Source organism: Molossus molossus, unplaced genomic scaffold (genome assembly GCF_014108415.1).
Source record: "Molossus molossus isolate mMolMol1 unplaced genomic scaffold, mMolMol1.p scaffold_m16_p_7, whole genome shotgun sequence".
Lineage (NCBI taxonomy): Eukaryota > Metazoa > Chordata > Mammalia > Chiroptera > Molossidae > Molossus > Molossus molossus.
This window is the reverse complement of record NW_023425401.1, coordinates 493,899-598,886: the sequence shown is the minus strand read 5'-3', so window position 1 is coordinate 598,886 and position 104,988 is coordinate 493,899. Positions and strand designations below refer to the sequence as shown.

General features: G+C 60.0%; 5 protein-coding genes, 1 long non-coding RNA gene and 3 other non-coding genes across 14 annotated transcripts; 7 read left to right on the top strand and 2 right to left on the bottom strand.

Annotated features, from left to right (window-relative positions):
* The first annotated feature begins 27,252 nt into the window (after positions 1-27,252).
* On the top strand, positions 27,253-36,868 carry TBRG4 (transforming growth factor beta regulator 4). 2 transcript variants are annotated; one of them, XR_004957397.1, is made up of 12 exons: positions 27,253-27,288; positions 28,605-29,064; positions 30,876-31,199; positions 31,981-32,152; positions 32,403-32,560; positions 32,993-33,103; positions 33,747-33,891; positions 34,152-34,397; positions 34,516-34,627; positions 34,727-34,841; positions 35,215-35,409; positions 36,768-36,868. XR_004957397.1 is itself a non-coding variant. In XM_036247448.1 (11 exons), the coding sequence occupies exons 2-11, from the start codon at positions 28,654-28,656 to the stop codon at positions 35,314-35,316; spliced, it is 1,896 nt and encodes a 631-aa protein (XP_036103341.1). In that variant the 5' UTR covers positions 27,253-27,288; positions 28,605-28,653; the 3' UTR covers positions 35,317-35,504. The 2 variants fall into 2 exon arrangements, 1 of the variants encoding a protein (XP_036103341.1); XM_036247448.1 differs by lacking the exon at positions 36,768-36,868 and having other exon boundaries at positions 35,215-35,504.
* LOC118620584 lies at positions 31,718-31,853 on the top strand. The gene has a single exon (XR_004957487.1). It is a non-coding gene; the product is annotated as a small nucleolar RNA SNORA5 (small nucleolar RNA).
* LOC118620583 lies at positions 32,194-32,325 on the top strand. The gene has a single exon (XR_004957486.1). It is a non-coding gene; the product is annotated as a small nucleolar RNA SNORA5 (small nucleolar RNA).
* A 4,472-nt stretch (positions 36,869-41,340) lies between the features above and the next one.
* Positions 41,341-48,956, top strand: NACAD (NAC alpha domain containing). Its single transcript, XM_036247389.1, has 9 exons — positions 41,341-41,407; positions 42,769-46,419; positions 46,564-46,676; positions 46,751-46,822; positions 47,074-47,220; positions 47,294-47,440; positions 47,518-47,640; positions 47,716-47,777; positions 48,927-48,956. Exons 1-8 carry the CDS (start codon positions 41,341-41,343, stop codon positions 47,728-47,730), a joined length of 4,335 nt encoding a protein of 1,444 aa, XP_036103282.1. The 3' UTR covers positions 47,731-47,777; positions 48,927-48,956.
* Positions 48,567-72,173, bottom strand: CCM2 (CCM2 scaffold protein). Of its 4 annotated transcripts, none has more exons than XM_036246727.1 (10): positions 58,749-58,949; positions 56,584-56,751; positions 54,114-54,197; positions 53,614-53,797; positions 52,562-52,698; positions 51,967-52,102; positions 50,398-50,455; positions 50,032-50,212; positions 49,814-49,952; positions 48,567-49,402 (listed from the first exon to the last, which is right to left on the bottom strand). In XM_036246727.1, exons 1-10 carry the CDS (start codon positions 58,878-58,880, stop codon positions 49,128-49,130), a joined length of 1,494 nt encoding a protein of 497 aa, XP_036102620.1. In that variant the 5' UTR covers positions 58,881-58,949; the 3' UTR covers positions 48,567-49,127. The 4 variants fall into 4 exon arrangements, with proteins under 4 accessions (XP_036102620.1, XP_036102622.1, XP_036102619.1 ...); XM_036246729.1 differs by lacking the exon at positions 58,749-58,949 and adding an exon at positions 72,111-72,173 and having other exon boundaries at positions 48,569-49,402; positions 56,578-56,751; XM_036246726.1 differs by having other exon boundaries at positions 48,569-49,402; positions 56,578-56,751; positions 58,749-58,943.
* A 1,351-nt stretch (positions 72,174-73,524) lies between these two features.
* On the top strand, positions 73,525-79,152 carry LOC118620396. 2 transcript variants are annotated; one of them, XR_004957399.1, is made up of 5 exons: positions 73,525-73,622; positions 73,827-73,943; positions 76,813-76,986; positions 77,562-77,652; positions 78,626-79,152. It is a non-coding gene; the product is annotated as an uncharacterized LOC118620396 (long non-coding RNA). The 2 variants fall into 2 exon arrangements; XR_004957398.1 differs by lacking the exon at positions 76,813-76,986.
* Positions 74,098-74,229, top strand: LOC118620591. Its single transcript, XR_004957491.1, has one exon. It is a non-coding gene; the product is annotated as a small nucleolar RNA SNORA9 (small nucleolar RNA).
* On the bottom strand, positions 74,951-76,063 carry LOC118620395 (testis-specific serine/threonine-protein kinase 1-like). Its single transcript, XM_036247462.1, has one exon. The coding sequence runs from the start codon at positions 76,061-76,063 to the stop codon at positions 74,951-74,953; it is 1,113 nt and encodes a 370-aa protein (XP_036103355.1).
* Positions 79,153-81,818: 2,666 nt separating the features above from the next.
* Positions 81,819-94,540, top strand: MYO1G (myosin IG). Its single transcript, XM_036247148.1, has 22 exons — positions 81,819-82,082; positions 83,290-83,498; positions 83,627-83,720; positions 84,331-84,496; positions 84,670-84,723; positions 85,168-85,263; positions 85,453-85,572; positions 86,093-86,302; positions 86,388-86,533; positions 86,889-87,003; positions 87,089-87,259; positions 87,376-87,446; positions 88,421-88,495; positions 88,635-88,767; positions 88,972-89,138; positions 89,332-89,539; positions 91,184-91,407; positions 91,869-92,013; positions 93,194-93,298; positions 93,408-93,521; positions 94,042-94,196; positions 94,284-94,540. The coding sequence occupies exons 1-22, from the start codon at positions 81,988-81,990 to the stop codon at positions 94,438-94,440; spliced, it is 3,030 nt and encodes a 1,009-aa protein (XP_036103041.1). The 5' UTR covers positions 81,819-81,987; the 3' UTR covers positions 94,441-94,540.
* The last annotated feature ends 10,448 nt before the right edge of the window (positions 94,541-104,988 follow it).

The following is a 104,988-nucleotide window of genomic DNA, read 5'->3' as shown; positions in this document are numbered from 1 at the left end:
TGCACAGGGCCCCCACCCTTCCCCAGCCGCCTCGGCTCTCCCTGGGGGGCTCTGGTTGGGGTGGGCAGGGCCACCAACACCCTCAGTGGACGGCAATTAAAAACGATCAAGGACCTATGCAGGACCCTCCTGTCAGAAGGGACAGAGCTCCCCGACTGCCTTAATCCAGGAGCTCGTGCTGGGACTCCTCCCCGGGAGCCTGGACGACTGACAGGAGCCCAGGCAGCAACGGGTGCCGCAGCCCGGGGCCCAGGGGAGGCCGCCTGGGGAAAGGCACCCGGCTCCTGGAACAGGCCAGACGGCTGGAACAGGGCAAAGGGTCCTCGAGCTAAAACTGGGGCCGCAGTTGGACGTGTGGACAGAGGCCCTGGCCCAGATGCCCCCTGTCCCTGCACGGTGTGGGTAGGAAGATGGATGTCGGGTATGTGTCCACCACTGGGGCAGGTGCTCCCAAAGGAAGGCCCGCCGCTGTGTCCCCCAAGAGCCTGAGGTGGGGAGAGTGCTCCGGCCATGCCGGGCTCCGCGCCGGTGACCGAGGCCCAGAAAGTGTGGCCGCAGCGGGGAGACCAGGTGCCTGAGCCCTCGAGGCCCAGAGCCGCTGTGGTGCCCAGACTAGGGACTCGGCCGTGGCTGGGCCGGGCCACCTCCTGTCCTGCACAAAGCTGGGGTCCCCTGGGAGGTTCTGTGTCATCTGGTGGGACAACAAGTGGCCTCACGAGGAGTGGACGCCAACCGTGGATGGAAGGGTCCCGACGATCCCGGAAAGAGGCCACGGGGGATGCTGTCGGTGCAGCCCCCACACCCACGGGGTCGGGAAGAGCCGTGTCCCTGATGTGACCGCAGCCTGTCCCTCCCTGAGCCGGAGCAAGGCCCCCTTCCCGTTCCTCACTGACTTCAGAGGGAAGGTTCTGGGCAGGTGAGCTTGGCTGTTTCCAAGGGGAGGGGGCTCTGTGCCCGGAGGAGATGTCTGGCCACGCGCCCAGTCCGGCAGCGGCTCTGTCCTGGCCTGGGTGCCAGGACGCTGCCCTCACACGGGACTTGGCCAGTTCCCGTCTGTGCCACGCTGTGGAGAGCACAGCTGCCCCTCGGGGAGCTGCCCTGAGCAGCCCCTGGGGATCCCTGGGTGCCGGTGACTTCACCAGTGGTACAGGGGCCACATGTCCTCGCCTGGTGTGTCCTAGGCAGCCGTGGCCGAGCTGCAGGAAGGGGCAGAGGTGAGGCATGGGGCTGCTGTCCAGGGCGGGCTGGTGGAGCACCCCCAAGACCACGGTCGGGACTGGGCTGCGACTCATGGCCCCCCAGCACCTCTCGCTTCATCTAGAGCCACACACGTGATTGTCTCAGGAAGGACCCTGCGTGGCTATTTTAGGAATTGACTGGACGGGGGCACTGGGCCTGAAGGGAACAGAGAGGCCACCCCACCAGGCCAGGTCTGGGGGTAGGGGACTGAGGTCAGGGAGACCCCACCCAGACCTGAGGCGGTGGGAGGTGGGCAGGGCTGACCACCCTCCTGTCCAGTGTTCCTGGGAGGGTGGGAAGAGGGCAGAACCTTCCAGAGAGGCCCAAGAAGAGGCCTGCTGGGCAGAGATGCTGAGAGTGGAGTGGAGATGGGCCAGGGCAGGACGCTGGTACTTAGCTCTCTCTCCCCCGGGCCTGTCTTCTTTTCCTGGCTTTAAGGACACGGGGGTGGACTTTCCGGGCCATGGCCCCCATGATGACCTGCTGAGCGATGGCTCCAGGGACCCGTGGGCGACGACTCCTTGGCCCCTCGAGACCGGGCGCCTGTGCTTCCCTCAGGGCTCAGGGTGGGTCCCGGGGGCAGGGCCGACAGGAGATGCACCGTGAGGAAGGCCCGCCTGCCCACCGGAGCTCACCATCCAGGAGGGAGAGGGGCACCCCGTGACTGGAGGGGCCAAGGGCCTTGCACCCTGCAGGTGGTGGGGCCCTGACTGCCCGTGGTCAAGGGCAGGGTCGTCTGCGAATCCCGCAGAGATGTTCAGGGTCCTGACAGCTCATGAAACGTATGCGGAGCACCCACTCTCCTGGGGACCGTCCACAACAAAACAAAGACACCTCCGAGCTGGCCACGGCCTGCTATTTATAGTGACGCCAGGGACCTGCGCCGACCGGCATTCCGTGGGTGAGCCGTCCTGGGGTCGGGCTGGAGGTGGGAGGTGCAGAGGAGGTCTGCGGGGAGCCCCCGCGGAGCGTCGGTGACAGCTGCGCCCAAGAGGCAGGGAGCTTCAGCCCGAGGATTTGTGCTAAAAATAGAATCGCTGGCTTGTGGGTAGAGAATCTGACCCAATTAGAGATTACCAGTTTCAGGAATTACTGGAAAAGAAATCTCATTAAACTGGTTAAATATAGGCGCTGGGGCTGGAAGGGCTGTGTGGGCTGAGAAGGAAAACCCAGCTCCAGAGGCAGTGACCGCGCGTCCTGCACCTGTGTACGGAGGGCACGTGCGGGGGACACGCCCGGCCCGGCGGCCCCTCCTCACACAGAACAAGCAGAACAGCCTCCGCTCTGGGTCAGCCGCTCTGACAGCGCCGAGCCTGTGAGCCTGCGGAAATGGGAGCCGGTGGCACCAGCCACCCGGACCCCCAGGTCTGCCCGCAGCGTTGCCCAGCCGCAGCCGCCTGCCGCCTCCCTCTCCCCCCATGTCCCCCTCTGTCCCCAGGTGCGGGGGGTCTGCCTGAAATAGCTCCCTCCTGTGTGTCTGCACTCAGCCCACTGTGGTGGCCTCCTGCCAGGACCCCTGGGACCCCCACCTGCCCAGCACTTGGCCTGAAAACGAAGAGAATCCCTCCCCCCTTCCCTGCTCTGAAAGCAGCCGGCTCCTCCCACCTCCAGCACCCCTCCCAGCGCAGGTCCCCGGGGTCCTGGGAGGACAGCCCTGCGCCTGGACGTACTCGGTCTAATGCGGCCTTTCGACCAACCTGACCACGGGCACCGAGAGCTCGGGCACCCCCGCCCCTACGTGCTGGCTGCCCCACTCCTGCTGCTGACTCTCCGCCACCAGCCTCCCGTCCGCACTGGCCAGAAACCTCCCAGCGGAAGCCGAAGAGGAAGTACCTTTGCCGGTCCCTGAGGCCCTGACCGTGTCCTCCAACACGGGGTGACACGGCACAGGAGGGTGCCCGGTGCCTCTGGCCATTCCCAGGTCCGCTCTGTCCACATGCCGGCCAACACAGCCTGCCCGCTGGGCCCCTCGCTGTCCCCTCCCCGATCTGCCGAGAGCCTTCCTGGCGAGCCAGCGCCCTGTGCTCAGCCTGGGCCGCCGGCCTGGAGCCGGGCCCGGGCCCCCCCAGAGGCACAGGTGCTGGGGAGCCTCGTCGGCGGGGGAGGTGGGGACACTGGTGAGAGAGACACAGTCATCGCATCCACTCCCGAGGGGCCACCGGGGCTCCCTGTCCACAGACGCAGCCCACTGTCACCCCCCGCTTTTGCTGCCTGACACCCCTCATGTCCGCCTTTGTCGTCGGCCGAGGGGGGTCCCCGGAACTGATTCCAGCAGGAGCCTCGGAATGTGACTGCATTTGGAAAGCAGAAGCAGTTAGTTAAGGATCTCAAGATGCCATCGTCCCAAAAGCCCATGACTGGTGTCCCTGTCAGAGGAGGGGGTACAGGGTTCAGAGAGCGCACGGCAGGCCAACGCCCCGACTCCTGCCTTGGGCATCCTGGTGGGGAGAGGGTAAGCATCTGCTGTAGGACGGCCACCTCTGTGTGGTCACTGTGACGACCCGAATGACATCTACCGAGCCCCCACCACCTCCCTCCCCGCGGCCTCGACGCAGCTGCCACTTCTTACGTGGTTCCCTGCCCTCCTCCCACCCAGGGCTCAGCACAATGCTTAGGGCCGGAGATTCGCTGGGTCTCCGTGCCGAGGCCCAGGGTTTCAGACAGTGCGCGACGGCCAGAGTCAGGGTGGGCGCAAGTCACCCGTGGTCCTGCGCCCCGTGGTGCCGCCCAAGACGAGCGCTGAATCTCCCCGCACCGCGCACGTGTGCAGAGCCAGGGTCCGTGTCCCGTGGGGAGGACACCAGTGTTCCTCCTCTTGTGCACACATTTCTGCGGGTCACAGAATTTTGTGACAAATTTTCATCATCAGAAAAACAATTCAACGTGCCGGGGTTTGGCTGAAATCCGACACAGTCCAGGTTTGCCGTGAGGACCAAGGACCAAGTCAGAATGTGTGGGGACTCTGGCCACTAGAGAGCACGGGCAAGAACGCACTGTCACTGTGACACTATTTCTTCTGCAGGTAAAGACAGATGGTACCAGGACGGGGAAAGCAAGGCCGCTCACCCCTCCGTTCAGCCCGCAGTTATTAAGCCCCTGCTGCCAGGGCCCACGGGAGTCACGGCAAACCAGGGCTCGGGAAGCCAGTCCACGGGCACCTCCCTCGGTCAGAGGTTTGGAGGGAGGGCCGGGATGCCGCAGGCCTTCCTTCCCCCACACGGGCGGCCCCGCTGCGTCAGCAAATGGAGCAAATGCTCACCTATCGGGTATCAGCTAAAGTTCCCAAGAAGAAACAGAAAAAATCACAACTCCAAAGAGGTGTCCTGACCCCAGGGGGGATGGGCAGGTCATAGCTGTGGGGCACAAGGGATGTGGCCCAGTCCCCAAGGGTGGCAGTGAGGAGCCCCCACAACACCAGCCCACACACCTGTGCACACATACTCACACCTGAGCATACCTGTGCACACACACCTGAGCACACCTGCGCGCGCACACCTGAGCACACCTGTGTGCACACACACCTGAGCACACCTGCGCGCGCACACCTGAGCACACCTGTGTGCACACACACCTGAGCACACCTGGGCACACACACCTGGGCACACCTGTGCACACCAGCGCCTGTGAGCAAAGTGTATTAAATAGTCTATAAATCTAAAAAAAAAAGCTTAAGCATTAGAAAATTGTAAGGAGCCAAACTGTTAGTACTTGAATAGTATATGATATTCTCCATAGAAAATTCAATAAAATCGATACTTAAATGATCAGAAGTGATATGAATTTAACTACATGACTGGGTAGAAGACCACTACTAATAAGTAACAACATATTGATACCGTGAAACAAATAAAGAGAATTTTCCAAAGGACCCATTTATAACGACAGCAGAACTGACAGGGCACCTAGGACCTGTCAGAACCTGCTCTGGCTGAAGAGGTGCGAGCGAGGCAGGGGCGAGGCTGTGAAACTGGACGTTGCCCTCAGGAGCCCGAACAAACGGGCAGCTTCTCCATGTGCAGGGTAAGAAAACGCACGGCTGACGCCCCTTCTCTGCAAATTGACCTATAAAGCTGTTGCCGTGCCATTAAGATCCCAAAAGAGTGTCTGAAACCACGTGGAGCAGCTGATTCTAGAACCAGCGAAAGGCAGGGACCCAAAGGCACCGGGCGGCTGAGAAACACAGCGGGCGACGGGCTGAGCACGGTCGAGAATAACCTAGACACAGACGCACATGCGAGGAAATGGTGTGGCGGAGGCCGCATTGCCGATCACCGGGGAAAGGACAGACGTCCAGTAGCCGATGCTGGGAAATAGGACCGGGCCCTCACTTAGAGCCCCCACAGAACTCAGGACTCCCGGAACAGAGACAACCCTGGAAGCCTGTTCCAACCTGACCTGAGAGTCCACTTGGCCACTGGACGGACCACTTCACTCTGCTGCTCCCGCCGCCATGACAACGACCACAGATCCGAGCTTTCCAAACCTGACCTTTGCACTGTGACCGTCTTTTCTGTGTCCTGCAAGCGCACCGACAGGACATCTACTGCCAACAACACGTTGCGGTGAAACCCTCGCTGTGCGTATACGTGACCGTCTGGGCGCGCCGGCCGTGGTCGCTTTCCGGCCAGGCCTGCCCGTCGGCTCTGTGGCTGCGGTAATCGGTTCCCATGATGAGACCTTCATCATTCAGAATCACAGCACAGAGCCGGGATGTCTATTTTAAGTGAGACGCAATTTCTCCTTCCAGAATTTATTTAGAATGTTTCATAATGCATTTGGAACCATAATTTGAAAAGTAATTTCTATGCCAGCAACCACCCGCAGAGAACCCAAATTGGCTATTGGCATAAAAGGAAAAATCAGATATAACTTTCTCCGTTAGAAAAGTGAGAATGATAAAATCATCATTCTTTTTTTCAGAAAGCACACGTGCAATTTTTAAAAATAAAAGTAGTCATACTTACGGGATGAACCGTGAGATGTATGAGGGAAAAAATAAAGGAAAGGAAGTTACCTCCAGTGTTCCCAGCACAGAGAACTGTGCTTAGCATGTTTCCTTCCCGTGTTACTGCTGTACACAGGCCTGCAGTTTTGTAACACGTGACTGCAACCTTAGCAACTTCCTCCAGAGAGGAAAATTGATTGCTTCCAATATCTGCTATCAAAATGTGAGACAGGCCCAGCTGGTGTGGCTCAGTGGATGAGGGTTACCCTGCACCAAGAGGTCTGGGTTCGATTCTGATCAGGGCACATGCCCAGGTTGTGGGCCCGATTCCCAGTGGGGGGCGTGCAGGAAGCGGCCAGTCCATGTTCTCTCTCATCGATGTTTCTATCTCTCTCTCCTTCTCCCTTTCTCTCTCTCTAAAATCAATAAAGGGAAAAAAAATTTTTTTAATAAATAAAAGGTGAGAGAGGAGGATGTCAATGGGGAAAAAAGGAGGGACATCTGTAATACTTTCAACAATAAAGATAATTTTTTTATTTTTTTATTTTTTCTTTATTGATTTTAGAGAGGAAGGAAGAGGGAGAAAGAGATAGAAACATGGATGAGAGAAAATATCGATTGGCTGCCTCCTGCACGCCCCCCACTGGGGATCAGGCCCACAACCTGGGCATGTGCCCTGACCGGGAATCGAACCGGCAACCTCTTGGTGCAGGGTCAATGCTCAACCACTGAGCCACACCAGCCAGGCCATAAAGATAAATTTTTTAAAATAATAATCATAATAATAAAACCAAAGCAGATAAGAATTTGCCCATGTAGGTATAACTATAAAAAAATATTTTTTTAATTTCAAATAAGTACATAATAAAGAGGTGAGACGCTCCCGGTGGGATGCAGGTATGAGGTGAGATTTCAGTGTGCACCTTTGAGGTGTCTCGTGGTACCTGTGTCTGCACCCAGTTTGATGTCCTCGTCTGCAAGGCATCTGCTCAAACCTCTTCCTGTTTCCCGCGGTGTCGCTGCAGCTGTGACCACGGTCCTGTCTCCAGGCATCGGTTCACGGCGCCGGTGCCTGAGGGGCTCATCTTCCGTTAATTCTACCCAGTGAATTTTTGACTTGAGATATTGTATTTTGGGTTCTAGGATTTCTACTGGGTTCTTGTCCAGTTTTCAAATCCTCCCTTGATGTGTTCAGTGTGTCCTGTGGGCTCTGTGCTTCCCTGAGCCCCTCGGCTTGACCTGGATCCCGGCGGCGCGTCCTGGTGCGTCTGTCTGTGACAGCGAGTCCTGACCCCGGGCTTCCTGATGCGTCTGTGACAGCGAGTCCTGACCCCGGACGCCAGGTGCCTCTGTCTGTGAGAGCGAGTCCTGACCCCGGACGCCAGGTGCATCTGTCTGTGACAGCGTGTCCTGACCTCGGGCGTCCTGGTGCGTCTGTGACAGCGAGTCCTGACCCCGGACGCCAGGTGCATCTGTCTGTGACAGCGTGTCCTGACCTCGAGCGTCCTGGTCCGTCTGTGACAGCGAGTCCTGACCCCGGACGCCAGGTGCATCTGTCTGTGACAGCGTGTCCTGACCTCGAGCGTCCTGGTCCGTCTGTGACAGCGAGTCCTGACCTCGGGCGTCCTGGTGCGTCTGTGACAGCGAGTCCTGACCCCGGACGCCAGGTGCATCTGTCTGTGACAGCGTGTCCTGACCTCGAGCGTCCTGGTCCGTCTGTGACAGCGAGTCCTGACCCCGGGCGCCAGGTGCCTCTGTCTGTGACAGCGAGTCCTGACCCCGGGAACCAGGTGCGTCTGTGACTGCGAGTCCTGACCCCGGGCGCCTTCTCCTGCTCCTACACGCCCCTGAGCCCTGGTTTCTTATTGTACTAAGAACAATGGTTTTCTATGACCTGCACACCACTAAAATTTGTGGACACAGTATTATCACAAAAATGTTATTTTATCTTCAACATCCACCTACCATCTCCGGCACGATTATGTCAAGTGTTGTATTGTCTATGAAATAAACTTTTAAAAGGTTTATGTTGCTCCCATGAACTGGGTGAAAAAATAGAGCCGGTTTGTATTCACTTTCTGTTCAGAGACCTGGAAGTGTCCACCGACAGCGGGCCTTCCCTGGTGACCGTGACGTTCCTGTTCTGCAAACGGAGGCCCGGCCACACGTGTGACTTCTCTCTTCACATGCGCAAATAATCCAGAAGTAAGATCGGAACAGTGACCAGGAGGCCCGCCACGCGATCGAAGGCGCCACACTCCTCGGAGTGATCTCCAAAGGCAGCCCCTGCTGGTCCACGCCGCAGCCCCTCCTGGGATCACCACCTTCCGGAAACACCGACTGCCTCCCGACGCGGAGGCTGGTGTTTGCTCAGCGGGTTTTTCCTCCGGAGGCGGGTGGCCCAGGGCCTTGTGCGTGTTGGGGCTCCTTGGGGCTGTCTGCTCAGACACAGCCAAGCACCAACATCAGACTGCCCACTGCACACGCATCTTACATGTGGACAAGCCACGGCAGCCATGGGAAGGATGGCATGGTGGCTGCCAGCTTACCCAGACTGTTCCAATGCGATCTTTTTTTTTTAATCCTCACCCGAAGATATTTTTCCATTTATCTGCAGACAGAATTGGAGGGAGAGAGAGAGGGAAACATCGATGTGAAAGAGACACATTGACTGGTTGCCTCCCACATGACCCCGACCAGTGCCAGGGACCGAATGGCAGCCGAGGTATGTGCCCTTGACCAGAATTGAACCCGCGATTCTTTGGTCTGCAGGCCGATGCTCTAACCACTGACTCACGCCAACCAGGGCCAATGTGATCATGTAAAACAAGACAATTCAAACTTGAAAACTCAAGATCAGTGAGGTTACCTTCATGAACGACTCCGGGACGGTCGGGTTGGTCTGGGAAGCAGAGACACACAGGCACCTGCTCGCACAGGCTCACTCGGCTCTGTCGGGGATGCAGTCAGTACCCGTGCGCTCACCCCTCACAGCCCAGGCCTGCCCACCCACAGCCTTCCCCTCCCTTCCAGGCTCGAGCCCTGGCGCCCGCCACCACGTGTGCCCAAGGCCGTGGCTCTGGACATTCCTTCCTGGGGGCCAGCCACGCGGAATGCACGCCTCACGTGGGTTTCTCTAGTCTGTGGGCGGTGTCAGCATTAACGCGGCCAGTCGCGGTTTTCGAGGTGCCTGACTGTTTGCTTGTGTCTCCCATCTGTCAAAACCAACTGAGCCGCGGGCGTGGCCTGTCCCACAGCCGACTGGCCCGGAGCAGGCCCCACGGCCGTCACGTGCCGTTGGCGCCACAGGCGGGCGGCCCCTCTGCGCGTCACAGCAGACGCACGTGCGCTCTGGGCAGAGGCTCCGGCAGTGGTGGTGTCACCCTGCTCCGCGGGAACCTCTGTCGGTGAGAGTTTGGAAGTAGACGTACATCTTTAATGGGGTCCTTAATACTTCATGAGCTCGTCACACTGGTTGAGAGCCGAGTGCTTGTCCCTTTCCAATTCCCATTAAAATTCATGCGCAGATTCGAGGGCATTTCGGTGGGCCATCCATTAGCGGGCCGGGTGCGGGGAAGCACGGCACGGGGAGGCCCCACGCCACGCGGCGCTCTGGCTCTGCGGGCGGCTGTTCGTCCGTGCGCAGCGGGTGGAGCTGGGGACAGACAAGCTCAGGGGGCAGAGGTGCCAGGTAAAGCTGCCTGGCCTGCGGGGGAAGCCACACTGGTGCTCGAGGGGGAGCCTCCCCGAGAGGCAGCCCTGACACGGCTTCAGGAGCTCACGTGCCTCACAGATGCCAGACCGCACTGCGCAGCCGCACCCTCGGGACACGCCCGTCCACGTAACCTGTGCGGGTTACAGGGCCAGCAACGCAAACTCAGCGCACTCAACAAACATCCCGGGTGCTCACTGCGGCAGACCCGGCGGGTGCTGGGGACCCACGTGGTCAGCTGAGGTCCTGGCCACGAAGAAACTCAGTCTTGCCCTGGCCGGTTTGGCTCAGCGGTTAGAGCGTCCGCCTGCGGTCCGGAGAGACCCGGGTTCGGTTCCCACTAAGGGCATGTACCTCGGTTGCAGTTTGTCCCCGGCCCTGGTTGGTCGTGCGGGTGGCAGCTACTCGATGTGTCCCTTTCACGTCGATGTTTCTCTCTCTCTCTCTCTCTCTCCCATTCTGTCTGTACAAAAAATGGAAAAATGTCCTCGGGTGAGGATAAAAAAAAAAAAGAAAAAGAAACTCAGTCTTGTAGGAGCCAAGGAAGGAGAGTGTGTGCCACCCAGGGTGTGTGCGAACAGAAGAACGTGGCAAAGGGAGAGGAGACCCAAACGGAGCTTCCGGAAACAGGCAGGCGGCAGCACCCACGGGAGCATGAAGGTGGGCATTCCAGGGGACCCAGGTGGCCCCAGACAAGCGTGGGAAGGGACAAGGGCACAAACAGAGCCCAGCAAGAATGAGGTGTGGGAACGTACAGATTCTTACCAACGTCGCGTTGAGAGCAGGTGAGCCAAACAGCTGAAGATTGTCATTTTGATGACCACGCCGTGTCTGTTGGTCTGAAACCCGTGGCATTCGCCAACATAATGGTACGGGGGCTTCCAGGGGCCTAGGACCCGTGGGACCCGAGGTCCCATCTAAGTGCAGGCCGTGTGGCAGAACAGCCCCAGCCTGCCCCAGTCCCACCGACGCTGTCTCGCTTTTCCAACAGGAGCCCTTGGAAGGGTGTGAGCTGGTGTTTCACTGTGGATGTGGATTCTAACTTCTGAGAATCTGTTCGCTGTTCTGTCGGATGCTGCTGTCTCAGTGAGGCTACGACTTACCTCAGGGCTGTATCCAAAGTCACCGGTTTCTCCTTCTACTGGACGGTCCTCGGGGGCTCAGAGTCACAGCAGGAGGAATGGCTCCTGGCGCTGTGGATTTGTTCACGCGCCGAATCACTTCTGCCGCTGAATAAGCACCAAGCACATGTTCTAGTCTGTAGGAAACTGCATATTTCTGTACTTTTTACCAACGATGCCTTGACTATCATTATTGGACGGCCATGCTTTTTTTTTAATCCTCACCCGAGGATACTTTTCCATCCATCTTCAGACACAGTGGGAGGGAGAGAGAGAGAGAGAGAGAAACATCAACATGAGAGGGACACAGCGATTGGTCGCCACCCGCACCATCCCAACTGGGGCCGGGGACAAACCGCAACCGAGGTACATGCCCTTGGCCGGAATCAAACCCGGGACTCTTTGCCCCGTAGGCCAACGCTCTAACCACTGAGCCAAACGGGCCAGGGCCGCCTTGCTTTATTAGCTTATTTTTGCTAGTTTTTATTAACTTTCAAGCTCCAGATGATGACAAACATCATTTAGACAAGTACTGAAATTCATTACATTTTAATGTCCTAATATTTATTGATGCTTTTCCTTTTTCTCCATCCAACGAAAACATGTCCTTTCCTGTAACTTACTACATACATCCAGCTCTTCCTTGGAGCCTGGTCATTTCCGGCTCCGCTGCCGTCCCGCCTGTCCGTGGTTCCGATCTGCAGCAGAAAGGAGGCCACCGTGTCCCGTGGGTGGGGGGCAGCTGGCCCAGGCCCCCGCGCTCCAGGACTGACACCCGTCTTCCAGGATAGATGACGCCCCCACAGGGACACAGTGAACAGCCACCGCCCGCATCAGCCTGGAGAGTCCAGGACACACGAGGTGCCTAAAAGAAGCGAGTCACAGAATAGCCAGAGCAGCCCCCGCCCGCTCACAGGTCAAAAACAGACGCAGCTGCCCTGGCCCGTGTGGCTCAGCGGTGGGAGCATCAGCCCGTGGACCAGAGAGTCTCAGGTGTGATTCTGGTCAAGGGCACAGACCTCGGTTGTGGCTCATCCTCGGCCCTGGTCAGGGTCACACGGGAGGCAACTAGTCGATGTGTCTCTTTCACATTGATGTTTCTCTCTCTCTCCCTCCAATTCTGTCTGAAAATAAATAGGAAAATATCCCTTGGTGAGGATTAAAAAATAAAACAGACTCAGCTGTCCACATGCTGCCCATGGCCCCTAACCTGGCGATAAACCGCAAGGCAGAGCAGAGTAGTCAGGACAAACGCCAGGACCGTGACCGTGTGGGGAGGGGGGACGGGAGCCAGGACGCACAGAGCAGGAAAGGAGAGGTCTCCGCAGCCACCAGCACGAGGGCCCCTCACCCGCCGTTGCCCCGCTTCAGAGCTAGGCCCAGAGGGGACTGACTCGTCTCGCCATCTAATCAGAATATTTCGACTGCTCCTTCCAGGTCGACCAAAGGGATTCATCAGGTTGTTTGCGACTCTCCTGACCCTTTTAGCCGCTGTCGCCATCCCAGGGTTACTAAGGATGTGTGGGAATAATAAATAAGCAACGAGAATTTAAAAGCTGAAACCTTGACGTGGTCTCACCAATTATGTTGGGTTATGAGGTCTCGCTTTTGGAGGCTGTTCTGTTGCCGTAGAAATAAGCAATGAAGTTAAGGAGACCCGAGGCCAGGGCCTTTGGGAGCAGGGCAGCCCCAGGGCGGCTGTGTGGACGGTGTCTCTGGCGTCTCCAGGGCACCAGCACCCAGAGCTGCTGGAGGACCTGAGGGGCTGAGGCCGGCGGTGTGTCTCCATGCCCCAGGATGGCAGCCTGTGCCCAGCGTGGGGAGCTGGCCTTTCTCTTCCTGCGCAGCCTGTAGGACCTTAGGTCCTCTCCAGGAGGTAGCAGGACATCCTCCTCCTGCTGGTGAGGCCTGAAGGAAGGGCAGACGGAGTGGCCCTGGGCCCACCGTCCCTGTGCACCCTGGGGCGGGGCTGCGACAATCAGGGTGGCCCGAGTGTCAGCAGCAGGAAGGTGGTTGTGGCTGGGATGACCCTGGATGAGAGGCTGCTGAGGGCAGGGGTAAGACAGAGGCCCCTGGGGGACAGCCCCCAGCCTGCTGGCGGTGGGAACGGCTGCATCTCGGAGCTGGGGAAGGAGATTAGGAAGAACGATGGCGGGACCCCAAGCCAAACACGCAGCCATCTGGAGCAGCAGCTATTCTGGGCCCCCGGCTGCAGGAAGAGCAGGGCATCCCCAGAGCCTGGAAGAGAAGAAGGGAGGAGATGCAGGCAGAGGCTCCGGGCTGGGAGGCAGTGGGCACCACCGGGAGGTAACGGCCATTGTTCACCTGCACAAGGGTCCTGGTGCCACCACCGGCCGAGCAGCCTGAGCCTGGAGTCCCGCATCCCCCAGAGGCCGTGTGGAGAGGCTGGCACTGCACGTCCTGGGGTTGGAGAGCCCCCGCCCACCTCCAGTGGGCATTTTTCTCTTTCTCTAGAAACTGCGACGCACTGGTGTCAGGCTCACACCGCGTGCCCCTCTCCGGGGCTGCCCCAGGAGGACGCGCCGAGCCCCGGCTGCGCTCCCTCCGTGTCCTGGGCTCCCAGGTGCTCCTGCTGCACGCTGTCCACCTGCCCGGCACTGAGCACCCATCCCAGCCCCTCAGTGACCAGTGATGTCCCTGCAGGGCTGTGGCCCCCAGAGCCTCCCTACCTACAGGGCATGCGTCCTGGTCACAACTCCGTGAGGGCACCCAGGTGAGACCAGGCTCCACGCAACTCCTCCTGGGGCGGTGACAGCGAGATGGGAGGCTGAGCGTCTGCTGAGCAGACTCCTCCCCTTTACGAGATGGTCCAGTCTGCTGTCCCTGACGAGGCTGCGAGCAGACGGAGGTGCTGCGGTGACGGTGCTTCCGACACAAGGTGACTAAAGGTCATCATTTCAGCCTGCCGGTCGCCTGTGTGGGTGGGCGTGAGTGTGTGAGGTGGAGCCCTTAACCACCTCATTGCCTGCACTTAGAGTTTGCTTCTTCCAGTCTTTCTTAGTGCAAAAAGGTCAGTTGAACCCACATAGGGAATATCGATGACAAATGTGCATGGGGTAGTCCCTGCCTTCAGGTGCAGGAGCTGGGCCTGGGTGCTGGGCCTGGGTGCTGGGCCTGGGTGCTGCCCTGGGTGTTGGGCCTGGGTGCTGGGTGCTGGCCCTGGGTGCTGGCCCTGGGTGCTGGGCCTGGGTGCTGCCCTGGGTGTTGGGCCTGGGTGCTGGGTGCTGGCCCTGGGTGCTGGCCCTGGGTGCTGGGCCTGGGTGCTGGGTGCTGGGCCTGGGTGCTGGGCCCTGGGTGCTGGGCCTGGGTGCTGGGTGCTGGGCCTGGGTGCTGGGCCCTGGGTGCTGGGCCTGGGTGCTGCCCTGGGTGCTGGCCCTGGGTGCTGGCCCTGGGTGCTGGCCCTGGGTGCTGGGTGCTGGCCCTGGGTGCTGGGTGCTGGGGCCTCAGTGCTGGGTGCTGGCCCTGGGTGCTGGCCCTGGGTGCTGGGTGCTGGACCTGGGTGCTGGGTGCTGGGGCTCAGTGCTGGGTGCTGGGCCCTGGGTGCTGGACCTGGGTGCTGGGCCTGGGTGCTGGACCTGGGTGCTGGGCCTGGGTGCTGGGCCTGGGTTCTGCCCTGGGTGCTGGGTGCTGGGCCCTGGGTGCTGGGCCCTCGGCTGTCTGATGACACTGGCGGCAGGCCTGAGCCCCGCGGCAGAGAATGCACGGATTCGAGGGCAGGATGGGATCTCTGATCACCTTCTATGTCAGGGAAACTGAGGCCCAGAGCAGGTCGGCTGCAGGCCAGACTCACAGACCTGCATGTGGCAGAGCAGGGACCATCCCTCAGTGACGCGGTCCTGTTGCTCCCCACAGGGCAGGCGGGTCCCAGGTTGAGCACGAGGGGTGCAGTCAGAGCCGCAGGGTCCACGGGGCAGAAGGAGCCCCTGCGCTGGACACCACAGATGCTGCGGGGATGGTGCTGGCTGGAGACAGAAGGAGGAGAGGGGACACACACAGGCCCGAGGCGCACGCACCAGCGTTAGTCCTAACAGCCGGAACGTGGACACCGCCGCACCTCACCTGATGAGTAGGCCTGATGAGTAGGCAGTGCAGGCCCACAGCCGAAATGACAGAGAAGTCTACCCGCCAGAATCCAAGTCCACACGCCAACAAATGCGCTTCCTATAAAAAAGGAAAGCAGATTATTTCCTCGTTGTCCCGCCCTGGGGTGTGTGCCAGCTTCCTTCAAACACACACTTAAGGAGAGGCATTTCGGTGGCCAAGTGGCCGCCACCACCAACTGCTTCCAGGAGGACAGGGGCGTCCCAGCCCCGCTGCCCAGACCGGGCGGCTCCAGGCGACAGCCCCTCGGCGAGCCCGAGCTCCGGCAGATGGCTTTCCACACTGTGTTATATTTATTAACGTTCAGCCCAGACTGAATTGACAATACTAAATGTTGGTTCTTTAAACATTCGGTTTCATTATTTGCACTGGTAATTTTAGTAAACAGGAGCTATTCCAAATCTCTGTAGTGTGAAATTAAATTCGTTGGTTAATTAATTAGAAGAATGTAGCAACTTCATCCGGCTTAGAGACTGTGGCATTGAAACTTGTGATCTGTAAAAGTCACTCACAGTGTAGCAAAGTCAAGACAGGATAAATAAATGGATCAACTTTCAGCAACCGTTTGTAACAACATTATTAGAGAATTAGCACGGTTGCCTATTCACTTGAGGATGTTCTTGTTTTCATAAGGAATGGCTCACTCATTGCTTTGGGGTTACTACAGCACCCGACGGTCTGCTCATTCATCTCACCGACACGCCACGTCTGAGTGCCTCACCCTGATGACAGTTGGAAGAGCGCTATTCAGAGCGCTGTCTTCTAGCAGAAGTTGGGTACATTTCCATCAGTATTTTCTACTACTTCGTTATAAACACTCCAGTTACAAATTACAACGTGAAATGCTCCGGAACGAGGACATGTTAAATGGCTGACTTCAAAAGATAATCACCACCATATGTTGGACCTCCACGAACACACGAAACATTACCAGTTATAATAGCGAGATGATTTTTTTCCCCATTGATTTGGCAAAGATGAAAAGCGTGGATAATCCCATGTTAACACAGCAGGTGAGAAGGCATCTGACACCTCTTGGAGGAGTAGAGACTGATACAATATTTATGAAAGCAACTTGGTAGCAAAATTGCACCAGAGATGTATCAAAGCCTTTGAATTCACCTCCTGGACGAGTTCCAAGTGGGCCTATGAGGCTTTTAATTGCAGGGCTATTTATGGCAAATAAAAATGCCAAGTAATGAATTTCTCATTTGTTCTGCCCCAAAATATGGTAGATTAAATAAACTATACTCTACAACGTTCATTCCATGGGATGGTGATGCAGAAGTGGGGACCGATGCCGCAGGAGGCAACAGAACGACATGAAACATGTTCGCCACATGGTGTCCAGTTGCAGAAAGTATGTGTGGTGTTGGCCATCACTTCAAGAGTGCAGGGTTCCTTCAGGATGGGAGCTGACAGGAGACTTTAATTTCTTCCCTTTTGATTGTCCATATTTCTCCATTGAGTATGTATTGGCGTTATAGCCAGAAAACAAAAACCACAAAATTGTTAGAAACACAATCATCACCTCCTGCCCCAAAGCGGGTGGAAATGGTACAGGGACCCACCTGCCATCAGGAGCGGGTACTGCTCCCTGGGTGGGCAGAAATGTCCCAGCCTGTCACAATCCTCTCAGAACTTTTGTGAAGTGTCACTTAGAGGTGACCTCTGCAGAGCAGGTGAACTTGTCTCTCCTGGTCCCTGTACCTGTTCTGTGTTCTGCACGTCAGTGCGTCCGGGAGAGGAGGCGGAGGAGGGCCCGAGTGAAGGTTGTTACATGCAAAGGCACCATCAGGTGCTCCTGGGGGGGGGGGGGGGTCAGGGAGCAGAGGCCTCGGCCTGCACCTGGGTTTCCACAGAAAGGCAGGGCAGGGTGCACAGTCTAGCTGCTGGGCTGTAGGGTGGTCACTCATGCCTGCCACCTGGCCCCAGCGACTCGGGCGTAGGATTGCTGTCTCTTGGGTGCAGGGCAGAGGGAAGCCTGGCTCTGGGCTGGTGGGTGCGCAGATCCCAGACACACTCCGGCGGGCCCGTCACTGTCGCTAAGAAGTGACTACCCCGGGGAGGGCAGTCTGTCTCCACCAGACAGGGTTTCTAAGAAGCGAAGACACCATCACGCATGGAGAAATGTTTGATGCGCACAACCCAGCGCTGAGATGTGTTAGGCAGAAGTTCCTGAACGTGGCGTTCCTCCAACCTGTGCAAGGAGGCCTGCGTTGGCACAGGAAGCCCTGCGCCCCCGGGGGCCTCAGCAGGGCCCTACGACGAGCCCACACGCCGCCGTCACGTCACAGCTGCCCGCCTCTCACTCTGGCAGCTGAAACAAAATGAGATGCCATCTTTCGAACGACTCTGAGAGAAGTTTAAGGATGACTGCCGCGTTCTGGGGGTGCCGGCCACGATGTCGCTGTGGCCGGGCTGGGGAGCGTTTCTGCTCAGCTGGACTTTGTAGGAACGAAAGTTGCAGGAACGTTTCCATGAACAGGAACCAGAGCTGGGCCTTCACCAGAGAAACTGCAGTAGGGCCACCCCCAGGGACGCCGGGACCCCACAGAGACGCATCTCTGGGCACCAGAGGCTGAGGCAGGAGGACTCCCCTTAGCTTCAAGGACACACATCGACTCAAAGAGAAGGGGTGGAAAAGATATTCCGTGTGAATGGAAACCAAAGGACAGCAGGGGTAGCTACACTTGCATCAGGCAAAATAGACTCTTAGCAAAATGGTAATAAGAAATGAAGAAAGTCACTATAGAGTGATAACGGGAATTTGTCGAGGGGACATAACAGCTGTAAGAATGCACACGCTCAACATCGAGCTCCCAGCGGACAAACACTGAGCGCGCCGCAGGGGGAAGCAGACAAGACAGAAACAGAAACGCTGGTCCCCACTTTCAACAATAACTGGATCGCAAGACAGGAAGTCAACAGGGACACGCGGACTTGAGCCACACTCCAGCCTGACGGCCTGTCAGACGTTCACAGAGCGGCCCCCACCACCACGGACCCACGTTCCTCACACGTGCAATCAGAACGTGTTCCAGAGACCACACGGGGGGCCACGAAACCAGTGTCCGCAATTTTTTTTTTAATCCTCACCCAAGGCTATTTTTCCTCAGACAGAGTGGGAGAGACAGAGAAAAAGGCATCGACATGAGAGAGACATATCGATTAGTTGCCTCTCACATGACCCTGACCAGGGCCGGGGACTGAACCACAACTGAGGTTCGTGCCCTTGACCAGAACTGAACCCGAGACTCTGGTCCGAGGGCTGATGCTCTACCACTGAACCACATCAACCAGGGCTAGTGTTGGCACGTTTTAAAAGATAAATCAGCCCAGCCGGTGTGGTTCAGGGGCTGAGCGTCAACTCTACCCCAAGAGGTCACCGGTTCGATTCCTGGTCAGGACACATGCCCAGGTTGTGAGCCCGATCCCCAGTGGGGAGCACACAGGAGGCGGCCAGTCGATGTTCTCTCTCCTCGATGCTTCTATCTCTCTCTCCCTCTCCCTTCCTCTCTCTCTAAAACCAATAAAGAAAAATAAGTAAAGGACTGAATTCATCCCTAGCATGTTTTCCAGCCACAATGATATGAAACTAGAAATCCATGAAAGGAGAAAAAGTACAAAATTCACAAACATGTGTGAACCATACAACACACTCCTGACCAACGGGTCACACACAGACCAGGTGAGAGTCTGTAAGGAGCTGGCTCGGGCTGTTGTGGGGGCTGCACAGCTTGAATCGAACCAGCGACCTCTTGGTGTAGAGTTGACGCTCAGCCCCTGAACCACACCGGCTGGGCTGGTTTATCTTTTAAAACGTGCCAACACTAGCCCTGGTTGATGTGGTTCAGTGGTAGAGCATCAGCCCTCGGACCAGAGTCTCGGGTTCAGTTCTGGTCAAGGGCACGAACCTCAGTTGTGGTTCAGTCCCTGGCCCTGGTCAGGGTCATGTGAGAGGCAACCAATTGATATGTCTCTCTCATGTCGATGCCTTTTTCTCTGTCTCTCCCACTCTGTCTGAGGAAGGCTGGAGACCGGGGCAGAGCTGTTGCCGAAGGCATCTGGAGGCAGAACCCCCTTTCGCTCGAGGAATCCCAGTCATTTCTCTTAAGTCCTTCAACTGATTGGACGAGGCCCACCCACACTGTGGAGGGCAATCTGCTTTACTCAGAGTCCACAGATTTCAATGTGAATCTCATCTCAACAATACCTTCACAGCATCATTCAGACTGGTGTTTGAACACATACCTGAGCCCTGTGGCCTAGCCAGGTTGACGTACAAAATTACTCATTGCACCATCTCCCAGGGGAGAAAGAACAGGGTCTGAGCCACTTGGACAGGGCTCACCCACTTTTTTTAATGTGAGTTATTCTAGTAACTATGTTTGGAGGGGATTGCGGCCCCTCACCTCCCTCCCGGTGCTCCACCCCTCCCTCCCCACCCCTTCAGCCCGAGTTTGGCTGGGGCAGGGCACACCTGCTCCCTCCCCATGAGATGTTTTTGTCACATCTCAGAATTGTGGCATTTCTCTAACGATCAGTAACGCTGAGAATCTCTGTGTGCCTATTTACCACCTGTGTATCACTGTAGAGAGGTGTCTGCTCAGATTTTTTGCCATAAAAAACCAGGGTAAAAATGAATTTTAAAATTGAGGTGCTTGCTTTTTATTATTGGGTTTTAAGAGTTCATTGTATGTTCTGGACACAAATCTTTCATCAGGAAGGTGATCTGCAAATAGTTTCTCCCGGTGTGTGGCTTGTCCTTTCATTCTTTTAACAGACAGAAAGTCTCCACAGAATGAAAGTCTTCCACTTGAAGGAAGCCCGTTTATTAATGTTTTTCTTCCACAGATTGTGCTAATGGTATCATTTCCATAAAATCGTCACCAAACCTAAAGTCACGCAGAATTTCTCACGTTTTCCTTTAGAAGTTTCGTACTTTGCATTCGTATCTTTGATCTATTCTGAGTTAATTTTCGTGTAAGGTGTGAGGTCTGTGTCGGCACTTTCTTTCCTTTGCACGTGGCCTCCCCTGCACTGTCCACGCCGCTGTCCACGGTCAGTTCACTGTGTTCGTGTCAGACTGTCGGCCGTCTGTCCCCGCCCATGGGCGTGTGCGGCGTCTGCCAGGTTCCACACAGTCTGTGTTCCTGTAGCTTTGCAGCCTTTCATTCTGATACTGGTAGTTCGTCTTCCATCTTTGTTGGTGAGCCTGGCCAGAGATCTGTCCCTGTTACTGATATTCTCCAAGAACTAGGTTTTGGTTTCACTGGTTTTCTCTCGTTTACCTGTTCTTTTTTTGCCTTCTTTATTGATTTGAGAGAGAGAGGAAGGGAGAGGGAGAGAGACATAGAAACATCGATGAGAGAGAACATTGATTGGCCGCCTCCTGCGTGCCCCCCACTGGGGATCAGGCCCACAACCTGGGCATGTGCCCTGACCAGGAATCGAACCGGCAACCTCTTGGTGCAGGGTCGATGCTCAACCACTGAGCCACAGCGGCCGGGCTGTTCTCAATATTGTTGATTTCTAATTTTTGTGATTTCCTTTTTCCTGCTTCCTTTAGCTTGGAATTGCTCTTTTACCCTGGTTTCCTACAGCTGAAATTTAGATTGATTTTAGATCCTTCTTCTCTGATCTGCATTTTCATGCTATAGGTGCCTGGCCCTCTATCTGAATATTTGCTCTTTTTTTTCTAAATGTTGTTCCACATTTGAGTCCATGACCCACTTAGAGTTCATTTCTGTGTCAGGTGTAAAGTTCAGGTCTGTGGGTCCAGCTCTGGGTTACCATTTGTTCCCTGCTCTGTGTGTCCATCACCCCAGTGCCAGGCTGTCTGGAGGCTGTAGGTGGACATTGGGCTCATTAAACTTACTCAGTTCTACGGCCAGACACACTCCCAGTGCCTGAGCACCGGGGAGGGGCCCTCCGTCCTGCAGGACCACGGGTTTCCCCGGCCAGTGGCCACCAGCTGGTCAGTGCTTCTCAGTGGAAAGGGCGTCTCCAGTCAAGGGGAGGGGAGACTCGCCATCCACTGGTCCCTGAGGGGGCGCTCATGTCCTGCTCTGACGAGAAGCACCCCGCTGCCTCCTGCTGCTGGGTTGAAGGCCTGGATCACCTTTCTCTTCGGGGTGTAAAACCCCTATTGCTGAACTGTTCTCAGGCCTTGGGTCCCAGCGGAGCCCAGCTCCCTCCTCCCACCTTGCCCAGTCCCCTCTGGCTGCCTTTTGCTTGACTTTCAGGGAGGATGGAGCAGGTGTCAGCCCTCCTGCCCAGGCCCAAGGCCTCCCTGTTCTTATTCTGCGTGGCAGTACTCTGGCTCAAATGAGGGTGTTTTCACCTGTTCCCCCTCCACACTTTGGTACCACGATGCATTTTAAAGCAGACAGACAGCGTGACAATTCAGACCGTCGAGGAACACTCCAAGGGCACTTCAGAGCCTTCAAATGGTGACCTGGGGCCACAGTGTGCCGGTGGCCCATGAAGCCCAGCCAATGCTGTCATAAAAGGCAAAAGCTCCAGAACTCTGTCTTCTTCCACGGAGAGTCGGGAACCTCTGACGTGTGACCCTCGACAAACGTCAGCATCTAAACCTACCAAGTGTAGAAATCAAAGACTCCGTGAATCCCACACAGCCCAGCATTGTAACCATGGCTGCAGAGTTCCCGGCCCCCCCAAGGAGGCTATAATTAGTTTTCCAGCTCCCTGCACCCCCACAACCAAATGTTCAATGCTCACGGTGTGGGTGGGGACAGCTTCATGGACGGGCACGAGGCTCCTGGAGCTGAATCCCCGCACATGACGGAGCCACTGGCAGTGGGTGGAGGCCTCAGCCTCGGACCACAGGCCCCTCCTGCACACACGGCCCTGGAAAGCCGGGTGGCACAGCTGTTCCTCCCCCTCCTCACACCACCTGGGACAGCTTCAGGCCCGGAACCTGGGTCCAGGGATGGGACCCACGGTGAGCTGCTGTTCTGAGGACTCAGAGGCTGGGAAGAAGGGGAGTTTGAGAAGCCCCACCTGGGCAGGTAATGGCTGCAGCAAGAGGTGGGATCTAAGAGTGAGAGGCTGACCCCCACCACACTGCTGGCCCTGGTGGCCCACCCCAGACAGCCTGCCCAGAGTCATCTCCCAAATCCTCTCACCACCATCCAGTCTATCTGAAACGCATCCCCCATGACCATCCGGACCGGTTATTCCAGGTGTGGACCCACCAGGTAACCCGCTCACAAGAATGATGATGAACACATCAAGTCGTGCATCTGATATCACCCAAAACTGCCGAGAAAGGGAAAATCGTCGAAGCAGCTGGAGAAACAAGACACACACCGAGAGAGGAGGGGGTACGAAAGAGACCTATCTCACGCCTGAAGACAGTGAGGGGACCGCGCTGACGTCTGACGAAAGACACCAGTCAACCTAGGATTGTTTACCCAAAGAGAATATCTTTCCAAAATGAAGGTGAAAGAAACACTTTTCCGTCAGAAAAAGGTCTCCAGCAGTCTGCACCATGAGAAACGCAAACGGGAGAATCGCGGCCGGTGGTCACCTGCCCCAGGAACGGTCGGCATGACACACGGTAAGGACGCGTGTAAGGTCCCGACGCCTTGATAAAAGATAACCGAGCCCTGGCCGGTGTGGCTCCGTGGGTTGGAGCAAAGGTGGCGGATTCGATTCCCAGACAGGGCACATACGGGAGGCCACCAATCGATGTTTCTCTCTCACATCAACGTTTCTCTCTCTCTCTCTTTCTCCCTCAAATCAATCAAGAAAAGGAAAGAGAGAACGATGCCTGAGGGGTCCCAGACGGCAGCGTAGGAGGCGCCGCACCGGCCACTGGACGCACATCTGCACGATGCAGTCACTCCCGGGAGAACGGAGGGCTGAGGAAGGGCTCCAAACCACCAAGGATGGAGCCGCTGGGGAGCCCCTTCCAGAGGACGGCGCAGGTGAGCGCCACTGCTTCTGCTCCCTGTGGTGGCCTGGCTGCCAGATGCCACCCAAAGACCAGCTCCGACGGGTATCACGGGGGTGGGGAGAGCCCCCCATGGCCCAGAGGAGGGCACAGGGCCCCGCTGCTGGATCCCACGGGGGTGGCCTGAGACCAGCTGCTATCCTTGCACCTGTGCTCTCTCACCAGGGACTGGACGGTCACTTCGAACCCCAGTGCATGCACCCAGGCAGCCCCTGGCCGGGGCCTGCGCCTTCTGCGGGTGCAGCCCCCCAGGTTCCCTGGCCCTTTGCAGCCCCCACCCCCTTTCCGTTCACAGTTCTCTGCATCAACCTCTCCCGTGTCAGTTACTGCGGGGCTTCCTCTCCTGATCCAGCCCCGAAAGACAGTCTTACCATGGTGTTTGTTTGGCAACTTTTCTTAAAGTCGTTTTAAAAGAATATTTTCTCGACAGTGAAGTAGCCTCTTCCTTAAGGGGAGGGCCTGCGAGCACAGGATCCGTCCACCAGCAGTGCTCAGGGGCGCCCCGGGGACCCCGCAGCGAAGCCTTCAGGCCGGCAGCCAGCGGACGTGCGGGCGTGTGGCTCCCCCTGCTGGCAGGCAGTGGCCATTGTCCTTCATCCTCGGTGACCAGCGTGGAATGGGCCCTGGGCCGACCCGGACCAGGGAGTCAACTCTCAAGGCCACATTATTGTCATTATAATTATTACAAAATGCACATAACTTAAAATTGACCTCCTTAGCCCCTGTTGAGTGTGCAGCCCGGTGGTATCAACATCCACGTTGTTCTGCCATCAGCACCACCGTCCCCAGAACTTCCCGTCTCCCCAAACTGACACTGTCCCCACTGGACCACCCCAGCCACAGGACGAGCCCCTGCGCCCCCGCCCATGCACACAACACACCAGTGCACACCCAGACACACGCACTCCACACGGCCTCCGGGTCTCGGGATGAAGCCGGTCCTCGTGCTCGGCAGCCCCTCTCTGCTCTTCCCTCGACCCTGCTCAGAATCCGTGTCTGGTCAGTTAAACCCAGAAAAGGGGAAAGGAAAGACTTCTGAGGGCAGGGGCACCCGCTGCGGGAAGGACTCGCCCGCTCTCGGGATGCCACCGTCACGGCAGGGCCATTGGAAGGCAGGGACCAGAGCACAGCGAGATTTGGGTGGTGCACCGGCAGCTGTGTTTTGTGGCTGATGGAGGGGGGGCAGCCTGCCTGGCCCACCCCTGGCAACCACATCCAGCCACATGCTAAATAGGGGCCAGGTTTTCATGGAACAAATGTGTGTCCTGAGCTCTCTGCATCTGTGTCCTTCTCTCACAAGTCAAAGGGAGCTGGCAACTGTGAGCACCGCCTGTGTGGGCTCCTGGTGCCAACTGCGTTTACACCGTGCTGGGCTTGGACCCCCAAGGGGCAGGGGACAAGCCCTCCGTCAGATCTGGGGATTCGGAGGATACAGAAGGAGACGGTCCCCACCTGGAGGCGGCCAGCAGCCTAGCACAGGTGGTCCTTCAGCTTCTCTTGATCCCTGTGCTTGTGCTTCGGGGACCATCTCTTCATGAAACGAGATTAAATATGCCAGGAGCCTCTAGTGCACTGGCGCTCAAGGACTGATCATTTTTGTCCCAATATGACAGGGAACAGGTAAGTAAAGACTCATCTGTCCAGGGCCAAACACTGACTTCAGGTGAGTCTCTCCAGCATTCTCAGGTCGTGAGCAGCCTGAGACCTGGGTCCGAGGTCTGGCTCTGGCTCTCACAAGCTGTGTAACCAGCCAGCACTTCATCTGTGTCCCTTCACACAGCACAAAGGCACTTGGCAATGTTTTCTGACAATTGAAAACAACACATTTCTACAGCATAGCACATAAAACGTGGCACGGACAGGTTAGCTACTCTTGTCTTTTATCAACATGGGACACTTTTTTTTTTTTTTATCCTCACCCGAGGACATTTTTCCATTTTTTGTTCAGATAGAGTGGAAGGAAGAGAGAGAGAGAGAAACATCGATGTGAAGGGACACATCGAGTGGCTGCCACCCGCACGACCAACCAGGGCCGGGGACAAACTGCAACCGAGGTACGTGCCCTTAGCGGGAACCGAACCCGGGTCTCTCTGTACCGCAGGCCGACGCTCCAACCGCTGAGCCAAACCGGCCAGGGCAACATGGGACACTTTTTGTTGTTGTTGTTAATCCTCACCAGAGGATATCTTTCCATTTATTTTTAGAGAGATGGAAGGGAGGGTGGGAGAGAGAAACATAGATGTGAAAGAGACACATCAATTGGCTGTCTCCCTCATGACCCCAACCAGGGCCGGGGATGAAACCTGCCTCCCAGATACGTGCCCCTCACCAGGAACTGAACATGAGGACCCTTCGGTCCTCAGGCCGACACTCCAACCACTGAGCCAAACCAGCCAGAATTCACATGGGACATTTTTTAAACTCCCTGCAAACTAGCTTATGGCCTGAAGCTGCAGGGACACACCCTGACAGAAGCCCAGGACGGTGTGACCACTGAGCCCCGTGTTTCCTCAGTGTGCCGTGTTCCCGAAAGCCGGGTGGTCCGGGACGTGGGACACCGATGGGTGCTTCCAGAAGGTACCATAACAATCTGTCCTCTGTGCTCTGTAACAGATGCTCAAACAGTGAACACTGATACGAAGAAGGCATGTCCTGGGCCAGTAGGATCCATACCGGAGCAGAACACACCTTCCAATGATGAGACCAGCGAGTGCAAGACCAGAGGTGCTTGGACTGACCTGGCCCCTTAAAGAGCCTGTGCACACCCAGCCAAGGGCCCATGTCCATCCACCCCCATCCCTGCCCAGACCCAGACCACTAACCCCAGATGGGTGGATGACCTATAAGGACCTAAATGGGGACCTCAGCTGTCCACAACTTCCTCAGCACCAGGACCACCCAGCAGCCCCTGCAGCCCACCTGTCACCCCGGACGTCCAACCAATCCAGTGGACCCCCTAGGAACCCAAGGGGCAGGGCCTCTGACCTCCCCACACCCAGGAGCCCTGACATCCAATAATAGAAACAGAACCCCACCCACAGGCCCTGACACCCAATGACAGGGACTGGACCACCACCCAAAGGCCATGACGGTCCCACAGAGACAGGTGAGTGTGTAGAGGGCCGTGGTCTCCCTGATCTGGCCTCGACTCCGAGTTTGGAGGGGGCCCTGACCAGCTGACGTCATAGGTTGAGCAGACACCCTGTGCTCAGCCCACTATATACCCCATGGCCCGGGTGAGCAGAGCTGGGCCTCAGTTTCCCCATCCGTCCTGGTGCAGGGAGCTGTGGGGTGTGGGCAGGCCTGCAGATACTGTTAGAAGATGGGTTGAAGCCAGGCCAGTGGGGCCAACAAACACTTCCCAGGCCCAGGAACCCCAGGGGGTCTTCATTCCTGGAACCTCTGTCTCTCCGTTTAGCCCTCGGGGCTGAGGGCGGCCATGCAACTGCCCTGCAGCTCCTCCGGCCACCCTCTCGCTCCCCAGGGCTCGTGCCCTCCCGGCCCCCACCCGCGCCCTCGACCCCGGGCTGCAGTAAGCGCCTCCAGAAGCTGAGGACGCGGCGACAACGTGGTGGCCCGACGGGGACGGGCCGTCGCCAGCACCGGCCAGCGCTTCACGGAAGCCGCGAGGGGCTCGGCCAGGCGACCGCAGCCCCGAGAACAGCAGGCCGCAGGGCGCAGCCCGTGCGCACCGGGACAAAGCCCCCACGTGCGCCTGCCTCGGCGGCACGCGGCGCCTGGGTCGTGCCTGACTCCTGGGCTCCTCCTCGCGGCTCCCTAACGTGTCCCCGGTTTCCCACGAGGTGCATGTCACTCTCTAGCTCGGAAGGAGGGCACGACGGAGGCCACGCAGCCGCGCCCCGCGCCGCCGAGCGACCGAGGCCACCTGCGGGCGGGCGGCGAGGTCGCGCCCACCGGGCGCAGCAGCAGGCGGACCGCGGTGCGCAGGCGGATCGGGCTCCGGAGCCTCGAGCCGTGGGCCGCGCATGCGCGTGAGCCGACAGCCGTGGGCGGTGCGCACGCAGCCTCCGCCGCGTCCCGCCCGAAGGGGCCGCAGAGTGACTTCCGGCCGGGGGGCGTGCGGCCAGCTCGCTTCCGGCGGCGCACCGAGTGACGTCAGTGAGCGCGCCGTGCCGCGTGGGTCGAGGACGGCGCCGGACGCATGGAGGTCAGCGGCGGTGCGAGCGGCGGTGCGGGCGGCGGGCGCGGGGCGGGAGGGGCCGGGGGCCGGGCCTGTGCGGTTTGCCGCCGCGCCCGCTCGTGCGCACGGGCCGCCTCCCACGGTCCCGCGTGGCGGCCGCGAGCCGGCTGGGGCCCCGCTTCCGCGCTGCTGCCGGCTGAGACCCGGGGGCCTTCCGGGCCGCGGCTCCTCCCCCGCTCCAGGGCGGACCTGGTCGGCACCGTGTCCGGGGCCTCCCCGCTGCCGGCTCCGCGGGCGGGCGGGCGGGCTGTGGGCCGTGGGCCGTGGGCCGTGGGCCCGTCCGCCCTGGCCGGGCCTCCTGCTTTAGGTCCAGTCGGACTGGGGTTTTTGCAGCTGCAGCAGCCCGCTCGGGAAATAACGGTGCCGGCGGCGTCCAGGGTCGGGGATCAGCGCACACGCTCCGGGCCGTGGCCGGAGGCCGGCCCGGGGGGACCGTTTATCGAGCCCCGGTCACGTGCCTTACCGAGGTCATTTCCTGACCCCGGTGAGCAGGGCTAACAGAATTGCTCAAAGCAGCGTCGTTGGGATGTGTAACCGCTTCGTGGAGAAGGAAGCTTGGGTCTGGGCTTGGGGACGTGAAGGGGGACTTCCTGGTCCCTGTGGCGGGAGGTGGGGAGACCGGGGTGTGGTGAAGGTGCGGGGCCCCTGCAGAAGGAGGCGTGTGTTGCAGGAAGAAGAGGTGGAACCGGGAAGATAAGTCTGAGCCGGGTGTGAAGCGCCGTTGTGATTGGTTTAGCAGTTTTGCTCCTAGAAGTTAGTGGGGTGTTTTAAGTAGGGTGGAAGGTCACTCTGTGTCTCTAAGTATTGAAACAGACCCACAGAGGCTGTGGGACGTAGATTCTTCGCCCAGGGACTTTCAGGAGCAGTATGTTGAAAATATCGGTCCATGTCTCTTAATTCTTAGTGCTGAGGGCTCTTAATGTTTAAAAAGGAAGCTGCCCTGGCCCTGCTTGCAGACTCCCGTTCAAGAGGGCGTGCGAGGGGCCTAGGAATCTGAATTGTTGGGCTGTTCCTAGGTGACTTCGAAGCACAACAGGACTGAAAATGCCCCAACCCCAACCCACTTGCATGCTGCCCAGTGTTGATGGTTACACTGTGTACTGACGGGGGTGGGGGGAGGCCCTCTGAGGTCTCTGTTTCCGAAGATGCTGTGCATGTAAACAAGTCAGAAGCGTTTGGGCTGGTATAGGGAGAGTGTGGCTGCGAATGCATTTCCTTTGTCTCCTTCTAGTGTATGTGACCCAGGAAGGGCCCCTGCACCACTCCTTCTCTCTTTCCCTCAGGGCCTCGGATCTGCTCGCTAGGAGTGTCACCTCCCTGCCGCAGGCCGTCATGGCGGCTCGCCTGGTGAAGCGGTGCACGTGCCTGCTGAGAGAGGCCGCTCGTCTGGCCCCTGCTGGGCCTCCGGTTGGCCAGCTGAGACTGGCCAGGGTGGCCCGTAAGACTCTGACTTCCTCAGCTACCTCACCGAGTTCCCACTCAGGTTCCTTGTCACAGCACGTGGAGAAGGAACAGGTGTTCACCCCTTACCCAGAGCGCCAGGAGGTGGACGAGCTCATCGAGAAGGCCACTCAGCCAGAGGAGCTCCTGGAGCTGCTGGACGGCGGCCACTGCCTGCACCAGAACCACGCGGCCCTCGTGCTCATCCAGCTCTCGCGCCTGCTGTCGGACAGGCCGGAGGACAGAGCCTCGCTCCTGCAGGATGCCCGCTTTCAGAAGCTGCTTCGTCTTGTCAGCAGTCAGGTGGGTTCCGGACTCTTCGGCAGGTGGAGAACAGGCAGGAACTGGAGTCCAAAGCAGCCGGTCTACAGATGTCAAAGTACTTTCACAGGCTTTCTCTGGTAACCCTCACACCAGCCCTGTTTGGTGAATATTGCCATCCTCACGGTAAACAAGCACAGGGAGCCGGCCTTGTTCTGGTTCTTCTCTGTTCGTCACTCTGTGTCCCCTCCTTGGGTCAGGCTGATGGCGGCACACCCCTGAAGCTTGAGGAGATGGGGGAGCCCAGAAACTTGAAAAGGGTGTGGGCGTTGTTCAACCAGTCAGATCCTCAAAGGATGAGGGCGGAGATAAGGGGGAATGTAGCTCATAAAAATTACCTTAATTGCTTTGGCTGGTGTGTCTCAGTTGGTTGGGCACTGTCCTGTGCACCAGGAGGTTGCAGGTTCGATTCCCAGTCAAGGGCACATGCCCAGGTTTGGGTCCAATCCCTAGTGGGGGGCATGCAGGAGGCGGCTAATTGAGGTTTCTCTCTCTCTCTTTTTCTAAAATCAATGAAGGAAAAAAAATTTTTTGGAATTAAAAAATAAATGATCCTTCCTGTTGTCCAAAAAAAAATCTTCAGAAAGACACAGATGCCTGAGTCTTGTGTTGAGATTAAATTCAACATTTTCCTCCTTCCCCAGCCCCTCACCCTGCAGCATTTCTGTTTCTCACTTCATGTGTGGTGACTGTGGCTCCCCTCTCGGCAGCAGCCCCACAGACAGACGGGCTGGAGGCAGGAGCTTGTGCCACCAGTAGTGAGGGGCCAGAGCCACATCCGCCTTCCGTGAGGGCTGCTCGCGTGGCTCCATGTTTCTCTGAGGCCTGGAAACACCCTGCAGGGCCCAGTGACCCTGTGCAGAGAACCTGCAGGAGCCTGGGGAGGAGGGAGGCCCGGGGGTCCCTAGGGCAAGGCTGGGTTTAGAATGCCTGTTGCAGGTCCTGGTTCTGCGGTTTACGCAGAGACCTGGAGGAGTGATATGTGGCGCGGGGATGTGAGGCCACAGGGTGCTGGTCCCTGGCATACGAACGCCTGCGTTTTGTAAGAGCTGGTGGCGGTGGCGGTGGCGGTGGCGGTGGCGGCTGCTCACCCCCTAAGGCCTGGAGTGTGGGGTAGCAGGACGCAGTGGTACCAACGTGTCTGAGGGCGAAGGGCCTCCCTGTGCAGCCTCAGACGCAGGGTCCTGCAGGCCACTTTGTGGAGGGAAAGGGGTTGGTTCAGAGGTGGGGCTTCCCAGACTGAGCGTTACAGTCATTTTCCTGCAGAAAAGTCTGGTTTTTGGGTTTTTTTTTCCTTTATTGATTTTAGGGAGAGAGAGATAGAAACATCAATGAGAGAGAACATCAATTGGCCGCCTCCTGCATGCCCCCCACTGGGATCCGACCCACAACCCGGGCATGTGTCCTGACCGGGAATCGAACCAGTGACCTCCTGGTGCAGCGTCGACGCTCAACCATTGAGCCACACCAGCCGGATAAAAAGTATTTTAATAGCTAAAAATTGTCAGTGTCACTGCCAGAGGAAGAATGAGGCTGATAACACAACTGTCCTGTAAGAGCCCACTGGTCCTTCTGGACCCCGAGTCACACTCCGCAGGCGAGCACCCACATGCAGAGCTGAGCACTGCCACCAGGTGTGTGCGGGAGGTTCCGGGGCCCTCACCACTCAGAGTGGCTGCTGCAGATGACAGGAGATGGGCAGCCGGCTCAGCACGTGGACCAAGCCAAGGCAGAGCACCGGCAGCGGCGCCCGCCCTGGGGTCCAGGGTGTGACTGCTGTGTCCCCTACTCAGGTATCCGTGGTCTGGCACGGGACCCTTGTGAAGCTACTCCGGGGCCTCTACTCACTGGCGCTCCCCGAAGCCTCCAAGGAGCTGCGGTCGGTGGAGCAGGAGGTGCGCTGGCGCATGCGCAGGCTCAGGTACAAGCACCTGGCCTTCCTGGCCGAGTCCAGCACCACCTACATGCAGGAGCGGGGCTCCCAGGAGCTGCTGGCCGAGCTGCTCGTCAGCCTGGAGCGGCGCTGGGCAGAGATTGAGGACAGCCGCACGCTGGTGGCCATCATGACGAAGCTGGGGCCCCTCTCGGAGTCGCTGATGAACCGCCTAGAGGACAAGGTACTGGGGCTGAGAGCGGGGGCGAGGGGCAGGGCCGGGCGCCTGCTCATGTGTGGTCATGTTAGCGCGTGGTGTGCTTGCTGCCTTCTCCGGCGGCCTGAGGGGTGAAGAGCCTGACCCCCCGCCTCCCCCGCCCTGGCCAGTTTGGCTCAGCGGTTAGAGCGTCGGCCTGCGGTCCGGAGAGACCTGGGTTCGGTTCCCGCTGAGGGCATGTACCTCGGTTGCAGTTTGTCCCTGGCCCTGGTTGGTCGTGCGGGTGGCAACCACTCGATGTGTCCCTTTCACATTGATGTTTCTCTCTCTCTCTCTCTTCCTCTCTCTCCCTCCCGCTCTATCTGTACAAAAAATGGAAAAATGTCCTCCGGTGAGGGTAAAAAAAAAGAGCCTGACCCCTGCCCCTTCATCTTCCTCCCGAAAGGCCTCGTGCACATGACCTCCCCAAGTGTGGCCTGGGCCAGCCGCAAGGCTCAGCTTCTGGCCAACATCTTTGAGAGCTGTAGCGCCCCCAGCCCCAGCCCCGCAGCCAAGTCAAATTCAGCCCCGTTCCCACTGTAGCGGGGGCTGGCCCAGATGACTGCCACAGCAAGCGCCACAGTTCATGGGCCCTGGGTCCCCCGCCCTGGGACCTGGGGATGAGTTTGGCTGCGGACATGGTGCCCAGGCCCTGCACAGAGTGGGCCTGTGTGTAGTAAGCTCAGGCCCAGTTGTGTCTCACAGGGCTGCACTGCATGGGACCCCGGCCCTCAGGCCGCCGAGCTGACCCTGCGGCTGTGGTTGACAGTGCCTGGAGCTGGTGGAGCAGTTTGGCCCCGAGGAGCTGCGGAAGGTGCTGGTGGCGCTGGCAGCTCAGAACCGGCGGTCGGTGCCCTTGCTGCGGGCCGTCTCCTACCACCTGGTCCAGAAGCCCTTCACCCTGACCAAAGGCGTCCTCCTGGACCTGGCCTATGCCTACGGTGAGCCCCTCGCACTGGGGTGGGGAGGGCGGCGCTCTGGCTGCAGCCGTGTCAGATTCGGTGCCAGCCCATCCATGGCAGGCACTGGCCCAGAGGCTGCCACAGAAACACGGTGACTCATGGGCCCTGATCCCCGCTGCTGGGCCTCAGGGATAAATTGGTTACAGACACCAGGCTCCTAGACCTGGAGGCCAGGGTGGAGGGCTGGGGAGGGCACCAGGTGAACCCCAGGGTCTGCTCTGTCCCAAAGGCAAACTCGGCTTCCACCAGACCCAGGTGTTCCAGCGCCTGGCCGCTGACCTGCTGCCCCACATGCCCAGCCTCACGTCCAGCGAGGTGGCCCGCTGCGCCAAGTCCTTCGCCTTTCTCAAGTGGCTCAACCTGCCCCTGTTTGAGGCCTTTGCCCAGGTTAGCAGGGTGCACCCCTTAGGCCTGGGCTAGTGGGTGCATCAGGGGGGCTCGGGGTCTGGAAGCACCCCCTGATGCAAACATCGGGTTCCTGCTTTGGCGTGCTTGGAGAGCAGAGGTCTCGGAGAGAGGGCAGGTGGAGGGCCCGCCTGCCGGTCCTCGGCGTCTGTGGTAGGAGCCATGCGGGCAGCAAGGCCGGGCGCCCTTAGCTGCCCTGACTCTGTTGGGAGAGAGACCACGCCTGTGCTTAGGTCTGTGGGCAACTGGGCGGGTTTACTGGTTACGAGAGTATTTCTAAAGCTGCATTGGGGCGGTTTCTGGGGGTCCCAGGTCTTTGAGGGTCATTGCTGCTGGGAGGATAGGGTGCGGCCAGCCCTGTGCTGAGGGCCGGCGTGCACGGAGCACCTGTCCTGACCCCCGCCTTCCGCCCAGCACGTGCTGAGCAGGGCCCAGAGCATCCCGCTGCCCCACCTCTGCAACGTGCTTCTGGCCTTCGCCCGCCTGAACTTCCGACCGGAGCAGGAGGACTCGTTCTTCAGCCTGGTACCGGCTCCACTCCCCGACCCTGCCCCTGCTCTCCTGTGGGCGGGATTGGTGCCCAGGAGCCCTGGGTGCGGAGGCAGAAATGAGGGAGGCCTTTGTGGGGGCACAGGGTGGGGGGAACTGGCTGGAGCCAGACACCCGGGGGTTGTCTGGGGACAAACACGGTGCCAGCTGTGGCCCAGAGTAGCCGCGGGTCTAGAAGGCATTTTTGGGCTCATTTTCTGTCACCACCTTCGTGCCCCACTGAGGTTCAGAATCCTCGGCCTCCACTTCCAGACTCACTGGCAGGTCCCTGTGAAGCACTAGCCCAGTCGGCCGACTGCTGCCCCTCGAGCCCCGATTCCTCTGAGGGCCAGAAACACCTCCCCAGTCTTGGGCCCACTCAGGACGTCACTGGAGATGTGATTTGTGTCTCAGGTTCTGCCAGTTGTAGGGAGTCAGGGGGAAAGCCCAGTTGAATGTCCTTCTGTCCAAATTGGTACGAGGGGATGCAGGCAGTTTCTGGTATCTTCCCAAAGGGCATCAGCCAGACCTTGTCCTCTGCCTGGCCGAGTCATGAGGCAGCCCCAGGGGTGGCCCGCCCAGTCAGGATGTCTGCATTCCCTGAGCAGAGCCCTCCCTCTGCACCCACCCTGCCTCCCAGGTGCACGAGAAGCTGGGGGGCCAGCTGGCGGGCCTGGACCCGGCGCTGCAGGTGGACGTGCTGTGGGCCCTGTGTGTGCTGCAGCAGGCCAGAGACGCCGAGCTCCGGGCTGTGCTCCGCCCTGAGTTCCACACCCAGTTCCTAGGTGAGCAGCGAGGGGTCCCCTCCCTTCTGCGTGCCTGCCTGCCTGCCTGCACCCGGGTGGGGTCTGGGAGCCTCCAGGCCCCCGTGCCAGGCAGGGAACAGGGAAGGTAGGCGGGCTCAGGATCCCCGAGTGTTTGCTGCTGTGCCCCATGCAGATGACCCTCCTGAGCTGGAGTCCAGGATGGGCTGGGGTGGGGGTACTGCTGCCTCCCACCTGGTCCTCCTGCCCTCAGCTCCCCCTCACTGCACCTTTTCCCTTAGACGACAGGTCCCCAAAGGGTCAGAGCACCTTCCAGAAGCTGCTCCATGTCAACGCCACTGCCCAGCTGGAGCACCCCAAGTACACGGGCCCCCTGTTGCCAGCCTCAGCCTCGGTCCCCAGGCCCTCAGCCCTTGACAGGAAGGCGACACCTCTGCAGAAGGAGCTGCAGGAGACCCTGAAGGGACAGCTGGGCAGTGCCGACAAGGGCCGCTTCTCGGTGGCCACACAGTACGGCTGGGTTCTGGGTGAGGCTCCCCACTCTGTCTGGCGTGGTCTAGGGTCTGCCCTCCACACCAGGGCTCACCAGAGGGCCCCAGAGGCTGCAGCTCCACCTGAGGGATGCCCCCAACATCCCCCCCGCAGATGCTGAGGTGCTGCTGGACGCCGAAGGCCAGTTCCTGCCCCTGAAGGACTTTGTGGCCCCTCATTTGGCCCCGCCCTCTGGGGGCCAGCCACTGCCCCCCAAGGCCAAGAGGTAGGGCACACAGCTCCAGGTCGGCCCTTGGCTCTTCTGGGCACTGCCCTTCCCTCCCAGGGTGGACAGAGGTCAGCACCCAGTGCCCTCTACCCACAGGCTTGCCTTCCTGCGCTGGGAGTTCCCCAACTTCAACAGCCGGAGCAAGGACCTGCTGGGGCGCTTCGTGCTGGCCCGGCGCCACCTGCTGGCCGCTGGCTTCCTGCTGGTGGATGTGAGTATCTGTCGGCAGCTAGTGACCACACGGGGTCAGCCGGGCCTGGGGTCTGCTTCCAGGGGCACGGCCTGGGCCTGGACGTGAGGTCGCTCCAGCTGTGCTGCGTGGACTCTGCACGGCGCTCAGGCCCCACTGCTGCCTGAGAGACAACCTCTTGCTGCTCCTTCCAGGGAGCCTATGAAGGCCCGAGAGCTCGGGGCTCCAGGGGCACACGGGGCGCCGCTTACAGCCCCCTGTGGTCTGAGCCCTGATGATCCTGGCACTGGTCCCCACCCCAGTCCTGCACCTTCGGGGTCTGGAGGCTGAAGCGATGCCATTCAGAGCAGCAGGCATCACGGGGTCCCCACCCACGCCGCCCCTCTGCCTGCAGGTCCCGTACTACGAGTGGCTGGAGCTCAAGTCTGAGTGGCAGAAAGGCGCCTACCTCAAGGACAAGGTACGGAAAGTGGTGGCCGAGGAGCTGGCCAAGTGATCGCCCCATCGCGTGGACTGTGCCGGGGACCGGACTCCCTGAGGCCTCGCCATGGACCTGGGCTGGCAGGAGGTGCCACCCTCAAGGACGGCGGTGCGTGACCTTGGCCAGCGGCTGCAAGTGGGAGGTTGCCCCTTGCGGGTAATAAAACTTTAACCTTGGTTTTCAGCACCAGGCGGCGTCCTGGGTTTCATGACCCCACACCATCCACCTGCTCTCACCCACCCTGTCCCTGTGGGCGGGGGTGGCCACCCTGGGCCTCTGGCTTGTTGCGGGGGCGGGGGGCTAAGCGGGGGTGGGGGGTGGCTGGCCTTCCAGACAGAAAGCCCTTCACTCCAGCTGCGCAGTCCCAGCTCTCTGCCACCCCGCCCTCCTCACACATGTTCACACGTGGCCACCTGGGACTTGGGCCTATTATCAGCTCAGCATAGACCAGTCCTGACATGGTGAAGCCAGTTGGGGTTCAGTGCCTGGCTTGGGGTTCTGATAGGGTGTGAACAGTCGTCCTGGGAGGTCCCCTCCCATCCCTGGTCCAAGGTGAGGGGGACCCTGGGCCTGTGCTGACAGGTGGCCCGAGGGCAGGAGATGGGAGGGGCTCGTCACTGGTGTTGATCCTGCCCAGTGTCACCACGTGCTGCCTGGTGCGGGAGGCAGCGCCTTCCTCCCTTCCCCCGGTCCCTCTGCAGACTCCACTGGGGGCACAGAGCCACCATGCCGCCCCAGCTGTCTCCCTCCCCGTCCCCGTCAAAGCTTCTCACTCCCGGTGGGGGGGGCCACCAGGCACAAGACTCTTTGCGCAGGCGGGGAGGCGAAGGCCATTGGGGACAGTGCAGCTGAGCTGGGGCCTCCAGGGAGCCTGCGGAGGGAGCGTGAGCTGGGGCACCTGTGGCTGGGAGGACCGCTGGGCCCTGCGCCTCCCACGGTGGCCTCGTGCAGATGTGGTGCCTCGGGGCCCTGGCCTCCGGCTGCCTTCTCGGGACACTCGATCGCCTCGAGGACCCTCATCTTGCCCTTTGGACTCGTGTTCCCTCTCCTTAGCCCACTGTTTCCATTTGTGCTTTATTCCGGGAGGTTCTGTCGAGTCGGTGCCCCTCACGCCCCGTCAGGAGCTGGGCCCTGTCAGTTGACTGGAGGCTGCCGCTGCCGGCTTCCTGTCAGGATGAGCCCCAGGCCCCCTCTTCCCGACCTGGGGACACGCTGCCGGCGCCAGGCAGATGGTGCTCGAGCCCGGGACGCCCCACCTGCGGCCAGCGGACTCTCGACAAGGCCGTCGAGACCGTGCAGTGGAGCAGAAGCGTGTCCCGAGCGCCTCCAGCTGGGGGCGCGGGGTCTGGCTGACCGGCGGCTCTCATGGGCCCTCGTGGCAGCGGTGCCCCCTCTCCGTCTGCGTTTCCCTGTGACCTGCTCTAGTGGTCTCCGGGGTCTCGAGGCTCCGCTTTCTGTTTCCACAGTGACTGGTGACACCTTGTTACCTGTGTGCACTTACCCTCCGGCTGCACCGCCTTCACAGAGGTTCCTGTCTGAGCCTCACTCCGAGTTTCAGGGGCTCTGCTCTGGGACGTGGCACCTCTGCCCCCCGACTCATACTCTCCCCGCCTGTGCTCTGTCCGCCTCTCCTGGTGCCCTCAGGACCTTCACACGTGGTGTGTCCAGCGTCTCTTACCCGTGCTTTCGTCTCAGCTAAGAATCCTCAGCTGAATCCAAGGTCATAAGGACTTACCCCTATGTTTTCTTCTAAGAACTTTCTCATTTTTATCTCGTCCACTTTGAGTTAGTTTTTGCATCTGACGTGAAGTAAGCGTCCACTTTGTTCTGTGTGGGACTGTCCAGTTTCAGCACCATCGCGGAACAGACTTCTGCCCCACTGCACAGTCTCGACAGCCTCGTCGAGAGTCCGCTGGCCGCGGGTGGGGCGTCCCAGGCTCGGGCACCATCTGCCTGTCGCCGGCAGCGTGTCCCCAGGTCGGGAAGAGGGGGCCTGCTCTGCTCCCAGCACTGGTGGCTCCGGTGCCTCGCGTCCCAGGGAGTCTCGGGGCGCGGGCTCCCAACGGCCTGCTCAGCCCGTGTCCTTGGTGCCTCTGTGACCGGCCTCGTTTCAGTCGGTTTCGGGTTTTTCATCGGAAGTTACGGGCGTGCAGGTGCTCATGAGTCCTCCCGTCTCGCTGAACTAACAGCCTGACACTCGCTCTTGAGAGTCTGTCGGACTCCCAGTGTATTTACGTGGTGCGTCCGTGGGCCTGGCCTCACGTGTCCTGCTTGCCGTCCAGCCAGCTTCCTAAAGGTGTAGGTGGTGGTTTCCAATACACTCGGGAAGTTTTCGGCCACGGCTTGGGCGCTGTCTCCTCTCCCGCCGTCCTGTGTGCTGGAGCCTTGTACAGTGTCCGCACATCTCAGCTCCGTTCATCTCTCTGTTCAGCCTGCGTGTCCTGGGAGTGTTCAGAGTCCTCCGGTCCCGCCAGCTTGGACTCTGCTCGCTCGTTACCAGCTGGCGTCCCGCCTCCACCGCTGAGTGGCGTCAAGGTCCCCTGCGCCCCACGCGCACTTCCTTCGGTCCGAGCCTGGCAGGGCTGCTGCGAAGCCTTTTCCTGTTGAACGTGGCAGCTGGCCACTCGGGCCGTTTCTGTTGCCCACTTTTTTTTTTCCTGTAGTAACGTTAGAGTGAGGGGAAGGGAGAGGGAGAGAGAAACAGAAACATCGATGAGAGAGAGAACATGGGTTGTCTGTCTCCTCCACGCCCCCACTGGGCGTTTGGCCCACAACCTGGGCATGTGCCCTGACCAGGAACCGAACTGGCGACCTCTTGGTGCAGGGTCGACACTCAACCACTGAGCCACACCGGCCAGGCTATTGCTTTTTTTTTTACCGTTGTATGAGTTATATTCCTGTTGGTTTGCCTGGTAATTTTTTGTTGGAACTAGGACATTTTAGATAGAATGTTTTCCCCCACCAGTTTGGCTCAGCGGTAGAGCATTGGCCTGTGGACCAGAGTTGCGGGTTCGATTCCGGTCACGGGCATGTACCTAGGTTGCAGTTCAGTCCTGGCTCTTGTTGGAGTCATGTGGGAGGGAGGCAGCCATGTGTCTCTCACATCAGTTTCTCCCCCCCGCCCCGACTATCTGAAGATAAATGGGAAAAAAGTATCTTTGGGTGAGGATTTAAATTATAATAATAATAAAAGTAGATCAAATATTTAACAACTGTGGGTACTGACCCAATCTCTCTCCCCTCTGGGGCTTACTCAGTGAGCAGCTGGATTCTTCTCGCTAAGTCTGGTTCTGTGTTCGGCCTCGTGTTTTCCTCGGGAGGAGTGGTTGTGCCCACAGTCACCCTCTTGCAGTTGGGGTGTCCCGGATTCGATGCACGAATCTCCCAGGAGCCTCCACCACAGCCTGCACTGTTCTTGAGAGCGCCCTGAGGTCTGACCTTCCCATGCGCTCTTGCAACAGTCAGCACACACAGCAGGAAAGGGGCTACCTGTCCAGTAGCCTCCTTCCCCCAGGCAAACCCCAGCCCGGCTCCGCAGCAAGCCCCTGAGACCCACTCCCCCCCCCCCCCCCCCGCCGCATGGAACCACCGCCTTGAGCTGGGGGAGGCCGTGGGGGCCCAGCGTTCTCTGCCTGCCATGTCCAAGGGGTCCCCCCACAAGTGGGGCTGCGTGGCACACGGCCTCGGCAGCAGGGGTCTGGGGCGGGATACAGGCTGGATCCCCAGGAAGAGTCCTGGGGCGGGGCGGGGCCTCCGTCCTGGGTCAGTGCCACTGCGCTGCCCTTTCTGGGTTTGCTTCTCTTGTTCGCCCTGCACACCATTTCTGGGAGCCTCTGCGTTTGTTGGGGTGGGGGGTCCGCCAGCTCCACGGGCCAGCAGAGCCCCACGCGCTCCTCTGGAAGCCCGGCTGCCCTTCCCCCGCCGCGACACAGGGTTAGAGCTGCGGGCAGTGTGAGCAGAGGTCGCAGCCCTGGTCCTGGCCTGTTCCCAGTCTCGGAACACATTCCGTCTTCCTTCTAACACATCGTTGCTGATTTTTGAGAAACATCGATGCGAGAGAGAAACATCCACCAGCTGGCAGCCCCAGCGTGTGCCCGGACTGGGAATCAAACCGGGACCTCTCAGGCCATGGGAGGACGTTCCGTCCACTGAGCCACATGGCCGGGCCTCTCACCATTACATGTGGTGTTAGCTGTGGGGCTTCTGTGTGTGACCTTGACCAAGGTTGTTTTAACTTGCCAAGTTTTGTTTTTAATCTGAATGGCTTTGGATTATGCCAAATGCTTTCTGTATCAATTAATATTTTATAATTTTTTGGTAAATTACATTTTTTTTCCCCAAATGTTGAACAAGCCTTGCATGCCTGGCATGAATTCCACTTCGTCCCGGCGTAGAGTTCTTTCACACACGGTTGGGTTTGATTTGCAATGTTTCATTGAGAACTGTGGCGCCTGGAGTCACGGGAGACACCGGTCTGTCGTGTTTGCTAGACTAGGCACTGCCTTTGCCGGGCTCTGCTTCGCCTATTCCGAGGCCTGAGGGCGTGTCCTGGCACATCCGGCTCCTCTGCTCGCGGACTTGACACGGCCACTCCCGCTTTTTTCTGTGTTTAATATCTGCGTAATCTTGCTCTGCTATTCTGGCTTATTCGTGGTGGCTGGGGGTCAGCCCTCTGCATAGCGCTCCTGGTGGTGGCTCGGGTCGGAGTGGCCCACGGCACTGGTCGGTCTGCCGGGACCCGCGGCCCGCACTCGCGTGTGGGACCCTCTTCCATCTCGTCCTTCACCTTGTGCATGTTGTCCGGAGTGGGGGGTCACCTGTGCGTGTTCCCATCACGTGGTGCTCACCCACGTTCCGCACCCCCGATGCTGCACGATGCCATCTCATACCCTCTCCTGCTGCTTCTCGCCCACCTCCAAGGCCCTGCTGGTGACACGTCCCTTCCGTCTCCCTTCACCTGGGCTTTCTCCTTATTTCCTGAGCAGTGGCGTCAGGAAGGACCGAGGGGGGCAGAGGGGGGCAGAGGGAGACAGAGGGAGAAGCCCCAGGCGGGGGCTCCAAACCCGGGGAGGGGAGGCCGAGGAGCAGGAGCCCTGCCAGGGGCAGATGGACGGGTTTCCAGCGCCTGGGGCAGAGGTTGGGGCGTGGGGTGTGGTCCGAGCAGGCAGCCCCTGACTGGTATCAGCAGAGGGCAGGAGTGAGGACACCCACCCACCTACACAACGCAGCCCCTCCGACGCCCTGCCCGGCCCGCCCGGCCGGTAGTGACAATGTTTGTCTCCCAGAGCCTGGCACGGCCTTGGGAGCGCGGGGGGAGGGCTCCATCCTGGGTGGGGCGGCGGGGCGCTGCTGGGAACAGGGCTGGGGGAGGAAGGCGGGTCTCGTTCCACTGGGAGAGCTGAAGGGTGGGGCAGCCAGAGCCCCGACCACGGGACCATCTTCCCCTCCATCTCCGGTTGCCACTGAGCCTGAGCCGGGAGGCGGTTGCCATGGGGACCGACTTGGGAGGACCAGCCAATCAGTGCGGAGCTGCGGGTCCTGCTCACCTCTCGATGGAGGCACCAGGCTGGGCTGGGACTCCCGACCCGGCAGGTGGCGGCCAAGAAGCCAGAAGGCAAAGGGTCTGCGTCGCCTCCCCCAAAGCGTCCCAGCCCCCTAAAAACTCCAACCCTTCTGACCCCCGCACCCTGAGTGCCGGCGGCCCCCGCCTCTTCCCCATCCAGCTAAGGGGTGCTGCCACCCGGGGCGGCCCAGACTCCAGCCAGCCGCGAGCCCCTGGCCCATTGAGGGCGGGAGGTCCTGCGGAGAGGCTGGGCCGCGCTGCGGGCCGAGTGCGCACGGCGGGGAGGGACCGCGCTCCGCAGTGCCCGGCGGCCGCGCACGCTCACTCGGGGCCCCTGGCGGGCGGGCCTGCGCTGACGTCACCCACTGGCCCCCCCACACACACCCATCCCGGGCGAGGGGCGGTGGCCGTGCAGGCTCCACGGGACGGACGCACACGGAGGGACCAGGACAGAGGGACGGGCGCACGGCCAGGCCATGCCCGGGGAGGCGGCCGGCGCGGAGCTGCTGCTGCCGGAGGCGGGCGGCCCGGGGCCCCGCACAGGTGAGGCCGCGCGCTTTTCCCTGCGTGCGCATCCCCCGCCCCTCTGTCTGTCCCTGTCCCCTGCCCTTCGGACCATCTGAATGCTGACCCCCGCCCGGCCGCACTGGGGACTGCGGGAAAGGGCGGGTGGAGCGGGCTGGACTGAGCGTCCTGGCTCGTGCACCCCATTGTCTGCGCGAGCTGTGGGCCTGGACGGGTGGGAATCCAGACTGCAAGTGGCAGGTTCCCAGCTGTGCCCTGTCCCTGGGGATACTTGTCCCCCACCTGCCTGAGGCCTCTCAGGGCGGCACTGGTCCCAAAGAGAGGGGCAGGAAGGGAGTTGGCATCTGGGAAGCCGGGGGGGCACTGTGGGTCTGGGAGGGCAGAGGGCCTGGGAGCAGGTTCAGTCTGAAGCCCGCGTCCTTGGAGGGCTAGGTCAGCAGTGCTGGAGACGCGGTGTCTGCCTGGGCCAGCAGGAGGTCAGCGGGTGTGACTCAGAGGGCCAAGGGCACCTTGCTACGGGCGAGAAGTCACCTGAGGATGGGGCCGGTGCTGGGCGCAGGGGCCTGGTCCCACTCTGGAGCCCAGTAAAGGGGACAGGGCTAGTGTCCCCAGACTCGGGCTGGGCTGACCCTGCTCAGACTGCTTGATGACCTTGAATGAGTCACTAAAACCTTTGACCTTTAGGCTCCCCCCCACTCAAGCCTTGGCCCAGCTCCACCCTCGCCCTGCCCAGGGGCACTGGGTTCCAGTTTTGGTAGGCAGGGGCATTATGCCAGTGTCAGTGCCCGGAGCCCAGTCTCAGATACTCAGCCCCACCCACCATACCCACCTCAGGTGCTGGGTGTTCATTACGCCTAGTGGACCCAAAGGACCCCTCCTCAGGACCCCCTGGCCGCCAGCACCTCAGCAGATGGGCACCCTGGGCAGGGCCACCCCTTCGAAGCATCACCTCAGGGCTGGATGGACGCTCCTCTGAAGGCTGAAGGCTGAAGCACAGGGAACACTGTGCCGGGTTGCAGGTCCCAGGGCTGAGCAGTGTGCAGGCCCTGCCCAGGCCCCGACCCCGGAGGTTCTGGAGGGCCTCCCCCTGCCAGCCCAGCAGGGCAGCAGGCCACCTGCAGGGAGCCAGCACCCAGCGTCCCTGGAGACAGCAGCATCACGGTGGCGGAGCACCTCCCGGGAAAGCCAGGGTGCCCGTTTGTGCCGTAGCCACACCCCACACTCTGACCCCAAGCTGGTCACTGTGGTCAGAGCTCACAAGTTCCCTTTCCAGACAGTACCTCTTTCCGGGGGCCCCACCCAGCCAAGGGGGTTAGCTTCAGCCTGGGACCCACTTCTCAGGACAAGTGCCTGCCTTCCTCACACCTCTCTCTCCACAGATCTGTCCTGTGATGCGGCTGTGGCCACCACCCCGAGAGGGGACCAGCTGGAGCAGTGCACCCTGACCCTTGGGCCCAGCGCCCTGGACCTCACGTTCCTGCCCAGCAAACCAGGCGCCCGGCCCCCGCCTGAGGGAGCCAGCTGGGATGCAGGGCCTGGCCAAGCACCCTCAGCCTGGGCAGTCCCCATGGAGGGTGGCCCCAGCCCAGGGCCCCCTGAGGTCCAGCCTGCAGAGGGACCTCTCCCAGCCACCCTGGAGCCACGGATTGTGATGGGGGAGGAGACGTGCCAGGCGCCCCCACCACCCTGGGTCGTCCTACCGGAGCTCAGGGACCAGGAGGGTGGGCCCACCAGCCTGAGCCCACCCACTGTGTTATGTTCTCAGGGTGACCTTCCTGTGCCTTTCCGTGCCCCAGACCCCGATTACTACTTCACGCCTCCCTCCACACCTAGTGGGACCCCTGCCTTGCTTCCCAGCTCTGGGCCCTGCAGGGGTGCCGGGGACACCCAGGCTGAGGCAGGGAACTCCGGGGACACGCCGCCCACCTCGCCCTCGGGCTCCTATGTCACCGCGGACGGGGACAGCTGGGCCTCATCTCCCTCCTGCTCCCTGAGCCTGCTGGTTCCCGGGGAAGATCTGGATGTGCCCCCAGGCTGGGGCTCCCCCCTAGGACCGGAGGCTCAGGAGTGGGAGCTGCCCCCTGTGGGGTCCCCGGGGGCCCCGTCCTCTGAGTCCAGCCTCTCCACGGACAGCAGCTCTTCCTGGGGGCAGGAGGGCCACTTCTCCGAGCTGGATTTCCTGGCTGATGACCCCATGGTGCCAGCCGCCCTCCTGCCTTTCAGGGGCAGCCTGATCGTGCAAGTGGAGGCTGTAGAGGTGACACCACTGCCCCCCGAAGAGGAGAAGGAGGAGGACGAGCAGGACGAGCAGGAGCACGAGGCCCCAGTGCCCAGCGAGGACGGGGGGGACAGCAGCTTCGCCTCCTCCCTGCAGTCGCTGTCAGACCTGTCGGTCGCCGCGGGCGTGGACGAGGCCTTCGCCTTCCAGGACGACTCCTCCGCAGCGTCCTCCGACCCCGACTCCTACCCCGGGCGGGATGACGAGAGGCTGTACAGCGGGGAGCCCCACGCCCAGCCCACTGCCGCCCTGCAGGAGGGCCCCGCCGGCTCCGAGGGAGAGGTGGGCCCCACCCTGGGCGGGGTGTCCCCCGTGGCCCCGGCTCCACATGCCCCGCAGGAAGCCCCGGGCCTCGCAGAGCTGACTTCTCAGGCCAGGAGGCCAGAAGCAGGCTCCACCGCTGGGGCAGCAGCTGTCCCTGTGGCCACACCTCAGCCCTGGCCGGAGGGGGCCGGCACCGCCGTAGACCCTGAGCCCTGGGCCGTGCAGGGGGAGGCAGGCTGCGTGCCCCCAGACACTCTGCAGGACCCGCAGGAAGACGCGCGCTGGGAGCCCCCGCCGGGAGAAGCCCACACCTCCCCCCAGGACCCTGTCCCTGTCGCCACATGTGTGCCCCTGCGGGACGCAGGCCTGCCCCCCAGCCAGGCGCCCGCCGCTGCAGCCAGCCCTCGGGACCTGCAGACAGAGACCGACTGCACCCCAGGGACGGAGCCCATCGCCACCACAGCCCAGCGGGGAGGAAGCGAGACCTCAGGACTGAAGCCAGCACCGGAGGCGAGGGACATGGTCTGCGCTGGAGACCCGGAGCCTCTGGACTTGGCCCAGGCCCAGCAGGGTGGCCTGGAGCTGGCTGCAGATGCCAAGATGCGCTGGGCCTTACATGGAGATGCAGGCCCCCCTAAGCCTGTCTTGGAAACCACAGACACCCCTGAGCCCACCACACAGGCCCCAGACATACCTGGACTCACCTCGGAGGCTCCGGATACCCCTTGGCTCCCTGCGGGTATCCAGGACTCTGCACATCCCCCCATGGAAACCTTGGACACCCCAGATTCCTCCAACCCCACCATAGAGATTCCAGACACCCCCAAACCCACTGTGAAGATCCCAGAGCCCCCCGTTCTCACCTCAGAGATCCCGGAGCTCACTGCAAAGATCCAAGACCACCTACACCCCCCCATGGAGGTACCAGAACCCCAAGGTCTCTTCGAGGAGGCCATGGACCCACCCAAGCCTGCCTCGGAGATCCCGGACCCCCCTAAGCCTGCCTCAGACATCTCTGGCACCCATGAGCCTGCCTCGGAGATCCCGGACCCCCCCGAGCCTGCCTCGGAGATCCCGGACACCCCCGAGCCTGCCTCAGAGATCCCGGACCCCCCCGAGCCTGCCTCAGAGATCCCGGACCCCCCCGAGCCTGCCTCGGAGATCCCGGACCTCCGCGAGCCTGCCTCAGAGATCCCGGACCCCCCCGAGCCTGCCTCGGAGATCCCGGACCCCCCCGAGCCTGCCTCAGAGATCCCGGACCTCCCCGAGCCTGCCTCAGAGATCCCGGGCCTCCCTGAGCCTGCTTCAGAGATCCTGGACCCCCCCGAGCCTGCCTCAGAGATCCCTGGCACCCCTGAGCCTGCCTCGGAGATCCTGGACCCCCCCAAGCCTGCCTCAGAGATCCTGGACCCCCCCGAGCCTGCTTCAGAGATCCCGGACCCCCCCAAGCCTGCCTCGGAGATCCCAGGCACCCATGAGCTTGCTGCAGAGATACAAGACCCCTCACAGTGCCCCATGAAGGCCCTGGACCCCCCGGATTGCTCCAAGGAGGCCCTGGGTTGCCCCAAGCCTGCCTTGGAGATCCTGGAACTCCCACATTCCTCCGCAGAGCCCCTGGATGCCCCCAAAGAGGCCATGGACCCCCCTGTACCTACATCCGGTGGGGAGGAAGTAGCCAAGGGCCTGCTGGTGTCCCGCAGGGGAGCCTGTCCCAACGCTAGCCTCCCCGCTGGTGAGGGAGCTGAGCCCCGTTCACCTCCGAAGGAAGCCCCAGGTGCAGAGAACCAGGGGGATGGAGGCTTGGAGCCAGCACCCCAGGGCACTGGGAAGGCTCCTGGGAACAGATCCCCTAAGGTTGGCCTAGTCCAGCCCCAGAGCCCAGCTGAGGGTGGAGGGGGCACCCTGGGGCCCAAGCTTCCATCTGCTGTGGCTCCAGAGACTCCATCAGGGGCTGTGCCCAGGTTGGGCGGGGGCTGCCCTAAGGAGCCTGCCCCCACATGCTCACTGCCCTCCTCCGGGCCAGAGCCTGGGCTAGGCCGGGATGCAGAGCCAGCCCGGGCAGCACCTGGCACGCTTGACCCCTCCCCCCCACAGCCCCCAGACAGGCGCCAAAGCCCTGCACCCTCCGCTCCCAGCATTCTCGCTCCCCCCTGCCCTCGACAGGGTCCCCAGGAAGGCTCGTTGGATGGGGTGGGGTCCCTGGGCTCTCGGGACCCCCTGCTGCCCCAGGCAGGAGCCCCTCGGGCAGCGGCTGCCTTCTCAGGAACCACGAACCCCCGGGGGGCCAGGCAGCAGGTCAGCCTCCTGCCCCGCTCTTCCCTCCTCAGCCCCAAGGTGACCCCCCTGGGGGGCACCCATGCCAAAGACCTGGCCTTGCGGACCCCAGCCCCCTGCCAAGTGCCTCCTGGCTCTGGGCCCCGGAGCCCCGCCAGCCCTCAAGGGCTCCAGGCCCTGGAGCAGCAGGACGACAAGGACAGCCTGGAGGAAGGTGAGGGGCCGAGCTGGGGCGCAGTCCTGCCCAGGGGCCAGAGGTGGCGGGATGGGGTGGGAGGGGCCGGCCGGCCCAGCCAGACCTCAGCTCCGCGGGGCAGAGCCAGGAGGAAAGGGCCGTCCTCACCGCCCGTGTCCCTAGAGCCCGCCCAGGCCCCCGGCCCTGGCCAGCACTCGGACAGCCTCGGGCAGTCGTCAGTGGAGCTGGAGGAGCAGGACCTCTCAGGACCTCAGGCCGTGCAGTGCCCAGCGCAGGTGCCAGCTGGGGGCTGGGGGTGCACCCGGGGGCTCCCCACCCCCCCTCGGTGCTCAGACCCACCTTTTCCCAGGCCCCGGCCAGTGGCAGCGAGGAGACCGCGGCCAAAGCCAAGCAGAGCCGCAGTGAGAAGAAAGCCCGGAAGGTGGGCTGGGCTCTGCCCCTCGGGAGGGCGGGGCTGGGGACCTCCCAGCGAGGGCTGATGAGTCCCATCAGGGGGGGCCACTGGGGAAATGCAGTGACCGACACCCTCAGGAACAGCTGGGCATCGGCCTGAGCCCAGCACCCACTCCACCCACGGGGAACCCTCCTGCAATGTGCTCCCCCTGGCCGGCCCAGGCCCTCACCCCGACAGGCCGTGGGCAGTGCCCAGGCCTGAGCCTGCTGTGCCCCCAGGCCATGTCCAAGCTGGGCCTGAGGCAGGTGCAGGGCGTCACCAGGATCACCATCCAGAAGTCCAAGAACATCCTCTTTGTCATCGCCAAGCCCGATGTCTTCAAGAGCCCGGCCTCGGACACTTACGTGGTGTTCGGGGAGGCCAAGGTCAGTGGCGGGGCGGGGCGGGCAGGCGGGGCGGGGCGGGCAGGAGGGCTAGCTGACAGCGGCCCTGCTGCAGATAGAGGACCTGTCCCAGCAAGTGCACCGAGCGGCAGCCGAGAAGTTCAAGGTGCCCACGGAGCCCACCACCCTTGTCCCAGAGTCGGTGCCTGGGCCGCGGGTGAAGCCGGAGTGTGAGGAGGACCAGGGCGAGGAGGAGGAGGAGGTGAGGCAGGGGGTGGCAGAGGGAGGGGGCGGCTGCCGGGGGGAGGGACAGTGCAGCACCTCCTGCTGGCCCACCAGGTGGACGAGGCAGGACTGGAGCTGCGGGACATTGAGCTGGTGATGGCACAAGCCAACGTGTCCAGGGCCAAGGCCGTGCGGGCCCTGAGGGACAACCAGAGCGACATCGTCAACGCCATCATGGTGAGTGGCTGCCTTCAGACCCCGCTGCTGCTCTGCGGGGACCTCCCTGGCCTGACCTCTCCTTGCTTCCTGCAGGAGCTGACAATGTAGCCGCTGGCCAGCGCCCGGCTCCACCTCGACCCCAGCTCTGCTGCTCAGTAAGCGGGTGTCCCCACACCTCTGCTCCTGCTCCGCCTGCTCCCCAAACGCCTCTAGCTAACAGGATGTGAGGAGGCACACAGCACCCGAGGGCGGTGGCCTCCCAGCCCCGTGTTCCCAGGGCGCCCAGTTCCCTGGAGACTGCAGGCAGTCTGGTCACTGGGCCGTGGCCCAAGGGACTGGAGCTCCGTGAGAAGGCCTGGGCCGGGCCCTGGGAGTCCCATGTGCTCGGCTGGCTGGGGGTCAAACCCCAAGGCTCTCGGACTCTCCGTGGCCCAGCCCTAGGAGTCACGCTCCTCTTCTCTTCTCCAAAATACGGGGACCCGCCAAGTGGGGTTCACACCCCAGGACGGTGTCCCAGGATAGGATGGTGAGGGACCCGCAGAATGGGGGCCAAGTGCATGTGGGTGGGACCCCTGGAGGGGAGGGCTCCTGACCATCCACAGAGCACAGCTTACTGCACAGGACAGGGCCTGCCCCTCCCCAGGGCTTCCTGCTCGCATCCTCAGGGTCTCTAGGGCAGAGGCACCTTTTGAGCAAGGGGGGTGTCCTGGGACACCGCACACCTGTCCCACAGTCTCCAGGCTCTGCCCTGCGGTCACCCCCACTACCTCCCTGCTTTCAAAGGGCACAGGAGAGCCCAAGACCACGAGGCTTAGGTGGGGGGGTGAGGGCACAGTGCCCCAGCCGGTCACCCTGAAGAGCTGGGCCCAAGGCTCCAAGATGACATGCTCTCAGCGTGGAGACAACAATTATGATGGGGTGAGGGGGACACAGGGAAGGGGGAGACTTGGTGGCTTAAACGAGAGGCCAGAGGACAGCCAGTGCCCCTCAGGGTGCCTGTGCCGAGTCCCCAGAGTGAGGCCCTAACACTCACATCCACAGGTGCCTGGGACACCTGTTCCCAGCCCCACGTCCAGGGAGCAAATGCCCCATCAGGTCCTGCCCACCGGCTGGTCAAGAGCTGGCCCAGCTCCCCACCGGCAGGGTCTGCCAAAGGGCACCCTTTGGCTCAGTGCCCAGACCGTGGTGCCGAGTCCTGGGTGTGTGGACCCCGGCCAGGCCAGGAGACACCAGCTTCCACCGGGATCAGAAACACGCTGGCAACCAGAGATAAATTATTCACATTGCAGTAAACTTCTTTTAAGGTCTCTGAGAGTTTCGATAGAAACGTCATGTGCAAAACCAACAGCTGCCCGGGTGCCGGCAGACAGGCCCTTCCCGGCGCCGCCGTGAGGAGGCCAGGGCAGCCTCCGCCCCAGGTCCTTCACAGTAGAGGCCCTGCAGCTGGCCTGGCCCGGCCCGGCCCAGCCCCACACAGGGGTGTGCCCGAGGGCGCCCCTGCACCGTCAGCCTGAGTCCTGGTCCATGCTGCAGCCCAGCGCCTCGATGTCATTGCTGATGTCTGAGATCATGCGGTCCCACTCATCCCCCTCGGAGGGTGCGGACTGGTCGTCGGAGCTGCCTGCTGCCCTGTTGCCATTGGAGGTGGAGGTGGAGCTTGCGGCCCGCCGGCACCGGCCGAAGCTGTCGGTGATGATGCCACGGCCATCTTTCACCCCGATGGTTTCGAGGAAGTTCTCGAAATGCTGGCTGTCCTTTTCGGGGATGAAGGGCCGCAGACCTGTGGACACACCACACACCTGACCCCGCACATCCTGCAGGCACCAGCCCTGGGACGTGTGTCAGGGACGCCCCAGATGGAGGAGAGACGAGGGGGGCCCGAGCAAGGAATCTCCACTGCCCAGCTGTGCTCCCACCTCTGGGGGACCACTCGTTTATGGACAAGTCAGAGGACACCCTCAGCTAGGGTCAGGGGCCTCGGACTGCTGGAGGCAGAACCCAGGATCCAGGAGCCCCCACCGATCAGTCAACCAGCCTGTTCTCTGGGGTCCGCAGGGGGAGGCACAGTGGGTCCAGGGCCACATCCCACTGTGGATGGCAGGGCCTGGGCGCCAAGCATGGCCAGTCCCTCAGCTGCAGTGGAGTCTTCTCTCTCCTGACCCACCAAAACCTGCCCCCGAGCACGGCTCACCCAGCAGCAGGAACTTGCGGCCGTCCCCGTAGAGCCGCCGCAGGTTGATGCAGAACTCGTGCACCGAGGCCCCGTCGCGGTACTCGTGCAGCAGCGCCGCGAACTGCTGGATCTCCTGCGAGGACAGCTTGGTGCGCAGCTGCGGGGAGCAGGCGGTGACGGGAGGCAGGCCAGAGCCCGCCCGCCCTGGGGACCCACCGCAGCCAGCGGGCGCCTACCGTGAGCATGTAGTCCTGCAGCAGCTCGGCGGCCGTGGCGCTCAGCTCGCTCTCGCTCGCCGTCTTGGTGTGGGGCCCACATTCAGGGAAGGAGCTGCAAGGGACGGTCCTGCCCGGTCCTGCCCCGTGGCAACCCCCGGGCCCAGGGAGCACTGGGGTCGAGGCAGGTGACGGGAAGGGCCTGCGTGGGGGAGGGCATAGCGGGCTGGGGTGACAGCCGACCCCACGATGCAGGAGGGACCTGGCAGGTGACAGAGCCCAGTGGGCTCACAAGCTGATGCCCTCACAGCGTGACCTCAAGGAGCCTCTAGATGGACCGGGGAGGCGGGGACCCAGCAGGGAGGGGTGCGCAAGAGCAGAACTCACAAGGTGCTGGCATCGGTCTCGTACGGCTCCTTCATGTCCACCTTGGTGGAAGAGTCGTCTGCAGGGACACAGAGGCCCGGGTTACGGGAGGCAGTGACCACCAGGCCCAGCCCGCAGGACCAGGGCACAGCAGGCCTTCAGGGTAGAGCACGGGCCTGGGGACTCCTCCTTGGGGCCTTAGGCGGTGGGGGGCAGCAGAGGGCTCCCCACGAGCCCTGCGTGGTCTCCACACAGCCCACACCTGGTGAGGAGCTGAATCAGAGGCGGTGCCCGCCTCGTGTTGCCAGCTCTGACCAGCCTGGACCAGCCGAGATCCACTGTGTTCAGCTGCTCCATGAGGACAGAGAGAGGCCTGGCGATGCCGGGACCTCAGACCAGCAATGAGCCTGGTACAGACACTGCTCAGGACACATTGGGCAGCGACCTAGGTCCATGTGACAGACCGTGAGAGACCCTGGGCGCTATGACAGTGACCAGAGGCTTGGGGGAAAGGCGGGTGCATGAGACTGGGCACAAAGGCAGGGTGGTGGGCAGAGGAATGGCCCCCAAGGATGTCACATCCACATCCAGGACCGGGATCATGTCAGGTGACGGCGGAGGTGGCCTAGCACAGGGAGCCTGTCCTGGGCTACCTGGGTGGCCCTCCAACGTGGAGGGAGCGGGGGGAGGGGAGGGGCAGAGGCAGCCCCAGAAGCTACGAAAGCCAAGAGCTAGCCTGTCGCCGGAGCCTCAGCGGGACAACTGGGCAGCTGCAGACGAAGCCCGTGCGACCCGCTGTGCCCTCACCCAGACGGTGAGGCCGGCCTGTGTCTGAGCGAGTACGGGTGACCTGCCAACTCAGAGCCCCAGCACACACGGGTCTCTGCAGGCTGCGTGCTCCTGGCTGGTGCATGAGCCCTGGGGAGGGCGGTGCAGGACCTCTCTGCACAGAAAGGCCTCACTGGGCTGTGGTTTCCATTTTGCTTCTGTGAATCTGACTCTCAAGCCACAAATCTTCAATAAACTACAGGTCTCAAAGGCAGGCGGTGTGGCCAAAGTGGGCGTGTACACACGCAGTGTCTGTGCATGCAGGAGGGTCCCTGAGTGCTCTGCAGCCAGTGCTGGGGCAGGAGTTGGTGCCTGACGGCTGCTCAGGTCGAAGCCTTTGGGGCACTTTCACTCCACGCCCCACCTAGCAGCCTTTGTCCTGGGGGGGACCTGCTCCGCCAAAGGCAGCCTGAGAGGCCTGGAAGGAAGGGTCCCGTGGCCACTCGCAGCTCCAGCGCTGGGAGCCCTTCCCGGCCCTGCTGAGCCAGGTGCAGCGGCGGTAGCTACGTGTGGTTGCGGTTGCAGAAGTGTTCCCAGCCCTATGAGGGAGCCGCCAGGCTGACCGGGGGTGGGGGCGCGAGTCTGTGTCCGCTAACACTACAGGGAACGGGACGTGGACGGTGGATGGTGACGTCTGGAGACAAAGGCCCTAGGCAGACCCTCAGCGCCCGGGGCAGGTGCGGCACCGTTCTGCACCCGCCCAGGCAGCACACGCCGCGGGGGTGGGGGATGGGCCCCTGCTGCCCACCTGCCCTCACTCACCACTGTGGAGGGACAGGTGGTGGGTGGGTGTGGAGGCCCCATCGAATATGGCTCTGTCCAGAAAGTCGATGGTGGACTCCGTGTACACGATCTGGAACACCTGCCCGAGCAGGGAGCACAGCTCCTCCGCCGCCACCTGTCGGGGCAGAGCAGCACCTCCCTGGTGGCTTCCAGACACCCAGCCCCTCAGGTGCCCCACGGGCACCAGGACAAGTGCTCTCTGGGGCCGAGGTCACCCACCCGCCAGGACGCTCCCTCAGCTCTCCCCACCGCCCTGCTAGCTACCACCCTCACCACGTGTCCCAGCCTGGGCCCCAGGCAGCAGGCGACGTCCAGTGGGGCCTCCAATGGGGACGGCAGGGCCGCGGCTCGAGAGGACTGTCTGTGGGTCACCCTGTCTCAGGTGCAGGAAGGCTCCCGAGGCTGCTGGCCTGCGGCCCCACGTCTAGCTCACTACTCCAGGCCCCTCCCGTAAGGGGGGGAGGGCGCTGGGGGACAGCAACCACCCTGCAGAGCCCAGGAGGCACCGCTCAGTGGGACTTGGGGCCCGAGTGAGGCTGTGGGCGGGGCCTGGTCCCAGGCCCAGCTGGCTCACCTTGCTCTCCGTGGCCAGGATCACCAGGCAGCAGGCCTCCACAGGCCCCACTCCACTCTCAGACAGGGAGCCTGGGGCGAGGCCTCTGGAGCTTTCTGCACACAGACTCTGGCTGGGGGAGATGCCGGGGTCCTGGGCTGAGGAGTCAACACCATGGCACGTTAGGGCGGACGGGGACCTCAGCAGCAGGCTCTCGGTGGTCCGTGCCTTCTCTTATCAAGGACGGGTACAGGCGCCCACTGAGATCACCCACACGACTTTCTAGCAACCTTGTGCAGACAGCACGCACCGCTTAGGCTCACATTCAGCTGTTACTCGGCGTCTCTGGATCTGCCCCAGAGAAGGTGCTGACAGGGCCCAGTTAACATACGATGAGCTGGGACACAGTCCTGACTAGAGATGGGGAAGCTGAGGCACGGGCAAGGACAGGGCTGAGGGTGTGAGGGGACAGTCCAGGTGGGGCCACTTGGCACCCCACCCCCTGTGCCTTGGGCATGGATGGCTCTGGACAGCATCTGCACTGCAGTGCCCACCCTGGAGCCCCCGGGAGGGCCCAGCGTTTCTCAGGGCAGACTGCGGACCTGACGGGCACCTGTCCAGAGTGCCCAGTGAGGCGGCCCCACCACTGCCAAGAGGAAAAGCGAAGGCCCTTCTGATTTCCTGCGAGGACACACTCAGCCTGCCCACGGCTCAGGGCTCCTGCAAGGTCTGGCTCACCTCTGCACCGGCTCTGATAGGACCACATGGCTACAGCAAGGCAGAGTGCTGGCCATGCTGAGCTGAGCCCACCACAGCCCACAGCCTGCCCGGCGCCCGGAGGGCCAGCACTGAGCAGAGCCCAAGGCTCAGAGCAAGTGGCAGACCCAGCACCTGTCCCTCGGGACCTCCGGGCACTGCCCTCCTCGCCGAGGCTGACCTCGGGGCAGGGGGGCTGCTTTGCAGACGGTGGGCAGCAGCAGCTGTCACCAGAACACCACGCACTATGGACTGGTTCCTCATCAGAGAGGCGGCTGCGACCCCAGGCCCCGCCCAGCCCGCCACCCCATCCCCACCTGTCTTCAGGACCACCAGGTGCGAGGCGTCGTCCCGCACATAGGACACGGCGGCAATGTCGTGGATGGGGACTCGGAGGATGGTGTCCTCCCCGTCCCTCCAGGCCAGCTTGACGTTGTAGGCGGACAGGCTGATGACCGCATCGTGCTCCTGGGTCAGGTGTCCGGGGAGCTGGTGGGCCCTCTGGAAGGGACCATGGGCATCAGACAGAGCCTGAGGCCCCACTGCGCCCATGGGGCTCCTCTGGAAATGCCTCAGATGCAGACCGACAGTGTGTGGTAGGAGATGTGAAAATGGCCCAGAACCACAAGAGCACGTCTAGGGAATAAAATCACGTTCAGACTGAGGAACCAAACGTGATGGGGCTGGGTCATCTCTCATGGCTGTGGAGGCCCGGCGACAGAGGACCAGGAGCTGCTGCCAGAGTGTGAGGGTTACAGGTCAGGGTTCAGAGGTGAAGCAGGCCAAGGGTCAGAGACCGGGGTCGGAAGGGGGTTACCTTTGCATTGTCTATGAAGTGGAGGATCTCGGTCCGACTGGATGGGTTCAGGTACCCAGGAATGGACGTTAACTGGCCTAAGTACTGAGAGAGCACAGGGCAAGGCCGTGAGGAGGAGGAAGGGTCCGCATGCAGCGCCCTGGCCAAGGAGCACCCGCCTCGCTCCCAACACCGCCGCCGCCTTGGTTTGGCTCGAATCTCAGCTCCTGGCAGTGCCCCAGTGCCGTGTCCTGGACAAACCTGTGCGCAGGGAGCTGTTCACACTGCGCTGCAGCGTCCCGGCCGCCCCACGCGACGGCACACCCAACTCTCCAGGCCTCACCCAGGGCTCGTGGCAGGACGGGGCAGATGGGTGAGATGCAGGAGCCACCAGCAAGGCCTCGGCCCCGCGTGGGAGTGTGACTGTGACAGAGTGAGTCACTGGTGCCCGGGTCACATTTCCACCACTGACGTGGCTTTCCGTGTTCTTCGTGTGTGGGGATTTCTTCCCAGGCAGACCGCCCTCAGCACTCCCCAGACACAAATGTGCAGGGTCACCATTACAGGGGGGGACTTGGCCCTGGCCAGTCTGGCTCAGCAGTTTGAATGTCAGCCCAAGGACCAAAGAGTCGTGGGTTCGGTTCCAGTCAAAGGCACGTACCTCAGTTGCAGTTCATCCCCAGCCCTGGTCAGGGTCACACAGGAGGCAACCAGTTGATGTGTCCCTCTCACATCCATCTCTCTCTCCCCCCTCCTCACACTCTCTCTGAAGATAAATACAAAAATATCCTCAGGTGAGGATTATAAAAAAAAAACAACAAAGGGCTGACCTGGACTTCTGTCCCCTGTTCTACATGTAAAGAGCTCGGGTGTCCTCATCCCGTCCTAACAAGAAAAACCTGACAAACTGAAAACCAAAAACTCTTCTCAGATACACCAGACAGCAAGGTCGCTGGGGCCCCAGAGGGGAGCTGACCAAGTGCTGAACATGGGTGTGGATGAGCCTGAGACTAGCGGTGGGCCAGGTGCCAGGCAACAACCAAATACAGACCAGCTGACTTTCATGGAAACGAAAATGTTGTACATTCTACCCACACAGCGAAAAGGCAGCCTGCGGACTGCAGATAGGAGAAAGTATCTGCCAATTATCCATCTGATAAGGGAGTAGCACACAGAACACATGGAGAAACTCTAAAACAGCAACAATAAAAACACCTGATCCCAAAATGGGCAAAAGACTTGAATAGACTTTTCTTCAAAGATACACAAATGGCCAACAAGTCAAAGAAGATGCTCAGCCCCAGTCAACGGACCACCAGGGAGATGGAGCCGAAGCAGACACAGCAGCGCACCCTCAGGACAACCAGTCAGGGAGAGCCAGGAACACAAGGAGCACCGGGGGCGCGGGCCCTGCGGCCCTGGCATGTGGTGGGAGGTGAAAGCAGAGCCACCTGCGGCCCAGCACCCCACTCTGGGCGCTCATCCGGGAGAACTAAAGGAGGGACTCGAAGACCGATCTGCCCCACGCTCACGGTCAAGCAGCGAAGGTGGGAGCAACCCTGGTGCCCACCAGGGTGAAGGGTGAGCACAGTCTGACCCAGCGCCGAACGGATGCTGCAGGTGGTCAACAGAAGAGACCAACTAACAGCTCTGCTATCGACCTGTTTTTCTCCAGTCAAGTCGCATAAATCAGAACAAACAAGGGCCGAGACAGCGGAGCGTGTCAGCGGGGCCTGCCCCGTGCCGACACCCGAGGCCCGTGGCCCTGCGACCAGCTGGCCGCCCCCATTCCGCTCCTCTTCTGAGTGGTCTCAGCTCTTCATTCTGTCACCTTCCCAGAGACTGGACTGACCTTGGCATACCTACAGCACCTGCTGGGGTTCCGAAAGGAGTTGCTTGGACCCCGACAACCAGTTCCAGGAGGACGGAAGCATGGTCCAGGTTGCGTTGGCAGTCCTGAGCTTGGTCTGCGCCCATCGACTTGACCCGTGGTCACGTTCACCACCCTGCGCATTTCCCAGCACACAAATCTGTGCACGCTTGGTAATCTGGGTGTGGGCACCTGTGTCTCACTTGTAAGCAACACATAAGACTCGCTTCCTGTCGTCTGACCACAACCTCGCTGACCACGTCGTCTCCTTCCCCGTTCTCTGACCCCTGGCGCTGGGCCTTGTTACTCACCTAGTTACACGGTACTGGGTGGGGGGTGTCTATCCAAAGTGTCCCGGGCACAAGCTCTGACAGGACTCCAGAGACCTGCGTCTGGGCTGTGACCACAACACACAAGCAGCTCTAACCCTTGGCCAAGGAACCAAACACCTGGCCAGCCCTCAAGAAAGGTGGGCGCGGCTACCGCAGGGATAGCAGGAAGGGGCCAGAGACAGGAAGGAGTCTGGGGTCTAGGCGTTGAGCTATCAGACCTGACACCACAGCTCCATGGGTGGGTCAGGGGCCTGGTGGGCGGGTGCGAGGGGCGGGCACTGACCTTCACCTCCTTCTCGATGTAGTCGCTCAGCAGCCTGTCGGGCTCCACGCGCTCCGGCAGGGACAGCACCACAGTGTGCAGGGGGCGCCGCTCTGCCACCTTCTCCTGGGCTTTCTTATCTCTGCTCTTCTCACCTTTGAGGAAGACTCGCTTAAATGGAGACACGATTCCAGGCTGCGGGCAGAAGCAGCAGTGGGGGGAGTTATTACCGCCCAGGCTCCGCGGAGTGCCGCCACCACCACTGCACCCGATGCAAACCACCGGGTGAGCCGGCCCCAGGGAAGAGCACCTGGACACACACACAGGTGGGCTGGGCGTTCCCCTGTCCACAGACACTCGGAAGGTCCAGGGCCGACTCCCAGGGGGCGGGAAGAGGGCAGGAAGAAGGAGATGCCCCCAGACAACAGAATCATAGCATCTTCCAGCCTCTGGGCTCCGTAAGTCAGAGAAGCCGGAGCAGGCGTGGCCAAGGCTGTGGCTCAGCAGCCAGTGGCTGAAGCCCCCTGCCTCCCCTCGCTGCAGTAACAGCATGCGCACCCTCTGCACACCCTCCGCTGCCAAGGCCTGGGGCCCTGGCTCAGCGCTGGGGCAACCGTGCACCCTGGTCAGCCTGGATGGGCCTGAAGACTCCCTACAATCAGTGAATGTGCACAGCCGGCGGCGGGGGTGGGGGGCAACGGGGGAGCCTGCCTGGGAGCCCGGAAGCTGGCCCTGGCACTGCAGAAAGCTGATGCTCCAGACACACGTCCAGCTGTGCGGCGGTCACTGCACACGAGGCTGAGGGTCACTGTTCCTGATCATCCAAACAAAGGAGGAGGCAGCACCAACAGGCAGGAAGCACCCAGCACAGGCAGACCAACCACAGCCGGAGCTCCACACCAGACCTCGGCGACCTCCGTGCTCGGGGGATCTGTGAATGGCGGCAGCTGGACTCACAGCAGGCTCAGCTCTGCCCGCACTCAGACACAGTGCAATTATATTTCGCAACATTAAAAACTCTCATTTTTCTCCTCTAGAGGGAAAACTCTGTCAGGTACACAGAAGACAGTATCACAGAACCTTCTCGCCCTGAAACACCCCTCGGGGCAGCAGTAAAAGCTGGTTGACGTACATTGTTTGGAGCCTCTGAGGACCAGAACTCAGGAGGCCCCGCCCTGAATGAGACGTCACTCCTGCCCCCCGGAGGCCACAATCACAGGGGGACAGAGCCCAGAGCAGGTAGACAGGAACGGAATCAGGACGAGAGCGGGGCCTCGGGTGAGCTCTGTGCCAGCCAGCCTGTTCTGAAAGGCGCCACATGGGGGCCAGGACAACTGTGAGGGCTGTGGGCCAGCCCTCTGGCTGCTGAGGCCCGGCAGGGTGCGAGGAGCCACCCCTGCGACACACATGGCCCCCCCGCCAAGCATGAACTCAGCTTCTTCAGAAACAGTGAGCAGAGGGCACCTCACAGTTTGGAACTGATGCTGGTTTTGAACATGAAAATGTGCAGGGAAACCTCCCGGGGCCCAGGGATTGTGGGTAATTCCCGGGCAGAGTCTGGGGATCAAGTTTGCAAAGTGGCTGCAGCCCTGCGATCATCCCTCCTTCACACACGAGCACTTTCACTGGGTGCTCAGACTCTCTTATAACCTTTGACCTGAAGGACAAAGGACCCACTCAGCCCCAAAAGGAGGACACTCTGTGATGGAGCCTGGCGACCGAGGGAAAGAGCCCTTGTCACGAGCTAAAGAGGCCTCTACAATGAGCAGGACTCACCGGCCCTGAGACCTGCAGAAGCACGTCCCCACTGTCCTTTGCAGACGCTGCAACGGTGCCCCCCTCCTCACGGAGCCACGTGGACAGAATGCCAGACATGGGTCTGCAGCTGTGGATGCGCTTTTTCCTGACCTTTTCCCTGATCTATTTTCCAATTCGGATCTCAGGCCCTAATTGACCCCAGTCCACATGCAGACTGCTCGGGCCCAGCAGCTCCGACACCTGCGGCCCCTTATTCCCGAGCTCAGGTGCATGAACCCGACAAGCTACAAACGGCTCCTTGCCTCGCTACCGCCCGCCATGGCGAGACTCGGTTCTCAGACCCGGAAGCCAGCTGAAACCCCCACCCCATCTCCCAAACCAGGGCCCCTGGAGCCTCACGCTGTGCCGGTCTCTCCACGCTGGACTGCACCCACCTCGTTCTCCATGGAACAGCCCTTGGGGACGCCGCTGGAGGAGGAGTTCCTGCCTGGGAATGGTGGTTCCTCCCTCTGCGGACAGCTACTGTGCATTCTCCTCTGCTCACTTCTGCTCTTGTTGAAAATCATGGTCACATGTCAGCCCCCCCTGAAAACCAGTGGAGGCACCGGAAGGACAGGAACCACAGTTTCCGTCTGTTTCAGCTTAAAAATAATGATGAAGAGGCAGCACCCTGACATCGGTGGCAAATTCAGAAAGATGCCAAGTAAACCACGAATCTCCCTCAGCAAAAGTGCACGAGTGTGCGTTGCCTGGTCACACTTTTTGTTTGTTTTGAGAGAGGAAGGGAGAGGAAGATAGAAACATCGATGTGAGAGAAACACCCATCAGCTGCCTCCTGCACGCCCCCCACTGGGGATCCAGCCTGCAACCTGGCATGTGCCCTGACCAGGAATTTAACCTGGACCTCAGTCCCTGGGACGACGCTCCACCCACTGAGCCACACCCAGAGCCACACCTGCCTGGAGCCTTGTCACGCATTTAAAAGCCATTTATCTGTGTCTTTTCCTGTGAACCGTCTGTTCCATCTCCTGCCTTTTTCTCAGGTCACAGCCTCTGTTCTATTTTTAGGAGAACCTTACATATGGGGTATTTACCTTGTGCTTTACAGGTCACAAATATTTTTCTTGACTTGTTTTTCACGCACATTGACATGATCAGATCCTTGGTCACCGCACTCACTGCCTCTGGTCTTTAGTTAACAGGGTAAGAAAGTTTCCTCGTCTCCCAGTCACTGAAGAGCTGCCCGTATTCTTGTAGGTATACGGCTCGTCTGTTCCATTTACATCTCTGACCGTCTGTTGTTCGCTGTGCTACACAATAGGGAGGACAGTCCCGCCTGTTCCTTCCCACCCGTTTATCCAGCCACCTGCTGGCACCACTCACAGACCCCACGGGGTGCTCCTCTCCCACACCCTTGGTGTCCTGGGGCGTGGAGCCATCTGAAGTCCTCCTATCTCTGCGGTGGGTCACGAGACAGCACGACCTGGCCCGTGTGGCCCCCCTGCCCTTCTTTCTCAGAGTTTTTCTGGCTGTTCTTCCTTGTTTGTAACACAAATGAGCGCTAAGTGGTCTCATTGTATAAAAAAATCCAATTTTTATTGGGGCCACGTTATGAATTAACTCAGGGACACAGACACAGGAAACGAGGGCACCACAGTCCCACTCTGCTGGCTGGGTAGGGCCTTGCCCGGGGGGGGGGGGCACCACCATGAAGGTGGCACTGTCTGCATCAGTGTTCGAGAGCTGCCCGCAGCCCAGTGTGCTGGACACTGTGCCCCAGGGGTGCCGTCCAGGCTCCCCCCATGGACGGTGTGACACCTGAGAGTGGGTCTTCACGGGGCCCACTGAGTGCCCACAGGACGCTGCAGGGAACAGCTCCATACAGCCTGACCCACAGGTCGGTGGGTCCACCGTGGGGCCCACATGCCCGTCCCTGGTGAGCAGGTAGGTGGGCATGTGACAGAAGCCCACAGACCCCGAGGAGCTGCTGAGAGCGAGGGGTGCAGCACATGCGTGACTGCTTGCTAGCAGACACCCCCGGGCATTGCTTCTGCAGAGGGACACAGGAGTTCCTTGGGCTGCCAAAACATGCCCTGGCCGGTTTGGCTCAGTGCTAGAGCATCAGCCCACAGACCAAAGTGTCGAGGGCTCAATTCTGGTCAAGGGCACGTACTTCGGTTGCAGTTCGCCCCCAGTCCCCATCGGGGTCGTGCAGGAGGCAGCCAATCAATGTGTCTTTCTCACGTTGATGTTACTCTCTCTCTCTCTGTCCCACTCTGTCTGAAGCTAAGTGGAAGAAAGTATCCTTGGGTGAGGATTTAAAAAAACAAAACAAAAAACAGCACACGTTTTCCTGGCCAGTGTGGCTCAATGGATGGAGTGTCGTCCCATGGACTGAGAGGTCCTGGTTCAATTCCGGGTCTGGGCACATGCCCGGGTTTCAGGCCTGATCCCCAGTAGGGAGTATGCAGGAGGCAGACAATTGGTGCTTCTCACATCGATGTTTCTCTCTCTCCCCCTTCTATAAAAAATCGATAAAAACATGTTTAAATAAAACAGTACACATTTTACACTCACACACACAAACCAAAGGATCCACTGCATAAGTTCGATGGCTGCCAATGAAGGAGCCTGAGAGAGGAGTGGAGCTGGGGACCCAAGGAAATGAGTAGATGAATAAATAGAGCCAACAGGAAGCCCCAGAGAGGGCAGACAGGGAGCACTCAGATGCTCAATGAACTCAGCCCCGTGTCTGAGACCCAGACCCAGGAGAAGGAAGAAGATGGGGAGACAGCTCAGCAGTCCAGGCTGGAAGCCGACATTCAGGAGCCAGGGCAGGCAGGGGCTTCCAGAACCTTCTCTGAAAAGGCCAGATCATGCATGCCCAGCTCCCAAAATGAACAGGGTGCTGGGGAGCCAACAAGTTCCTAAGATGCGTGGGATCCAGACCCCTAGAAAGAGCTCTAGAAGCAAGGATTCCCCAGGCAGGTTTTGGGGAGACAAAATACACTCACAGGATGTAATCCAATGGGTTCTCTGCCTCTGTCGGCTCAGACAAAATGACAGCTCTGGGAGCAAACAGACGGAAGCTCTTTATACCAACACGGAGTCACCCGAAACATCCACCCAAGAGCCATAGACGGCTCCTTATAACAAGTATTAGAACACCACAGAATTTCTGGAAGGCTCTCCAGAACCAGTGACCCAGTCCCTCAGCTCCTCCCAGGCCGAGCACCCACTCCTGACCTCCCCGGAAGAGCCGCAGGCCACATGCAGCTCCGGGAGCCGTGTGCTCCACGAGGCGCGGCCCAGCAGGCGGGCAGGCGGCCTGCAGTCGGGACGAAGTGGTTGGGGGCAGCGTCAGAGAATCCGCTCACTCTGCACAGTGCACTTCCTGACCCACCACCCTCTGCTCCTTCAAACTGCTCTCGGGTCTCTCGACCTCACGGCACTAAGGACCCCACCCCAACACAGAGAGGGAGACTCGGAAGGTAGTGACTGCTCCCCAGAAAGCAATGTACCCAGTGGGCACTAAGAATTGTCTGAAACACATAAACCCAGGAACAGGACTGTGTGCAAACAGAGAAGCGTGGCACAGAAAAGCAATCTGAAAAGCTCTAATAGTTTCTGGTGGGTTAGGATATTTTTAATTTTTTTTCCTTGAATATAGTCTGCTATTTTTTCTGAGATGTAAATGTATTTTTTAATAAGAAAAAAATTTTAAGTTCATTTTGGAAAATAAAATCCAAAATTATCAGCAAATGCCGTCAACACCCACAGTCGGTGCTGTGCTATGTGGGCCAGGCTGCTGGCAGACCTGCGTTCTCGCCGTTCACTGCTGTGGGGACAGTTTGTCAACACCGACTAAGTGACCAGCGCGTGTAAGCTGACTGCATTTTCAGGAATTAATGCTACAGACATTCACATGAAAGGCTAGTGGAAGGTGAAGTCTGCATTCTAGTTAAAGCAGAATGGCAGCCGTCTACAAACAGGCTGCTAAGTGGATCACATTTATCACAGGAGGAAATGCCCTTCAGTCCTGAAGAGGGATAAAGAAACTATACATCAATAACAAAGATCTCCAAAAAATATTGCCAGAAAAAAATAGCCCCAAACAGGTCCCTAGTCCCATGGTCAAGTAGACTGTACCAGAAGAGCCCTCCCAGACAAGGTCATGCGCTCCAGGACCTCAGGGTAATAACACACCACAGCAGTACCAAGGACCTCTGTGGACAAGACCGTGGTTTCTAAATACCTCTCCCACAGAAAGCAGCCAGAGTTGCTTGGACAGGTATGTGGTTCGGGGCTGGGACAGGAAAGGATCCAATCAGCCTGGGCCGTCACGGTAGTAAATGTAAGCAAGGGCTCCGAGAACAGAGGGACTTGTCAGGAGACAGCAGATACATGACAACATGTCAGCCCGCTGACCAGAGTCCCGGGTTCGATCCCGGCCAAGGGCACGTACCTCGGTTGCGGTTTGCCCTGGCCCGGGTTGGGGTTGTGCAGGTGGCAACCAATCAACGTGTCTCTCTCACACCGATGTTTCTTTCTCTCTCTATTCCTCCTTCTCTCCCTCCCACTCTATCTGAACATAAATGCAAAAAATGTCTTCGGGTGAGGATAAAAAAAAAAAAAGAAGAACTTTAAAATGCAGAAAGCTGACTAATGATCACAGTAGGCATCACCAGAAACAGGGTACGTCACATCAATCAGCAAGTCTGGAGCCGCCTGAGACTCGAATGGCAATGCGGGTTGGTGTTAATCTCCTGGTTGTGACCATCTAACTCAGGCGGGTTGGTGTGTCTTTGTGTCCAGGAAACACCCTGATAATAAGGGATCTGGGGCACCGTGTCTGTAATTTATTCTTTTTTTCTAAAGATTTTTATATATTTATTTATTTATTTATTTTTAAGAGAAAAAAAGGGAGAGGGAGAGAGAAATAGAGAAACATTGATGTGAGAGCAAAACATGGATCAGCTGCCTCCACACACACCCAGACCGGGGATCAAGCCTGCAACCCAGGCACGTGCCCTTGATGGGAAATTGAACCTGCAACCTTTCGATGCAGGGAACGAGGCCCGGCCAACTGAGTCACACCGGCCAAGGCCACATTTATTCTTAAGTGGTTCAGAAAGGTTAACAATTGAGGAATCTGGGTAGAAGTATATGGGTGCTCTGTGCACTATTTCTGCAATTTTTATGTAAATTTAAAATTATTTCAATATAAAAGCTGAAAATCTGTTTAAAGCAAAAACGATGTAATGTTAGATTTAATATGTACAGAAATCGGAGAGATAAAACACGTCAATGCGACAGGTAGTGAAACAGCTGCTGAAAGGGCCCTCTAGGCTGGAAAGGCACAGTCCTGCCCCCGGCAGCCGAGGACGAGCACGGCCGTGCAGCCCGAGAGCAGCCAGCAGCAGAGTGGACACTGAGGTGCTCAACCGAGAAGACAGACAGGAAGAACAAAGCACAAAGAGAAAGCAAAAGCAAATAGCAAAATGGCAGACAGACATAACCGTATCGACAATTACACTGCAGCAAACGGCAGAAGTTGTCAGACCAGATCAACGGTAGGATATGACCGCTGCCCCGCGCTGTTTATGAAGATGCAGTTTCAATGCCACGTAATTGGCGTGTGGAAGCCACGCCCTGCACACGTGCAGCGTGAGCAAGCTGCTGTGGCTGTGTTAACACCAGACACGACAGATCCCAAAACGAGGATCGTCCTCAGAAATAGAGGGCCATCTCATAGTGAAAAAGTCATTCCAGCGAGACACAATGATCCTAAATTACGAACTTAAGATCAAAGCTTCGCAAACACGTGAAGCCAAAGCTGACGGGACGACAGAGAAAAATCCAAACCAATAACTAGAGATTTTAACACCCACTCACCCCACCCCCACATCCCCGCAACAACTAATTGAATCAGCAGGCAAAATTCAGCAGGAACAGCGGGGCAGGGTCTTGCACAGTAAAAATGCAGGCGCCCTGGCCAGTTTGGCTCAGCAGTAAGAGTGTGGCCCACAGATTGAAGAGTCCTGGGTTCGATTCCAGTCAAGGGCATGTACCTCAGTTGCAGTTCATCCCCAGACCCGGGTGGGGTCGTGCGGGTGGCAACCAATCGATGTGTCTCTCTCACATCGGTGTTTCTCTCTTTCTCTTCCCTCCCCTGTCCCTCCCGCTCTATCTGAAGATTGTAAAATATCCTTGTGTGAGGATCAAAAAATAAAAATTAACTATGTCCACACACTGACTTCGGATGTCCATGCAGCTTTTCCTAATAACACAAAGCTGGAAAGAACCCAGATGTCCAACACAGGTCACTGGATACCTGCTGTGGTAGACACACGACAGAACACCTCCCAGCAATCCATGATGCACACGCCATTGTGGGCGACCTCAAAGCATGATGTGGAGTCACGGAACCTTTGCCCAAAAGAACATACCCACCTGAACCCATGTGTATGAAGTCCTGGGACAGACTGCACTAAGCCAGACAGAACTAATCTCGGTGGAAGAAGGCAGAACAGCAGTGGCCTGAGGAGTGCCTCCTAAGAGGCACAGGGACCTTCTGGGTGATGGCAGGGTTTGGGTTACACAGGTGTAAGCATTTGTCAAAACGTAGCGAACGTCCTTACGATGGATCCATTTCACTATCCATGAGTTTCACAGCAAAAGACAACTGCAAACAGACACTAAACTCTAGTTAATGGGGGGAAAGGAGAAACATCTGTAACAAAAACAAATTAATAAAAATAACTTTAAAAAATAAATAGCCCTGGCCGGTTTGGCTCAGTAGTTAGAGCATCGGCCTGAGGTCCAGAGGGACCCGGGTTCAGTTCCCACTAAGGGCATGTACCTCGGTTGCAGTTTGTCCCCGGCCCTGGTTGGGTCGTGTGGGTGGCAGCCACTCGATGTGTCCCTTTCACATCGATGTTTCTTTCTCTCTCTCTCTCTCTTCCTCTCCCCCTCCCACTCTTTCTGAACAAAAAAAATGGAAAAATGTCCTCAGATGGGGATAAAAAATATAAATAAATAAAAATAAAATAAACTCTAGTTAATGGTATGCATGTTGATGTGGTTAGATCTAAATGGACTAAGGTCAAATCTGCTTTGAAAGGCAGCAGGATACAGGATAAACAAGTGTAGCATATATTAATAGTAGATCTAGGTGGTGGGTGTATGTGTATTTGCTGTAAAATTCTTTAAACTTTGGTGTAATAAAATATTTTCATAATAAAATGTGGGGAGGGACTAGAAAAAGCAGATAGTGGCTGTGTACCCCTCTTCCAAGGAGGGAGTTGAAGACTCTACACTAGGGGAAAGGATCGCGAACTGGGCCTGCAGTGGGCCTGACATTGCGGGTACACGGGCAGGTCGGTCTCGGCTACTGGGTGTATCTCAGAACAATGTAGAGCTATTTCGAGTGACACACTGGCAGTAGTGACAGTGAGACACAGTCAGACCTGGAACATTTCCTGACAGGCGACATGCAAGGTAACACACCTGACACGTAGGTCTGCAAGGTGTGGAATTAATAAACTGCACCCCCAGCATGTCAATAGAATATGCTGAGACACACCCAGCTCCAGAGTTAATGGTCATGACACACAGGAAGTAGATTAGGTTTTAGAAAAAATGAGCATGGAATTTTATTTTTTATTTATTTTTTTATTGATTGATTGATTTTAGAGAGAAAGGAAGAAGGGGAGAGTTAGAAACATCGATTGGCCGCCTCTTGCATGCCTCCCACTGGGGATTGGGCCCACAACCTGGGCACGTGCCCTGACTGGGAATTGAACTGGCAACCTCTAGGTGCATGGGCCAACATTCAACCACTGGCCAGTTGATTGTTTTATTTTTTAGAGAGAGGAAGGGAGAGATAAAACATCAATGTGAGAAACGTCAATCAGCTGCCTCCTGCACGCCCCCTACTGGGTATCAAGCTCGCAACCCAGGCATGTGTCCTGGCTAGGAATCGAACTGGGACCCCTCAGTCCATGGGATGACTCTCAATCCACTGAGTCACATCAATTGGGCGAGCACGTAATTTTAAACTGTAGAATGAATAATAAAGATTCAAATACATCCAAGTTTCTCTCTTTTCTTCTCTGTCATAAATAACAACGTAGGTGAAACGGCACGTCCCACCCCAAGTGAGTGACACCCACACCAGGTTTTCCTGAACAGTAACAACTCAGTCAGACTGACCTTCCCGCACTTTCAGAATGCAACTGTTCTTCCCTCCTCCTGGCTACAAGATACCCACCCCTCAGCTCAGCATCCTAAGCCTCAAACAAAAGCCCACATTCCAACCTTCTACTTATTAAGGATTGTTTTCACCACACACATCTAATGCCTGTGATCAGATACCTAATCTTAATAACCCCACAGACCGCACTGCTCAGGTACCCAGGGAAACTGTAACATGTGGGCACCGGTTCAAAGTAAGAAAACATGTCCTTGTATTTCTACTTAGTTGACAAACCCACTCTCAGCTCTTTCACACTGCGACCCAGGAAATCCGAGCACACACTTGGATAGAGCTTCGCCTGCACAGAGGGAGGCAGGAAGGGAGGTGGGGGTGCACAGGGCTGTCCCAGCCATGTGACCAAGCATCGAGTGCACGCAGGTAATCCCACCGCTTTGAGTCACCTGTCCCTGTCTGGATCGATGGTGGAGACCAGGTCCTCAGACCTCTAGGCCAGATGGAGAGACCATGTCTCAGCACAGAGTCCCAGCCCAGGGCCACCACACCAGATTCCAGCCCCATCAGCCAACAGCCCAGGCTCGCTTCAAAATCACCAGCTGCCCTAGCCCAGTGGGACAGAGGACCACAGACCAGGGCACATGCAGCCGACACCTCTTCCCTCCAGGGCTGGAAGCCACATGCTGGATCCCGACAGGGCTGGATTCCAGAAGCGTTCTCTGGGGCTCAGAGACGGGTCTTCTCCCTGTCCTCACATTTGCCCAACTTTCTTCTTCTGATAAGGATGTAGTTCATATGGGATGGGGGCCACCTTACTGATCGCATTTAACCCTAATCACCTTGCTAAAGGTCCCATCTCTAAATACAGACCCATACTGAGGTGCTGGGGGCTAGGCTTCCACACCAGAATTTGAGGGGGGCAATGGTGGCCGAGGGCATGCATAGGAACCAAGTGTCCCACACTGACGATGAGGGAGACTGGGCCCAGGTGACATCACAAGATTCTCTCTAAACATGGGCTCAACCCCTGGCAAGTTTGGCTCAGTGGTTAAGCATGTTGGCCTGAGGACTGAAGGGTCACGGGTTCGATTCCCAGTGAAGGATATGTATTTGGGTTGCAGGTTCAATCCCCAGCCCCTATTGGGGCACATGTGGGAGGCAACCAATCGATGTCTCTCACACCAATGTTTCTCTCTTTCTCTCTCCCTTCCTCCCTCTCTTTAAAAATCAATGGAAAAAAATCCTCGGGTGAGGATTAACAAAAAACAAAATAAATAAATAAATGTGGGTTCAATGTCTTCTAACAGAAAGGTTCCTAACTGGCTCATATCAAAGCATGCTTCCTAACGGTTCCCTCACCGGTCCCTGAGCTCTGCTGAGGGCCTGCGGCCAGAGCTCACTGTCCCCCAGCACCTGCTCAGGGCGTGGTCAGTGCCAGCGAGCACTCCTTGAAGAAACAGGTGACAGGCTTGTCGCTTCAGCTGTTCATAGGCCCGAACTAGACGCCCCCGCAGCCTTACCCTCCCCTGCACTGAAGGTCATCACACAATCCCCACGTCTTTCTCTGACACTGTGGGTGAGCAGCTCACTTTCCAAATAAAATGCCCCGTCCTCAGTCCTCTTCCACTGTTCTAAGCATGTCAGCAGCACACAAATCAATGAATAGGGTGACTTCATGCTGATAGGCTAATCTGGACTTAACCATGGCTCCTAACTGCAGAGTGAGGTGACCAGGGCAGTCGAGTTACTATTGCCGACAGTCACTGCGGGGCCCAACCTACTTGGTACAGAAGTCTTGTCAGAGGTACTTCTTTAAACTTGCATTTCAGCTATCCAAACATTCACCCACACGTGCACATCTGGGGAGAAGGGAGCGGTATGGCTGCCCGACAGCTGGTGTCACAAGTTTAAAAGGCGCTGGTCTAGGCCAAGCTCCAGTTCCTCAGACACTCCCTGATGTGAGCTGGAAGGTGCAGGGGCTAGTAACCCAGAGATCTCTTTCTTCCCACTCTTTGTATGGAAATTCTCAGAAACTCACAAAAGCAGACAGAATAATGAGTAAGGAACACCCACTGCCACACCTGCGGCTATCTACTCTCACAGGTAGAGTAACTTCCCCGTAACATCTCAGCACCGACTCTATCAGCCAGAACAGGACAAGACACAAATATTAAGTACAACAAAGTTAATAGGAAGTCCTCATTACCATTTACGACCCAGCCCTGCATTCCCAGGGCACCTTATCATCTTTTCTTTTTCATTTGAAGAATGCAATAAACTAGATCAATGTAGAAATATGTAACTGTTGGGGAAAAAGGAAAAACATCTGTAACAAAAATAAATTAATTAGCCCTGCTGGTGTGGCTCAGTGGTTGAGCGTCGACCCTGCACCAAGAGGTCACCAGTTCAATTCCTGGTCAGGGCACATGCCCAGGTTGTGGGCCAAATCCCCAGTGAGGGGCATGCAGGAAGTGGCCAATCAATGTTCTCTCTCACCGATGTTTCTACCTCTCTCTTCCTCTCCCTTACTCTCTCTCTCTCTCAAATCAATAAGTAAAAAAAAAAAATTTAATAAATAAAAAAGTAATTAATTAAAAATCAGTAGGGAAAAAAGAAATATGTAACTGTTCAGGTTGAAGTCCTGACCACTGGTGGGGTGACTGCAGCCCCACAGCAGCACCAGCAGCAGAAGCTGGGACCGAACAGGGCTGATCCTGGTGGTGACTTCCCTCAGGCCGCAATCCTCCACCGAGACAAATGTTTACGGGAAAACGCTCACAATCCAGCTGAAGTGTACACCTACGCTTCTTGCAGAAAGAAGTTATATTCCGACAGAATAGTGTCAAACATACAGAACTTGGGTTCGTTTTGTAAGGAGGCAGGTTTATTCTCCAAACCCTAAATCAGGACTTGTGGTGTGCAAGGTACCAGTCACTCTGGGAACCTTCAGGCAGAAGTGGCCCCAGTGGGCCCAGGCCTCTGGCACCCAGCAGACTTCTGTCCCCAGGCTCACTCCAGCAGCCACCCGTCCCCCTCAGGCTCCTCCTGCTTCCCCATCAGCTACCGCCTTCCATGGTGCAGGGCAGGGCCTCAAGACACCTTCATCCTATGTGCCAGGGCAGCCTCAGAAAGGAAGGACTGTACCGGAGCCACTCCATATGAAACCCCTCGGTTCTACAGGTGCTCTGGCAGCTTGCCACTCCCTCTCCTGAGGACGCAGGCCATGTCAGAGCGAGCCTGAGTACCTGCTTGATAAGCACCAAGACAAGTGTCTAAAGACCCATAAGAGCTACATCCACATTTTTAAAGAGTTAAATCTGCATTAAAAAAATTTTTTTTTTCTTTATTGACTTTAGAGAGAAAGGGAGAGGGAGAGAGAGAAACATCGATGAGAGAGAATATCGACTGGTCACCTCCTGCACGCCCCCCACTGGGGATCGGGCCCACAACCTGGGCATGTGCCCTGACCGGGAATCAAATGGGCGACCTCTAGGTGTACAGGTCGACGCTCAACCACTGAGCCACACTGGCCAAGCTAAATCTGCATTTTTAAGCTACTAACTTGGGAAGAGAATTTAAAAGTCCACTGTACTTTCATAAAACTATTAAGTCATTAGTTCTACTGTTTCGGTTTGAACGTGTGTGTATACTTTAGAATAGGTGTCTCTGGTTAGTTTACCACAATGAAAATGACATGGAATGGGGGAGCAGAGCAGGAAGGTTCCACTGGCTCGTGACTGGCACAGAGCAATAGGTAAAGTGTGCTAAGTGGTGGCCTGGATAGGAATCCATGTCCTAGAGCCCTGTGACCGCCTATGGGAAAATGAGCTGGGGCAGTGGCAAAATACAGAGAAAACACATACTCCGGGCGAAAGCAACTATGTATCCTCTAATAGAGACTATAAATCTCCTCTGATAGACAGTGAAATTCATCAGTAACCTTCTCTGAGCCTAAATCTTTCCATTGCCCTCAACTCCGAAATTCTTGAGTTGTATTGGTTTTTCACTTCTATTTCAAAAGCTCAGGGATGTCTGTTTCTCTCTCTCTTAATACTGCTAAATAGTGTAATGTTTTTATCAAAGCTGGTAGAAGGCTCTAGAAGAAATTCAGTCAATCCCATCCTTTCTGGGTGGGTGCTAATTAAGCAACTCTCCTTAGCAGGTAGGAAGAGCGTTTGGCCTGACTGTGGAAGACTGTGGCTAGGTCTGTGCTCTACTGGGACTGAGCTGTGAGCCAGGCCCTGGCCTGCCTGGCTCTCTGTGACAGGGAAGGGAACTGACCCAATTTCTTCTTGGTTCTACCAGCTTTGGAACAAAGCTTAAACTCAGCTCTCCTTTGTGGTGGGCAGCATCCCTCTGCAGACTAACGCTTCAGGCTGAGTCACTTTCTTGGGCTATTTTCCAGATTTAAACATCTTTGTAGGTAACTGTTACTGCACTGAACGTGTGTGCTCATGACACAAAATGAGCAAACAAGGTCAGAGAGGCAGCACCCCGCAAGCCCCTGAACACGACCTGCCTATACTCCATTTCAAATGCACCTTTTTAAAGTGGGCACCTTGTAAGACAGGTGATGAGTAACTCAGCTGAAGGACACAGCTGGCTTTGATGTAAGATCGGAAGGCTTATCAAGGTCTGTTTCTAACTGAAACAGGCAAGTGCACACACGCGCGCGCGCACACACACACACACACTAAACCAAAAGTGGGAGGTAAGACACTTAGCCGGTTATAAAGCCTGTATTTGAAAGAGACACATCTCATTGAAACCCATTTTTCATTTTCATGGTAGCTTATCCCACGTGGTTATCTCAGCCTCCTGAAAAGGTGGAGCGTCTTGATCAACTACTCTACCCTGTCATTAAAGCCACATCTTAAAAACCACATAAGCGAAGGAGCCCTTGAACTGTGTCCGAAATGCAAGTGCGAAACGAAACGTCACTGCGACCACTCGGATGGTCGCAGACACAGAAGTTGGCCACTTGGGCAGACACACAACAGTGGCCCTGGCCGGTGTGGGTCAGCGGTTAGAGCACCGCCCGCGGACCAGAGAGACACAACGGGGGGCCGGCCGTGCGCGGGCTGGACAGTGGGTCACGGCGTCTGGTTTCCCTCGATGCCCCAAACTTGAAGACATCAGGCAGCAGGCGTCCGTCCATTAAGCCTCCACCCGCGGTGCCTAGGATCCCAGCCCTGGGACTCGGTGGCCCCTGAGCCGGGCCCGCTCCTCTCCCGGCCGATGGCCCCAGGGCAGGCCATGTGGGGAGCCTGGGTTCGGGGGAGTCGCCGCCCGGAAGGGGCGGAAAGGCGTGGCTTCTTCCTCCCCCGCCGCGCCGGCCGGCGAGGACCCCTCGCGGCATTGTCCCGGGCGCGCCTCCTCCCACCGCGGGCCCCGCCGCCCACCCGGCGCCGCCGCCCGCCGCGCTCCCCTCCGGCGTGTGCGCCCGGCGCCCCCCACGGGACCTCCGGCCAGACCGCCTGCCCCGGCCCCGCGTCCCCGCCGGCGGACCGCAGACGGCCCGCGGGAGCCTCCTGGGCCCCCAGCCCCGGCCCCTCCGCCCCGCCCGGCCCTCGGGAGGACGCACCTTCTTGCCCTTCTTGCCCTCCTCCTCCATGTCGCCGCGAGCGGTCCCCGCGGCCCGGCCCGCCCCGGGAGCCCCGCGCCCCCGCGACCGCTACATGCTCGCCCGGGCCCCGCGGCCCGCCCGCCGCGCTGCCGCCGTCTCCGCCCGCGGCCGCCAGGGGCCGTCCGCACCCCACACCCCGCACTTCCGGGCCCAGGGCGCGGCCCCGCCCCCCTCACGTCCCGCCCCCAACCTTTCTGGGCGGCGAGATGGAGCCCGCCCCGCCCCGCCCCTCAGGGCCGCGGGAGCAGCTCCAGCGTTCGATCTCGCCGCCATCTTTACCACAGCCAAGTTCCCGGCCTGCCTCGCGCTCAGGCCGACAGGAAACGGAGGGCGGGGCCGGCGGGGAGGCGGGGCCGGCGGGGAGGCGGGGCCGGCGGGGAGGCGGGGCCGGCGGGGAGGCGGGGCCGGCGGGGAGGCGGGGCCGGCGGGGAGGCGGGGCCGGCGGGGAGGCGGGGCCGGCGGGGAGGCGGGGCCGGCGGGGAGGCGGGGCCGGCGGGGAGGCGGGGCCGGCGGGGAGGCGAGAGCCTTCCTGGACTAGTTCCGGTGTTTATTAAACCCGCCGCCTTCCAACCCCAGTGGTCGGCCTCCTTCTCATGGTCTCCCTGCCCTCCTGTCGGGAGCCAGTTTCAGGTTACGCCCGGGAAGTTCCCAGGTTGCAAACTCACAGGTCCAGACCTAGCCGAATAAAACGCAGCTTGTCAGCGCGGGTCGCGTGGTTTGCCCGGAAGCACACTGCAGATGGGTCGGAGCAGGCCCGCCGTCTCGCCACTACGAGCTGTCAGCACCTTGCAGCGCAGACCGTGTAAACCGACACTGAACAAACCAACGTTTCGGCTGGTTTTTCTCAGCGCGAGGTCCGAGGCCGGCTGCCGTGCATCGTCTCAGCCCCGCACTCTCGAGCCCTGCTCTGCGGGGTGCTCAGAGCGGGCGCCGGGTCCTTGGGAAACACTCGGGCCGTGCGAGGGCCGCGGGCCTGTGGGGTCCCTAGGGATTTGCGTTCACTTGAAAAGGGCAGAGACTGGAATTCTGAAAGCAAAGCTCCTTGGCACAGGGCGGACCAACATCCTTTCTCGGGCGGGCCGCCCCCCGCTCCGAGCCTCCCGAGGCCGCTTCCGGGCCGCCCCGGGGCCCCGCGCTGGCACAGGGTCTCCTGCGGGTGCGGAGTGCGCGCCCGGCCGCTCTGAGCCCTGGACTTGGGCTCCGTCTTCCCCAGGAAGTCCGAGGCCCGCAGCCTCCGCGCTCCCGACCTCGCCCGGAACGCCGTGACGTCACCTCCCGGAACGCGGGCCACGTGACGCCGCGAGCGCTGCGGGCCGCCTGCGCGATGACGCAAGCAGCGGCGCGCGGCGCGTGGCGGCAGCCATGGCTGACGGTTGCGGCGCGATGGGCTGCCGGCGGCGCGCTCCCGGGCGCCGTCTTCATCCGAGTCCATCGACGGTCCCAGGCTGAGCTGGACGGACGCTGAGGCCGGTAAGAGTCGTGGCCCCGCGGTGGGGCGCTGGCCTGGGGAGGGTCTCCTGCGGGTGCGGAGTGCGCGCTGGGGATGGGGTCGCGGAGCGGCTGCCCCGGGCGAGAACCAGGCTCTGCGGGCCGGGGCGGGCCGGGGCGGCCGGAGGCGAGCGCGCTCCTCCGCAGCCTCCCGCGGTGACCCGCGCTGTGCGTGCTGCCTCTCAGCTCCGAGCCTGCGCGTGTGTCCGGCCTGCAGTCCGCAGTGCGCGCTGGCCTGTCGAAGAAGGTGGAAGGAAGACCGTTTGTGCAGTGACGCGGCGACACTGAGAACCCCGGGGTCTGGTAAGTTCAGGAAGTCCTGTGCTGGGACGGCAGGGACCGCGGTCTCCATGAGGCTGCCGCTCCCCGGGCTCCTTCCCGACAGCAGTCAGTTACCTGTGCTGCTGGAAGAAACCCACGTGGGCTAACTCAGCTCCAGGTGGGGCGGGGCCTCGAGCTGCAAGCCTCCAGCGTGCTTGGGTCTGGGGTGACCCTGTGCATTCCTACAGTGCTTGCGAGAACATTTGGGAATGGTTTGAGGCCTTGCTGTGCTGCATCCAGAGCAAGGTTATAGAAATTTCGTACAGTCACTTGCTCCCTCCCCGGTGCGGTGTGCTGGGCACTGTGTGGGTCTACACTGTCCCACGGTAACCACTTGCCGCATGCGTTAGACGGAAGTGAAACGTTAAATTCAGTGTTTCGTTCACCGGACCCCCATTTCAGGTGCTCGGTAGCGACATGGAGCGAGTGGCTACCGGACTGGAGTGCCGATGACAGAGCATGCGTGTTTTTGCAGAAGTTGTTGTGGGCTTCTGGGTGTTTGCTGTGTTCCAGGCCCCTTGCGAATTTTATCTTATCATGGCCTGGACAGCCTTACAAACGTTGAAAGTGAAGCTCGAGGGGAGTGGGAGGAAGGTAGGCAGGCGGGCTGCAGGGAATAAGAATGGAAAGCAGGGACAGGGAGGGCCCTGTCCTGAGGGACTGAGTGTCCAGCAGACAAACCTAAGAACCACAGGCTCAATTCTGCATCGGAGCCAGTGGCAGCCGAGCTCTGTGTGCCCTTGGGAGAGGAGGGCGCTGCTGTGTGGAACTTATTAATTCTGCACCCGGTTTATGTACTAATATAGTGATTTATTGCTTCTTTACCACGTGGGTTTACCAAGTTCAAAGGGAGGGGAAAGAAACTGACAAAAATAGTGGCTCATCTGGGGTGGTCTCCCTTCATGCATCCCTTGGCTTCTCTGGAGCTCTGCTCAAAGCTGTGAGCTCTGCTTCGTTCCCTGCGGGCCCTGGGCCGTGCGAGAGGCTCACTAGGTGTGTGTGTCTGGGGGCTGCGGGGAGCCCCTGTCCACCACATTCTCCCTGCTCGGCTGCTGCTCTGTGAGGATGAGGCTCGTGGTGTCCAGCTGCCGCGAGACCTGCATTTGCACCGTCTCCTCGGCTTTTGGCTCTGGCATCACCTCAGGCTGGGCCTCCCCCTGGGGCTCCAGGTGGCTGACAGACTTCTTGTCAGAGCTGGGCTCAGGGGTCTGAGAGGGGTCAGGGCCCTGGGGGCTCGCCACCTCCTTATTGTTGGCTGCAGAGAGCACGTTCCGGGCCTTGGGCTGCACCCAGGAGTGGCTGAGGATCTCATCGATGTGCAGCCGCCGATTGACATCGGGCTGTAGCATGCGGTAGATGAGGTCCTTGCACTCGTTTGTCAGGTGCTTCGAGCGAGGGAAGTTGACGCGGTGCTCCTTCTGGACGCGCAGCATCTTCTTGATGTTGGAGTCATCGTAGGGCATGGAGCCACAGACCATGATGTAGAGGATCACGCCCAGGCTCCAGATGTCGTAGATCTTGGGCTGGTAGGGGATGCCCTGCAGCACCTCGGGGGCTGCATACGCTGCTGACCCGCAAAAGGTCCTGCTCAGGGTCACTTGGCCACTGTCATCCCGCAGGCAGCGCTTGGAGAAGCCGAAGTCAGACAGTTTGACATTGAAGTCCTTGTCGAGGAGAAGGTTCTCACACTTGAGGTCTCGGTGCACAATGTCCAGGTCATGGCAGTACTTGATGGCCGAGGCGAGCTGGTGGAACTTCCTGCGAGCGTCATCTTCGTGCAGGGCCCCCCGGGTTTTGATGAACTCGAGCAGGTCTCCCTGGACCCCGAGCTCCATGACAATGTAGACCTTGCCCTCTGATGTCTCGAAGATCTCATAGGTCTTGACAATGGAGCGGTGGTTTAGCGTGATGAGAATATCAATTTCCCGGGGAAGGAATTTCTCCAAGAAATCTACAGGGGCTTTCTTTCGATCGATGATCTTGACCGCCACGTTGAACTTCAGGCGTTCGGAGTACGCGGATTTGACTTTTGCATATGAGCCTTCTCCCAAATTTATTCCCATGATGTAGCCTCGTCGCTTGAGGATGGCCGTATCATCCATGGTGCAGGAGCACCCAGTGCCTCTGAGGCTGCCCTCTACACACCTGTGAGATGTGGGCCAGTGGTGCCCTCGTGTACACTGCAGAGTCCTCTGGGGTGGAACGTTCAGCTTTGTCTCCCAGGTGACTTCAGTGGGTGAAGTCATAAAGGAGGGGTTCCCTAGGGGAGTGAGGCTCTGGTTTGAGCCACTTGGACTGGGAACCTTGGAAGGCTGGCCAGTGGGCTGGAGCTGACCGAAGGCTTGCAGAGAGTGGCCTCATGTGTAGGAGGGGGCTATGGGGACACATTGGTCTGCCCATGCCTCCGATCCCGGAGCCAGGACTGCTTGTCACACAGTGTGGCTGATTACGTCAACTGAGAAATCGGGGAAGTCGTCGTATTGGTCCGGTCCCAGCAGGGAACCAGAACCCTCCAGCTGGCGCGGTCTGCGGGTTTCCTAACAGCATGGTTGACTGAGGTGGAGCGGAGTGTAGGAAACCCCAGTGGTAAGCACACACTCCTGGAAGAAGGGGGGCGTGATCACTGGATCCTGGGGAGGGTAATGTAGAGAGGGTGACCTTAGGTGGAGGTCACAGTGACCCCCACAGACAAGGAGCTGGGGAGAAACATCTTGGATCCTTTTTCCCTTTGGTCCTGGAAGTCCTCGTCTGTGTCCCACCGGTGGCGGAGACTCCAGGCCTGAGGCCCTGCCAGGAAGCCAGGGCTCCGCCCTCCCGAAGCCTCACCCCACTGTCCTCTTTCCGCACCCAGACCTTGTCAGCCTGCTCCTCCGACCGCGACTCTGCTCGGGCACAGCTGGCAGAGGCTTCTGCTCCCGCTGTGTGTTCCCTCCGGGCTGGGCTCCCGGGGCAGAAGCTGGACCTGGATCCTGCTGAGTGCCAGCAGCTGCTCCTGGAGTGTTCCAAGGGTGGTGCAAGTGCAGAGGTCAGCAGCGGGGCCTCTGCCGTGACAGCCCTTTGTCTGGCCTCTGGTTCAGCCTTGGCCATGTCCACCCAGTGAAGTTGGTGCCTCCGATTGCCCAGCTCTGCCGGTGGTCTGTGCACCAGGACCCCGCTGGCACCGCCCCCTGGAGACCACTGGTCGGGTCATGGGCAGGGCTCGGTGTTGCACAGTGGAGCCGAGGCCCAAGGCAGGGAGCAGTGCCTCCCTGCTCGCGCCTGCCTGTCTGGGACAAGGTGTGCGGCAGGGGTGGTGCCGCCCCCTCCCCCTCGTTTAGATCTGAGAACCATCACAGGGCGGTGTTAGAGCCAGTGCAGGAGACAGGGTCAGGATTCCCCGTCCAGGCTCACCCAGCAGAAAACTGGCAGGTTGGGAATGGATGCTGGGCCGCCAGCCCCCCAGACTGGGGGAGAGGTGTGGACCTCAGGCGTGGGAGGGAGCACCCTGCATTCTTGGCTTGCTGTACTGGCTGTTGGGTGCAGTCGGGGGTGGGCCAGGGTGGAAGGAGTGGCCAGCATGGTGGTCAGTTGGGGCTGGGTCACACCACACCTCTCCCGCAGGTTGAGGCTTCCAGTGGACTCATCTCTTCTGCCCAAGTGCACTGAACACACCAGCCTCTGCAGAGCAGCCATCGGACGCACGTACTTGTCTGTGAGTCTCATCCTTTGGCCCAGGCTATGTTTTTAAGGTTGTTCAAGGCAGCCTTGGGACGGGCGAGGTAGCCCCTCCCTCCAGAGCAGTCAGGGTGCACATGCGGCTGCCTTCTGGCTGGCCCCGTGCCACCCTGTAGGAGTTGGAGCTGGTGGGGATGCTGTGCCCGACTGCTGCTGGTGCGAAGAACCAGCTCTGTCGTCGAGGGCTCGCGGCTCCCTGCAGTGTCCATGAACCTCACAGGGCTACTTTGTCCACTGCAGGCTTGGGGCAGGGTCAGACCCTCCCCGTCCCTTCGGGGTGCTTCCCCCCAGCTGACTGCTGTGTGTCCCTGCTCCAGCACAGGATCTCACTCTAGTGCTTCAGCCCCAGAAATCCCAGGGTGTCAGCTAGGTGAGACCCTAGGGGGTTCCTTTCGGTGGCTGTCAGGCTGGTCCTGGGCTCTGTAGTGGGGACTATGCAGGAACAAGAAATTCAAAACCGTCCGCTTGTTCAGGGAGGGAGGGAGGGACAGAGGGAGAGAATCGTTCATGTGAGAGACACATTGATTTTTGCTTCCCACACATGCCACAATTGGGGCTCGGGATTGAACCCACAACCCTTTGATCTGAGGGCTGATGCTCTAATTGCTGATCCACACCAGCCAGGGTCATTCCCTTGTTCTGGCCTTTTCGTATAAGTGAGGTGAGTGGGCCCCGCTAAGGCTGGCTGACTTGGAGCAGTGGAGAGTCCACGTCAGATGTGTGGCGGCCTTTGTGGTTCAGAGTCCACTGCATCCTTCCCCTGGGGGTTTTGGTCAGTGATGTGGGCCTAGAAAGGGCACCGCACAGCTCAGGCCCAGTGGGGCCAGGAGCCGGACCCAGGGCCCGTCGTCACTGCCCTCGGGCAGCTGGCACTTACAACAGCCTCGAGCCGAACGCTTACCTCCCTGCTTTGCACAGGTCTCAGGGCTCCCCGCTCCTTGTTTCTGCAGGTGGACTAGACGTGCAGAGGTGGGGCCCGCTGTGCCACACGCTCAGGGAGGCTGCTGCAGGGCCCAGCCAGGGCCTTTGCTCTCGTGTCTCTGGTCCGGTCCCAGACCTCCCTGCACCCTTCTGCACGTGGCTGCCTTCTGGCCACCCTGTGTCGCCCTGTGGGGATTGGAGCCTCTCTGCAGGAGTCGGGAGTTTCTGGTTCTTCGCTAGGTGTCGGTGGCTGAGGGCCTGCTATCTGACTGACATTCTCTGACCCCAGGATTGACCCTCTGTCTTCCATCTGCTTCCAGAACAAGGACCCCAGCCCCTCTAACATTTCCTGAATGAGAACAAGGGACATTTAATAAACAGATTTTCAATGTGTGGTTTGGTCCAGCCTGTTTCTCTCCTACGTATGCCCGGCACCAAGCAGAGAAAGACCCTGCCCTTCTTGAAGGGGTTTGAGCCAGTTGAAGTGCTGCCCATCCCCTCAGGCCTTTGTAAACTATGGGTGTGTTCGGGGAGACCTGATCTGGGGGGGTTGCCTTGAGATCCTGGGGTGAGTCCTGCATCTGCACAGGGACCCACGTGTGGACTAGCACCCTAGGGAGGGACGCACCAGCATCTCTGACAGCCCTGGGCGAGCCCGCGGCATCCGTGCTGGCGAGTAGTTTCACACTCAGGTTGCTGGTGAGGAGGGAACCCACGAGCTCCCAGAGGTCCCTCCACCTGAGTCATCAGCCACATCCTGAGCCCTCGGCAGAAAGCCTCACCTCAGAACCAAGAGTGGGGGACCCTCCTGGCAGACGGGGAGAATGGGAGGTGGTCTCCGCAGTTCCTATGTGCCTTCCGAGGACAGGCTGCCAAGGACTGCGGTGCGCAAGCCTTGAGCTGAGGGGAGTTGAACCTGAAGTGGGTGCGGCTGTGTAGGGGACCAGAGGTGTTCCACCCAGGTGGAAGGTATCAGCGAGGGGCCCTGCAGGAGGAGGCATGGGAAACTGGTGCAGATGAGACGCCCCGCCCCCTGTCCCTGCGACCAGGCTGGGGCTGACCAGCCGGCCACGGGTCCAGCCAGACCCAGGAAGCAAAATGATTTTCGGTGTGATGTCACCTCGGCCTCAGGAGAGAAATGAGGGGGTGGGTGGGTGGGTGGGGACTCTCCTGCTACGCCAGCTAGCTGTCCGGTGGAGAGCAGTTAGGCTCAAGGTCACAGCAACAGCTTCCAAAGCCAGGACCTGAGAGCTGAGTCCCCGGCCACAAAAGGTCTTGACATTTTTACGGGGGAAAAAACCCCAAAGAAAACTTATGACACATGAAAAGTTCTGCCAAGTTCAGGTTTCACTATCCCTGACGTTTCAGTGGAGCAGTCTTGGCCCTTTTGAGGGTTCCTACAGCCCGGCGTGTTGACCCCGGAGTTTGGGGAACTGAAACCCTGTTACTGGCTTGCAAAGAACCCCGGTTTCCCTGAGCTCTGCTTTGGAAAGCCCTTCCAAAACACCAGCCCAGAGGTGGGCAGGGGGAATCCCGAGTCTGGGAGGGGAACCCACTCCAGTGCGTCCGAGAGGACCCCAGGGTGGGCCAAAGCCCTGATCTGAGGGGAGCGGTACCAGGGAGCACAGCCTGGTTCACTAGCCTCGAATGGGCACTTTCTTTAAATCCTCAACCGAGGACATTTTTGCATCTAACTTCAGATAGAGCAGGAAAGGAAGAGAGGGGAAAAGAGAGAGACAGCAACTGGTTGCCACCCACGTGACCCCTACTGGGGCCAGGGACAAACTGCAACCGAGGTACATGCTCTTAGCAGAAACCGAACCCGGGACTCTGGTCCACGGGCCAACATCTAACCGCTGAGCCAGACCACCCAGGGCTTCGATGGGCACTTTTCAATTCTCCTAAATATGTATTCGTTTTAAGGTATTTGGGGGAGGGAAACCCTTTGCATATCAAACAGTTATTTCAGAGCTTAAAAAGTGAGTTGATTGCCCTGACCAGTTTGGCTCAGTGGTTAGAGCCTTGGCCCGTGGACCAAAGAGTTGTGGGTTCGATTCCGGTCAAGGGCACGTACCTCAGTTGCAGTGCGGTCCCTGGCCCTGGTCAGGGTCATGTGGGAGGCAGCCAGTTGATGTGTCTCTCTCTCTCCCGCTGTCTGAAGATAAATGGAAAAATATCCTCGGGTGAGGATTTAAAAAAAAAAAGTGAGTTGATTGAATGACAGTTGTTAAATAAACTAGCTTTTTGTTGTTAATCCTCACCTGAGGATAATTTTCCACTGATTTAGTTTTATAGAGACAGTGGGGGGGGGGGAGGAAAAAGCATCGATGTGAGAGACTCATCACTTTGTTGCCCTTCTGCAAGACCCCAGCTGGGGACTGAGCCTGCAACCGAGGTTCGAGGTTCGTGCCCTTGGTCGGAGTCTGCTCTGCCCTACCTGCTGAGCCAAACCGGACCCGGCTACACTAGCTCTTTAGAGTGCAGAATCCCAAAGGCAGCATGTAGATGACTCGAACCTGGGAAATGTTCTGTCCATCCAGGCGAGGGAAGGGGTGGGAGAGAACGGCCCGCCCCAGCGGGAGGACACCTGTGCTCAAGGGATGCTGTGTGGGGACAAAACGTAGCCACTTCCAGCTGCTCCCGGTCCTGACTATGAAGGGACCCGAGCACAGGAAGGAGCCTCCAGTACGTCCAGAGGCAGGTGCATGCAGGCCCGGAGCAGCCCAGGGCAGGTGCCATGTGAGGCTGGGGTTTTGTCTTTGTTGGATTTAATTTATCTTTATTGCGGAAAGTGTCAGACGGCCGACCTCTTTCTCCCCCTTGACACCGGCCTCCCTCCTCCCTCCTCCCTCCTCCCTCCCCCTGAAGCTGAAGTTGGCTTGGTCATTCCCCACCTGGTGTGGTCTCCACACTTGAAGGACTGCCTAGCCCCTACCCTAAAGACCAGGGCATAGGTGTGTCCTCACTTTAGTCAAGGTGCCATGGACCCACCCTACAGCCCAGGAGTGCTGAGGTCTGAGAGCCGACAGACATGGGTGGAATGAGCAACACCCCAGGAAATCTCTCCTGGGTCCTGCAGGTGCCTGACGCCCATGTGGCAGGGCCCGTCGGGCTGCTGGGGAGAAGGGTGAGCAGAGATCAGAGGGTGAGGCTTTCTCGGGCCAGAAGGAGCCCTCCCTTCGCGAGCACCGTCAGCCCGCCCAGGAAGCAGGGGTCAGAGCCCCTCGGGAGGGAAGGCGCCCAGGAGGGCAGCCCCTCCCCGGACCAGAACCCACTTCCTACTTCACCACACTCGGGGAGGCGGCAGGGAAGACTGGGCCCGGCCTGCTCCCTCCGCCCTCTGCTCAGGGAGGTTGGTCTGGTAGCCTGGCCTGGGTGCTCCCGCGGCAGGATGGAGGACGAGGAAGGTCCCGAGTGCGGCAAAGCGGACTTTGTGCTTTTGGACCAAGTGACCATGGAAGACTTCATGGAGAACCTGAAGCTCAGGTGGGCCCAGGGCCCTGACCCCTCCCTGTCCCCGGTGGGGGGCTGCGGACACGGACACCGTCTGGGGTCTGGGCTGCTGCAGGGGTTGGGCGGGCAGGCAGGACGTCTCTCCAGGGCAGGGTGGCAGACTCCCCAGACCTCTGCCTCCCACACACCGATGCTCTTGCCCTTTCTACCCTGCACCCAAACCGGCACCCAGACGGGTGGACACCCCATTTCCCACATGGCCCAGCAGAGCCCTGGGTGCTCTTGGGGAAGCAGGAAGCTGAATGCATCTCGGGGGGCTTGTGGGTGCTGCAGGGCACAGCGGGTAGAGTGACATGGGCCGAGTTCAGTGGAGGAGGGCAGAGGGCAGGGAGGAGCCAGGCTGCCCGGCAACTGGGGGGCTGTCAGGAGTGAGCTCACCCCTGGGCAGCCAGGGGGAGCAGAAGGCAACCACTGAGCAGACTGTTGGACAGAAACAAGCCGTTTTGTAGGGGGCGCTGAGCTGAGCAGGACTGTACCTCATTCATACAAACCGGCTCATGAGACGGTGTCACACACACCTTCATCCTGACCCACACTGAGCCCAGGCCACTCAGCGGGCACAGAGAGTGTCTCGGAGCAGGTCTGGGTGGCAGTTGAGAGGGGTAGCCAGGGGACTCCCTCGTCAGGCAGCTGCGGAAGAGGAACCTGATGTGCCAGGGGAAAGGCAGTTCCCAGACACCCGGGGAGCAGGTTCGCCAGCGCTCCTCTGGGGGAGGCAGGCGCCCCCATGGGCGACCCAGCTCCCGAAGGGAAGGGGTGAAAAGTCAGGATACGCTGGAGGAAGGGGCAGCTGCTACCCCCAGACTCCCTCCCGGCACCCTGCCTCTGGGTGGGGCTGGGCGGGGTCCCCTTCTGCCACCAGGTCCCCGCCTAGGCCCTGAGACCGGAAACAGCCGAGGCCCCGCCCCTGCCTGCCAGCCCCTCCCGGTCTGGCTTCCACCCGCCCTGCCTGCTGGCTCTGCCTGGCCCAGTGTGCCCTGGGCCAGTCGGCCCCTTCAGAAAATAGGACCCCGCAGACAGTAGTGTGGACCCCAACACTGCGCCGTGCTGGGGTGGACTCCGGGCAGACTCAAGGCCATGGCCCCTCTTCTCCGAGCTAGCCCCAGGGTGGGCAGGGCCCAGGAGCGGGGTGTGCACCCAGGCGGGCGCCCAGTGCTGAGGAGGGCCCTGCCTGTGCCAGGTTCCAGAAGGGCCGCATCTACACCTACATTGGCGAGGTGCTGGTGTCCGTGAACCCCTACCAGGAGCTGCCCCTCTACGGGCCCGAGGCCATCGCCAGGTACCAGGGCCGCGAGCTGTACGAGCGGCCGCCCCACCTGTACGCCGTGGCCAACGCTGCCTATAGGGCGATGAAGCGGAGGTCCAGGGACACCTGCATTGTTATCTCAGGTACCCGCCGGGGCCACATCTTCGTTTCTGAGCGATGGGAGGTGATTGGAGTACCCCAGGTGAGGGAGCCACAGGGAGCCGGCCCAGGGGGAGGGGCCTCTCATGCTGCCTGTCCATCTGTCTGGCAGGGGAGAGCGGGGCCGGGAAGACGGAAGCCAGCAAACACATCATGCAGTACATCGCAGCTGTCACCAACCCCAGCCAGAGGGCCGAGGTGGAGAGGTGAGGGCAGGCCCGTCTGGGCAGGGACTGACAGCAGGGGGCACCACTGAGCCCAGGGCGTCTGTCAGGAAGGTGCCAGGGCCCCACCAAGAACCTCAACCAGGCGAGGGGAGGCCCAGGGACCCCGGCCACAGGAGGGGAGGAGCACGGTGCATCCGGCCTGCAGACGGCCTGGGCTCCTCTCGGGGGCCTGGGATGATGAGCCAGGTGTCAGGCTTAGGCTGGGAACAGGAAGTCAGGCTGGCCTGCTGCTCACCAGCCTTGTGGGGGCGGCTTCCTGTGCGGAACCTTTTCTTCCTGTGGACATGAGGTGCCGTGCAGCTTGGGGGACAGTCGAGCTGAGCCCAGGTGGCCAGCAGCTGCCCCTGCAGCTGGGCAGAAGCGGAGAAGCTGGAGCATCAGACGCAGGTCCTCACTGCAGACTACGGCTAATGGGGGTGGGAGGTGACCCCACCTGGCACAGGTCCTGGTGGCCTCTCCAGGTGTCTCAGGGTGAAGAGCCACCCAAGCCTACAAGGGGAATCACAGGGCACGGCTCAGACTGGGACGCTGGACGGGTGCACCCCCATTGGAGGTCTGTGCATCAGAGCCCACCCTACGCCCCGTGCAGGGTCAAGGATGTGCTGCTCAAGTCCACCTGCGTGCTGGAGGCCTTCGGGAACGCCCGCACCAACCGCAACCACAACTCCAGCCGCTTCGGCAAGTACATGGACGTCAACTTCGACTTCAAAGGAGACCCTGTGGGGGGGCACATCCACAGCTACTTGCTGGAAAAGGTGGGTCGCACAGGCCCCCCCTCCCAGGCCCGAGGCCCTGTCCCAGGTTCACAGGGTGGGGCTCCCTCTGGCCAGGTCAGCCACTCCATACCTGCTCTGCCCTGGGGCTCTGGGGCCTCTCCCCTGGGGCCCCCTCCGCCCAGGCACAGGTCCAGCTTCCCCTCTCTCCTCAGTCTCGGGTCCTCAAGCAGCACGTGGGTGAAAGGAATTTCCACGCCTTCTATCAGGTGAGCCCAGGCAGGTAGGTGGGGACACCAGGGCAGTCCATCCCCCCTCCCCACCCCATGCCCATGGGGTGGGGACTCCCGGGCCACAGGCACATCCACACCGTGGCGTTGACGTGGGTGGTGTCCGCACCATCCTGACTCCCTGAGCACATGTGGTATACAACCACACCTGAGCACTGAGGGGGTCTCTGTACTCACGCGGTGTCTACACCACTGAGCACCAGTAGGGGTTCTCAGGGTTTGTTCAGTGTCTACACTGTCTGACGCTGAGTGGGTTTTTCCCAAACCCTGTTGGCATCTACACCATGTCTAACCACGGAAGTGGGTTGTCTCTGCACTCAGCAGTGTCACAGCACCCGAGCTCCCATGGTCGGATGGTTGAAGCCTGAAGGGCAGTCTGTGCACCTGCACCTGTGCGGGGCTGATGCGAGGCCTGTCCTGCAGGTGCTGCGAGGCTGCGAGGAGGCAGAGCTTCGAGAGCTGCACCTGCAGAGAAACCCCGCCATGTACAACTTCACCCGCCAGGGCGCAGGGCTCAGTGTAAGTGGGGCCCTGCGCATTTGGGACCCCCATGCTCTGGGTGCTGCAGTCAGTGGCTCAGCAGGGCCTGGGGTGGTGGGACTGTCAGGGCCCTGGTTCAACAGGTGTTCGGTGCGGAGAAATGGGGCACAGTCGGGGCAGGTGCAGCGCGTGAGCTTGCGCGGGCGTGCTGGGCCCCTTCTCCCCCAGTCCTCGGACAGCGAGGAGAGGAGCCACCACCAGGCTGTGAGGGCGGCCATGCAGGTGATCGGCTTCAGCGCCGAGGAGATGAGCTCTGTGCACCGGATCCTGGCGGCCATCCTGCACCTGGTGAGCCTGGCGGAAGGGCTGGGGGCCGCCTCCCACGCGCTGTCCTCAGCCAGCCCTGGGGAGGAGACTGGCCTCTGACAACCTAGCCATGTAGCTGCCCCTTCTCCCTCGCGGAGCCCAGCTGCTCCTGAGGGCTCCCTCAGACGGGCCCTGAGCCACGGGCTCAGTGTGCCCAGCGTGGGGCTGGTCAGCTGCAAGCAGCTGGTCAGTGTCTGGTAGACGAGCCCACACTCCGCAGCAAGGGCTGTCCAGTGAGTGAGCTGAGCATGTGCAGACCTGTCCCTTGCTTCTGCCGTCTCAGCTGTGCGGCTTTGGGCAGGTTGCTCTGGCCTCTGGGCCTGCACTCTCCGCGGCAGCAGGGGGCGCACAGCCCACTGCTCCACTGACACTCGGCCAGAAGCCTCGGGGAAGCTCACCCACATCTCTGGCTGTGTCCCGGCCATTCCATCCCCTCCCTGGGGCAGAGATGTGCGGGCTCTTCTGGGACATGGAGCCGAATCCCCCCATTCCCCGTCACCAGGGAAATATCGAGTTTGTGGAGAGGGAGGAGGGGCGCCTGGCTGTGGCTGAAGAGGTGCTGGTGGACCACGTGGCGGAGCTGACGGCCACGCCCCGGGAGCTGGTGCTGCGCTGCCTGTTGGCGCGGACGGTCGCCTCCGGGGGCAGGGAAGTCATCGAGAAGGGCCACACCGCAGCCGAGGCCAGCTATGCCCGGGACGCCTGTGCCAAGGTACTGTGGGGACAAGCGGGGTGGGGAGGAACCCAGGAGGCCTTCCTGGAGAAGGCGAGGCCAGAGGCAGCCGGGCTCTCCCCAGGCGGTGTACCAGCGGCTGTTTGAGTGGGTGGTGAACCGGATCAACAGCGTCATGGAACCCCGGGGCCGGGACCCCCGGCGGGACGGCAAGGATACAGTCATTGGCGTGTTGGACATCTACGGCTTTGAAGTGTTCCCTGTCAACAGGTGGGCAGCACAGCTCTGACCCCCGTCCTCTAGGGCCCCCTCAGTCCTGGGGAGCTTGACCGGCTGGGGAGCAGGGTGTCTGCTGTCTGTCCCGGCTGGTCCCTGACCCCAGGGTCTTATCCAAACTGCCTCGGCAGTGCCCCCCGTTCAGGGCGCCGGGAAGACGAAATCACAAGCTCACTTCTCTGCTCCATGGGCACATGTGCTAGAGGGGTGGCCAGGGGTAAAGGAGGGGCCCAGCCCAGGAGAGGCACCCCCAGCGAGGCCACAGGGTCGGCACCCCACAAGACAGCTGGCAGGGCTGCCGGGCGAGGCCCGTGCGGCAGCGGCGTGACGCGGGCGGGCCCTCTCCCAGCTTCGAGCAGTTCTGCATCAACTATTGCAACGAGAAGCTGCAGCAGCTGTTCATCCAGCTCATCCTGAAGCAGGAGCAGGAGGAGTACCAGCGGGAGGGCATCGCCTGGCAGAGCGTGAGCCCGCCTCCGGGACTGGCTGGGAGGCGGCGCGGCCCGGGGGCAGGCCGGCAGGCCGCAGCCACCCGCTCGCTCCCCGCAGGTGGACTACTTCAACAACGCCACCATCGTGGAGCTGGTGGAGCAGCCCCACCGGGGCATCCTGGCCGTGCTGGACGAGGCCTGCAGCACCGCGGGCACCATCACCGACCGCATCTTCCTGCAGACCCTGGACACACACCACCGCCACCACCCCCACTACACCAGCCGCCAGGTGCCCCACCCCGCCCTCGCGCCCCACCAGCACCACGCCGCCCGTCCCAGCTGTGGCCCTGCCTCCTCTGCAGGACTGTCCACCCTGTGCCTTGACCCCAGCTGTCCCCCCTTCAGCTCTGCCCCACAGACAAGACCATGGAGTTTGGCCGAGACTTCCGGATCAAGCACTATGCAGGGGACGTCACGTAAGGCCCCCCACTGCACCTCTATCCTCCCTTCTGCCCCCTCCTTTTTAAAGACCCATAAAATACGCCCTTTGCCCGGCCGGTGTGGCTCATGGTTGGGCGTCGATCATGCACTGAGAGGTCACCCATTCGAGTCCCAGTCGGGGCACATTCCCAGGTTGTGAGCCTGGTCCCCAGTGGGGGGCATGCGGGAGGGGGCCAATCAGTGTTCTCGCTCATTGATGTTTCTATCTCTCCCTCTCCCTTCCTCTCTCTCTAAAATTAAAAAATATACATTAAAAACAAACACCCTTCCCCATGGGGCTTTTAAGACAGCAGCCCTGAGCCCTGGCCACATCCTAGAACCCCCGGGGGCTTTCGGCAGCACCCACGCCTGGGCCACCCCAGGCACAGCCAGGGTACCTGTCACACGACGAGCGAGGAACAGCGCAGCGCCAAGGGCAGAGGCCAGAGCCCAGAGCCTGTGTGTCTAAAGCACCTGGTCCTCAGGCCATACAGAGTGTCCTCCAGAAATCCCCATGATGGTGACGATGATTAACCTGTCGCTCACCTCATCCCGCACTGGGTTTGAGGTGACTCACAGCGGCACATGTCTCAAGTGACCCTCACTAGGAGAACCAGACTGGACAAAGCAGCCAAATGTCCAGTCTGGGCACAGCTTGGGGCTGCCACCCGGCCAAGACTGTGGCCCTGAGCGTCCTCGCAGCCAAAGGACAGGACAAGGAGCCTGGGGCTCTCAGTGCCGCAGGGTTAAAGCAGACCACGACCAAGGCTCCTGTTGTGATGCAGTTGCTGATGTCAGGACACTGTTCTGAGCGTGTGACATACACTGAGGCACAGAGAGGTTCAGTCACTCATCCCAGGTCACACAGCACGCGTGCTCCAGAACAGGACTCAGGGCTCAGGTCTAGAGCCACGAGAGAGGTTTCCAGGGGAGGGAGAGGCAGTCCCTCACGCCCAGCCTGTCCTCACAGGTACTCGGTGCAGGGTTTCATCGACAAGAACAGAGACGCCCTCTTTCAGGACTTCAAGCGGCTGCTCTACAGCAGGTGAGCAGCCCGGCGCTCGGGCTGGCTGGGCCCCCGGGCCTGGGCCCCGCCCGACACTGGGAGGCTCCGGCTTATGAATGGCCGAGCTGGGTGGGGGCTGCCTCCTGAGGGTGGCTTGGCATGCGGCCTGTGTCCACAGCTCAGACCCCACCCTGCGGGCCATGTGGCCTGACGGGCAGCAGGACATCACAGAAGTGACCAAACGCCCCCTGACGGCCGGCACGCTCTTCAGGAACTCCATGGTGGCCCTGGTGGAAAACCTGGCCTCCAAGGTACCAGCCCAGCCCGACCCACCCTGGACCCTTCCAGACCCTCTGTAGCTGGGTGTCAGGTCGGGCCCCCACCTGCCTCTGTGCATCATGGGGAGGGATTGTTTCTTCCTCTCTTCTGTGAGCCCCCTCGACAGGAGGGCCCAGCTCAGGGTGAGGTCCTGGGGCCAGGCGGTGACCGGCCTCCCGAGCATCCCTGTCCCCCAGGAGCCCTTCTACGTGCGCTGCGTCAAGCCCAACCAAGACAAGGTGGCTGGGCGCTGGGACGATGGCCACTGCCGCCACCAGGTCGCGTACCTGGGTCTGCTGGAGAACGTGCGGGTCCGCAGGGCCGGCTTCGCCTCCCGCCAGCCGTACCCGCGGTTCCTGCTCAGGTGCGACCATCTGCCCCATTCCTGGTGGACCCAGGGCCTGGGCGGTGCGATCTGTTGGGGGCTGGAGGGGCTTGGGTGGGTGTAGGTGGGGCTGAGGTGTGAGTGGCATGTGGGGGAAGGGCGGATGGGGGTCCGGCCCCACCACCCTCCCCTCCCCAGAGCCCAGCACCCACTGCCCGTCCTGTGGTGGCAGGTACAAGATGACCTGTGAGTACACGTGGCCCAACCACCTGCTGGCCTCGGACCAGGAGGCTGTGAGCGCTCTCCTGGAGCAGCACGGGCTGCAGGGGGATGTGGCCTTTGGCCACAGCAAGCTCTTCATCCGCTCGCCCCAGACACTGGTCACCCTGGAGCAGAGCCGGGCGCGCCTCATCCCCATCATAGTGCTGCTGCTGCAGAAGGTGCTGTGGTGGCGCCCCCTGGGGGTGGGGGGATGGTGTGTCCCCTGGGGGTGGGGTGGGGGGACGGTGTGCCCCCTGGGGGTGGGGGACGGTGTGCCCCCTGGGAGTGGGGTGGGGGACGGTGAGCATCACAGGGGTGACGGTGGGGGGATGGTGTGCACTGTGGGGATGGGGTGGGGCGGGGCGGGGGGCCTGCACCTGCTGGCCCACAGGCACTTCCAAACCTCGGCCTCCCAGCTGGCTTCAGGAAGCCAACCACAATTGAAACTGACTTAAGCAAAAACTGTGAGGTCACCTCGGTCTTGTGGCCGCCAGCGTAAGCCCAGGTGGACACAGGTGCTCAAAACAAGATTTTCAGAAGCCTGGCTTCCTTTCTTCCTTCCTTTTCTTCTATTTATTCTGAAAGATTTCAGACCTAGAGGAAGTGTGTGAAATGGTGAACTGAATTCCCACACTCCTGCCCGGCACCCACCACCTCCCCTCTGACCACACCTCTGTGCATGGACGTCCACACCTTATCCCCATTATTCTGAAGCAGATCACTTCATTTATAATCATTTCAGTGTTTTTTCCCAGAGGACAATCATTTTTCCACCTCTCGCCATAGCGTTTTGCTTTTAATGTTTCGAACCTACTGAAAAGCTGAAAGATGCGTACACGGATTGCTAGTCCCCGGGACTGCTAGGCCGTGCGCACCCCACCCTGGGTCTGGCTCCCTTCTCTTCACACACACACACACACACACACACACACACGCAGATACTTGTACGTGTACAGATTTGCCTTCTTCCTGAACCATACAAAGCAATGCCGCCCTAAGTAGGTCAGCACGTGCTGGGGACGAGGACATTCACCTTCATGGCCACAGTGACACTGAAGAACTCGCACACTGTCTGAGGGTCTGAGGTGGGGCCACGTCACTCACGGCGTCCTGTAGAAGCCCAGAATCCCCTCGACACTGGCACAGGGCACACAGCGAACCCCTCTGCCGCCACCTCGAATACAGAGGCGTTGTTTCTAAGACTAAGACACCGCACTGTTACCAGAAACGAACAGGATTTAGAAAGGTCACGCTGACATGCACCTCCATGTCCACTTCCCCCACCATCTCCCCTCTGTTCCGTTCCGCTGGACACCGAAATCCACCCGACAGTGCTTAAGTCTGTTTTAATCTGTGGTCTGCTGGGCTGCCCGCCTTGCGGGGTCTGTGGTCTGGGATTTGATGGTTGCAGTCTTGGGGTGCATCTAGGGGTCTCCTGGGAGTGGGAGGGTAGGTCTGGACCAGGTCAGATTCCAGGTGGACAGTTGGCAATTACACCTCATAGGTGGGGAATGGGCTTTGTTTGCCTCTACACCCCTTTCTCCCTGGGGGGTACCTGGAGTCCCTAGCTGTGTGTGTGTTGGGAGGGGGGGTGTCTCTGCTTAAAAGGCCTAGATCAGGTGAGCAGCTCTTTCCCAAGAGTTGGGCAGAGGCTGGGGTAGGGCCAGATGTAAGTGGTTCCTGGGAGCCAGGAGCAGGTGACCGGGCGGAGCAGAGGGCTCCCCGGGGCGGAGCAGAGAAAGGGGCTCCCTCCCGGGCCGGTGGGGTCGTGGCGAGCGGGGCGGGGCCTGGCAGGGCCTGAGCCGTCTCCTGCCCACCCCCAGGCCTGGCGGGGCACACTGGCGCGGTGGCGCTGCCGCCGACTGCGGGCCGTCTACACCATCATGCGCTGGTTCCGGAGGCACAAGGTGCGCGCTCACCTGGAGGAGATGCACCGGCGGTTCCAGGCCGCGCGGCAGCCCCCGCTCTACGGCCGCGACCTGGTGTGGCCCCCACCCCCGGCGGTGCTGCAGCCTTTCCAGGACGCCTGCCACGCGCTCTTCTGCAGGTGCGGCCCTCGGCTGCCTCGCTCTTTCCAACGCGGCTGTGCCCGCGGGACCCCTGGACTCAGTCGTCCGAGCCCCGCGCTGCCGGCTGGAGGCGGCGGGAAGGCACAGCTGCACAGCTGCCCGCGCCCCACGGCTGAGCAGAGCCCTGCGTCCTGCACCTGCCCCGTGCTGGGCATTCCGAGGGGCAGCAGCCTCAGGCTCCTCACTTGAGGCCTGCAGGGGAGAGCGGTGGACCAGGGCCAGGAGGGGGAACTCTGCCTCTGGGTCCGGCTTTGGAGGCTGAGCAGTTGTTGTCCGGGAGGGGCCCAGAGTGACCAGAATGCTTAGGGGTGACAGGGACACGCAGGGCGTCCAGTACCAGGCTGAGGGCTTGGCCTCCTGCGGGAAGGGGTGCGGGAGGCAGGACCAGGCTGGGGAAGTGTGGGGCTGCACAGGCCCATGAACACCGGTTCCTCTCCAGGTGGCGGGCCCGGCAGCTGGTGAAGAACATCCCCCCTTCAGACATGGCCCAGATCAAGGCCAAGGTGGCGGCCATGGGGGCCCTGCAGGAGCTGCGGCAGGCCTGGGGCTGCCAGCGAGCCTGGATGCGGGACTACCTGTCCTCTGTGAGCACCGGGCGGGTGCCCAGGGAGGGCTCCAGCCGAGACCTTGCTGTGTTCTCCCCTGGACCTGGCTGCCCCTCTGTCCTCTGTCCCTCTGTCCTCTGGGCCCCTCTGTCCTCTGTCCCTCTATCCTCTGGGCCCCTCTGTCCTCTGTCCATCTGTCCTCTGGGCCCCTCTGCCCTCTGTCCTCTGGGCCCGCCCCTCTGTCCATCTGTCCTCTGGGCCCCTCTGTCCTCTGTCCATCTGTCCTCTGGGCCCGCCCCCTGTCCATCTGTCCTCTGGGCCCGCCCCTCTGTCCATCTGTCCTCTGGGCCCGCCCTCTGTCCATCTGTCCTCTGGGGCCCTCTGTCCATCTGTCCTCTGGGCCCGCCCCTCTGCCCTCTGTCCATCTGTCCTCTGGGCCCCTCTGCCCTCTGTCCATCTGTCCTCTGGGCCCGCCCCTCTGCCCTCTGTCCATCTGTCCTCTGGGCCCGCCCCTCTGTCCATCTGTCCTCTGGGCCCCTCTGCCCTCTGTCCATCTGTCCTCTGGGCCCGCCCCTCTGCCCTCTGTCCATCTGTCCTCTGGGCCCGCCCCTCTGCCCTCTGTCCCTGCCCTTTGCCTCTGATGTTTAAGTGTCTCCCCCAGAACCAGCTGGCCTGGGCTTTACTGAGCGCCCCTCCTCCTACACCTGCTCCCACTGCCTCTCCCCTCCCCCATTCTAAGGCCAACCCCCCGTTCTCAGGTACAGTCCAACCCCTGTCCTCAGACATAGCCCCCACCCGTTCTGAAGCACAGCCCCACACCCCCACTGGGCACCCAGCCATGGCCCCCTGTGGGCGGCACTGTTGATGGCCCTGGCCCGGTCTTCAGGAGATGAGGGCCCGGGGCCTGGGGTTTGCCCAAATGAGCGTCGGCGCAGAGGGGCCTGGTCCCCACCGGCTGCTGCCTTCTCAGCACCTGTCCAGGCCTGGCCTAAGGAGCAGGGCCAGTGGGCCAGTGTGGAGGGCAGAGATGTGCCGCCTAGGGCCCGAGGCTGCGGGGTCTGCGCCGGGCCCTCGGGACTCTGGTGGGGGCCGGCAGAGGTGCAGGCTCGCCGCACGCGGTTTCCCGAGGTGGGGGCGAGCTGTGACACCCACCCAGAGCTGCTCTCCGCTGAGCACGGTCCTAAGACCCCGTCCCAAGCAGCCCCCCATCTGTGCTCAGGCCACGGACAACCCGACCGCCTCTGGCCTGTTCGCTCAGCGCCTGAAGACGCTTCGGGACAAGGACGGCTTCGGGGCCGTGCTCTTCTCCAGCCACGTGCGCAAGGTGAGCAGGGGCCGGCCCAGGCCTCAGGGCTGCTGCTGACCCAGCAGGGAGACACAGGGTGGGGCTTAGGAGGTGCCTGGGTGGCAAGTGACCCCAAGCGCACCCACAGGTGAACCGTTTCAACAAGAGCCGGGACCGCGCACTCCTGCTCACTGACCGGCACCTGTACAAGCTGGAGCCCAGCCGGCAGTACCGAGTGATGCGGTCTGTGCCCCTGGACTCGGTGAGCCTGGGGGTGGGGAGCAGCACCCCGGGCCCCTCCTCTCCCGCCTGCCTGGGTTGGCTGGAACTTTCTAGAACGGTCTCAGCTCAGGATGGCCCACCACCCTCAACAGCCCCCTCCCCACTCCTCTACTCTGGCCCCCAGGTGGGCCCTCTGCCCACACCTGTGCCAGCTGGGTGATCCCCCACCAGAACCTTGGGGCCCCACTCCACCCAGTTCTGTAGCTCACTGGCCCCTGGAACCCCAGCTCCTGTTCCCACAGGGCAAGGGTTAGCCCCAGGCAGGTAACGGCAGGGTTCCTATGACAGTCCGAGGGGTGCAGGCGTCTGGTCTGGAGCCCCGACCAGCATGGCTAAGTAGAAGGAATGGAAGGGACAGAGGCTGAAAGGTCAGCTCCTCAGTCCCACCCACACCGGCAGGGGCTCGAGCCGTGAGGGGGAAGGGGGGCCAACGGAACAGCCTGGGGCTCCGGAGGCTGGGTCCTGGCCGGCCACCCACCCCTGACTCTGTCTCCCCCAAGGTGACTGGACTGAGCGTGACCAGCGGGCGGGACCAGCTGGTGGTGCTGCATGCGAGGGGCCAGGACGACCTGGTGGTGTGTCTGCACCGCTCGAGGCCGCCGCTGGACAACCGCGTCGGGGAGCTGGTGGGCGTGCTGGCCGCGCACTGCCAGGGGTGAGTGGGCGGGCGGCTCTGGGTCTGTGGGGCCTGCCCACCTGCCCACCTGCCTGTCCACACCAACCTGTGTCCTGTCCGATTCAGGGAGGGCCGCCCCCTGGAGGTGCGTGTGTCTGACTGCATCCCCCTGAGCCAGCGTGGCGCCCGGCGCCTGGTGTCCGTGGAGCCCAGGCCAGAGCAGCCCGAGCCTGACTTCCGCTGCGGCCGCGGCACCTTCACCCTGCTGTGGCCCAGCCGCTGAGCCTGCCGGTTCCTCTGTCCAGGCACAGCAGGGCCTCGATGGGGGACAGCTGCTCCGTCCCCTCCCACCCCCCTGGCCCTGGGCAATAAAGGATGCTGCGCCTGCCACGTGGACTTGTGTCTGTGGGTGGGCGTCCCTGCCTGCTTGACCAGTGTCACCCCAGCCGCCTCTGCCTACCCCGTGGGGTCACCCACACTGGAGGAGGAGGCCTGGGACCCAGTCTGGTGGGGCCTCAGCCTAGGAACCCCCTGGACATGGAGCCCTAGTCTGAGGGGAACCTTGTCCTTTCTGCCCCCAGCTGCCCCCCCTGCCGTGGGTGTCAGACTGTCCCCAAAGCGTGAACCCTCCCTCCCCCTCCTGTGGGTCCACTGGCCTTGTTCCTACCGGGCCCTGGGAACCCGGCTGGCGCAGCGCCAGGCACAGAGCCACCTGCCAGCCTTCTAGGGGTGCACACTGTCCCAGTCCTGGGAGCCCCGCCTCAGGGGGAGCATCCAGGGCCTCCCGCAGTCGGAGAGCCTGGCCTGCGTCTGGGGGTCTCAGGAAGTCAGTGAGGAAAGTCCAGAGTGGACGTACGCCACCCACTCTGGCCAGCAGAGCCCCTCCCAGCCCCTGGCCCTCTCCTCCACCCACAGGCAGCCCCTCTGCTCTCACATCTGGGGCACCCTAAATTCAGGGGCATCCTTGCTTGGGTGTGCCCTGTTGGTGTGTGTGGGGATCTGCATCTGTCTGCTGTGGCCTGTGGTGTCACTGAAGGGCTCAGACCTCACTGAGGTTTTCCCTCCTCACTGTCCCAGGGCCCGCGGGGTCACCTCCTGCCTCGGGTCCAAGTTCGGCTGCTCCTGCCCTGGGAGAGCGGCTGTCCCTGGGGGGCCAGCCTCTCTCCCGCCCCCCCCCCCCACAGAGCAATCCAGTGTGGATCTGAGCTGCCCCAGACACTGGTGGCCTCGGCCCTTTGCAGATCCGGCAGGTTGCTGTGAGCTGGGCTGTCAGCATCACCCACTTCTTCTATATTTTATTCTTAATGTTTTTTAAATTAACTGTGCAGGGAGAGGTAGAGAGAGAAACATCAATCAGCTGTCTCCTGCATGCCCCCTACTGGGGATCAAGCACGCAACCTGGACATGTGCCCTGACTGGGAATCAGCCATGGGCTGATGCTCAACCCTGAGCCACACCGGCTGGGCAGCATCACCCACTCCTTAAGGAAGCCTAGCCGCTGCCCGGCCGAGACAGGGCTCAGTGAGGGAGCCTGGAGGGGTGCCACACACCACCTGGCATGGGGGGCCTGGCAGTGCTGGTGCCCACCCAGGGCCCAGAGCCAGACACTGTGCAGCCTGCAGAGAGAGGGCCGCAGCCAGGCGGTGCCTCCTGAGACTCTGGGACCCTGAGACCAGTTCCAGGGGTGCTGACCAGCTAGGGAGAGGAAGGTGCTGGACTCCAACTGCGGCTCAGGCGGGTCCCTCACACTCCATGCACACACCACAAACCCTCCTCGGCGGCACTGTGACCGCAAGCCGCTGTCCCAGGTGCTGCGCGTACCTGTTCCCTTGATCCTCCTGCTGCGACAGGTGGGGAGGTGGGAGGCTCAGGGACTTGCAGGGCCCCTGGGTACTGAGTGGGCAGAGGCCGGCACCCGTGTCACACCTGCGCCTGACCGCTGGGCCAGATCGGAGCGCTCACGGACCCACTGATGCTGGTGCTGAGAAGTCAGCCTGAGCCCTGGCCGGCTCGGCCCAGCAGCAGAGTGTTGGCCACTGAGTCGCAGGTTCGGTTCCGGCCAAGGGCATGTACCTCGGTTGCGATTTGTCCCCGGCCCTGGTCTTGTGGGAGGCAACCAGTCGATGTGTCCCTCTCACGTCAATGTTTCTCTCTCCCTCTTTCTCTCCTGCTCTATCTGAAGATAAACAAAAAAAATATCCACAGGTGAGGATTAAAAAATATAGAAAGTCATCATGAAACCCAAGCTGGAGGCCACTGTGTAGTGTCCGTCTGCCCCACCCGCGTTCCGTGGCCTAGGCCAGCGGCCCTCTGTGCCCTTGAGGGGGGCAGGGCCCCAGTGTGGGGCCACCCGTCCCTGCGATTCTGTCTTGCTCCACCTTCCCAAGTCCCGGCACGGTCAACGGCTAGAACGTGGGCCTTCCAGCCGCACACAAGCGCGCAGACCCCTCCAGACAGGGCTGGGGCGGCATCATCCCACAGCCACTCAGGGCCACTGCCAGGGCGGTGGTCACAAGTCGCCATCCACTTGTTTCTGTGATGTGGGAGAGCCTGGGCCGGCACCATGGCATCCACGCACCGGGCCAGACGGAGCTTCTCGGAATGCCGCTTCTCAACAGACAGCGCCGTAGCAAGATCATAAAGGCCCCCGGGCTGTTCAAAACGCACTCCCGTGACTTATTTTTCATTGCAACGGCAGCTGTCGGCCAAGAGGCGATACTCATAAAACTTCTAAACTATGACCTAGTTCAGTAAAGCCGATGAGCACTTGACTGCAATAAAACATCAGACTAGCCCTGGCCGGTTTGGCTCAGCAGTTAGAGCGTCGGCCCGCAGAGCAGAGAGTCCTGGGTTCGACATTCTCTCTCTTCCTCCCTCTCCCTCCTGCTCTATTTGAAGATAAATGCAAAAGTGTCCTCGGGTGAGGATAAAAAAAGTAAAATAAAACATTAGACTACAGTCCAGCCAGTGTGGCTCAGTGGTTGAGCATTGACCCATATACCAAGAGGTCGCCGGTTCGATTCCCGGTCAGGGCACATGCCCAGGTTGTGGGCTCCATCCCCAGTGGGGGGCATGCAGGAGGCGGCCAAACAGTGTTCTCTCTCATCAATGGTTCTATCTTTCCCTCTCCCTTCCTCTCTCTCTAAAACAAAATCAATAAAGAAAACAAAGTTAGCCCTGGCTGGTTTTGCTCAGCGGTTAGAGCATCGGCCTGCAGTCCAGAGAGACCAGGGTTCGGTTCCCGCAAAGGGCATGTATCTCGGTTGCAGTTTGTCCCCGGCCCTGGTTGGTTGTGTGGGTGGCAGCCACTCGATGTGTCCCTTTCACATCGATGTTTTTTCTCTCTCTCTCTTCCTCTCTCTCTCTCCCTCCCACTCTATCTGAACAAAAAATGGAAAAATATCCTCGGGTGAGGATAAAAAAGAAAACAAAGTTAAAAAACAAAACACATTATGCCCTGGCCGGTTTGGCTCAGCAGTTAGAGCGTCGGCCTGCAGTCCAGAGAGACCCGGGTTCGGTTCCCGCTGAGGGCACGTACCTCGGTTCCAGTTTGTCCCCGGCCCTGGTTGGATCATGCGGAAGGCAGCTACTCAATGTGTCCCTTTCACGTAGATGTTTCCCTCTCTCTCCCTCTCTTCCTCTGTCTCCCTCCCACTCTAAAACAACAACAACAAAAAATACAACAAACACGTTAGACTACACGTGGTAGAGCCACTGCTCCCAGTAGCTCTCTGCTGGAGGTCAGGAACGGGGACGCGAGGGCAGAGCTAATGGACAGGGCAGGGCCCACGCTGCTCATGCCAGCAAGGAGCTGAGCTGAAACGGAGGCTGCCTGAGTCTTCTCGGGTCCCCCCCCGGGGCACAGAACCCCTGCCAGGTGCTGGCCCCACCCTGACTGTGCCCTGCCACTCAGCCCCTGAGGGTGCTTGGGGGACCTGGCTGAGGCAGCCCCAAGGTCAGCAGACCCTCTGACTTTCTTTCAAGCTTGTCATTAGAGGTGGGTGGGTCTGTACTGCCCTTCCCCTGCCTTCAGGCCCCCTGGCCTCCCTTCCCGCCTACCTCCCTCAGGGACTGACCACAGTGGGACCACAGGGTCCATGGCAGGAACAGCAGAGCTGCACACCCCACAGCCCAGGGCCCCGGGGCAGCCGTGGGCCCCTCATTTGCAGGAACTTTCCCATGAAGCACAGGCCCCAGTGTCCACACCCGGTCACCATCTTGGATCGGTGGGCACCAGTGTGTCCGTCTCCGAAGCTCTGTGGAGACAGGGGCCTCAGGGGGCAGCCTCACCAGACTCAGCTTCCCTGTTCACTGTCATCATCACCGCCCCCCCCAACACCTAGGCCCACCACCCCGGCCCCAGGGAAGGATAGGTCACCCTGCTCACAGGCACCTAAGGGGAGACGTTTTTTTTTTTAATCACAAGTTGCCAACAGCACTTTATTTTTTCTTTTCGACATCCTGTTCTGCATTTCCTTGGCTCTTTTTGCCCGGGTGCCGAAGAGCCGGGCATTGGCGCGGGCATGCAAAGACTGGCAAGAGCCTTGACGTTCTCTCCGCCCCTGTGATGACCCTGGCTTTCTCCTCTTGTAGACGTTCCGTGTGGGCATGACAGGTCCTATCAGCTGGGCGGCCAACTCGAGTTCCTCGGCAGAACTGTCTTCCTTCTTCGGGGCCGAAGGCTTCCGGGGCAGAGTCGAGCTGGGAGCGGCACCCCTTCAGCCGCTGCACGCTGGCCTCGGGGACTCGGGGGCCTTGTTCCGCCTTCTCGGATCCGGGAGATCCCAGTGGTCCCGGCCACCTTAACTCCTCCAAGCTGAAGCCCCTGCCGGCTCGCACTCGCTGTGGGGCGTCTCGCTATGGGCTGCGCGGTCCGGGCGCAGCGCGCAGAGTGAGGTGGTGGGCTTTAGCTTCCTGGGCCTTGCGTCTGCGGATCTGACGCGCCGGCTGGTTAAACCGCGTGGCAACGTGCCGCTGTAAGTGTCTGTGGAAGTGGGGCTTCAGGATTGCGGCATTTCAGCTGGGTGCCAAGGCTGCTCCCTGGGAGAACGGCCACCGGAAGGAAACTCAGCAGACATTCTTTCTTCATTGTTTTTTCTTTATTGATTTTACAGGGAAAGGGAGAGAGATAGAAACATCGACGAGAGAGAACATCGACTGGCCGCCTCCTGCACGCCCCCCCTGAGGATCGGGCCCACAACCTGGGCATGTGCCCTGACCGGGAATCGAACCGGCGACCTCTTGCTACATGGGTCACACCAGCCAGCCGGGAAGACATTTTAACGTGAAAATGTTCAAACTTGCACAAAGCTGACAGGATCTCACAGAGAAGGCCCTTAAATCCCCAGCCCGGTCCTGGCTGGTGTGGCTCGGGCACCAGAAGGTGGCCCGTTCAATTCCGGGTCGGGCATGTGCTCGGGCTGCAGGCTCGAGACCTGGCAGGACACGCGCAGGAGGCAGCCGATGGATGTTCCGTTCTCGTGTTGATGTTCTCTTCCCTCTCCCTCCCCCTCTAACACTCAATGAAAACATGTTAATCTCCCGCCCACAGCCCACACTGACACTGTCCCTCGTCCCTCCGTCCAGAGCCCGCCCATTCCTCTCCAGAACTGTGTCACTGCACACTTTCCCCAGGTAACTTCACGTCACAGCGCGAGCGAGGGGCCTGCTTACAGGCGTCTCTTTTCTTAAAATATATTTTTATTGATTTTTTAAAGAGGAAGGGAGAGATAAAAACATCCATGTGGCCTGGCTGGTGTGGCTCAGTGGTTGAGCGTCGACCCATGTACCAAGAGGCCGCTGGTTCGATTCCCAGTCAGGGCACATGCCCAGGGTGTGGGCCTGATCCCCAGTGGGGGGCATGCAGGAGGCGGCCAATGATGTTCTCTCTCATTGATGTTTCTGTCTCTCTCTCCCTCTCCCTTCCTCTCTCTCTAAAATCAATAAAGAAAAAAAAAATCGCCCTGGCCGGTTTGGCTCAGCGGTTAGAGCGTTGGCCTGCGGTCCGGAGAGACCCGGGTTCGGTTCCCACTAAGGGCACGTACTTCGGTTGCAGTTTGTCCCCGGCCCTGGTTGGTCGTGCGGGTGGCAGCCACTCGATGTGTCCCTTTCACGTCGATGTTTCTCTCTCTCTCTCTTCCTCTCTCTCCCTCCCACTCTATCTGTACAAAAATTGGAAAAATGTCCTCGGGTGAGGATAAAAAAAAAAAAATCAATGTGAGAGAGAGACATCTATCAGCTGCCTCCTGCACGCCCCCCACTGGGCATCGAGCCCACAACCCGGGCACGCGCCCTGATGGGGAATCCAACCCGGACCTCTCAGTCCATGAGCCCAGGCTCAATCCACTGGGCCACACCAGCGGGCTTGACGTGAAATTTATATTCAGTAACACCTTGGGTCTTAAATATACCATCAGGGACTTCTGGCAAATGTTTCACCGTGTATCCCGCTCCCATGAAGGCATGAGGACCACCATTAACCTGGGGGTAACTACCCCTGGCCTCGCACCACCGTTCTGATCTTGTTCCCCAATGTCACTTTGGCTGGGTTGTTTCCTGTGCACACCAAGTTCAGAGATTGGCCACCAGGGGGCGGGCGGGACGCCGCTGACAGCCAGCCTTTGGTTTCTGAACCTGCACAGCCGGCTGCTGGACGCCTCCTGGCCAGGTGGGCGGCTTGTGCAAACACCTGCAGGGGCACCTCCACCGGAATAACCCAGGTATCTGGAGGTGGTCTGCCCGCTCTGGACTTCCCCACACTTAGCAGGTGGTCTGTAAGTATTCACGACCTAACACAAGGCCAGCCAAAGGCACTGGTGGACCAGGTGGACGGCTCCATCAAAGGCACAGTGGGGCGAATGAATGAATTGGGCGGCGGCCGCTCCTGCACACCTGCACGGAGGCCCAGCATGAGTTTCTGGCCGTAAGTGTGGAACTTGCCCCACAGCAGACGTGCACATGGTTTCAGACACCTTCCAAGCCCTTTGAGCACACCTCATTTGACCTTCACAGCTAACCTTCAAGGTTCACACCCTCATTTCTCAACTGAGGGAAAAGGGGCTCCGGTGCCAACACTTGGGCTCTTCCTGCCCTGAGACCCTGGGGAGACAGGAAGGGAGTGGAGTGCGCCCCTGAGGCTACCTCAGCCTTGACCCCGCAGCTCGGTCCACTGTCCCCACATCCAGGTGCTCTGGGTGTCTCTGCCGCCCGGTACTGCACAGAGCTCCTGAAACCCTCGGGGTCACCTGATGAGGGGGCACCTGTCCTTATGCATGGAGACCCCGTCTGACCACACCCCTGCTGATGCTAATGAGGTGCTGGGGGTGGGGGCGCTCGCCAGCCACAGGGTTAGCTCCCACCTCAACTTCCAGAAAAAAGGGCTGGAGCTGGAATCCAGCCATGCCCAGCGATCTTGTTAACCGTGCCTGGGGATGAGACCCACAGACACTCTGGACAGTGTGGTGCAGGGGGTGCAGGTGAGCTCACGAATGGCCCTGAAGGTGGTGCGCACCACCCACGGGGACCGGCTCCGACCTCACCCCAACCCCTCTAACTCCTCAAATGCCAAGAGCTGGGAAGGCAGCTCAGAAAATGAACAACTGCATTCCATTCTGTTCAGGCACGATAGCCTTGTGGCTGATTCTCCCTCTGACTTAGAATGTCCATAGGTCTTTCCAAATCCCCTTCTAATCAGCCGTTCCCGCTGGGTCCAGTTCACCTGAGGTTTTTTTCCAATTTTTATCCATTTATTTTCGTTGCAGATGGTTCTCCTTTCCCCCATCGACACCCTCCTCCCGCTCACCTGAGCACTTTATGACCGTGTCTCATGAAGCCTTGGCTGGAGAGGCCAAGTGGGCTGCGCAGGGCGAGGGAGGGCCAGGGGTCGGATGGCGCAGGCAGGCCGCCCACAGCTGACAGGCCCAGGGCCATGGAGAGATGTCGTCTCCCCACCATGGAAAGATGGTCCTGGCAACTTGTCCTTCTGTCCCTCTGCTTTGTGAGCGGTCGTGCCCCCTGAAGGCTTCTTGGCTACTACCTCCGCGACAGATTCCTGCAGCGAGAGCCTGCCCAGCTCCCGCCCTGCCGCACACACTCTGCTTCGGGGCCAGGAGGCAGCAGTCTGGGGAGGCCGGAGGCCAGTGTGGGCTGTGAACCCAGTGGCTCCAGGACAGACGGGGCCGCACATCCAGGGCCTTCCCGGGAGTGGCCCGCTGTGGAGGCTCAGTCCTGGCGGGGCTCCCCTTGGGGCTCCCCCACCGGCCAAGGCCCCAGGGTGGGGTGCAGAGGCTCCCACAGGTCCCACGGCCCCACTCCAGGCTGCTGGGGGCGGCCCCAGCTTTTCCCAGGAATCTGATTGGAAGCCTCAGGAGTGAAGCCCCTGGCTCCCGGGGGCCCCTGGGAGAGTCTCAGGTGGGAGGGGCCTTCCCAGGTTTGGAAGGACAGGCAACCCTGGGTGGGAGTTTAGGGGGGCAGGTGGCTGGTCGAAGCAGAGGTGACTGAGGGGAACTGCAGGCAGGGGAGTCCCCAACCTCCACCCCCACCCGTGAAAACCAGTAGTAGAAGCTCAGGCCTGTGGAGGAGCGGAGTGGGCTCTGCAGACAGGGGAGGCCCTGCCCAGGGGCGCAGGCCTGCTGTGAACACCCAGAGCTACAGTCCGTTACGGGCTGACCTGCGTACCCCAAATTCACACGTTGAAGCTCTAACCCCCAGGACCTCAGAACCTTTAAAGAGGTGACTGAGCCCTGGCTGGTTTGGCTCAAGGACCAGAGAGTCCCAGGTTCGGTTCCCACTAAGGGCACGTACCTGGGTTGCAGTTTGTCCCTGGCCCCAGTTGGGTTTGTGTGGGTGGTGACCAGTCAATGTGTCTCTCACGTCAATGTTTCCCTCTCTCTTCCCCCCCTCTCTATCTGAAGATAAATGAAAAAATTTCCTCGGGTGAGGATAAAAAAATTAATTAATTAATTAAAATAAAGAGGTGACTGAGGTAGAATGAGGTCACCAGGGTGAGTCCCTGATCCGGTGTGACTGGTGTCCCATAAGAAGGGAGATGAGCCCTGGCCGGTGTGGCTCAGTGGTTAGAGCGTCGGCCTGCAGTCCAGAGAGACCCGGGTTTGGTTTCCGCTGGGGGCATGTACCTCAGTTGCAGTTTGTCCCCGGCCCTGGTTGGGTCGTGCAGGTGGCAGCCACTCGATGTGTCCCTTACACAGCAATGTTTCTCTCTCTCTCTCTCTTCCTCCCACTCTATCTGAACAAAAAAAAAAAAAAAGGAAGAATGTCCTCGGTGAGGATAAAAAAGTAAGAAGGCAGATGAGCTCTGGCCGGTGTGGCTCAGCGGTTGGAGTGTCGGCCTGCGGACCAGGGAGACCCAGGTTCGGTTCCCTCTAAGGGCAGGTACCAAAAAAAAAAAAGAGAAGGGAGATGTGGACACAGAGAGACAGGGACGACCACATGATGTCACAGAGCAGCGGGCCGTCGACACGCCAGGAGAGGCCTCTAGAGGAACTGCCCTGTGACTCCGGGTTGGGGACGTCCGGCCTCCGGCTGGGAGAGAAGGGGTGTCGGCTGTGTGAGCTCCGTCCGTGGGGTCTGTCACAGCTGAGAAGGCAGGTGCACAGCCTCCCCTCTGGGCCGTGGCCTCCCCTCTCCAGGGCAGACCCGTGGGCGACCGCTTTCTCTGCCTCTTCCCAGTGCATCTGGATCAGGGTCAGGGTTCTGCAGACACGTGAGCAACCCCACTCTCCACCTAAACTGACACCCCGTGGGAGGCAGACCCTTCCTTCCCACCCTGTCCAGCCCCAGCCACTGTCCTCGTGTCCTACAGCCTGGGCTAACCCTAAGCCCCCGATGACACATGGGAGACCTGAGGCAGCACGGGAACCCCCATGGCCGAGAGGAGGCGCTTTGAGTTCCATCTGGAAGAATAGAGGAGTGGGTGGGGGCAGGGAGGCGGTTGTGCCGGGGCCACCCCGTGAGTGGGACACTCACAGACCCCCCCAGGCATTGCAATGTCCTCCTCAAGTGCCCACGTGAAGTTACGCCTCCCACTCCGGAAACCTACTGAGACACCACAGCACTGAAGTCGTGGGGAGCAGAGCCGCGCACCTCAGGCGTGGAGACCAACCTGGAAATGGGGGTGCCCGGGTGCCGCCGCCCCCCCCTCCCGAGAGCCACCCTGCAGATGGGGAGTGAAAGCAGCCTTCCCGGGAGCATTGCTTGTAGCAAACAGACCGGAAACAAGCCACTTCTGAGCCTGAATGGAGAGTGTCAGCCTGTTTAAACGGGTGGTCACCATGGTGATAAGAGGAGGGGCGACGTGTCTGTGCGATGACGCAGAGCGGGGAAAGAGGGGGAGACGTGCTTCCAATGTGCCACGTGACCACAGTCCGTGCAACGTGCAGATGCACACACGTGTTGACAGAAACCAGGCGGGACAGAGAAACGGAAATGGGTGACTAGGTCCACAAGCCCGTAGTGCTAGGTGTGAATTTTTTCATTTTAAATTCCCTTAACATTTTAGTAGGTTTTTCAAAAATATGTTTTTATTGATTTTTTAGAAAGAGGAAGGGAGAAAGAGAGAGAATCATCAATGAGACACATGGATCAGCCACCTCCTGCATGCCCCCCACTGGGGATCGGGCCTACAACCTGGGCATGTGCCCTGACCGGGAATTGAACCGGCAACTTCTTGGTGCCTGGGTTGATACTCTACCAGTGAGCCACACCAACAATTGAATCTACAAACAAAATGAACAAGCAGAACAGGAACATTCTCATAGATACAGAGAACATTTTGTTGGTTGCCAGATGGGAGAGGGTTTGGGGGAATGGGTGA

Coding starts and splice junctions, on each gene's coding strand:
- MYO1G (XM_036247148.1), top strand. CDS start 81,988: ATGGAGGACGAGGAAGGTCCCGAGTGCGGCAAAGCGGACTTTGTGCTT. Junction 83,721..84,330: donor CAGAGGGCCGAGGTGGAGAG/GTGAGGGCAGGC, acceptor CGCCCCGTGCAG/GGTCAAGGATGTGCTGCTCA. Junction 84,724..85,167: donor ATTTCCACGCCTTCTATCAG/GTGAGCCCAGGC, acceptor CCTGTCCTGCAG/GTGCTGCGAGGCTGCGAGGA.
- NACAD (XM_036247389.1), top strand. CDS start 41,341: ATGCCCGGGGAGGCGGCCGGCGCGGAGCTGCTGCTGCCGGAGGCGGGC. Junction 41,408..42,768: donor CGGCCCGGGGCCCCGCACAG/GTGAGGCCGCGC, acceptor CTCTCTCCACAG/ATCTGTCCTGTGATGCGGCT. Junction 46,823..47,073: donor GTGAGAAGAAAGCCCGGAAG/GTGGGCTGGGCT, acceptor CTGTGCCCCCAG/GCCATGTCCAAGCTGGGCCT.
- CCM2 (XM_036246726.1), bottom strand. CDS start 58,880: ATGATTTTCAACAAGAGCAGAAGTGAGCAGAGGAGAATGCACAGTAGC. Junction 56,752..58,748: donor GCTGTTCCATGGAGAACGAG/GTGGGTGCAGTC, acceptor TTCTGCCCGCAG/CCTGGAATCGTGTCTCCATT. Junction 50,456..51,966: donor CCACCTGTCCCTCCACAGTG/GTGAGTGAGGGC, acceptor GTGTCCCTGCAG/ACGACTCTTCCACCAAGGTG.
- TBRG4 (XM_036247448.1), top strand. CDS start 28,654: ATGGCGGCTCGCCTGGTGAAGCGGTGCACGTGCCTGCTGAGAGAGGCC. Junction 29,065..30,875: donor TTCGTCTTGTCAGCAGTCAG/GTGGGTTCCGGA, acceptor TCCCCTACTCAG/GTATCCGTGGTCTGGCACGG. Junction 32,153..32,402: donor GGACCTGGCCTATGCCTACG/GTGAGCCCCTCG, acceptor TCTGTCCCAAAG/GCAAACTCGGCTTCCACCAG.
- LOC118620395 (XM_036247462.1), bottom strand. CDS start 76,063: ATGGATGATACGGCCATCCTCAAGCGACGAGGCTACATCATGGGAATA.